The sequence below is a fragment of the Chlamydotis macqueenii genome, chromosome 25 (genome assembly GCF_036417535.1).
Source record: "Chlamydotis macqueenii isolate bChlMac1 chromosome 25, bChlMac1.mat, whole genome shotgun sequence".
In the NCBI taxonomy this organism is placed as follows: domain Eukaryota; kingdom Metazoa; phylum Chordata; class Aves; order Otidiformes; family Otididae; genus Chlamydotis; species Chlamydotis macqueenii.
Genome location: NC_141580.1, coordinates 1,435,604 through 1,556,726, shown reverse-complemented (window position 1 = coordinate 1,556,726; position 121,123 = coordinate 1,435,604). Strand labels below are relative to the sequence as shown.

The following is a 121,123-nucleotide window of genomic DNA, read 5'->3' as shown; positions in this document are numbered from 1 at the left end:
TTGTAGCATGGAGGAGCAAGCTGATTTGGGAACCCCTTGTGAAGCAATATTTGAGCTATCCTTAATTTACTTCGCTGAGAACTGACAATGCACGTGCAGTTCTGCCTTAGCTATACCGCGTCCAGAATCCGTGCTAGGTTGTTTAAAGCTTCAGCCTACAGTGTGGGCGTGCCATTAACCTGCTGATTATTGTATTTCCTTCCTTATGGGGCTTGAGCAAACCTCTGCTCCCAAAATGTTTATCTCCCCAAAGCAGAGAGATCTTCTCCCCCATAGACAGTGTTGTTCATCAGGAACTGACAGAACCACTTTGTTGTTTCTGTTTAAAAATATATTCTTTGGCAATTCCTTCCATTTTTACAGCTTTGCTAGCACGTGACATCCATCAATAGATGACCACTGAACTTTCTTTGCCTTTAAAAGAGAAATGTCGGGAGTTTGTAGGTGTCCTGACATGAAACTGTTGTCCTGGAACTTGATGTATATACACTTGCTATGATGGTATCTGATTGCTGCCAGCTCTTGTTTTGCTCGATTAAAAATTCTTTGCTAAGGATGCCAGTGTGGTGTCTGATCTACTTAGTGGAACATAGCTAGTGAGGAGAAACATTCTCTGTCCTGAACTGCAGCTGGACGGCTGAGTGCTGGCACCACATCTTGAAAATTTTATCTTCACAAGGCGAGATATGTTTAAAACAAATCTGTACCTTTGTGACTCTTCATAAGACTGTAAAGAGCACAAAAAATAAATACATTAACGTGGTGTAGCAGAGTCTCGCTTCTCAGGCTCGTGAAGAGTGAAGGGTGGAAGAGGCCAAAATGAGGAACACCAACTGTGATCTTGTCTGGGGGTTTGCCAGGGCTGGTTGTTTATATTGCTCCATAGAGAGTAATTCATTTTGCACTTAACCCTGCTAAGAGAGCACTCAGCTACTCACAGATATGCCCTTCCTTGGCCTAGTTTTCATCTGATTAGAGGCGAAAAGACCTCATGTGTCTGACAAATCGCTTCATTGGGTAAGGCGATATTTTTTCAAGCTCAATTTTGGAAAATGTACATTTATTTACTACATGTTACCAAAACTGTAGATAAGGAGGTACTGTGTGCCACTTCAGTGTTCAGCACTCCTACTTGGAACTTCACCTGTGGAATTACATTAGAAAAATGCTGTTGTTTTGTTGTGATTTTTAAGAAAAGCACTTTCCAGGTCTGCCGCAGAGGTCGCTACAGATGCTCTCCAATTGTTTTCTCTTTGATTGTTCACTGTTCAATTGTTTCAGTTCAAAGTGGGCAGTCGCTGAAGGAAGGTGGGGAATGAGCAGCTGGCTGAGCACGGGGTGAAAACCTCTGCCCCAGCAGAATAGCAATGTGAAGCAAAATTGAAAGGTAACCCATGTCTCATCCTTGCTTTTTTTAGCTCATTTTTTAACAGTAGCCAATTTTGAAACGTAGACTGAGCTGATGCTCTCAATTTCACTGACCTCAGCAATGTTGCACCGAGAATGAGTTTAGTCCAAACCATCAATCTGATTTTGAATCAGCTCTGATACAAGCTATTTAGCCTCGTGAGACAGATGTGTCTGCGTTAAGGAAGATAATTCCAATGCAAGACATCAATAAAATATTAATATTTTCCTATATTTTAATAGAAGTTTGGGTAGAAATTAAGCTATCCCCTCCAAGACTGTTCCTATGTAATGATGCAGTACAATGTAAGTATCTGGAAACTACTACATACGCGACAGGCAGTTACTCAGGTCACTGCGAGAAGGATTATGTGAGCCCAGAAAGTGGTCGTGAGCTGCCTCCTCGCTCTTTTTCTAGTGGTGGGATTCTCAGCATGATGATACACTGCCATATGAGTACCCATGCAGTGGAAGGTAGAGGGATTTCTGAGCTGAAATGAGATCTGCCCGCAGATGGAAGGAGAAATTTCAGGTTTGTTCAGGAGCCTAAATACTGGAAGAATATTTGAGTATACAGGAGAAGGAAGAACCACTCGTTCAGCATGATAACTAAAGGCTGAGGGGCAGCAATCAGGGCAATTAGCACCTCTTCCTTTTAGCACCTGTCCGTTTAGCTATTAAAATGGCCAGATTTGTAAATGTAGTCGGGAAACAGCAAATCAAAGCAGGACAGCTGAATTTCTGAAAGTTCTTCAATGTGCTCTGTGCGGCCCTGACCAGTGAGTTAGGAGAGGACGGGATATCCTTGGGAGCAACTGCCCTGGGAATGCATGTTTATTTAACAGCTTAAATGAAAGCTGGCCATTTCTGGCTTCTATGTAATTGCTAAATACATAAAAATCTGCCCCAAGCTGTTGCAAAAGTTTAGTCCTTTGAAAGCTTCTAACACATAATCCCACAAATTGTCAATTCTTCTGAAAAATCAAATTAATCCAGCTAAGTGCCCAAGTGAGAGTCAGACTCCTTTAAAAATCTCATCAAAACAGATGATAGCAACTGCACCTTTTTATTTAAGTTGAGGAAAACCAGCCAAGCTCACATTACAGAAGAAAAAAAGCCGCTGACCACTTAGTCTGGCTGCACAGCACATTTTCAATAAGTTTATGCTCTAACAAGCTGTATCAGTTTCATCTCAGTAGATCTGATGGTTATTGAACAGTGTTCAATGTTCTGGAGGGTGCCAGGCAGGTAATTGTTTTTACAACACTGTAAAATGAATCAGACTGGAATTAGTGTCACTCAGCAGAATCACTTTCCTTCCCTTTAAATTACTTAATCTGAGGGTTAATCAAAAAGAAAATGAAGTTTTGACACTGCCCTTCAGCTAAGGGCAAGTACAGGTTCAGTTGTCTTCGCTTCCTTGGGCTAGGCAGGAATGTTTTACAATTTCTGTGCCTCTACACGTGCCCTTCCCTGCCGCTCATCCCAGGGGGAGCAGGGCAGCGCTGGCTTTTCAGCGCTTCCCCCTTGAAAGTCAAATTGGCAGAAGGAAGCTGATGCCAGTTTTTCATTTTAACTCCTATGAAATGGGAGCTAGCAAAGAGGAGTTACGGGAAAGCTAGGAAAAAGGGTATTCCTGTGGGGAAGGTCCTCGCAAGAATAGGCAGCTCCATCTGTTATAAAGCACAGAGCCATCCTCATCCTCACCCCTCCTTTGGCGCTGCCTGAGCTCAGGAGCCGAGGAGGTGCGAACGGCTAATACAGCTCAGAGAAGCCATTGTGTGCAAATATCAAATACCGTCGCCTTGATTTCTCTGGCATGAATTGGCTCCTTGCTGAGATAAAGCCAAACGCCTTTGTTCTGCCCACTTTGAATTGTGTACGCCGGATGCAATTGCAGTAAATGTCTCTGCCTGGGAGGCGTTCGGGTCTCACTGTATGTGACTATTGCTTTGTTCTGATCATTCACTGTAGCAGGTTTATTATTTTTTCTCTCCATCGTATTTCGTATGCACGCAGGTTTCGCTGGCGTTTATTAGTAGTGTGTTTTTAGAGCAGCGTCTGGCTGATGAGTTATATCAATAACAGCTGGGCAAAGTAAGGTGATCATGAGCCATAATTATTATATACAGCGATACTGTCAACTAAAGGCTCTGAGAAATCATCTAGGCTAGAGGATATCTGTAGTTTCAATAGTGCATAATCCCTTCGCAACAATACAATTATGCAAAACGAGATTAAAGGGTTTATCTGCACGTGAAAATTGCATCAGTTTCCATTCATATTGCTTTTCAGCTGCTGTAGATAATATTCATCCTCTGATAGCTTCATTTCAAGAGCTGCTGGCACAAAAAGCCTCGTCTTTCATTTTTCCTGAAGAAACAGTGCGTCAAGGGCGTTTTGGTCCTTTTGGGTGGAGTTCAGAAAGCCCCTTCTTAGAGAACAGGTCTGCCAGGGCTGAGCTGCTGACAGCCAGTCCTCCTCCATCCTACAGATGGCCGTCAGTTAATTCAGTTTTAATACAGTCCTATCGTCACCAGCAGCGGTGGCAGTCCAGCGCGAGCGACGTGGGTAACCTGCTGCAGGCTGAGGGCAGGGCTGTGGGGGTACACCCGCCTAACGAGTGGAAATAAGAGTGTAGCAGCAGCAGACATACCCACTCCAGCTTTAGTACAAGTGACAATAGGAGTGAAAACAGATTTTCAGAGGCTTAACACAGGCCGGGAGCCAAAACATTTGCTGAGCATCTTTCAGGGGCCTGTAATTCCAGCTACCAGCCCGTGTAGGAAGGTGCGAGTCTCCGCTTGTGTGCGTGGAGGAGCTGTGCTGCTCCCAAGGCACATCGTCTCCGTTGGGCACATGTGATTAGGATCTAATTAGTTCCAGTGCGTGTGGGTTGGCTTCTTTCATTACAACATATATCTGAAGATTTATATTCCAGCCGAGACTGGGGAGGGTGCAGCTTGTGGAGTGCTCTGGCTCCTTTCTGCGGAAACTGCTCTAGATTTCCCTCCCCACAGCAGAGCCGGAGAGGAATTCTGTCTGAAATCCCTGGGTCATTATACCCAAGACGTGTAGGGACCAGGGGAAGCCCATATAGATTTTTTTTTTAGAATAACCAAGATAAAACCCCTCTACCTTTAGAAAGGACAACAGCCGTTGTGGTCTGAAGAAAATCTCTTCTGTACCAGCAGTCAAAAAGGGGGAGCTCAAGCGAAGAGATGATTACAGTAAGGCAGCCATGAGGAAACAATATTTACTTCTTAATCTCTTTTCTTAAGCAACAACTGATGGTGTTTCTGACATGTGCTCGGTAACGAATGGAAAATATGAAGCCACCGGTGGCAATGTCACACACCCTGCTTTTAACAGTCGGGGCTGGGTGCAGAAATGCGTGATTACATTGAGTCACACGGCTGGGAACACAGCTCACAAGGACCAGCAAGCAGCGTTTATTGGTCCTGGCGTTCATAAAAATGATCCGGCGCTGCCTGATGTCTTGCGGTACGTGACTAGTCAGCGGGAGAAGTTGTACATAATGAAAGTGGAAAGGCGACGTTAATTATGAGCCATCTGTCAGACGGGTTCTTTGGAAGTGCTCTGGCGTGGTGCGCACACTGCGCAAGGAGGAAGAACCCAGATCTGCCTCTCCTTCCGGTGAATGCAAAATGATGTGGGCACTGGCATTAAAAAGTCTGAATTTTCTTGGAAATTGGAAGAGAATGACTGGCCAGATAGGGTCTCCTGCTGTGTGGGTGTGCAAGTGCCTGCACGTGCTCTGCCTCTTTTGCTATAAGGAAACTGATGTGGACAACACTGGAAGGACATTTGTCAGAGGGAATGACTGAAAATGTTTTTTGAACGACTTTCTTCTATGGCAGCGAGTAACTCTGGCACCGTGAATCTTTTTTTCCCTATATTATGCTTTGGAAATCAGAGTTATTCCCTGACTGCAACGGCCAGCAGCGAGGATTGGACTAAAATGAGAAGAAGAACGTAGTCTGAGACCACCAAAACGTTCAAGAGAGGTTCCCCAGGGACCTGCGGGCTCTCGCTGCGGGGAGGTGGGGAGCAGCTTGGGTGTATGGCTGTGTGCGTGCAGCTGAGCGTGTCAAACCTGCAGCTCCTTTGGAAATTTGGGCGCTGGGTGTTCTGATATCTAGACTTTTAAGAATACCATGCAAGATTTAAAAAAAAAAAAAGTCAGAATTCTGAAAATGGGGAATTTCTGAGTGGAAATCATGATTTGTAGACAACTGCAAGCAGTGCATAAACACCTGGCACAAAGACATGGAAAACTTTCTGGGTGAGAGAATTGTGCCAGTCAGTGGGAACAAGGGACAATAACTAAAGTGCAGACAGAAATAAATAGCAGAAAAAAAAAAAAATCTGGTTTGCATGTAGCTTTCCTAACAGAATGCACGTGTGTTTTTGTTTGGGTTTTTTTTTTATTTATGATTGTGCTATAAATTGATTAATTTTTTACATTCTGTTTGTTTGATAATGAAGAAAGAAAAATTATTCTCCTTGCTGCAGGACAGGAAGCCGTAGAGTCGCCTGGAAATTAAGCAGTGAAAAGGTACAAATCGGGTGGGGAAACGTTGCTGGAAGGTGCGTTATTCCAATCGCACTGAAGTTTCCTGCGGACGCGAATGATTGAACAGGGAAAGTTGGGAGCTTTCCCAGCCAGACCCGAGGTTTTCCCTGTTCACACCCGAGATCTTAAGGACCCCGGAGGAAAAATTTGCCGAGAGGAAGAAAACGAAAGCGAAATAAACCGCAATTTACCCGCGGAGGCGATCCCGGACGAGTGGTTCACAAAGCTCTCCTTAAATTAACGGCTTCGTTGGCACCTCCTGAGACACCTTGGAGGCACCTGCAGTTTGGGCTCATTTTTAATAATCCGGAGAATTCCCGTAAAACAAAGCAGCTGCCCTCGCGGGTGGGAAGTCGATCCCTTTGCCAGCGCGGGGGAAGGAGAGGGGTCGGTTCCCAGCGGGTACCGGTAGCTCAGTCCCTGCTGCGGGCACCCCCCCCCACATCCCCAGCACCCCTTTCCTCCCGGGGAGGATTTGTGGGGCGGGTGCCCCCCTAAAGCCCAGCGAGGGTTCCCGGGAGCCCGGAGAAGCCTCAAAGTCCGGGGCACCAAAACGGGAGAGGAAAAATCGTCCGTTTTCCCAAGACAGCTGAAAATAAAAAAAAAACAACAGGTAACGATGGAATATCACAGAGAGGAAGGGAAAAGTTCCTCTCCCTTCGGGAATTAAGGTAGTTCGGGCACCACAGGGACTAAGTGAAGAAAAAAAAAATTGTTTAAGAAAAAAAAATTATCAGATTTTATAATTATTATCCTGCTTTCCAGTGTTTCCTCAGTATTTTGTCGTTAGAATTTTTGGGCTGTTTTTTTTTTTTCTTGGCTTTGGGGGTTGTTTGCGTTTTGGCACCCATTAATAAACTAAGAAAAGGAGCAGAAAGAAACTTTTCCTATCCGCTGCGTGAACTGCAAGACAGAAAATGTTTCTTTTGCCACTTTAGTACCACAGTGCTTTCAGAGCCCGCGATGCTGCGCTGCCCTGGCCGCATCTTTCCGCACGCTCCTCTGTTTGCGCTCATGTGCGGGTACAGTAAAAAGATTGTCGGGATGATATTTTGTTAATACTAGTAATTATAATACATAATATGCATTAATATTATAATATTTATCAATATAGCTATTCGTATATCAATATAAACAATATCAATTTAATGATTTGTGGGTTTATTCGTATACTTATTAATACAATATATTTATAAATGTACTTCGGTTACTTGAAGCTCTCAAAGGGATCTCGGGTCTTGATTATAGTGGGAGGGTCTGGATTATTGCGTCTGCGTGGCTCAGAGTGGAAAGCAGTGATTTTCCCCCCGTGCGAAGCTCCGTGCCTTGCTCCGTGTCCTGAACACCGGGAAAAGCAGCAGGGAGAGGAATTCGGATGGGGAAGGGGCTCGAGCCGGTACCGGGTCAAAAAAAAAAAAAAAGGTATTCGGTAAAAAAAAAAATAAATTCTGCGGAGCTCTGGCCGTGGGCATGTTCTGGCCGGCTGGCGACACAGCTCGCCTTAGGTGTTATCCTGCACTGCAGCGGCGAAGGGAAAATCCAAGGAATTTCCTAGCTTTTTAGGGAAAACGAGTGGAAAAGGCTCGGGGCACTGATGCTCCTGCTGACACGAGGTGTGAGCCGTGCAAGGTCCTGGCTGCTCGGCCACATCTGTGTTTGCTGGGGGGACGTTCAGAGCGCGAATATTGAAACTTTTATCCGCACCCAGGAGCTGGGAATTCCTGTGCCGCCCCTACTCAGGATTTATGGATCAGGGACAGATACCTCCTTCTTTCACTGCAGCTGCGGGAAACTCTTCCGCCGGGATTGCTCCAGCCCTGAAGCAGTTATTTCTGCACCGGCAATAATTGCTTTTTTTTTTTTCTGCCGTCCCCACCCGAGTGCCCATCCTCGCGGGGTATGGAGCCATCCGTGGGTGCGAACAGCCTGAGAAATTCCCACTCACCTCCAAAGCTGGGGAGGGGAGCCCCAAAACCCCCTCCTAGGCTGGAAACGAGGGGCGGGGGAAGCGATTGCAAACGTCGGGTGAGGTGGTTTCCCTGTGTTTTACCCTTTGGAAAAAGATGGAACCGTGTTTCTGCAAAGCAGGATACAAAGTGTCCGACCCTGTCCCGCTCGTAAACCAACAGCCCCGCCGCTGTACCCACGCGTGGGATTTAATGCAGCCTGGCACTTCTTGTCAACAAACAGCTCACTCACCCGTCGTCCGGTGCTTGGCGTTATTTTTCCCCCACGCCGGTGTTTAATTGATTCACTCCACGCATTTATTCCCCCCAGCAAAATCAATTCGGCTCATCCGTGGCTCATCCCAGCAGCCGGGACCGTGGCGCGGGGAAGCTGCGAATCCAGCACTGAAAATGCCAGGGAACACCTGGATTTGGATACCGGCTGGTTCAGTCCCTGGAGCCCCCCGAGCCCTGGCTACAGCCCGGGGAGGGAGGCGGCTACCTTTGCCCCCCCACCCCGCCGCCTCCTTCCCTCCCTGCCTTCCTCCCCATCCTCCTCACCGCACCGGGAGCCGCCCCTGCAATAAGGAAGGAGGGGGGGGAAGTGCGACCTTTGAAACACTCCTCCCTGCTCCCCCATCCCCGGGCGCCTGGAGCTCGGGGCCACCCCCGGGTGGGGGATAGAGGCAGGGGCACCCACCGGGCCCCCTGCCCTCCCCATCCCACCCGTGGGCCCTGCGGAGAGGAGCAAGGCACAAGGTGCAAACAGCGGAGAGAAGCGGAGCCCGGCAGGGATGCTCCCGGGGGGCTTCACTGCCCACCCCCTCTGATTTACACCTCCCGGGGGGGTGAGCAGGGAGGGCAACATCAGGGAAGGGGAGCTCTGCACACCCGGTTTGGCCTCAGAGCGTTTCCAGCGACGCTCATCTCATGGTGCTCTCTCAGTTCTCCCCTGCCGCTCTTCTGACCTCACACTGGGATTCAAGGGCTGAGGGGGGACAGGGAAGAGACCCTGCTCTCAACCCTTCAATTAGTAGAAATGTCTAAAAATGCATTAAAGCCCACCAGGACGGGGCTGTCTCTCCCTGTCCTCCGTGGTGCAGCCGCCCAGGGTGCACTGGAGCTGTAGGCCGGGCCAGGCGTGATGCTCGGTGCCTGCATCCCTCTGTCCTCCCTGGGAATCCCGCTCTGTCACAGCGCAGTGGGCAGGGGAGGCAGGAGAGACCTCCCAGACCTGGCCTGGCCGTGGCAGCGGTGAGGGTGATGCGTGGACCATTTCCCGGCAGCTGCAGTGACGTCTTGGCCATCTGTTAATCACAAAATCCCCCAATGCGCTTGCCATGGTCTCTGCCCTGCCTGGGCAATGCAACGCCTGGCAGTAACCACGCCATCGATCCGCCACCAGGCCCAGGAAGGCAGAAGAAGCCTGAATGAAGCTCTTGACCGCTTTTTGGATACACACACCTCCCTCCCTGCGGTATGGGTGAGAAACACACAAAATTCAGCTAGCAAAGCAGAGATGCTGCACCTTGGACACCTCCATGGGGCATTTCCACAGCGCGGCTGCCCTGAGGCGGTTCAGATCCCCGACATTTTGCCTGTTCTGAAGACTTCAGCCCCAAAGGCCTGGGGAGGTTCTGCCATGAACAGCAGGAGGCAGAATCCTCATTGCACCAGTCACCGCAGCCCTGGGGACCGCAGTCACGGAGCACTGTGGTGCCCAGGCTGGGGCTGGCGCAGCCGTCGCTCCTCTTGCCGTGATTTACGATCCGTCCTACTGAGCTCAGCGAGACTTCCCTGAGCGCAGGGCGTGTGAGCTAGGGCCTGGGCCTTGGCGGAGATCACCATATCACTGACTCGGTCCAAAAGACAAAGGTCTCGGGTTTGAATTTCTGCCCTAGGGAGAAATCTCAGATCTACCAGAGAGACCAGAAAAGGGAGCGATAACCCACCAAGTGCGGTAGAGCCGCGCTGGAACAGCAGCATGGTCCAGCTTGAGGCTTGTCCATGAGTTTACCCCGCGAGAGAAGGGGATTCGTGGGGTTCCCACCTGCAGGCTGCCCCATGCCCGGTGTACCCAGCAGTGATGTGCCCGGTGCGGGAGAGCTGCTCCCGTCCTGCCTGGGTACTGCCAGATTCACCTCTCGCAGGGCACATTTTTGAGAATAGGCCTCAAAATCTTCCTGATTCCACCAAAAACATGGCTCACCCCCAGCCTCTCTGTGCCTCCTCGCAGGCTGCCTGCGGGACCACTCCCGGCAGTGGAGGAAAGTGCAAAGAATCCCCATGGCTCCTAACAGATTAGGTATCGGAAGCAGGGCTTAAAAGCCACGCACAGAGCAACTCCCCTCTTCTCCCGCAACAGCTGAAGGAAATTGTTTTCGCTGAGTAGGAACCGGGAGAACACGGAGTTAGGCCCCAGTGCACACAGTGATGGACGCACGCTGCCGAGCTCGACGCCGATGGGGAAACGTGCTCAGGTGAAAGGGCCGCCCCGGCTGGACGGGATGGATGGGGCGCGCAGCCACAGTGCGCGGTGCATGCGTATGAACGCATTAGGGGGTGTGGAGGGGGTGTGCAGAGATGCACATCTTGCCATTTTTAGAGAAAGGGCGTTGGAAGAGCTGGGCTGCACACAGAGCCCAGGCAAGCAGGGACACCCAGCTGCATCTCTGCTTCCAGGATGTGCAAACGTCTCTGCAGCAGACAGAGGTAAAACACAAAGATATTGTACCCTACATTTGCATTTTGTCTCTCTCTGTCCCAGGGCAGGAGCATTTTCTTCACAAGCTGCACCCAGGCGGCATCCCCTCCACTTCCCCCAGGTTTCTGCTCTGTGGGCAGAGCCATCCCGGACTCCCACCCCGCTTCTTCCCCTCCTGGAGGCAGGAGCAGGGCCAGGGTTGATCCCCTTTGAGGTTTCAGCCTCCCTGGCCCAGGAGCTAGGGCTAGGGGAGGCTGGGGCCAGAGGGAGGGATGCAGGACATGGGAAGGGGGCTCGTGGAGGGGCATTTTCCGAGGGAGTGGAGGGATTTGAGGCTGGGAGTGGAGGGTGCCAGCAGCTGTGGCCTTCAGGGAGCCGATGCAGTGTCTCATCTTCCATTTTGGTGAAAGGGAGGGAGAGACCCAAACTGGAGGTGTCAGGTTGGGCAGCCCGGGAGCATCACACCGGCCAGCCAAGGTGGAGCTCAGCCCTCCTGCTTGGCTCAAAAAGAAACTAAAAGGTGAGGAAGGAGCCTCCCGTCAAGCCCAGGGAGGGGAGAGGAAGCCTGGGAGGTGAAAGGACGGCAAGAACCAGGTTGAATAAAATACCTTCAGTTTGAGATTACTCCACATTTCACCCCAAAAAGGTGAATAGGGGTTCAGAAGTGCACTGCAGTGATTGCAGTGTTGGGGCTTCAGCGCGGAATGGGGATAGAAAGAGCGAAGAGAAGTCGTGCCAGCCTCTCCGTTCCCATGCCAGCTGATTTGTTCAAAGGATCCACGAGAAATGCGCTATAAAGCACAGATTCTGGCTCTCCAGGCATCAGGGAGAGAAATATTCGCACCTACATCCCCCGGGCTTCCCGGGGTGCCTGTGGGGTGGGAAAGGAGGGGCCCGCAGTGAAGGGAGAAAAAAGAAATAAAAGATAAAAATGTTTGCGTTTATTTGATTTTATTTTTCTTCCCAGAAATATTGCCAAAATCAGAAGCCGACGAGCTGGGCTCCCTTCCAGACCCAGAATTCAATTTTCCAACAATTGATTATTTCCAAACGTCAAACCTTTAAGTAATTCCGATTTTTTTCCCCTTTGAAAACTACTCTGGGGTTTAGGTTGGTTTTGATTTTTTTTCCTTGTATTTTGTAACGATGGCCTCAAGTTAAATTGCTTTAAAAAAATCACAGACTGCTAAAAGGTTACTCCCCGGCTTTTCCAGATTCCAGACGGCATCAATATCGAATGGATCCGATCGAGAATATAATAAAAGAATAGCTGCAAACTAATAAGCGCATTTGATAATTTTAAGCCCGATCATAGAGAGGAACTAGTAAAAGAAAAACTTTTTTTTTCCTTTATGATAACCGCGTTCCTCTTGCTTTACTACGACCTTAAATATTACGCTGAAATTTTCTCCGTGAAATTGTCACAGAACGGAAATCTTAATATCAGTTTGGAAGTCGCATTTTAAGCTATTTCCACGGCAAATCCTGCTCGAAAAATTTCCGAGCATGTTATAAGACAGATGAGCCAAGGGGAAGGGGGGTCTCGAAAGCACGAGGAACGCGGCGATGTCGGAAATCGGCAATGCCTCTGAATAAATCAGCCGAGGTGCGGAGGGGAAGTTTTGGGGTGAAAAAGGTGAATTCCTCCCCGATGCTGCTCCCGCCGGGCCCGCATCCCCGGGAGGAGGAGGGGCGGCTGCCAGCCCCCGGCAACGGCCTGGGAGAGGGGATAAAATCCTGGGAAAGGGGATAAAATCCTGGGAGAGAGGATAAAATCTTATTTCCATGAATCAGAAGTTCGGTACCCTCGCTTTTCGGGGTGTCTGCGCGCTGGGCTGGCCGGGTGCTTCTGCCCGTTGATCCCGCTCCTTCTTTTTTTTTCCCACTTGGATAAAAAAACCCACCAAAATTAAAGGAAATAAAGTGACACAAACCACCAGGAAAAATCTGCAGCGAGTCGCTCTGTCCGCCGATCCCGCTCCAGCCTCAACCCGGGACATCTCGGCAGCTTCTCCCGTTGGGACCGAGCCCACTTCCCCCCGCCCCGTGACTGTGGGGGCTGCCTGGGGCGGAGGGGCCGGGGCAGCCCCGACGGCCGCCGCCGAGATGAAGCCCCGAAGTCAACCGGCTCTTAAATTTCAACTTGGCCTTGACCTCCGGGTTGAGCCCGACCTTTCTCTGAGGGAAGCGGGGCAAGCCGCGGCCCCGTGGGCAAACACTCGCCCGGCCGCCGTGGCCCCAGACCCCCGGCTCCCGGGCTGGTTCAAAGCGAAATGGGGAGAGGGCAGGAGCGGAGGAGAACAAACAGGGCATCAAAGAAGGAGTGCTAGTCGTTAAACTGCGGAAAGGGAGGAAAGAAGCCTTGAAATTGAGAAAGTGAAGGCTAAAAACACAGATTTTTTTTTTTCCTGGGAAGAAAAAAAAAAAATCAGTTAGATTCCGGGATTTTTAGCAGACGGGAAGGGCTGAGGAGAGAAAATGCAGCTTCCCGACGTGGTTTCTTCATTTCCCCGGGAGAGAGAACAGGGTGCGGGAGCCGATCCCGCCGGGACAGCCCGGGCAAAGCCCCAGCAGCCGCGGGGAGGGGAAGGGGCCGTGAGTTTGGGATTTTTTTGGGGGAGGCTGCCCCCCAACAGGGAAATGGGGCTTCTCCCGGCCTGGGTGAGCTTTGTACTCATCACTTCCAACCCCCGTTTTCTACCAGAATTTCTGTCCCCGTGTGTCAAACCCTGTCGCAGCTCCTCTGAGCGAGTAAGGTTGTTCCTTTGGTGGCCCGAGGACCTGGCAGAAGGAGAATTTTTTTGTGTCGATTCGGAAAGCAGAAATCTCTCCGTTTCTTTGCACGGAGGAAACAACGCGTGAGGTCAAGCTGCCTTGGGGGGAATGCTGGCAAAGCTTTCCCACAGCCAAGGCCTTTGGGGGAAAATCGGGGAGAAAAAGGAGCGAGAAACTGTATGTTTGTGCCATGTGTACAGCCGATTAAAAACGCGCGTACCCGAATCACTTCTTAGCTCGCACGTAGGCGCAGGCCTTGGTGTGTTCACCCCAAACTTTCCCAGACAGTGTAACCCCTCCTGGCCTGTTCGGACGTCCTTCCCCGCTCCTGCCCGCTTCTCCACCTGCCCGCTGCTCCCGCACCCCTCTGTGTCATTTTCCCACCTCCCTTTTCCAAATTCTTTCCCTTTGGGATGCTTCTTAGCCGGGATCCTCGCTGACCTGCAGACCCGGCCCAGGCCCACGCCGTGCGTTGCAGTAGCTGTGTGCAAGCAGATTGGGGGTTTTTTCCCCTCTTTGAAGTTATTTTTTCAGGGTGCCTTTTTCCGTTTTCCCCGTGCTTTTACGGCCGTGCCCTGTCTCTCTCCCCAAGGATACAGGTTTCAGCCTTTTGCGACTGAAAGTGGGGGTGTGCGACGGTGTGCGTGGGATAAACCCCTCCGCCTGTGCTGGGTTTTTCCTAGGGCAGAAGCCCCCGGACCTACGTGAGAAGAGGCCACATTGGAGGGGAAAAAAAAAAAAAAAAAAAAAAGGAAAAAATGTGGTTTGAATCTAAGCCCGGATTTTTCCACCAAGGAAGGCTCCTCCGCGCCGTTGGTGATCCTCCCTCTCTTTCCCCTCCCTCCTCTTGTCCCCCCCGTTCTCCCACCCCACTTCTGCCCCCCCTCCTTTTTTTTTTTTTTTCAGCAAGAGGCGCCTCCCGTGTACCCGCCTGTGACATGCGGGGGGGGTTCCCCTCCTTCTCCCATTGCAATAAAAGTATTTTCGCAATTTCTGCAGCCAGGGTTTATTGGGGCTGAAGACTTTTTTTTTTTTTCTTATGCGGGGTTGGGTTGTTTTTTGTTGGTTGTTTTTTTTTTTTTCCCCTCCTCTGTCCTTTTCCCCCCGACCGGCAGCCAATGAGGCCGCCCTCGGTCGTTGCGTCAGGGCAGCCCGGCGGGGAAAGGCAGCTCTCGGCCTCTCTCAGCCTTTTAAAAAGATCCAGGGACCCCCCTCGGGCAGTGCCCGGGTGCTGCCGAGCAGCCTCCCCCCATGCCCCGGCCCCCGCTCCGTCCCCCATGCAGCCCCCGGAGCCCCGCAGCCCCCCGACCTTCGAGGGGCTCCTGGCAACCGGTGGCTTCGCAGGCGGACAAGGCAGGGGGGTGCTGCCCCATCCTCCCCCCCCGACCCTCGGCGTTCCTTCGTCTCCTCCTGGGATAAACCCCGCTTACCCGACGGAGGGGTCTGCCCAGCAGCCCAAACCCTGCCCCGCCGCCCCTCCACCGCCCCAGGCCGCTCCCCCGGGTCCCGCCGCCTCCGCCCCGCTGCCCTACGGATATTTCGGCGGCGGGTTCTACTCCTGCCGCGTCTCCCGCAGCTCCCTGAAAACCAACCCGGCCCAGGGCCCCTTCCCCACCGAGAAATACCTGGACCCCCCCGGGGGCAGCGAGGATTTCCAGAGCCGCCCCGCCGAATTCGCCTTCTATCCCGGCTACGGGACCCCTTACCAGCCCGTAGCCGGTTACCTGGACGTGTCGGTGGTACCGGGGTTGGGAGGTCCGGGGGAGGCCCGCCACGAGACTCTGCTGCCCGTGGACGGTTACCATCAGCCGTGGGCTCTGGGCGGCGGCTGGAGCAGCCAGATGTGCTGCCCCAAAGAGCAGGGGCAGGCCGGGTACCTCCTGAAATCCGCCTTCGCAGGTAAAGTCCCGCGGCTGGGGCTGGGAGAGGGGCGGGGGGCGGTGAGGGGGTGCATCGTGCGGAGGGAATTGGGGCCACGGCTGAAAATAATCAACGGGGGAGCCGCTTTCGCGGTAAATTACCCAGTGGGTGGGTTTCATATAACAGTTTGGGTTGGTTTCACAAAATAATAATTTAGGTTACCTCAGCCCTTTGCCACGCGTGGGCCGCCGAGCGGGGAGGCAGCCGGTGACACTATCCGGGTTCAGCCGGTGATACTATCCGGGTTCAGCCATGATCCTGGCAGCAGCGCTCGGGATCGGGCTCTTTGAAAAAGGGTGGGGGTTGAGCATGTGTCGTGTCCCCCTCCCCGTGCATGGGCCCTTCCCACGCACCCCCCCCCCCCCCATGCCACACCGGTGGGGTTGAACTCGCTGAAACTGCGGAGCCACAACGCGGGTGTTAACGTGGGTCTCACCCACCTCAGTATTTTCCCCAATAGCTATTTCCTACACCGAAAAAAAAAAATTAGGGAAGAAAAAGAATATTTAAATATTAATAGGGAGAATCTGTAACTTAAATATATTGGAATACCATCGCTGTCCGGGAGGATGGAGGGAAGAAGTGGAGTGGCAGGAAAGAGGGTGCTGCTCGCAGGGAAGGGTGGCGTGAGGCGGGTGGGTGCAGGGTGCATGGGGACCCCCTTAGCCACCCGCCCCGCTCAGCGCCGGCTCCCCCCTCCACGCCCAGACCCTGCCGGGCCGTTTCCCCCCGACGGCTGCTCCCTGCGCCGGGGTCGCAAGAAGAGGGTCCCATACAGCAAGGGGCAGCTGAGGGAGCTGGAGAAGGAGTACGCCAGCAGCAAGTTCATCACCCGCGACAAGAGGAGGAAAATCTCCGCCGCCACCAACCTGACGGAGCGGCAGATCACCATCTGGTTCCAGAACCGGCGGGTAAAAGAGAAAAAAGTCGTCGCCAAAATCAAAACCAGTGCCAGCACCCCCTGAGGACCGGGGCCACCGCAAAACTCGAACGGATCCCCGTCTGACCCCCCCCGCCCCTCCGCTCGGGAATGTGGGGTCCAGTACCGTCAGCGGCGGGAGCCGGGGTGGGGCTGAGTCATCCCCGCGGCTCCCCGGGGGTGAGACCCCCCCTGGAAAGGAGAGCGAGGGGAGGAAAATGCCCCGTCCCTGCCCTTTTTGCACCCCGCGGACCCTGGACAGTTTGCCTTGCACCGCCGCTGCCAGCCCGGGCTCCCAGCGCTCCAGTGTGAACGGCCTGCTCAGAGAGCTTTAAAAAAAAAAAAAAATAGAAGAAGAAGAAGACAAAAGAAAAAAAAACCTGGTCTAATTGCATTAATTAAGCCAAATACCCAACTCCCTGCTAGCCTGCGTGCGGCGGGAGCGGGGCTGGGGAGGGAATTTGGTCTTTGGAAACGAAAAGCCGTACTTCTAGCAGGAAAAAAAAAAAAAAATCTCCTTGTTTCAGGCAGAAGTATCAAAATAAGGGAGAATAAATATAGCCCGGGTGCGTTGTATAGAAACCCGCGGGAATTGTTGGCATAAACGCGCGGGCTTGCGTGGATGTACAGTACATGCGTGGGACATGTATGTACCCGCAGGCGCGTGTTTGTGAAGGCGCGTACCGCGGGGTTTGCGCGGTTATATATAAAATATGTCCGTACGCACACGCACGTATTTAGCAATATGCATTATTTTACCTTTTATCCTATCCGATGTTTGTGTTTATGTATACCCAGCTGCCCAAACGTACGCGATACCGTCCTGGATGTGTGGATATGTACTCAGATAAAGTTGTATATACACGGTTTTGTGTGTCCGTGTATACACACTTACATGTATGCTCACGCCTATATTTTGACACAGTTAAATGCCATTTGTATAACTCCATACGCGCTCTCGTTTGTGCTAATACACATGTTTTCGTACGCACATTTCCCTTCTGCTAACACAGAATTACAGCGATACATTTCGTGGCATGTGCTGAGATAATCTCCGTAAAATACTAAATTATCTTGGTTAATATTCAGAAACCGCCTCATCCTTTACAACAAATAAATAGAGTGAAAGTCAGTATACTCGAACATGCGGTTTTCTCTGCTTTTTTTTCGGGTTCTTTACAGCTTCAGGGAAGTGCCAACTCCACGTATGCAATTTCTTTGTTTCATATCTCGGTGTTTCAAGGCAGCGGCGCGTTTAAACCTGCCTGTAAGCCCCGAAGAGCCACTCAAAGGGTGAATAAACACCAAAACACCATTTCCACAGACAAAAAAAAATTGTCTTTTTCTGCCTTCTCAATTTTTTTTTTTAATTCGAAGCATTAAACCACAGCGTGCCCTAGATAATGATAATTTTAAATAATTAATTTGTTCTTGTTTAATTGTATTTATTCAATATTTCAGGCTTTCAGCAGATCCCCGACGGGGAGTAGAGCAGAGCTCGGCGCGATCTCCTCATTTTTTTCCCTGTTTTTCCCCATTTTCCCCAGATATTTCCGCCCTGCGCTTCACCGAAGGTGCACCCCGGGGTGCAGCCTTTCCCCGCCTGAGTGGGCGTCACTCTGCTCGTGACGTCATGCATGATGCCAGAAACTCCGGGAGGGGAACACCCAATGGCGCTGGGGCTGAGCGTTCCGAACGGTGACGTCAGCGAGGGGGCGGGGAAGACGAAATAAACCCCGCCCGGCGCATAGAGGGCCGTCGGGGCTGCGGGGAGGCTCCTCGACGGCCACTCCGGTTAAAAAAAAAAAATAATAAATAAAAAGAAAAAAAAGGGAAAAGGGGAAAAAGGGGTGATACGGGCAGCATGAGTGCCAGGGCCCGGTTTTCCCGAAGGGACGGATGGATGAGAAGCTCAAAATCCTCTTTTCTCTCCCCCAGTGTTACCAGTATTTAATTTTCTTGCTCTGATCTCGGTATCTGGAGAGGCCGCAGGGCAGAAGCATCTTTACCCCACCAGCAGTAGCCCCTCGGATGTCCCCCAAAGAAAAGCAGATAATCCAATAAATTAAAAACAAGCTGGCTCATATCTGAGCGCGACTTTGGTTTCTTTACGGATTTGGAAAGGGACGCTGCTCTTGGAGTCCCCCTCTATGGCACCGTGAAGGTTAATCCTTATAGTGAGCTGTTTCTTTTTCCCTCCCCCCCCCCCCCCCGACCCCCATCCAGGCATCTTTCCTCGATGTCCCCAAACTCGCACTGGACCAGCTGGAAAAACCCAGAGACCTCCAGCCCAGTTAGAATCTTCAACCCAGTGGAAAACTGGGCTCAAACTGGGAGACCTGACCCCCCACCCCCACAACGCCTTCATTCCCTGTCCTCAGCTCCAGCCCTGAACCCGAGGCGGAAAATGCAGCTGGGAAGGGGAGGAGGGGAGCCTCGGGGAGAGGCTGTAAAACCTTCACACGGCGGCCCCAGCAAAGGGCCCGAAAGGCCCCGACATCCTCGTAAAACGCCGGGGAGGAGCCGCTGCCGGGGGGCGCCGGGCCAGGTGAGGGGCCGGGCCCCCTCCTCTTGCCGTTGAACTTGAAACTCAGAAAACGTGGGGTAGAGCTGTCCCCAAGCGTGGGGCAGAGCAGCCCCAAAGCCGGGGCGCAGCAGGCCTGGGAGGTCCTGGAGGAGTGGGGCGGGGGTCGCCGGATGGTTTTAGTAGCAAAATTGAGTTTAAATCAGAGTCACTGGAGAGGCACCCTCACCCGCCGGCCGCCTGTCTAGAGCTGGGGCACATGCCACATCAGCATCCCTCCTCCTCTCTTTTCTTCTCTTTTCTTCCTCTTTTCTTCCTCTTTTCTTCTCTTTTCTTCTCTTTTCTTCCTCTTTTCTTCCTCTTTTCTTCTCTTTTCTTCTCTTTTCTTCCCCTTCCCTTCCCCTTCCCCTTCCCCTTCCCCTTCCCTTCCCTTCCCTTCCCTTCCCTTCCCTTCCCTTCCCTTCCCTTCCCTTCCCTTCCCTTCCCTTCCCTTCCCTTCCCTTCCCTTCCCTTCCCTTCCCTTCCCCTCCCCTCCCTTCCCTTCCCTTCCCTTCCCTTCCCTTCCCTTCCCTTCCCTTCCCTTCCCTTCCCTTCCCTTCCCTTCCCTTCCCTTCCCTTCCCTTCCCTTCCCTTCCCTTCCCTTCCCTTCCCCCCTCTCTTTTTCACCTAAATCCCGTTAAAACGCCCCGAAGATGTACCCAGAAGCACAAGGCAGGCAGTGGGAACACCTTTCCCAGCTCTTCCTTCACGCCTCCCCCCTTCCCAAGCCTTTGACTCCTTTCTTTTGTTCAAGTTCATGCTCACTGCACAAAGTGTCTGGGCTGCTTTTTTTTTTCCCCCCATCAAAGGATTTTGTCATTGAACTTGAGCCCACGTTGTAAACATTCTTGGGTCTTACAAGCATCTTGACGGGATGTCATTAACAGGGACCTCAGACTGCTCTCTCTTTCTCTGCTTCTCCTTCAGCTGAATCAAAGGTACATTTTTTACATCCTCACTCCATTTGTGTCCTAATCTGAGCCCCAAAATAAAATACAATATAAAAAAGAGCTCTACCTTCCTCCTTCTCTTTCTTTGTTTTATTTTTTTTTTTATTATTCTTCTTTCAAACCCTAAGGTGACGTATCCTCTTAGTGTGTGCTGCTATACATCACCACGTAATTCTAGACCTGTAAGCAAAATAGGAAAACTCCTCATTTTATTTACATCTTATAAATTCAAAATTAAATTTGTTACTCTAAAGCACTGCCAGGGAAATGCCTTTTCGGTATATTGTAGTGTTACACTACTGTAGTGTAATGTACAAAGGCAAAATATAATTAATTTTCTAAGGGAATCAATGTTGTCTTTCCCTGCCAGGTGACTTAACTGCTTTTTATAAAATTAAAAAAAATAAGTAAATAGGTTTCTTGTTTGCAAGCAGACTGGCCATTGCTGGGTCTCACCCCGCTCTGGAAGTGCTGAGGGGGTGAAATATTCCCTAAACAGCACCTAAAGTGCTTTTTTCTTTGAGCTTTTTGCTCTGATCTGCAGAAGCAAGCATCCAAATGAGAAATATTTCAATTTCCGAGCCGAAATTTAAGACAGTCATGTTTTTCTAATGGTTTTTCTCCAAACCATTTCGTGCCTACCGCAGAGAACCGTGCGCTGCATGTTAATGCCCGCTGTGAAATATCCGCACTACGGAGCCGCGTGCGATTTGCTGTCGCAAGCAAAAGACGGAGGAAAAGGGGGCTCTTTTCAATGATTTCCAAGCATCGTTTTGTCTTTATTCTGATGGCCAAATACTTAAAAAAAAAAAAAAAAAAAGAGAGAGAGAGAGAGAGAAATAAGGGGGAAAAAAAAAAAAAAAAGACGGTAAATGAGCAAGCAGAAACCCGAGGCTGCCCCCGCGTCTCGCCGCACCCCGGAGCCCCCGTCGCCCTCCTCGGCTCGGATTTGCGTGGGTGAAGGAGGCGATTCCTCCCGCTCTCGGCCGGGCAGGAGTCGAAACCAGAGCCCGGCGGAGATATGAGGGGGAAAATCCCATTTGTCGGGTCCCGCAAACGCTTGTTCCGTCTGAGGCTGGACGCCGCAGGACCCGACCCGCCGGGAGGGGGAAAAATCACTTTTAAATCACAATTTCACCTGGAAAGAAAAAAGCCCTGGCTGCAACCCAGCTCCCTTTGCAGCCGTCTCCTGCCCCCTGCAATACTTTGCAGCCTGATGTATTTTGTACAGCATCTTTAGGGTTATTTTTTTTTTCTCTAAACACCGACGGCTGAAAGATATTTATTTTTTTTTTAGGATACAGCCACTTGCATTTATTTTTTTTTATAAGCAATTAAGAAAACCTCTCTGTACGGCCATAGGAAGGGTACTGCCTAGTGACGAAAAATACGTGGAAATCAATGCGTGGGTTAGTATGATATCACGAGGGGTGGGGGGGGGGAGTGGACAGAGAAGGGAAGGAAAATCCCGCTGGTGATTATCTTCTGTGGCATAAAGCAACCGAATTAAAGGATCTGTTGCTTGTTAATGCCGTTAATTCCTGACTGATGCACAGGTATGAGGGTAGTGAGAGGGCTTGGGGCGCTGAGGAACAGGACACTTGGTGTGTGCCATGGGCAGAAGAAAGCCAGGTCCCACCCGGGTCACCTTCCAGGGACCGTTTATCAGAGTATCAAAAAGATTTTATTTACTAAAATTGACTTCCAACCCTGAATTGCCCCTGCAACCCAAAAATCAGATACAGGCAAGAGTATTAAAAGCGAAAGGGAATGAGGTGAGGAAACGGCAGGGACAGACCCAAGCCTGAGCAAAAGGAGCCGATCCGAATCGCTCCTCGAGACAGCAACACCAAGCCACTGAAAATGGAAACTGAGCGCGTGGGCTTTCGTACCTGCTTCCCACTGACATGCACTGAAATGCTGGAGAGGGATGGAAATGGAATACTTCGGTGGCTGCTTTAAGCAGGTGAATGAGGCACAGGAGCTTAATCTGGCGTAAAACCAGGCAGCTTTCAGGCAGCTTGTGGGACACAGGGCTTCCAGGGTTGTCCTCCAGCACCGCACGCAGCTGCAACCGCAGTGGTGGCTGTGGATGTAAACAGGTGAGGTTGCTGGGACGGTCATTGCCCACCTGAAGGGTTGTTAGCGGAAGAGGGAAAGCAGGAAAATCTTTCTGGCTTGGAAAATCCCATCAGGAAAGGCTAGTTGGAAGAAATCTCTCCCTGAAAAATAAAATTGTCTTTAATCTATTAAAATAGCTATATAGCTTCAACTTGCCCCCATTCCCAAATTAACGAAGTGATATAAATTAAACTTTCTTTTGCTTCAGCAGTCACTAGCTCAGGTACATTCACACCTGCACACAAAGCCAGAAACACACTCTTTATACAGTTTATCAGAAACATAAGTGTTGCACTGGTTTTCCTTCTGGAAAAAAAAAACAACCAAACAAACAAAAAAAAACCCCACATATTCTTTTATCACATATTTTGGGTTTTAGCAGCTTGCCACATTAAATAGGAGAGGCAGGAAGTGTAATGTAACTAAATTATGTTAAATCCCATTTTTCCTGCACTCTAATGCTTGAAAGCACGGGAGCTCAGTCAGCGCTGGGAGCTGTGGGAACAACAGCTTCCAGCTTTCGTCCAGGGCAGAAGATGTTCATAAGCACCAAAAACCCAGCAGCTGTGTCAAGGGGCAGCTCATTCGGCCTTGCAGGGCCGCCTGAGCGCGGCACCTCTGCCCATCGCTCTCCTCAGCTCCTGGGCTTCCGCCGGTGTAAATCCATGGCAATTCATCTAAAGTGCACCAGGAAAATCGTGCAGTCCCTTGCACAATTAAAGTTCAAAGCAATCTCCTCAAGTTTAGTGCAGAGGACACCGAGACCATCGTTTCATGCGCATTTGTGAGGAATGAAGCTGAGCCTTTCTGCGGCATGAGCCGTTATTTTGTGCTACCTTATTAGGGCTTCTTGTGTTTGTCCCTCCACAATATCCCTTGGTCAATGTTGCTGAAAACACCAACCCGATGCTGTGGATCCACTCAGGATGGAGCTGCTGCTTCCCCCCATGGCAACTGAGATTCCTTCTCCTACAGTGGATTTCTCTGTCTCTTCCCCCACTCTGTCCGGTGCAAGCGGTGACCTAGCAAGACAACGTCTTTCAGATGGACAAGAGATCCGCGAGCTCCAATAGCTGAAGCAGCACACCCAGAAACGGTCCCTGTGGGGCTGTGAAAATGGGGGCTGAGACAGACAGTTGGGAAAGAATTTGGAATTTGTGGCTTCACCACTTGTTGTCTTTGTCCACCAAGAAATTTTTGCCTTGATGGAAGAAGAGGAATTTGGCCATGGGTTTTGGACATTCAGAAATACAGAACAAAGGAAAGTAAGAAGAGACTAACACCATGGAGGCCAGTGAGTCTGATGCATTTGAGACGTGCGGGGACCTACTACACACCAGGCAGGGATACGCAGAGCGTGCAGGCAGCGAGCCAAGCACCCTCAGACATGCTGCGTGGTCCATCGCCTCCTCCTGTGTCGGAGATTTCCAAGCTGTGTCCGTCTTTCCTTCGCCTGCTCCCTCCAACACCAACTTCCTCCCATTTTTTGGATGCTCATTTTTTAATCCTGGAGAGCAGGTGCTAGCACAAGACGCTTCCTCACCTCTGAATTCTAAATGCATTGTGGCAAATGCGTTGCCGTCTGCTGTGCACTGGTCCTCCAGCAGCACAAGCAGTTGAGCTGGGCTGCCCATGGGGACCGTTCACTGGGCCAGTGCTTCTACCAGTGTCACACGGACGTGAAGTTGTGAAGAGAAATGCTTTTACCACCGCATCATTACTCACCTGTGATATTCTTCAAGAGCCTGCGTGAACTTTCAGATGCTGAGAAAACACAAGTTCCTGATTCAGGGCACAGCATGCAAACAGCCTGCATGGTTTTGTCTGATTAATAAAAAAAAAAAAAAGTTTAAAAGTTTAATACACCTCACTACCTTCATCTGTATGTAAAATATCAGCCATAGAGAGTTTAATCATTAGAAACAATATGGAAACTGATGTGCTTGATTGAATTTAACAATGTGTGTAAAGCCATAAAGGCCAGTGCTGAGCTAGAAGAGACAGGCAGGTGCTTCTTGTTAAAATTCCTCTGCTGAATTACACGGCAGGTTGGGGTGAGCTTCCTGTCGTTTGAAGGCTCACCCTTTTTGCAACAACCATCTATGTCCCCCAAGATTATAAAATAGTGCTTAACATCTCTGTATTTCTTGAACTTGCTTTCAAATAATGACATTTCCCTTCTTTATATATATATCAGCCTATCACAGATCTCAGATTATTTTTCTGAAAAGATCTGGTCCTTGTATAGATGGCCCTAAATAATTACTTTGTTCTTACTTCTCCCTCCAAGAAGTCAAGCATCGGCATTGAGCATGGTGATAGCTTCAGCGTATTTTTGCAGAACCAACAAAACGAATTTTCCCATCTCCAGCCCTTCCCAGCAGCGTGTTTGCCCAGCCCTGCGTCGAGATGAAAAGAGAAAGTGCTTTTGTGTAAATGGGGAAACAAGCACTGCGGTGTTGCAGCTCCCCAGACATGAGATTTTCACAAGCAGGGGAAGGTCAGCGGTGTTTTTATGGGAACCCCTGGTTAATGTGTGTTGCCATCTCCGATAAAGACCCTTGTTTTTCTATTCCTATTTCCATGAACTCCCTCCTCCCTTAGTCCCCAGTCCCCATAATTTAGGAGGATTTTAAAACAAACGTGAAAGTTTGTACACAGCAGCAAATGCGCCCCAGGTACGGAGTTTCCCGAGCAGACCAAAGAACCGGCATCTAAATAAATGTTTACCTAAAAATCACACACCTTACACTTTATGGCACCTCATGGCTCTGTCTGCAGTCTGGGCAGGTGACGGGGGCGGGGGTGTTTAGGCGCGGCCCGCCCAGCCCAATTGCGCTGCCGAGGGGAAGCGGAAGCCTGGCCGGGGCACCTGGGCACAGCCGGGCACTGGCCTTGCTGGCCGGATGGACTGGCCATGGTGGGAGCCAGGCTGCCCTCGGCTCCGCTGGCAGGCAAGGAGGGGGCTGATGCGGCCCCCAGGGCTGGGAATCTCAGTTGGGGCTTTCGGAGGAACCTCAGGGAAACCTATGTATGTTTTGAACTGGCAACCAGAGAGATTCTGGTCTCTGCCTTATCACTTTGTTCTCATTAGCAAACGGGCTTTTCCTCCGCAATGACTCAGCTCGGTGCAAGTGAAAAAAAGGGACAAAGCTCATTCCTACGCCATGCACAGTCCCGGTTCTGAGAGGCACAACAAGCCGTTCTCTGTGTCCATTAGTCCCCGAGCCTGGCTAGCTCATGGTAAAGCGTGAGAGCACTTTCCCCTCTGCTTACGCTTTTTCTGCTTCACTCCTTCAGTCTGAACCTGGCTGCACTGTGGACAGCTGGCACCTGGGAACTGCGGTTCTCCCAACCCATCCGCACATCCGCAGGGTGCTTTCTGTGCTCCCAGCACTGTAAATCAGAGGAGACAGTATTTTTCAACACAAACCATTGAATCACCCTTTTTTATTTATTTTTTTTTTTTCACTTCTGATTTCCCACTTGCTTTTCCTTCGTTGTTAAATCTGATGCTGAGCCTGTGCCCAAGCTGCCGATGTCGGGACAGCAGCCGCCCAGTTTCCCATCCCTCTCCCGAGTTCCCCACCATCATCGCTCCGTGGAGGATGTGAAATCTGGAGCGAGATTCCAGGGCTCGTAGCCTCTGTTCCTGCTGATGCAGCTCTGTTCATTGCCAGTCCGTGTCCTTTCTTGGAGTACTTTTGGCAGTCTTTTCCTACATCTGTGCTCAGCTGTCACTCAGGCACATTCCAGTAAACCTGGGGTTACACGAACGCACGGAACAACGCGATACATACCGGGTAGAGCTGGAAATGCACTGAAGGCTTTCTGTATTTGCCACATCCCACCGCTGCCGCCACCTTCCTCTACGCTACACATCTTAAAATTCCACAAAGAGGTTAAATAGTTGAATTAAGAAATCTCCTTAATGAAGTAATTGGAGATTTTTAACTTGACTGTAGCTATTCTTTAGCAAAATACTTCCCAGAACCAAGCCAGTTCTTCCCCTTCCCCATGCAAGTTTCAGAAGAGGAACATTTAGGACCAAGATTGCTCAAAGACAAAAATAAATGTCAGCTTGTCTGTGCTGTCAGCACGAATACAAAGCCCAAGACAGAGTGCTTTAAAAATAATTCCCAAGATTTAGTTTGCATTTGGTTTATAGCTTCTGCTGTAAAGGAATTCATGTATTTCAGAAGATCCAAGAGTGGCTGAGGTACTACCCTAGGACTCGAGAGGTTTGGGTTGTACTTCTGGCTTTACCATCATCTCTAATTTTATTTCCACCTCTTACAGCCATTGTAAACTATGAGATCTCTGTGGAACTTTGCTCTGTAAGGGCCAACGTCATTTAGAGTCTAAGTTGCAGAGAAATCCTCCCAAATCTGCCTAGCATCCAGCTCAGCTGCCAGCAGCAGGCCAGAATTGCTGTGAAATCTGGTAAAACTCTGGGGTCCCACAGAGGACTTTGGCAAAAGGCTGGAGAGACGCTGTGTGAACAGGAGGCGTTTTGGTCACGCTGGCTGGAAACCAGAGAATGGCCGCATGATGGACAGGGCCACCGAGGAGCAGCTCTCAGAGGGCTGCTCTCTCCCGAAATGTAAACCTCCTTTAACTGTTATCTTTACCCTGTCTCCAAAATCCAGCTTCCTCAAACTCCCCTCTCTCAGACTTCCAGAAGAAAAGGCCAGTTTGACAGCGGCTGTTGGTTCTCCAGGCTGACATGGGGCAAGGTCATGGATGCCTAAGCAGCAAACACAGCGCTCAGCAAAACCCCCCAGGAGAACAGGATTGGTTCAGTAAGTGGAATTTCTAGACATAGCCCCTATGAGGAAAACGCTTTGTTCCCACCTCTGCTGCGGCAATTCGGGCAGGAGTGTCTCCGGCTTTGCTCCCTGCAGCCTCACCCCGAGCAGAGCTGCGTGGCTGAGTGGTGTGGAGGTGGCGGGTAGTGGTCTGCCAGCCCCAGCCTCCAGTTCCTTGGGGGCTTCACATCTCTACCTACATGTGGCCACCTCCAAGAACAGCCCTGCATGGAAAGAAGGAGAAATTAATTAGGAATCAGGGATCTTTGCTCAGTCAGGTCTGTTTGGTTCTTTTCTCCTGTCTCCTTGTTTGGTTTTAATAAATGTAATAAATTAATCAGTGGGAATTACTCCTTTTCTTACTCTTTTTTTTTTTTCCTTACTTTTCCCTTTGCTGTAAATGTCAAATGCAAGTGGGACAAGAAGTGAGATACTGAAATTCTTTGAGGGAATTTTTGGACACCAGCTTCTCTACTTTCTCCTCTCACGCTCCTGCAAGTCTCTGCCGTGCCGGGACATTTCTCACCCTTGTTGCTGACTTTGCCGTCGAACTCTCCGCTGGGAGCAGGAGGCCCTGGGCTCCTCTGCGCTGTGGACCCCCAGGATGACGTGTGGGGCAGAGCCCTCCCAAGCCCACCCCAAGGCCTGTGCCCCCTCCCAGGCTCAGGCCGGGGGTGCTTGTGCGTGTCTGCCCCTTTTCGCCTCTCAGGAAGCGCAATTCAAGCCAATAACGCATTCGATATAAATCAGGGTCCCTCCCGTATCAGACAGCCCCTGTGTGCAGGGCTGACAGAACTGGGGGGTTCACAGCACTGGGGCAGCCCCGTTACTGGGGGGGGCGGGAGGTCGTCTGGGGGGGGTGGATCTGCCTCCCAGGGATAAAGCTGCCGAGAATTAAGGGGCTGCAGCAGCAAGCCCTGCCCGGCCTCCCCCCCTCCCCTCGCCGCGGTTCAGTTTGCTCCAGGGAAATTTCTCGCCCCCCCATCCTCGAACAAGAGCCGCCGCGACGTTTTACGTTAAATCCCGGTACTTCGGGTCGTAAATCCAATTCTCCCCGCCGCGGCTCCTCTCTCCGCGGCCGCGCAGGAAAAACGCGGACGGGAAAATGCGGACAGGAGAAACCGAGCTGACTTTTTTTTTTTTTTTCCTATTAAAGGAGCCAGGGAAAGAGAAAGGAGTTGGGGATGATGGGTTAATAAATGAAATAATGCCACCCCCCTGTCCCGGAGCGCCGTGGGCGCAGCCCGGGTGGCAGCCGGGTGCCCCGACACCCCCCGAGGGGAGCTGGCGGTCCTCTCCCACCACCAGAAAACCGGGGGAATTCTTGCTGTGGACGTTTAGAAGCACTAAAATTACCCGATTTCGTTTGGTTTTCGAATAAAATAAACTAATAAAGACAGTGGGGGAAAAAAATAAAACAAAAAAAAAAACCAACTAATTTATTACAACCGCGAAAGTCGCAGATTAAGGCAATTTTAATTTATTTTGGACAACGGTAGCTCTGCAATATACAATCCCTGTCCCAAAAAGCCGTAATTCAAAGCCCCATTTACCATTTTTGGTGGCAAACCCTTAATCAGGGCTGTGCAGGCTGGAGCCGGGCAGGGCTCCCTGTGTCCCCTGGCCCTGCCCGGCTGCACGCTTGCAAAAGCTCCGTGAAAGCCTCTCCGTTTTTGTTGTTTTCGTGTTCTTTGGGTATTTTTTTTTTTTACGTGCACACATAGCAATAAGAAGACATTTTAAAAATAGTATCGGAGACATATAATTCTCGTGAAGGTTAACGATTTCACAAAATGCAAGTTTCAGCCTTGAAACTATTTCTATATTAAAAAAATCACGCTCATATTAACCACTTATCTCCTGTAAAAATGTTGCACTAATTCACTTACAGCCACTATTACTTTTCCACAACCAGAAATAAACCTCTCCCTAGACCTAGACACTAAGTTTTTGGGCTACAAATTATTATTTGTCTCTGTTTGCAGTTACACTTCCCACGGGGTCAATTAAATTATCGGTATCGGCTTCTCCCTGAGTGCGAGGCTTTTCTTTGCTCGCTGCCGGACTGAAGAAGGGGAAAACAAATCGGATACACACAGAAAGTTATCACTGAAGACAGGGAGGGTCCTGCAGCCCCGAATTTCTCAAGGAAAAGCAAAGAGAAAATCACTTTCGCCGACGGTGAGTGAAAGATAATGACGACCTGAATTCTCCTTCCACCGTGATAGCTCGTGTTGCACTTCGCATCATTCTCAATTTCTGTTTTGCAGAAAGTTGTGCTAATAGCTGGGGAAAAAAAAAAATAACACACACACACACACACACACAAAGCCATTTCTTCCCTGCATAAACCCACTTGGGGTTTATTTTGTCGTTTTCCTCGTGCATCTGCTTGGCTTGCAAACAAAGACATTTGCAGTCTTTCACATCTTGGCTGTGAGAAGGGATATTTTAAACCCAGCACAGGGAAGCGGAGTCGCTTGTGCCACACACACAGGGTCTTGCCAGGCACCAGTTCCCTCGTTCTGTGTATTTGCAGGCGCACCTGAGCGGCTTGTAGGAAGCATAAACACATCGCAGCACTCTGCTACCTTTATTTTTCTCACTTAGCTTCGTTTTCGCCCTTCTACAGGAAGAAGTTGTTATTTCTGCCCCTCCATGTACAGTATCACTTAAGTGGAGAGAGTATTATTATTGCTGTTGTTGTTATTATTGTTGTTGTTGCTATTATTATTATTACAATTTATGTTTATGTTTTATGTTTTATGTTTAAGTTTTATGGTTTATGTTTTATTTTACTTTCACGAGTCAAGCTGGAGGTGTTACTTCCCTCCTGCAATTTCAGGTGATGGTGTTTCTGTCTTGTTGCAGTGACTTCATGCAGCTGTATGCACAACTGCAAATAAACAAATGCAGGAAAGAAAAGCAAAGTACCAGGGTTTTTTTTTTAACTGAGTTTGCTTAACGTTTGTGTTGCTTCAGGAGAGCGTGGCCATACCCAGAGCAGGGAGCACTCTTCCCAGTTCTGGGCTGGTGAGGACTCGCAACCAGTACAGCTCCTGCTGCTCACACTCATCGTAAGCGTTTGCTGCCTGTCGTGGAGAGGAGGGTCAGACCCTCGCTGTGAGGGTCCTTTCAGAGGGTGGATCTGGAGAAGAAGAAACCTCAAACCTCATGGCAAAGGGAGAATCCACGCCATGCTTGTTGGGACAGGCTTCGTTGTGTGCCAGCGCAGCTGCGTCCAAACCTTCACTCAGAAAATCTGTGGATGTCCATGCCCGGGCGGAATGATGCTTCCATATGTATCTAAGTGTGCCTATGTGTATCTATACGTTGACCCCCGGGGGTCCGAGCCCTCGGCCCCCACCCTGTCAGGGTGCGGAGCTCTCCGCGGTGCTGCCGGCCCCGGGTTCAAGCACGGGTACGGGGGGCTGCGGCTGTTGAGCCCAGGGGGTGTTCGGAGGGCTCCCCGGGCTGTCGGGGCTCCCCAGGCTGTTGGTCCCTGCGGTCACCGGCCAGGGTCGTGCTGCAGGCCTGCCTAGCACTGCGGTGGGGGCTCAGATCCGCGCCTGGGCAGGGGGCTGCTGCAGGACAGGTAATAAATCCCGACAGCTTCTGATCATTGCTCAACAGTTCCGTGTCCCATTTGCAGCCCCTGCATTGTCTGAGTGTTGTCTAGGTAATCAAGTGAAAAGTAACATTTGTGATATATGTTCTGTCACTATGGGTATGGCGTCGGACATGATTTGTTTATCATTTTCTCTGTGATCTTTCTCATCAAAGGAACAAGACCCATCTGTCGGGCAGAGCAAAGCTGCTCGACTTTAATCGATAAATGTTACCATTTAAGGGGTGCAACCTTTGACAGAACATAGTACAAGCCTTTGAACAAGACAGTTGTGCAACTGGCACTAAAGAGCCTAATTGAATCTTTCACTAACCACGCACGCTTGCTGTGGGCAAAGGTTTTCTCTGTGCAAATATGATCTTGTCCATTTGCTAGGAAATTTATTACCTTTCCAATCATGTGAGTTCCATGCTATCTGCAGACTTAAAAGCTTAAACATCACAGAATCATCTTCTGCATGTCCACGTGTTTCATTAAGGCGCCTCATAAATTCATTCTGGCTTTCATTAGTTTGCCTTTGCTTCCGTGTTACACTTGTTTCTGTCTTTCAAAGCATCTCGGTTTGATTGTCCCTTTAAGCTCTGCCCTTCCATGTTGGAGACGTGATATTTGTTCTGGTGTGTGTTAAACTGGAGTAATTTCTTCTGGCTGAGAACCTGCCATTCGAAAGGAGAACCAAAAATCTTTTGAAAACGTTGTCTGTGTTCCTTCTTCCTTCTCCCAAAATGCCTCTGAACACCAGTGATCCAAACAGGACTGAATTACCAGCAACTCTCCAGTCACCGTTTCATGATCTCCTAGACCCTGCTTCTCTCATTTTCCCTGGTTTTGCGGAGGAGGCAAAGTTGCGCACGGAGGGCAGGACTCACAGAGCCAGGTGCTGCCGCCCGCTCCCTCCAGATAGGTTTCACCTTGCGCGTTTGGGGAGCAGGGTTGGTGTCCAAAGGCCAGAAGCAGAAGGGGAAGCAGAGGCAGACCGGGGCCGCTGTCTAACCTGCTAATCAGCTGCTCCCGGCTCAAGGGATCGGAGGCCAATAAAGGCATTCTGCAAGGGAAGCAGGAGGTGGGACCTGTAGGAATGACTCTCATGCCCTCTGTGCAAGATTGGAGTGCCAGCCCCAGCTTGCCACGTGATCTTGGACAGCTTTGCCTTGTAGTTGCTGTGACATGTACCCACCCAGTGTCAGAGATCCCCCACCACCTTCAGACTGCAAATCCATCCTTTCTGTTCCCTGCAAATATGAAATCTTTGAAAATGTGCCATATAAATCTTCTTTGCTGCGATCTAAACCCATTGCTTATTGTCCTGTCCACCATGAAAGTGAGGATGTGATACACTCCAGTCTGACCCCCACTTTCACATACTATTTAGGCAATGCTCTGAAATTGATCTTTAGACTTTACTTCTTTAGACTAGCAAGTCCTTACACAGCTGCAAAGACTCATTGCGTTTATACAGAAGAGGAGAAATTGCGGCACAACTTGCAGGGATTCGCTGCTCAGTGTTAGCAGAGGGTTTGAATAAGGAAAAAAAAAAAGTAAAGCCATTGGAATTTATTTTTTTCCTACTTTGCAATCAGTTTGTGAGTTCTCAGTAGGATTTGGCCTCACATAGCTACTGCAGTGAGATAATTTTTAATAATAATGGCGGTAAAATTAGGTGCACAGGGACTATATTGCTATAATGTAACGGGATTCTACTGTTACAATTCTCTTCTATTTTTGAAAGAATTGTTATAAATGGCTATGAAAGGGAAGTTTAGATTAGAGAGCTGCTCTGGACACTGGATTTATTGCATTGCATAAAACACCCCTCAACCTGCTTGATCTGCCTTTTTCCTCTTTATAGCTCTTGGGTGATGGCTAAGATGGGACTTTGCCCAGACTCTGCTCCTCACAGAAGGAAAGTCACTCCTGATGGTTATCGCTGTTTTGTAGACTTTAAGGAGTTAACTCCAGACCTTGCTCTGGCTTAATTTCTGGTGAGTGGATTTTATGGGTTCCTTTTAACTCCCAGCGCAGATTTGACACTCTGGCCTTTCATAATAATCCTCTCATTCATGTTGTTCCTTCTGGAAACTTCTCCTGCTCAGCTTCTACCAAAAAGCTCCACATTCCGGTTCTCCCAAGCCTGAGAATTTTTCTCTCGTTCCTGCTTTCTTTCTGTAGTTAACAGTTAGCAAGGGACAGGATGGTCCAAGGACTACATTAACAAGGTTCTGTTCATTTCTTTTCCAGATTTTCTCTCTCTGACCCACACACCCTCGCCAGGACGAAGTGGCCCGGTGGGACACCCACTTCCCTTCCAATACTTGTAGATTAGATTTTCCAAACCTTCTCCCTGGAAGTAGTTGGGAACACTAAGGTGTCAAGCAGCCCACCTCAAGTGGGTGTTTTTTTCCCTCAGAAGCGTTTTGACCCCCTTTCCTCTCCCCACCCGCCAGCTCCTGGACACCTTCAAGTGTGAAGCTAAGGTCATGCTCAAAAGCAGCTTCACTGAAACGTATGGGACACCGCTCACGCACCGTAAAACATATCTGAAATACTGGCTTGGATCTTCACTGCCCTCTTAGGAAAGAGGACATCTGAAGAAGATTATGTTTAATTAATGGCTTCTGCAGTGCAGCATCTTGCAAAACATTACAGTTTCACGATCCTTATTTTGCAAACAGGGAAACTGTGACAAAGAAGAGGCTGAGCTATTGGATCTGTTACCCAAAGATACAGAATAAAACTCAGAATAAACTTTTGCCAGGGTCTTGCTCACCCACCTGTCTCCACGGGGCAGGTCAAGAACACATTTGCTAGCGTAAGAACATATTGCATATATAAAAGAGCATGTGTAGGGGGGAAAACAAATATTTGGAGAAGGTTGAGAGAGATGCTATGTATAGATCTACTTGTTTCACCCAACACACACCTGCGTCTTCTGTCTGCATCTTTAAAAAGGAAGATAATTAAAGAAGAGGAATTAAACACAAGCCTAATTAGAATAAATAGTGAGGTATGCTATGCCTGGATCACCCAGCATTAAGTTCTAACTGATTCAAAAGAAACTCCGGTTTATTTTTAACTCTGTTTTTTCCTTTCCATGAGCAGAGCCAGTTTGTTTTAATTAATGTCTCTGTGTAAAGAAACAGGCTACCCCAAACCCACGCTCCCCGTACGTTCCTCCATCTGCGTTTTCCATTTTACAGCCTTCCTCCATCACAGTAATTTGAGCTTTTCCTTGGAAGGAGCAGCGAAAGAGGAAAATCCTCCCCAGCATCTCTTTCTAACCGGTGTTTCTCAGCCCAGCTCCAGACAGGGATTGCCCTCTCCTGGAGGACAGGAGAAAGTCGCATCCCAGGATCTTGCAATCCTTCCTTTCTGGCTGTAACCCACGTGCCTGCCAGAGCCCAGGGACCGTCTGGTTCTCCTGGGGCAGACCGTCCTGTAATAAAATATTTTCTCCACCAAAACTTGAGGTAACCACACCATCCGCTGCTGAGTAAGCTGCCGGGAAGGGAGGGATAGCTGAGCTGGAGGGTGACAGAGGTCTGTCCCAGCCAGGGGCGTGAAGGGAAGGGCCCAGGGGAATATTGATTCACTTTCAGAGCATGGACAGGCTGTTTCTCACAAAATGCACGCTGACACAGTGGAACTCACTGCTACCAGGGATTGTAGAAGCCAAAATTGTAAACGAGAGTGAAAAAGGGATCCAGTATATTGCTGTGGGACACATCCAGCTGTCCATCACTGTGGTCCAAGCAGAGCCATCGGGTCAGGAAGTTTCTTACCCTGCTGCTTGCCAGAGGCTGGGACATCATCCTCAGCAGAGGTGCACCCTGTGTCCGTTTTCCCCTCTTTACCTGCTCCTGGGCCCCGGTGGGAGCTGGGGCTGGTGCTGGAAGTGGCACTGGATGGTGCTTGGGGCTGATGCTGGCACAAACCTTGCTCCAGCCAGCAGCACCGCTGCTCCAGGGTCTTGCAGTTCTTGTAACACTGGTTTCTCACTAATGCCCCACCACATTCCCACCGATGACAGGTAACGCCATGGCTTTTTCTCGCCCCTGTCACCCCCTTGTAGGTGCCAGACAGGCATATAGACAAGACCATGGCCAGCCACAAAATGCATGGGGCTTCCCGGCACCTCACTTTCCACCCTTCCCTGGTGTCCTGCTGTAAAAAAAACCACCCCAGCAGCGTGCCACCGTGCATCCAGCCCCGGTTTCGTGGACTCTCTTCTTTCCCTGGCTGTGTCCCCAGCACTTTCTCTATCCCCATTTCCAGCAGCTGCTGACGCTCGTCCTGCACGGAGCAAGGCAGGAGGTTTCCACGGTGCTTGGAGACCTCGATGGGGTGGTGATGCAGAAATGCAAAGCATAAATCCTTTATGTATTTAAGTGTCATAAAAAAAAGGAAGCCCATATCTCCTTCAGCTGCTGTCTGGAGCCCCGGAGACTTGGCCTGATATGAAACAGAATTTTTTTTTTGTAACGTTGCTATTTGGATAAGGGCACCAGCAGGAGAGAAGGTCCATTTCTCTGCCTAATGGGGCTTCAAACATTCTTGCGAAGTTGAATTAACACCACTAAAGGGAAAGATTAGAAGACACTTTAAAGTGGCTCTGGGGGAAGTTTTCAACCCAATCTATTTGCACCCACGACACTGTATAGAGACAGAGCTAATGGGAGTGCAGTGAAGTCATAAAGAGAGGCAGCCTTAGTTTTAAATTAACAGGAGCATTATTTACAACTAGGACATGAGATACAGTAAAGCCTCTACATAATCTCTGCTACTTTCTGCTTTCCCTCCTGCTCCATACTTAGACAATATTACAGCAGTTAATTAAAAAGACAACATAAAACTTCAGAAAGGTTTGATTCTCCTTTTTTCCTTTATCGAGTGATTCATTTCTATTAAGGTTGGTTGGTTTCTGTCAAGATAAATACACAATATCAGTGTTTTATTCTCTGAAGAGCCACTGAATGGGATGCAAATAAGATTGAAATGATAATAAACAAGCCGAACAGCAGCTTTTATGACCTCCTTTCCGCAGAGCTCCCTTTTGGTTCAGTTTAGCTGAGGCTGAAGCCTGAGCTCACCCACCACACAACTCCAGCCCATCCATCACGCCACAGAGACTTCTCCCTTTCCCTACACACAGGAGCTCTGCTTAAGTGGGCTGCAACCCCCAAACCCCCCTCACTGCCTTCACCAGCCTTCGGACCTGCAGCAGAGCTCTGCACCAGGCTGCAGAGGGAGGAAGGCAAGGGGGAACTGAGACTGGGGCTCAGGGTGGGTCTGCATGCAGGCAGCACCCTACAAGCACCCCAAAAACCAAAGGAACCTGCTGCAGCCTCTCAGTGTGTACCCAAAGGGTGGTCATGGCCTCTGAGGCCCTCTCCCGTGGACTCTTGGCCATGGCCCCATGCCTCCGGCAGGCTCTGGATCAGGGCTGGGGAACTCCCTGGAGCAGCTCTGCTCTGGCCTCCCTGGGTCTGAGCTCACAGCTGGGCTGGGCTGGGAAACGTCGGACGTCTGAACATCCGTCCCTTGCGTTGCCCCTTCCTCCAGAGGCACTTCAAAAATCAATACTGGCATTTTTAAATCAGGCATTTTGGAGACAGATGGATGCCTTCTGCTTTCCCTCAAAGGCCTCACAGTGAAGAATAAATACCTAGGCAGAGGGGAAAGTGTTTTTGACAGCCGCTTAAATAAATTAGAGCCCAAATTGCCCCAAATGAGATCACAAACACACAAAGCTGTTTCCTTCACTGCGTTTCAAGTTGGTGTCATCTCACTGCTACATGTGTAAGACTTTTTAAATATAAATCAGCATAAATGCAGCTTGAAATGCCAGTAATAGCACAGGTAAACTAATTCTCCCTTTCTCTCCCAGCGCCAGTGTTTTTCCCACTCCGTTAATTCTCACTCGTTAATTAATTGAGCCCGGGGCTCCCTCTAGTGTCACTCGGGGCGGGTCCCGGGGCAGGGGGCTGCTCTCCCCGGACCTTCTCCCCCTTCTCACCATGGTCCCGAAAAGGGAAAGAAAAAGGCCTGAAGGATGGGTCTACACCTCGCGGCAAGACCTGGCCCGTGGAGTTTTACTGCAGATCGCAGTTTGCACGGGTGGTATAATGAGATCCTCAACGCTCTCTTCAAAAAAATGCTGAAGGAGAGTCAGGGCTTTCTGTCCTCGAGGCCGTATAGACCATATCGACATCGGCAGAGTGTCCGGAGCTGAATCTGTTCAAACATTGGGGCATCAGGGAGGTGGGCTGAGGTTGTGTTGAAGGTCCTGGATCTTCACACACTTTCCTGCGTCCTTCATTCCTCTTGGCCCTGGACTGACCTGCACACGTTTGAACACGGACTTCAGTGCCATGTTGAGTGGCCGACGGGATCTGCTGTCAGCGCGTGGTGCTGGCTGGTTCTGGTGGGATGCACAGGCCTTCAGCAGGGGATGTCGGCAGGATCACACGACCCACGTAACCTCAGCCCCTGCACCGAGCAGGGGCACAGCCTATGCACAGGCACCCAGAAGCAGACGTGCGCAAACCTCCACCTCCATGGTCCATGGGCACGAGTCAGACGGCTCTGGACTACTAAATATGTGAGTTTCCTTCTTTGGATGGACAAGCCAGCAGAGAAATAAGGTTTGTGCAGTCTGTTCTACCCTTGCTGTCCTGAAACAAGGCTTGAAGTGCTCTTTCCTCCTCTAACTGGTATTCCCAGAGGGAAACTGAGGCACACAGCTGTGAGTGACTCCCCAGAGCTCTGTGGGATCTCATAGCGGGAGGACTTTCATAGTTGTATTGGACACAGATTCGAGACTCAGACTCTTCTTGTGCCTCTGTGTTACTTCCCTGCCCTTGGGGGGAGTCTCTTTCCTTCCTCCCTTCCTGCAAAGATGCTTCTGGGCAGCCACCCCTTCCCCGACAGTGGGATGATCTTTTTATCACTTTCCACAGCACCTATATCCATAAAACCCCCAGCGCTGGGGCCTCTGGGCCTGCCCAGAATGCAAATAGTAATAAATAACGGGGCCTTCTGGCTCCAGCCATTCTGCCCCTCCTTTCTCTCCTCCCTCAGCCGCGGCATATCCTTTGGGGGGTCTGCAGGTATGCAGCCATCCGGAAGGAGCCCATAATTCTTGGGGAAGTTGTCCTTTCTCGCCCTGACCGAGGCATTCCTCTTTGTTTGGAAGACTTTTCCCTGTGATCTCCAGCAGACACACCTCAAGTTTCAATCCCAACCTCGCACTCCTGCTCCTTATTCAAGACCGTGACCTGCGACCTTCAAGGTCAGACATCTTTAATCCCAAGAACAACATCTCTCTAGTCAACAGGGGGATCTCTCTCTCCCTCTCTCTCCAAATTCCTCGGATGCAGCTACACAAATCCCTCCTCCTCCAAGAAAGGGGAAAAAAAAATCCCACATTAGTAAAAATAATATATGAGGGGTAGTGGCTCTGGGGGTGGTGTAGGGAGAAGAGACCTTAAAAGGCCCCCATCTCCCATGGACGCGAGCTGAATGGTTTCAGGATGGTGCCACAACTTGCCTTTGCTCTCTCGGAGGGGACAAACGCCAAGCTCTCATTTTACTTTTGTGCCTCACCTCTTGATTTTGGGGCCTTTTAATTTAATTTTATTTCTTTATCTAAAGAATAACTGGCAGACTAGTGGGCAGATCCCCACCACCTCCCAAGCACTAGGAACAATCACAGAGCTGGAGAAGTCTTTTTTTTTTTTTTTTTCCCTCTCTTTGGGCTCCAAACCTTCAGAGGGACGGCAGAAGGGGAGGCTGTGTCATCAAGGGCGTGAAAGGCTGACACAACACAGAGGAGAACCATAAACCCAAGAGGCAAAGGTCCCCGGACAAGGGCCGAGGGTGCAAGGCGGGTAGGAGGACTCGCATCCATCCACTTTCAAGGCAAATCCAAGCCATGGATTTGCTCTTGTGCTTTTTCCCTGACTGGATTTCAAGTGCCACTTTCCCTTTCCTTCGCCGCCTTCTCTCCCCACCAAGTTCCTGCTTTGAACTCTAAAAAGTAGGAGTAATTTCAAGGAAAACCAGCAAGAACTGCAAAGCAACACATCTGAGGAGCTTCTCCAGCTGCTTCAGGCTGGGATTGGGATTTTTCTGCGTGGATGACCAGGCCTACAAGGGAGCAGGGCGGCCCTTGGGACATCCCGGGGCCAGGGAACCCTCAGGACAAACCAACCCTGCAAAGACTGGAGCTGCTGCTGGCGGAGGGCTCCCCCACCATCATGGGGATCCCGGGGACTTCTAAAAATCCGAAAATCCCCCTGACTGGAATCAGAGTTCAACTCCAGATGGTCTGAAAATCCTGCGGTTTAAGGCCAAGTCATGAATCAGCTCTCATTGCAAGGTTTGAGTGTTTAAATTTGTGCTAAATCCAGAGGGGTCTCTTGCTGGGAAAGGCAGCCGGGAGAGAAAGGGACGGAGAGTTGAGTTAAGGAATGAAACAAAACCGAGTCCTGGGAATCGGGTCGTAAAAAAGTTGTTACCTGGTAGTTTTCAGCCTCAGGAGATGTAAAGTGACTTTTACAAGGAAGGGGTTTTTAGAAACAGAGGTACAAGGTGCCCTGTGCACCCCAGATTGGGACCAGGATGCTTAGCCTGGGGCCAGTTGCCTCCAGCACCAGCAATGAAGCATGTTAAGACCTGCTGGTAGCAAACTTGGGGGGGCAGCGGTTTGGGGTTGTTTCTCATGTGATTTGCATCATGTGGTAAAATTCACTGCGTGTTCCCCACCCTCGGCACCCGCTGTCCCCAGGCCCCACACCTATCGTAGTCCATGAAAATTCAAAAGCGTAATAAATTGAATAAAGTCCGTGAGGGTGGGAAGGGGATGGACTCTGTGGCTGAGATCAAGTCAAGGAGTGATTGTCAGGATTTGGCCCAGAGTAAAAGGGTCTGGGTCCTTCAGCAGCTTCCCCAGGCCGCGATAATGCCCTGTCCAGCTCTCCCTGCAGAGGTACCTTTGTAATCCTTCAAGTACTTCCACAAAAAAACCTCTCGAGAGGGCCAAGAGTCCTTTCCCAGGGCTGATCACATCCCCCGACCTCTTCCTACTGATGACTTTTTCTTCTTGCCTTTCCGACAAACCGATTTTTGCTAAAAAGTAAAACGAAAAAGAAAAGGGGGGAAAAAAAAGCAGATCTTCACTTCTTTTAGCCAAGACATCCTGAAACAGCAGCCCTGGACTTTTCCTTTAAAAATCCTGCCCCTGTTTGTCCTCCCTGTTCCCCCTACCCAATTCCCTAGCACAGAGAACGAGGCCGGGGCTGCAGCAGGCACGGCTGGTCCCCCTCGGGACTCCCCCCCCGTTTTTGTCCCCCGGCTGGCTGGAAGCGTCCACGGGTGACCCTTTGGACCGCAGGATGGGTGTGCAAAGCGGGTCTGGACTTTGGTCCTGTGCAAAGGCCCATTGGAAGTGGAGAAGCGGTAGGAACCGGAGATGGGAGGCAGAAAGGTGCTGAAATGGGAGAAAACCCCCCAGTTTCACACCCCCCAGCTGCTGGCCCCCAGGTCCGCCCGGGGCCGGGGCTGGAGGCGGCTGGAAGGGACAAACACCCGGGCTCGGAGCTCGGTGGTTTCACGGCAGAGGTTTGGGGTCTTTATTTTCTATATGAAATTATAGTTTATACTTACGGTTTCCAAAATCTGTAAAATCTCCTCCTTGTTCGTTTTGGTTTTTTTTTTTTTCCATTATTGCCCATTATTAGCCATTTAAACCGGCGTATTTTTATATTTTTTTAGAATGAGTCGTGGATATAGAACCTGATGCAACTACAAAATATCTCCTAGCCGCTTAAGCTTTAACAGGTTTCCAACCACACCCCGTCCCCGCAGGCTCCTTTCCAGAAGGGAAAGCGCACTTCACGTGAAGAAATTGGATAACCAGAAACCGTATTTCCCCTTTGCTCCACGCTCTCGGTCCGAGCCGCTTTGGAAACGCTGCCTCCAACCCTCGGAAACCGGCCGGTGCTGTTGGGGTTTGGTTTCTTCTCTTCTTCGCAGTAACAGCCCTGCAGAGGATTGTGCCAAAACCCATCATTTTTCTGAGAGTCAGAATTAATTCACGCTGATTTGTTAAACTGTCCTGTGCGGCCAGGCATTTAATCCTGTGTATAAATCCTGGCTGAAGAGAGAGCTGGGCTGGGCTCCCTCCTCCTGAGAAATCTGGTTTTCCCTTGTGTTCCCACGTCCCCAAGGAACCCCCAGATTGGGGAACTCCCCCCAACCCTCGCTTTGCCAGCCCAGGAGGAGGGTCCCCATCCAGCCACCGGCCGAGAACTCGGATTCCTGCTGGAAAAGGTAGGAAAAAGAAGTTAGCGGAGTCAGAACACGGGGGGCACAGCCGGAGGGGGGGGCCTGCTCTGTCTGCCGGGGGTCCCGGTTATACAGCAGGAAACTCCAGCCCAGAGATTCCCTGAAAATGCCACAGCCTTTCTGCATTTTAATATCCGATATATAGTATTTAATATTCGCACGTGGACGTGTGCAGCCTCCAGGCAAGGTGCACTGCGAGGCGCTGGGCATCAGATCCCCGCAGGACTTTTTCTCCTTTCTATTTTTATATTTTTTGGGGATGGACTTTCCTGCCTTGGCACAGCCGCAGGCTCTCGCATCACCTTCCTAAAGGGCTTTCCCAAAAATAACCCCCCCGCTCCCAAACAGGGGAGGCTGGAAATAGAGATGAGAGCAAACTGCTTGGGAGTGGGGAGGGGCCAGGGGAAAGCCAGCGGTAGCTGCAGGTCTTTATATTAAAAAATTATCCATCCCCCCCGCCTCTGCAAATGAGTGAAGTTTCCCCTTAAAGCTGACACGAGGGGTGGTCTCCGCAGCTCCGACCGCCCGGATTGGTGAGCTCGCCTGTAGACGCGTTTTCTGACAGATAAATCCGAGACCTCCCCCCCCCCACACAACCCCTCACCCAAAAAGATCTTTTTTTGCAAAGCCCCAGCCCGCTCCTTCTCCCAGCAGCGCTGCCCCGCTCCCCCAGCCGCCTCTCCTCCCTCCCTGCTCAAGGTTCCCCCTTGCAAAATGGAGGGAGAGAAGAGTCTGTTCCCCCCGCCCCGAGGGGTAAGCGGCCAGGGGTGCGGGTCCTGCAGCCTTCCCTCCACCCCTTCTGGGGTTCCCCCCCACCCCGGACAGGCCAGGAAAGCCCTGCCCCCCCGCCCCCTCCGTCCGTGGGCACAGATGAGGAGCCCTGCCCGGGAGGCGAGGCTGGGGGACCCCTCTGCTACCAGCTTGGGGGGGCCACACCGGAGAGCCGCTCCCCGCTTTACCCACCCACTTCTCTTTTTTGGAAGATCAAATCTTTTTTTTTTTTTTTTTTTTTTTTTTTTTTTTTTTTTTTTTTTTGCGGCAGGAAGCTCCATCTTTAGACAGGTCTAAAGATGCTAACACAGCACGCGAAGCCGAAGGTGGGTAAAACAAATCAATAAAACCGAAACTCCCCTCCCTGCTTTAGGGCAGGAGGCGGCAAACAAGCAGGAATTAGCGAGGAGTGGGGAAAGTCTGCAGTTTGCCGTCAAAACAGTTATTTTGTCTAGACAGGGGGAGGGAAGGTGGGTTGTGGGTTTTTTTTTTTCCCTTTACTAACACAATGGCCCTTTGGTTAAAAATTAATTTACAGCACCCTCACTCCCAAGCCAGACTAACGTTCAACCAAAAGGAGTCCCTAGGATTAAAAAAAAAACCCAAACAACAACCTAAAACAAACTTAAAAAATAAAATGGAATCGGTCGGGGCTGGGGAAGGTTTGCTCGGCTGTAACAAGTGGTGGAAGGATGCCTCTGCGATGCCGTTATTTATTTATTTCCCTGGTACGTTCAAGGGGGAGGGGACGCGTTTGCTTAAAACAAAAAAAAAAAAAAAAAAACAAAAAGGAGGAAAAAAAAAAAGAGAGAAAGGACAGCGAGGAAAGGCACGGACAGGTGAGTGAGGAAAGGCACGGCAGATTCTGCCTCGCCAGGAGACTTGAGAGGGAGGCGTTTTCAGTAACGTGTTGGTCTCTATAATTATAATTTCCCACATGTAGCTTCCCGGGAATACTTTCTCCTCCTCATCAGCTGCAGACGTCTGGGCAGAAAACTGCCAGCCGGCTCTCCGGGCGGGCGAGCAGACTCGCTTATCTTCCCTTTTCTTTATTTTTTTCATATTTTCATGCTTCGACTTCGAAAAAAAACCCTTTTAAAACGGAGACGGGAAGCGAAGCCGCGTTGCTGGTACCGCCTCCCCAGCCGCCTGTTTCTCTGCTGGGAGTTTTGACTTTTTTTTTTTTTTTTTTTTTTTAAATCCTTGATCCGACTCTTCACCATTAGCATCACTTGTGTATTTACCTATTCGAGCAGCCCACCGACCTGCTGGATTGGAGGCAGCCGGTCGCAGCTCCCGCTCACCGCGGAGAAACCCGGCTTGGCTCGAAGGCTGGGGAAGCCTTGTGCACGAAATCCCCCCCATTTCAACCTCTCCCTAGTTTAAAAAAAAAAAATCCAACTCAAGCTTTCTGCTTACGTGGATCTGCCGTTTGCACGATTTTCCTTTCACCCTCTTTTTTTAAATTTTTCTCCCCTCTCTGCTGACTCTCCGAGCCCACCGGTGGGATGGGGAGGAAGGCTGCTTTGCTAGACTTGAAACTCAAAGGTCATTTCGACAGGATTGCCAAGTCCACTTCAGCCTTTTCACGTCTCCGTGGGTTTCTCTCCGTCCGCCGCGATGCAGAGCTAGGAAAGCCCTTGTGCCGTAATGAGGTACCGTTCCATTTAATTTCCTGTCCCTCCCCGGCTTTGTGGATTTCTAATAACAATGTTGAAAAACAGAGAAGAAACCTGTTAAAGTTTCCGAGAGAGAGGGATGTATAAAAAATGGAAGGTAGCCCGGCTTAATTTAATTTACCAACAAAATGGACGGAATGGGAATACATGTGAATATTTTACGTGACCGCCCAGTGTTGGATGTATTTCTGTTTCTCATTTCCAGATAATTTTTATCAATATTACTTCTCCCCCCCCAACGGAGAACTCTTGCAAAAAAAAAATTAAATGTAATTCAAAATACTCCGAAGTACAGCAGCTGAAATAATCCTCAAAAGAAACAAAAACTCTCCTGAAAATAATTAAAACGAAGATTTTAGAAATATTTTGCTGGCGTGCGAATAGACGAGGCAAAATAGATTCTCGCAGGAGTTGTTGTGGGACCTGTAAGGGTCTTGGCAAAGGGAAAGATTTAATTCAGAAAAATTAAACACGCTGGACCGATCGATTTCTTGTCTGACCATCGGCTTGTCCAAAATATTTTGCTAATTTACTTTACTTGATGGCAGACAAAGTAGTGTTTCTGACTCCTTTTGTACCTGTAAAAAAAAATTTTTAAGGCTTAGCCCACCTCCGCTCAAAGCGTAATTAGCTCAATTGCTAATTAAAGGAAGGCTCCTGTAACTAACTCAGAAATTTTGCCGCACGTCTGGAGACTAATTAATTTTTTTTCCCAAGGGAAGCAGCTCTGTCCTGTCCTTGGGAGAGCCCGCAAAAGCACCTTCGGCGCCTCCGGACACCCCAAATTAAATCCGGCTGCCGGGGGAGGATGCTCGCTGCCGAAATGTCTTTTCGTTTTGCTTCTCCTCCCTTCTGGGTTTCCGCTTCTCCCCGCAAAGAAAAACCGAGTTATTACGAGCTGAGTCTGCAGGAGTTCCCGCCGCCTTTTCCTTCCCATTAGTTGGAGTTTTCGAATTAACTGCAGCAGCGAAGGGAACTTTTTTTTTTTTTTTTTTTTTTTTTAATCTGGATTCTGCTTTTAACCTCAGCGATTTTTTTTTATTTTGCTTCCTCTTAATTCTTCGGGAGGTGGGTGCGGAGGGCAAGAGGTGCTGCCAGGACACGCGTGGGCCCGGGTCTAATGACTCCGTCTAATTGCGGGTTCAGCCCATTAAATCAGGGGCTCCGGCTCTCCGCGAAGGCAGGAGGAGCGTGGGCGGCCTCGCACCGTGATTTTGGGAGGGTGGGGGGGAACCTGAAGATGGAAAAGCGAATCTCCCAGCCCAGCCCCGACGTGGAGGGCAGGAGGCCGGGCCGAGAGGCTCCGGCTTCTCTTTTCCCCCTCACTCGTGTTTTCCTTGCCCGAGGCGGAATTCCCCCCCCCCCCCCCCCCCCGCAACAAGTAGCCGGGCCGGTGTCGCCCCCGGAGTTTCTCTTCGTCCCGCCGCGCCCGCAGATCCGGGCGAGGGGAACTGGAGCAGGGGTCCGGCCGCGGTTCAGGCAGCCCCCGGGGAGATCTCACCCCTCACGTCGGGGCAGGAGACCCTCGCCTGAGGCTGCTCCTGCCCTCGGCGCCCCAGGGACTCGGGACCATAGCACCCTGTATGCCTCACACTCCTTCTCTTGCGTCTTTGCAGGGGTCAAAAGGGCCCTACGGGGCTTCAGAGATATGTGTTCTTGGGGGTTTTTGAAAGTATCTTAATGCGACTTTCCTTAAGGCAGAAAATTTAGCTTTTATTCCAGAGTTCTTTTCTCTCTTTGCTTTTCCCTCATTTCACTGGAGAGAAAAGAAAATAAGAAAAAAAAAAAAGATAAAAAAAAAGCGAGGGGGGAAAGAAGGAGAAAAAGGAGGGGGGGAAGAAGGAGAAAAAGGAGGGGAATAAAGAAAGATAAAAAAGGAGGGGGAAGGGGGGGAAGAAAGTTAAAAAGAAGGGAAAAGGAAGGAGGAAAAGAAGGAGAAGGAAACAAACAAAAAAAAACCAACAACAACAAAAAAACCAACAGCATTGGAAATGTTTGTCTTCTCCTGGGCAAGGCCACAAAAGCCGCCGGCGGAGCTGGCCCCGGCTCCCGGGCACTGCGGGTCCCGGCTGGCGAGCGCCGCCCCGAGGCCACCGGCCCCGCTCCTCCGGGGCCGGCCCCTCAGCAGCCGCGGCCAGCGCGGGGCGGCCCTTCTTGCTTATTCCTCCTTTTAAAAATTATTGTTACTACCGGAGCTGTAATGATTCAAGCTTTCACGTTAAAATTTTTTTTTTTTTTTTTTTTTTTTTTTTTGCGATGAGTGCTTAAGAAATATCTCGGGTTTGTGCGCGTTGCTGTTGTGTCCCGTGGCCTGATGGACAGCTGGAAGGGAAAGGGCCCACCCCGAGCTATTTCCCACTCGCGTCCAGCCCCAGCCATGTGGAGGGGGAGGGAAGGAGGAGGGTTTAAAGCCAACTTTTTAATCTTTTTTTTTTTTTTTTTCCTTTAAGTGCGACAAGCGCAGTTTGTCGCGCATTCTGCTCGGGAATATCCGCCCGGCTCCTGAGGAGCGGACGCCTAACGGTCCCAGAGGCTAACGCTGATGAATGGGAATTGTGAAAACCAGCCGCTATAACCGTATTTTAATAAAAATACCGCTTTGTGAGGATCTCAGTAAGTCACAAAGAAACCCATAAAGAAATCTTGAGATTCAGTGCCATTTCCCTTGGATGATCTGTAATAGATTCTTCTATTATGTAAGCGCGTGTGTGTAATGGATATGCACATATATATACATTTACTGATATATGCCCACGCAAACACTTGAAATCCCTCCCATCCCAGCCTATTAATTATTTTAGCACTTATTCCCCTGACAAGTAGAAGTTATCTTGTAGCCGAGACATCCATTTACTGTCTAAGAGCTCTAACTTGTCTTTGACGTCTGAATTTAAAATCTCTTTTAAAACTTTAGCAATAGCCAGAATGGAAAAAAAAAAAATCCCATTACCTTAAAATGTTATTCCAGCCCAATAATTAAACCTAATACATCACCTACTTAGATTTGGGGTTCTTTTCTTTTTTACCCCCCCCCCAACTGTTATTTATTTTAAACCTAATCGTGACATTAAATGGCACATGGAGTTTGGTTTTTCACGCTTATCTTGAGTGCTTTTCTTTACTTATGTTTTCAATCCGCAATTTAAAGGCGAGGGAGGATGCTTAATTTCCAAGCCTCAGCAGTGAAAGCTCTGTTTATATATATTCCTCCTGCTTGTTTTGTCTGAAAGAAAGAGCTTTTAGTGGGACGAGTTCAAGTGTAACCACGACTTTTGTTTTACAAATTGTATTGGCAGAAAAAGTAAAGCAGTGGGTCTAGAGGTTTTTTTTTTTTAATCCTCTTTGTACGAAATATAAAATATTTTTTTAAGTTATTATAGGTGTGGTATGTGTAAGTATAGCATATATGTATGCATATCTCCAAACAAATATCGCACTAGAGGTATGTAATGCTATAGGTGCCTATGTGTAAATGCAATTGAAGCTTTACAGTAAACTTTAGGTTCTTTCCCTCCGCAGGTTTGATTTAAACTTGAACCTGCCTGTATTTTTGTGTCCAAAAGGCGAGAAAGAGAGAAAGGGTGAATTGTGAAATAATATTAAAATCTACATTAAGTTCAAATTACAGCCTACACCAAGGATGCGGAATCAGACAATGTTTTCCTCCCTCCGTGCATCCAGAGAGCTCTAACCTCTCACAAAATAAAACCACAACAGCCCCCCTCAAAAAAAAAAAAAAATTCCCCCCTTTCTTTTCCCTTCCGAAGGGCTGTTTGCGTTTTGCGGGGCTGGTTGCTCTTTGTGGGTTTGTTTGTCTGTTTTCGGATTCCGCCCGGTCTCCCCGCCCGACCTGGTGCAAACTGTTTGAAGTTCAACAACATGGCTAAGTTTTATTGTATTTCCGGTACAATAGATTTATATACCGTCCCATCCAGGCTTTTAAAGGCGTTTCAAATGAAATGAAGCTAAGTTATAGTCAAGTTTCTGGCTCCTCCGGGCATCTCTTCAACTCGGAGGATTTGTTTCTTCAATGAACTTTTAAACTCCCCTAAACTTGCCCTTTCGGGACGGGGCTATCTCTGCCTTTTGTCTTTCCAGTCTTTATTATTTCTTTTACTCACTCCCTTTAGTTATTTAATCCAGTTGAGGACAAACACCCAGCTTGCAAGGTAAGACATTTACATATTATATTTATATATACACACACGTGTAAAAATATATACATATAAAAGTGTTTTGTGACCTGACATGATGGGCTGGGGACGTATGGTCTTTTTTTTTTTTTTTGTTTTTTTTCCGAAATTGGAATTTTGGCTGGGTTTTTTTTGTTGTTGTTGTTGTTGTTTTTTTTTTTTTTCTCTGCCAAACTTCCCCCGCGGAAGCTGCTCGGAGCTCAGCAAAGCCCCCGGGGCCTGGCCGCCTCCCGGCCCCTCTCGTCGGCTTTAATTCTGCCTTTTATCACCACCCGGTCATTATTTTATAACACGCTTTTCCAGTGCGGGGAGCGCGTTGGAGGAAGGAAAGGACACAAGGACACAATAAGTTTCTCTGTGTTGCTGTTTACACCTATAAAAAAAAGGTCACAATTAGGCTTTTTTTTTTTTCCTCTTGCTTTAATTGATTTATGTGTTCTTGGCGCTTTTTATTTTTTTTTTTCTTTAAGGGAATCATGTTATACTTGCTTTCAGGGGAGGAGAATATGAGTTAATTTTTTTTTTCCCCTGGAACTCACTGATTTTACTCTATTATTTACGGAAAGTTATCCAAACGCTGGCAGGTTTAGATTAAAAAAAAAAAAAACCTGGTAATAGTGTTTTAATACGAAGTCTTGATAAATCAGCTTCATATCGGAAATGATCCTTTAAATTAGCTTTCCAGAGGAGGTGAGGGAAGAACTTTAGGAATTTTTGCTCTTTTTTATAGCTGCGATAATCGCTTGTTTCTCAAAGTCAATAGCATTTTACTGTTTCCTCTGGTCTATTTGTAAACTATTTGTAAAGTCCTGCGGGAGGGATCCGCTCCAGACACTGTACATAGGAAATAATTTGAATAGTTATTTCGGGCAATCGGAGGGGTTTTCTCTCGCCTCTGAAAAGATCCTTTTGTTGCTTTTGTTTCCTAGCAACTGTTTTCTATTATAAAAGTTCAGATCGCAGATGATGGCAGACAAAATGGCCGCCCGGGCGCCTTTCTGGGGAGCGGTAGCCTTTGACCCGCGGCTGCGCTGGAACTGCTCAGTGAATTAGGTAGTTTCATGTTGTTGGGCTTTTCATTTTAAACACAAGAACATCAAACTACCTGATTTACTCCAGTTATCCTCCTCCGTTCTGTTTGCTGAGGGCAGTTGCCCCCCACCCCTCCCGGGGAAGGATGGGGTGAGACCCCTGTATCCCGCCCCCCCCCCCCAACTCCCATCCATCCCCTGAACCCCACCGGTACCGGAGCCGTCGGCTCCGTGTCCCCTGTAGCCCGACCCAGTCCCCGGGCACCGCCGGGGCAGGGGTGACGGTTTCTTTGTTTAAATCCCCGTTTCAGGGACGTTTTTTGCCAGACAAGACAGTCACGCCCTGAATCATCAAGAGCTTATTAAAGCTCTAATTAGGCTGCGGCGGCTCTCAGAGCCCCAAATCCCCCTCCCCAGGGACGTTAGAAACCCCCCCCTGTATGCCCCATAAAGTTTGTGCCTCGCATAAAAATACATATATATAAATAATATATATACCTATAAATATACTCACAGCTATAAAGAAATAGAAGTGTGTCTTATTTTAGTGGCTGTGATCTACACCTCGGTGTAAAGGGCAAAATGTGGGTTTAGGGAACACAAAAGAACGGTGTCAAGCCCATGACTTTAATCATCCTCATTGATAAAATCAGTTTATTAAAGGCCCTGGCGCACATGGCAGCCCTCCACGTTTGCCGTTCCGCTGTTTATAGGGACCAGGGCTCTGTGGCGTTTCCTATGGGGTTAAAAATGCCGGATTTAGCCAAAAGGGCTGGATGTGGAATATTTAGGCACCCAGGAGGCGTAGGAAACATGCCCACGTCTTTCGAGTCTGGTAAACGACAAGCAGCGGTCTGTACGCGCCTACCCGCGCAAAGATGCGCGGCTGCTGCTCTTTGCGTTGATTGACAGATAGAACATCTTCAGAGGGGACCTGGGCGAGGGCCACGGCTGCCAAGCTGACGAAATAAAAAGATTTAGGTAGTGTCAGAAATGCCCACAATCGTTTCACCACATCCTTCCTCCACGTCTCAAAGTGTTGCACGTGGGAATATAGGGATTAAAAAAAAAAAGAAAGAAAGAAAGAAAAAACCACAAGAGAAAGACCAAAATTATAAAAATCCATGTGAGAAAGAGGGAGTGTGTGGAGCTCTGCCTGTCAGAGTGTGTACTGGCATGGAACCCACCCGTTCCACTTTCTGCAAACTGGAAGCTCGTAGAGTTGTGTGTGAGAGAGAGCAATCAGCCCATGGACGTGATTTTCCCTGCACTGGTGTATCAAATACGCATAAAAACAAGTTTCACATGACCCAGGCCACGGATTAAATAAGCCTGGCACTGGATCTCCCTTCGAAGTTTGAAGAATTAAACTTTGATACCATATCCAGCGTCTAAACCACCATCTGCTGCCACTTTCGCGGCTGAGGGGATTACTTGGATTTCAGGGTGGGTTTTTTTTTTCCTCCACTCCGAGTGTTAAAAGAAAACGAAAACAAACAAACAAAAAACTTGTATGGGTTTTTAAGTGGTGCGTGCTTTATCCCCGAAAGTAGTGATTCTTGTAGGCGTAGTGCCTAGCTCGCCTAGAAAACAAACAGCCGCTCGAGGGGAGGAGAGGGAAAGTCAAACAGCGGAAAATAACTCGCAGTTTTCTACCTAACGCACAAGCCCGGAGACTCCTTCCCTAGAAACAACGTGCGGCTTGTGCCCTCGCTCAAAGCCCTTAAACGGAAAAGGACAATCTGGGAAAGTTAATCATAAACTATTCGGTAATAATGTCCCCATAGGCAACCACTAACCTGCCTCGTAAATGTCTGGGCTTCTGATTTTGATCTCCCTCCTACCCACGTAAAGAGAGGAAACAAGGGCCAGGGAGGGGAACGGGGCACAGGGAGCTGGGAAAGATCAGAATCAGGCCCGGGGGGGTCTCTATTGCTGCCTGAAAATGGGAATCGGGGCTCATTTTCCGATGTTTGGGGAGGACAGGAGCGGGGAGAGGAGGGTGCGGTGGGCAGGGGTCCCGCCCGGCCCCGGGCACGGCTGCGTCCGCACCGCTTCGCTTCGCTTCTTTTCCAAGTTACAAAGATAAGAGAGACCTTACCTGGAGAAGGAGCTGTGTAGGGATGATTTAAAAATATATATGTATTAAAAAATTATCCTCCGCATAGTAATTGCCTGCTTTGCGACATCCTGCGCGTTTCTGCACTTCCAGGCACCGAGCAACTGCAGTTTATGCAACAAATCCCCCCGAGTTGCTGTCCTGCCCGGGTCCAGCCTGTCTGGTGCTACCCCGACCCGGGATGAGTTTTAATTACGGGCAAAAGTGTTGTGAAAAGAGCTTGCCTGAAAGAAACTCCCCCTTTTATTTTACTGGGGCTCATGCTACCGTTTTTCTGGAAACAATTCTATCGCAATTTAATTCTTGTACCTGTACTTGTATTTTCCCACCCTCTTTCCCTGCCTTGAGTGGGAGCGACAGATTTCTCACCAACACGGGCTGTTACTTCCCTTCCTCCCAGACTAATGCGAGTTGGACGACTTTTTTTTTTTTTCTTTTTAATTTTTTTTTTTTTTTCCGGGGGGCGACAGTGCGGTTGTATCGTGGTGACCCCGAAAGAGCCGGGGGAATCCCAGCAGTTGCTGCAGCAGCCCCCGAGTGTAAAATCAGCGGCAGCCGCAGCAAGGCAGGCACCCAGCTATTTCATGGGAGCTGAATATTATTCCAAGGAGGGAGGCGAGGCAGGGGGAAACCAGTCTAGTAGCCAGAATGTGGGTTCCCGAACAACAACCAAACTTTATTTTAACTTTCTCTCCTTCCAGCTTCCTTTTTCAAAGGCACATACGCTTCTACTTTCCAGGGGATCGAAATGCTTTATTAACTGCTGAGATTACAAACCTCATTTGGAATTGGGGTTTTTAACCGGAGTATACTTTCGGTCCTTGGAAAATTGCCCACATGTGTAACTTGTTTTTACTTCTCTTCAGACAAGGAATTCCGCCCCCCTCCCCTCCCTCCTCACCACTTACGGATTTTTTAACAGACGGCAGCATTCAAACTGAGAGCTAGCACAGGAAATGGCAAAGGTAGATCCTCCGGCTTTTAGGCTACAGAAACTTGTTTCACGGTTTTTTTTTTGTTTGGTTGTTTGGTTGGTTGGGTTTTTTTAAAGCGTTACTCTTCAGGAGGGATTTTTTTGTTGCGCTTTCGTGTGTTTGGAGGGGTCCGTGACAGAAGTTTCTTTCATAAACTCTTAGACCTGCCTAAAATTATCTTTCATAGATTATGTTTGCTTTATGCTGAGGTTTTATTTCTGTTTCCTGGCTCTTAAAAAAAAAAAAAAGTTACTCGCTAGTTGTCGTTATTATCATTGTTACTGTTATTATTAGTATAATTTCAGAATGTTTTATATCGCCTAAAACAAACGCTCAGCCCTTTGAAGGCTGAGTTATCTCAGAATCTGGTCTCCAGACTCTCCGTAGCCATGAAGTTCACTCTCAGCTCTTATCCCCTCTAAGCCCATCCTTATCGCCTTCCAAACCTAAACTGAAGGAGTCAATAAGCCTGAAGTAAGGCAGGTTACACCCTGATCCCACATCGGGCTCTTGGTGTAAAAATCCTGGTGGAACCCCTCAGTCCTGCCCTGTCCGCGCCTCCGCACCCCCGGGCTCCTCCGCCTTCTCCACACCCGCGGAGGCAGAAAAGAGGCAAAATCAGCTGGAAGAAGGTGCCAGTTCTAATAAATGATAACAACTCTCTGCAAAAAGTGGTTAAATATGTTTCCGGTAAGAAATGGCTCTTCCGCTCTTTTTTTTTTTTTCTTTCTTATGCCAAAACTTATAAATCAGTAAAAGGTGGCAATTGCACACGCTTAAAATCTGCATATTTTGAAAATATTTTTCTATCTGATTGTTTTCAGCTTAGAAATGCCAACCCAAAGAGCTGTTTGTTGAGGATGGATTTTGGCAGTTGTGCGTTTCAAAGCACTATTTGGAAATTATTCCTTCTCTCCACAAACAATAAAGATTATTTATAAACAGTGTCTGGGTTCAGAAGCCTCTGGCTTTCCATTGCAAGCTGACAATACTCCGATTTTTTTCCTCGCAGCCAAATACACTTGGCGCTGATTCTGAAAGCAGGAAAGTTTCCACTTCAGAACCTTTTTTTTTTTTTTTTTTTTTTTTTGTAATAACTATTTCCAGTTCCACTTCCCTTCAGCAGCTCACAACAATCACATCTCTAAAATTAATCCAGTTGTGAACCCAGCAGAGCTCGCACATCCTGTCTCCCCTCTCCCCAAGATTCATCCTTTTAGACTTTTAGACTCTGCTCCGAGGTCACTCTCTTCTCGCCTTTTCCTTCTCCAAGATTTTTTTTTGCAGACAGAAGAGCTTTTCATGTAATTTCTGATGGGTTCTATGTAGGGCTTGAAAATACAGACGCCCATATAATGTCACCCAAAGCAGGCAGCACCGCAGGATGCGCTCTCTCCAAGCCGGCAAGACTTTGGATGAAGCTGTAGTTCGCCTTAAGCCCCTCTCAGAAAAGGCTACGAAGAGATGAGCTATGGGGATATGTATAAAAAATAAACTACTGAGCAAACGGAAAGCTCCAGAGGGGCAAAAGCAAATGGATTTTGCAGATCTTCTTGTGAGGTTTCCACTCACTAGGGATCTGAAAATCCTTGGTTTCTGCCTCACAGTCACACTCCTAAGAGTCGTCTTGGTTTAAATTTATATACTACAGAAAATTATATACTCACATGCTGACATAGTTCATCATTATTTATAGGAGGCGCGCCAGGATTTTTTTTTCCAGGAATATATTTATTACAGGTAAGACATGGCCAATCTATCTAGCAAACAGAGAACAGGTGTTTTGCTTCAATTAACGTTCAATAATTTCATCTATACTTATTCAACACCCTGATACCAACACGGCTGTTTATCCATCAGATGTATAAACACATTTCCATGCGCCAAGCGAGTTTAAATCTCCACCACAGGCTTAAATCAGCCCTTTCCTTTCCCAGGCTCTCAGAGCGTTTGTGGAGTCCCTCCGAATCTCTTGTGAAACAGCCTGATTTTAAAAAATCATTTCTGAAGGGCAATAAAGCTGAGAAATATAACAATGTGAGCAACCAGCTCGTATTTCATGCCTGGTCACACAGGGTCTTTTCGTTTCGAAACCTCCTCAACTCTTAAGGAAGGTAGAAGGAGGAGAGGAGGGGGAAAAAAAGGGAGAGAGATGTGAAAAGTTGGGAAAAGCAGGGATTTCCCCCCTCCTTTCACACAACCCCCTCTCGTGTGAGATGCACTGGAGAGCCGCTGTCCTGCCCCGCGCTGCTCTCCGGGATTTCTCTGCCTTCACCGGTTGGAAGGCGAAAGGGGTGAAGCGGAGTTGTTTGGGGTGGAGGGGGCTGACCGGTGCGTGGGGTGTACTCACCTGGGGACATTTCCCCATAGCTGCCTTGGCAAGGTCTTGGGGTCCCCAACCACTCCTCAAACCTCACCTCAGCTGGAGCCTGCAGGCTGGAGCTGCTTTTCCAACACAAGCAGCATGTTGAGCTGCTTGGGGAGCTCTTGCTTCCCTGATGGATGCAAAAATGAAACAGAAATCTGACTTCCGGCATGAAGACCTGGGTCTCCTTGCCCATCATCCCGACCTTATTTATAGATATATATATGTATGTATGTATATATTTATGAAAATGGACAGCTTGCTAACAAAGCCTTTTTTTTGAGGACCTCTGGTCCTGGACATGGGGAGCCGTGTCCTCCCGTTACTGTGTGAGGATGCTTTTCCGTGGGCTTCAGGGCAGATGCCCACGGAAAAACACCGCTTATAGGAATAAGGGGACATCTAAGGCTTTGGGTGTAGGTTTTCAAGCGCCTTCACAATCTTCCAGCACCAGTAGAGCACCTCTGATGGCAATTTCCCGCACTCGTTTTGTCTGGGCACGGACATACGGGCACACACGCTCTCATACAGCTAGAGAGAAATGCGAAATATTATTTTTCCTTCATTTCAGGCGGCTATTAGCACCCTTCAATGTTATTATTAGCCTATTAATATAGACTTCCATCCACATTTCAGGAAGGATCCGCGATGATTTATCATTCCTAGAAATCTCTTTGCCCTTCGCTCTAAATATCCCTCAGTGCTGGGGTGAGAGGGAGAAGGGCGGGGGGGTGATAGATTAAAGGAGGCAAATTGATCCGGACTGTTACAGCTGAAGTCCGGAGAAATAATTTTACCGTAGTCACAGAGCGCACCTTTTCCTGAGCCAACATTTACGAGGCCGTCGGACTGTTCTGCCATAACCGAATTTATTATCAGAATTTGGTAAAACCGACCCTGTTACCAACACCCCCACCCACATCATCTGGGCTGGGAGCCGCACTGGGCCCTAACCCCGCGTCAATCACTCGTTTCGGTTGGAGGAAAAAAAAAAAAAAAACAACAAAAAATTAATAATAAAAAAAAACCCACCGAAATCGGCGAGGTTTGGAAAACACACGGAAAATGCACGCGGGGGAGGGAGGATTTGACACGCACCGTGGGCACACACATGTGAGGTGTGAGGGGGGCACGGTGACTGAAAACGCGAGGGATTCCTTTTTTTTTTGCCCTCTTTCTCTTCCACAGGCAATAAATTCAAGGCTATAAAAATCAAAGAAAGCTAATGTAAGTTTTATTAAACTATTTAACCATCACAAGTTTAAGGCATTCTGTAACAAAGCTGGATCAGTGGCGCGCTGTATTTTACTAGCCTTGTAAAGTTAAATGAAAGCTTCTGATTTCAGCAATGTGGGAAACTATTTTAGCCCAAGCAAAGCAACCCTGAGATTATGCCGTGAAACATGCGGCGACAGGGGCATTTTTGAGATTTTTTTTTTTTTTTTGGTAAGTATGTAAGCACGAGGTCTCAGGCGCTTTGGAGGTGCGCAGGGGTTGCAGCTCGGCAGCTTGCTGGTCAGAGTTGCAATGCCATCTCCATGGCAGTGACATTTTAAATTTCATATTTACCCGCATTATTTGGCCATGTTAACAATCCATTTTCCCATCCCAGCTGGTTAATTATGGATAACACCCTCCCCACCACTCTTCCTACCTAGATCCCTCTTTTTCTTTACAAAACCCCCTACATGTGTGCATGTATGTGTCTGTGCCCGTAACCCACGCACACATATGGATGTATATGAAATCACGAGGGCGGGGGGTGGTGATTTGCACTTATTCTGTTTTTTTTACTATCGTACTCTGGAGCACGAGTGGCAAAGAATAGCTTTTATCTCTGTTCCCCCATGATGGTTATTAAAGGCAAAGCGAGCACATCAGCATCTTTCTTAAAAAAAAAAAAAAAGAAAAAAAAAGAAAATCCACCCCCCCCCCCCCTTCCGGACCCCCCTCCCAATAATATTTCAGGAGCAAATCTAGGAAGGGCTATCAGCCCCAGCTCTGGCCGTTTGGTGGCTTTTCGAAACTCCTGACGTTTTGCAACATCGCATAAACATAAAACAATCCATCCTTGATATGGAATGCAAGGGCGGATGACAGCGCAGCGCAGCCCCCTCGGCTGCGATTGATTTACGCCGAGCCTGACGCTTTATCAGGCTCACGAAAAAAGTTTGACCAATCATTTTGCTGGGAGCTCACAACACAGCAGCCCAACTGTACTTTGTTGGCTGGGAAGTTGGAGAAGGGGGTAGAGTACAAATCTAGATCTGTCCTATATATTTTTTTCCCTTCATTGAACCGTGCTTTGTATGATGTCTGAGAATGTCCATTTCTGGGACTCTTAGCAATTATTATGTCGACTCTATTATAAGTCACGAAAGCGAAGACTCGCCTTCAGCTAAATTTTCATCTGGGCAATATACGAGTTCCAGGCAAGCTGGGCACAATGAGCATCTAGAATTCCCCTCCTGTAGTTTCCAGCCAAAACCTCCAGTTTTCAGCGCCTCCTGGACTCCTTTGAATCCACATTCTTCTGGTACCCTTCCTGCCGTCTACCATCCATACATCCAACATCAAAGCGTCCCAGCTGAGAGCAGGTATCTCCGGAGCTGGCTGGATCCGGTACCCAGAGCAGAGAACATCCCTGGGCAGGGCTCTGTGAAGGCAGAGCCGCTGCTGGGCCGTCCCGGGGATGTCCCCAAAACACAGGAGTACAATTTAGAAACTTCTGCGGCAAGGGAAGGGATCGTTTCCAATCAAAGGCCCAGCTTCGAGGACAATAAAGTTTGTGAAGGAAGCGAAGACAAAGACAGGACAGATCAAAGTAAGTTATAAAAGTGAGGAAGTAAACAGTATAAAAGCTGGAGGAGGTGCAATAAAAGGGGACAATGCTGCGTAAAGTTTAAAATCAGGGCTTAAAGAAAAGTCTCAGCTTGCTGATGCCAACCTAAGGGGAGAGGTGGGGAGGGGAGGGGGGTGGCATTGTCTCTGCCGGTAAATAAAAATAAAAATAAAAATGAGCGTCGTCTCTGAGCTTAAAAAACAGAGTCCGGAGAGGACAAAAGCCGGAGCGAGGCATCCTCCGCGCTGCGGAGCTGGCTGCGGCAGCAGAGAGCGGGGCAGTAAGCGGGAGGAAATCTGCGCGGGTGCGGGCGATGGGGACGGGAAGGGCCGGGGGGAGCCGGGAGATGGCGGGGAGAAAGGTGTGTGGGGGGGGTGAGGGTGGGAGAAAAAGGAGAAGGAGAAGGGAGGAAAGAGGAAAAAATAGGGAGGAAAAGTTCAGGCGGGGGGGAGCGGAGGGCAGCGGGGTCTTCGCCGTGCGCGCGGTACCCCGGCAGCCGCGGGGCTCGCGCCCCTCCGCGCCTCCGCCCGCGGCTTGGCGGTGGCGGCTCCTGTTTTGTTTTTTTTTTGTCCTCGTGTTTGTTTGTTTACTCGGGTTTTTTTTAATCGTTTGTTTATTAAATGCAACTGTTCAGGGTATGAATATTTCAAAGCCACGCTCCTGTCTAGTTTAAAAAAAAAAAAAACAAAACGGAGGGAGGGTGTGCTTCCAACTTAATTAGCTTTTATTTGTAATGTAGCCAGATTGGGGAAACAGTTAAACTTCAGCATGTGCTTTTTTTTTTTTTTTTTTTTCCGCGGGATGGCTTGGCTTTTTCCCTCTGAACTATAGAAAAAAAAAAATCCGCCTTGAAAATATTTAATATTACTATCAATAATGCTATTGGTAACAGTATTATAAATAATAATAATAATGATAGTCATAATAATAATGCAAGGACATTGGGTAAGAAAGGATCAGCATCTTCCCCTCGTGGGTCGGTTGGTACCTGGTTTCCATATGAAAGGTAAAACCGGGGCCAAAGCCGGGCAGAAGGCAAAGGGAGCAACTTGGCTTCAGCCCCGCGGTAAATATTTTGCAGTGAAAGGCGAAGTTTTCCAAACTGGCAGAGGAGCAGCCCCTGCCGAGGGTATCGCTCCTCGGAGCCTGTGCAGGACGGATTGGCACAATCATTCTTTTTCCCTTTGAATTAACTTTTTTTTTTTTTTTCGCCCTCCCCTCTCAACGTAGATCAGAGACAGAAATTGCCATTGCAACCGTACGATTAAAAATACAGTATATTCTCGCCCCTCACGATTTCCTCCCCTCCTTGTGCAGGATGTTATGGTGACTTTCCCACCGCCCCCCCCCCATCATTTAACTTGCACGCAGACACACAGGCACACACACACTCACACACACACAAAAAAAGAAAGTCCTATTCTATTGTACTGGGCAGAGATCCAGAACAAACTGCAACCGTGAGGTGAATGATTTGAGAGAATTAAATATCCAGGTTATGTGCTCAATGTCCCTGAAATTGCGTATATAAAAACCTTGTCCAAGAAAATATTCTTGAGTTATAAGTAAGCGCAGGGACCCGCGCTACGAGGATGCTGTGTGGTTTCTATGGCATGTGGTTACGACACAAATTTTGTTTTAAATAATAGTTTAATTTGGGCTGATGCGGAGAGCCTGCCAGGGCTGGAAGACGGAGCTGTTTTGCAGAAAGTGCTCCCACCCATTTCCCTGACTCTTTCAATTTCTGAAAGTATTTCGCAATAATGAATCTCCGCCCTGTGTATGGCACAGGGTTCTGTTAATCTGTTTGCTGGATTTTAAAGAAAAGATCTGCCAGAACTTCTTCTCATTCTCTTTCCTGTTTAGGGAATTGTATACAGTGAGTAGATACAGCAATGTTCGCGTTTAAATTATCTTACATTTTAACGATCCAAGATATGACCAAAAAATAAAACCAAACCGAATAAAAATCTGTTATGAAGCAAAACCCTCCATTCCCATTAAAGGACGGGTAGCAGGATTAACAGTATCAATTATTAACAGCTTTCTTCCTCTTTAATATTTAATTCTGCATATTAGATCAAGTCAATTACATTAAGGAAATAGCCGTGCAAATTTGTAAGAGGCAGTACTTGCAGGGGAAGATTAACCGGATTTTTTTTTTTTAATATTAAATATATTTCATTTTACGTAAAGGAAACGTTCTGATGGCGCGCGCGTGTGTATGTATATATTTATAACGGTCCATTTAATTGGTGTGAAGGTTTATGGCTTCAGCCATAATTTCAGAGGAGGCAAAGGAAATAAAATAGAAATACGTGGTCTGCCCATAACCCTTCATTTTACTCTTTCCCGCCTCCCAGTTACCCCACGGTCAGCTAATATTTGCATGTGATTAGTAGCGCTCTGTTATTTACCCCAAAACCCACTTCACCTTTGCGTGCGACCTTCCCCACTATCGCATCCGTGGGGCTGTTCTCTGCTCCCCAAATGTTGGTGTCCCCTTCCCCCCCCCCCCGCCCCGAACAGGCTGATTCCTGCAATGTCCTTTTCGCAAAAGATTCCCACTAACTTCTCCCACACGCGAGGGTGACGGGCAGCCTGTTATTTATTTTTTTTTTGGCTGCATTTCCAGCCCTGCAAATGTCCGTGTCTGTGGGTAACACTGTCCAGACCCCCGGCAGCAGAGCCCCGCCAGCCCTCGGAGGATGTTTATTGTATCGAGACCGTTTCTTGCCACAGAGAAGAAAAAAAAAAAAAAAAAAAAAGGCAGGATTTATGAAAGGTTTCTCCAGACCTCCTCTCTCTGCTTTTCCTGCGCGGTGTGTCTATAGGAGTAAATCTGTAGGCACGTGGGAAAAAATATCTGAGAAAATTTTTTTTTTTTTTTTTTTTGCCTTGGTTTCTTTGTATATGGGGTGGGTATGGTGAGGATGGGTGTTATGCAAATGTATACGTGCATGGGGGTGTTTACCTGGCACGGGTGGACCGTGGAAAAGCGGGGGCGGCTCTGCCAGTGGCACGTGTGTGCCCAAACATACGTGTGCGCACGGACACGCGTGTGCGCGGAGACACGGATGCGCACTTACACGCGTGCGCAGAGGCGTGAGTGTGCGCAGAGATGTGTGCGTAGCTGCACGGGTGTGCACGGGCCCGCGTGTGCAGCCGCATGAGTGTGCGCGGGCACAGATCCGCGCGTGTCCGCGGGTCTGGCTCCCCTCCACTCTCGAGGGACGAGGGTGCGTGTGCGGTGGCATTTCGTGATGAGGCCCTGCAGATCCCCTAAGATTTTTCCCACGGCCGCTGCTGCTGCCTCCCACGGCAGGGAGTTGTTGTTTTTTGTTTTTTGTTTTTTTTTTTTTTTTCTTTCCACGAGGGCCTGCGGACGCGCGTGTGTAACCTGAACATTCACTAGCGTGATGAAAACCTTCAGAGAACGAAGCGGGCTGCACCGTATTGATCTCGCTGCTTCTCTTTCAGCCAACCCCGCTGCCAGCTGGCTGCACGCCCGCTCCTCCCGGAAAAAGCGATGCCCGTACACCAAGTACCAGACCCTGGAGCTGGAGAAGGAGTTTTTGTTCAATATGTACCTGACCAGGGACCGTAGACACGAAGTGGCCAGGCTCCTCAACCTGAGTGAGAGACAAGTCAAAATCTGGTTTCAGAACCGAAGGATGAAAATGAAGAAAATGAACAAGGAACAGGGCAAAGAATGAACAAACCAGAAAAGCAGCATCCCCCTCCCCAACCCCAATTTCCCCCCCCAGCTCCCAGCCTCTGTGGCCGCGCAGCTCAGCTGTGGTGCTGCCAAATCCCCTGAACACGCGGGGAAAGTCCTCCCCTCTTCCCAGCTCCACCTTTGCATGCGAGATGTTGCTTATGATATTTTCTTTTTTTATTATTATTTTTCTTTCTTTCTTTTTTTTTTTTTTAATCTTAGTATTGCCACATAGGAGGCAACTTAGCCCAAACTGCAGCTCCTTTTTGGGGACACATGCTGGGTTTTATTTCTGTTTTCTTGTTTTCCTTCTCTCTCTCTCTCTCTCTCTTTTTCCATTCTCTTTTCCTTTCCCTGCAGTGTAACACAGACACAGGCTCCTGTCTGAGCAGCAGTTTTATCTGTTTGCATTTTCTCCGTGGAAAGCGAGACAGCAAACACAACCGGCCACAAACAACCCTGGCCCAAGCCCCCACCAAACCTCGCTGTCTTTCTTTATCCACGCAAGCACAATGATTCCCTGTAACACACACTCACACTCACTCACGCACACTCACACTCACACGCTGAGGTGGCCGAGGAACCAGACAATTTAATTAAACCGCTGCAAGACAGACACATCCGTAAGACTTGCGTTTAATTGCACCCAACAAATCATTCTCAATTCGCCAACTTTATACCGGGGTAGCCGGTTAATGACAACCCAACTCCCAGCCGCGCTGAGTTTCTTTGGTTGTTTTTTTTTCTTCTTTGTTTTTTTTTTTTTTCCCCTCTTTTTCCCAGTTTACTTTATTATGCAGGATTCTTATTTGAATCGTGCTATAGCAGATATGTGACTTTGACCTGAAAAGTTTGGTAGGATCTTTACAGGCAAACCTCCTCATCTGGCAGTTTTATACTGGGTCACTTGGAAGAGGAGAAAAGACGGGGAGGGAGGCTGAGAGTGTGTGGGGGGCACTCTCGGAGCCGCATTGTAAATTATTTAGGAGAAAAAGGGGCGGAAGAACCCCTGCCAACTTATTCCTAACTTTTAGAGGAGAGGAAGAATGGGGTTTTCTAGTTAAAAAACTACCTTAGTAGAGCTATAAGGGAGGGGAAGGTTGTGTTCTTAGTGCTAGCATATTTATAATTTATTGTGAATTGACTTTTCCTCCAGCAGTAGGCTGTTGCAGAGATAAAGCGCCAGCCCGAGCCGGTGTGTGTTTCTTCCCCCTCTTGTTTGCTGAGATGCTTTTAATACTTGAATGTCGGTGGAGTTTTGTTGGGGTGGGGTTTTGGCTTTTTTTTTTTTTAATTATTATTATTATTTTATTCATTTTGTTCTGCCTGAGGCGAGCTGCCGGCCAGTTTTCCGCTGTGCCGGGGCCGGGACCCGCTGCCTCCCCTGGGAAGAAGCCCGGTCCCGTGGGTGGCAGTGGGGGCTGCGGTGGCTCCGCGCTGCCTTCCCCCCCCCCCCCCCCCCCATCCTCATCTTCATCCTCATCCCGAAGAAAGCGTTTAGAGTAACAAACACAGACCTCGCTGCTCTCATGCCATGCCGGCCGGAGCTGATTTCTCCCCTGCCAGACCCACCGGAGGTTTCTCCATCCCACCCGGGTGGAAAATCTCCATCCTTTATCTCTGTAAGATTTAACTTTGTTTTGGGAAGGGAGGGGGGGGGGAAGGTAGGGAAAGGGGGGTCGGGGAGGGGGGGTTAGTACCAGTCGATTCTATGGTGGGTATTGTAAAATGTGTTTGTGGTTGTGTTTCTGTGAATGTTGAAGCTCATTTTCTGTTTCTACCGTGGCTTTTTAAGTATGCGAAGAGTTCTGCAGTGAATAGTGGATGGAAATTACCGAAATAAACCTCTCTCGTTTTCTTCGTGTGCAAATCTGTATATTTAGCTGCCAGGAGGCTTTCTAGGAGCAAGGCGAGTGCAAGGTGGCTTATTTTAATAGGGTGGGGGAAAAAAAAAAGTAGAGAAAATGAATTTATTTCTGCTGTGTATCTGAATGAACCAGTGCAGATCTGATCAGAAGCCACCGACTTGTGTATCCTTAGCGTCAGGCTTTGTGAGATCGCTGTTATCTGCTGAGCAGAGATTGCTCTGGGGAGAAGCGATAGGCAGGTTTGCGTGGTTTTTTTTTTGGAAAGTGTTCCTGCTTTTCTCCCCCCTCCCACCCCCCCGATCCAGAGATAAGTAGCTGCACCTCGGTGCACTGAAATTTTCACGACTCAAAATCCTCTTGAAAGAAGGGAAAAAAATCTTCCACTCGACAAGAAAACAGACCTTAAGTGTTTAAGACCATTCCCCAGAAAGTTTTTTGGTGGTGTTTGTTGGGTTTTTGCTTTTTTTTTTTTTCTTTCTCTTTTAAAGCCTAGACTTTCTCACTTAAAACTCTCCATCATGAGGTAGCTCCGTGGGGGCTTCAAAATTTAACTGTTCTGTTGCCGGAGGGAGTTAACTGGAACCAAACTTCCCCCTATGTCAAAGCCCCTGATCTCCTTCCTCGAAACTCAATTAAGAAAACCTGTTTCGGAGACATTCCGAGCCGGGGGGGCGGGGGGGGAGTAAAAAAAAAAAGTTGGAGGCAGCAGGATCATTTCTCTAAAGCCAGGTACTAAAAAAAAAAAAAAAAAAAAAAAAAAGATAGTGGGTCGAAAAAGATGATTTAGCTGTGTTTAAGCTGGGTAGTCAAATTTTTCAGCTTTGTTTGACTCTTCTCAAGGATGAATGAATTTCAAATCTGCTTCATTCTGAATTGGTTTATTCCTCACATCTCGATCTGAGTATGGACTTACCTAAATCCTCATTACTGTATTTTTCCGAAGCGTATCCGTGACTTAATTGATGTTTGCAACCCATCGGCCACTCGGATTTAGAAACATTTTTCACTTTCCTTAGAATTGTGGTAAAGAGCAGATATTTTTAAGACGACAATATAAGGTTCTTTTTAAATAGAATTAAAAATGTTAGTTCATTTTATTAGGAAATATGCTTACTTTTAAAAAATGTTGGAAAAGCTGTCTTCTGTAGCATCAGCCCGGATGTATTTTCCAGAGATGTTTAATGCTCCAGAATAAAAATCGATTTTAGAACAACAGCATCTATATGTCATTGTGTTATACTGCTTCATCTAAAATTTCAGAAATACTTTCGCTGTGTTTTCCTGCGTTCTTTAGTGGCTCGTTAAGTGTATTATAAGAATCAATTTTTGCTTAGGTTAAAGAAAAAGAAAAAAAAAAGTCCAGAGACAAATGGAAATAATTCCTCTCTGGTGTAGCAAGTGCTTACTTGGTCCCATGCAAACTTGCTGAGTTCCTAATATATTTATTTATTTTATTTTTTAAACTGGAGATCGTTAATCTCTAGTTATATTTGCTGGCTCCTGCCTGTTTGTTTGCTTGTTTATTTGTTTGTTTTTGAGGGTTATATCTTTACATTCCCACGTTAGGGGACTAGGAGTGCAGAGCAGACTGGCTTTATTTGACTTTCTTCGGTTTATTCCCCTACCGCCCAAGCAAAACTTTGCTAAAGAAAAAATTAGAAACCCAAAACAAACAGTGAGAAACCCCACCCCGCTTTCTCTGCTTGGCATCACCTCGGATTTGACACGCGGTTCCTTTTTCCAAGGGCTCCATGAGCCGGTCCTATAATTCCCTCTCTAAATTCGTTTGACATTTTATTGCTCGTGAAGAAATACAAGCGCTTGGAAAGTGTTTCCATCTCTATATTTAAAAAACAAACAAACCCTAAGACCTACTCAGCCCTGCAGGAAGCAGGTAGTGAGAAATATAACCAAGAATCTCTTTCCACTAATTTTTAACATAATGGGCACTCAAAAGGGCAATATTTCACTTCTTAAAAAAAAAATCCTTTATTTGGGGCAGCTCTGAAAAGAAAACAAAAGAAGAATAAAGATATTTGGAGCTTACTGAGAGAAGAGAGAGAAAGGGAAGTAACTTGTCATAAAAAAAAAAAAGGAAAATTCAGTGCAGTGTGCTGCAATAAAAGAATATGACCGCTATAAAACTTTATAGGGTATAAATTTCTGAAGGTTAAGGAACTAAACGGCTGTAAAGCAAACAGTGCAAGAAAACTTTCAGGAACTCCTAAATTACTACAACGACTTGGGAATGCGGGGAAACCCAACGTGTAAATGCTCCTGTTTCTGCTTTAGTCGCATACGAAGTTTCTCTTTATTTTTTTTTTCTTCCCCTAAGGGTAGGGGTACTTATAAAATAAGGGAGAGGGGAGAAAAAAGGTGGGGAGGGACTTTTGCTAATTTATTCTTCTATTGCAGATGCCGTGAAAATCCAGCGCTCTGGATGATTCCCTTTGTTCTTCTTTTTTTTTTCTTCTTCTTCTTCTTTTTTTTTTTTTTTTCCTTTTTTTTTTCCTTTAAAGCAATTCCAGGCTGCCAGAATGCTGAGCCATGCATACACCAATAACCCCCCCACACACACACTCGAGGTTCTGGCGAGACGTCTGGGCTTGGGAAGCTCTTTATCGGTTTACAGCCCTGGCCTTCCCCCTCCAGAGCAGAATGACCAATTGTTTAGTCTCGGAATTTGAAACAATAGTGGTTTTCAAAAGCAAACCCTTTTCCCCCTCTTTTATTGCCGGGTAGAGCGACTGGATGCTGGAGCTTTCCCCGTGTAAAACTTCAGCGCTGCGGGGCGAGGAGGAGGAACCTGATTTTCCTTTTTCTCCCTTTTTTTTTTCCCCTCTCTCACCTCCTCTCGCTTTTTGTTGGTTTTATTTTCCCAGGTCTGAGCGGAGGAGGGGGGGATCCCCCTTTTTTTTCTCCCCCTTCCTCCCTAAAATGAAATCTCCCCGTTCCCCGCGCAGGCTGCAGCTCCACGCGGCGCCGCGAGGTGGCGCCCTTGCTCCACGCTAGGCACGTGCCCCCCGCGCTCGGCCGCGCAAGCCCCGCGCAGCCCCCGGGCTGGCGAGTGTGAAATATCGGGTTAATTATAGCTATTTTGGCCATTTTATAGGTTACATCTATTTTTCCCTGCGAGAGTAAATTATGTGGGGCTGGGGGGGGGAAATAATATCTGGAGTGCTGGGATGCGGTGAAGGTGGGACACGCATCTATTTTAAATGTTCGTTTAAAGGAGAGAAAGAGAAAAAAAAAACCACATAACACCAGATTTTGTCTTCTGCTAGTTCGGTTGAAGGTGAGAGGACAGCTTAATTCTCTCCGGAGCCAAGGCTGATGTTGACAGGGCTGGAAAAGTGAGCAGCTCTGAGATTTTGGGGAGAAAGGAGCCCACAGAACCGGGATGTTTCCCCTGGCTCTTTACCTTCACCGTTAGGATGCTCTGTGTTTCCTCGGCTCTTGATTTTATATGTTTTAGACTCATAGGTACAGGCGAAAACAAAAAAAAAAAGCAGTATTCATTTTTTAGAAAATGAACCGGTAATTTTGGGTAAAGTTGCTTTGTCTTTTGGTAACGCTGCTGCTCTTTGCCCAAGATCTTCACTTAATATCTTTGGAAATATTTAAAAAAATGCTACAAAACAGCAAATTGATCAAAAATACCACTGACGTACCACATTTTGTGGTACCTAGAAATACTCCATTGATGCAGCAGTAAAATGTAAACTTTAAACTCTGTTACTTCACTTGTATTTTGGCCTTTGTTCCTTCAAAATTACAAGACAAAAATTATTCAGGTGTTCCAGTCCTTCAGCTACAAATAACGTATAAATGAATGGCGGTAATAATTTCAGTAGAGGTTTTCTTTGAAATTTTAAGGGGAAAAAAAAAAAAAAGTATTTTCTGAATGAATGTTTCTCTGAAGCTACACCAGAAAATATGCCCGTTCCCTGGCAGGCAGCATTCTGGGGAAGAATGTAACAAATTAAACCGGCACACACAACAGAACAGGACGCGATACGTTGTTTTAAAAAGCAAGGTTTAAGCATCTCAAGACTCTGTTTAAATGCCATAAGATGCAATAGAAATGTAAACAGAAATAGATGGGGGAAAAAGGAAAAAACCTGCCCTTGTGCCTTCAGTAGAATGCAGAGTAATGAAAAGTTAAGGTTTACCTAGGAAAAGGTTTGGGGTTCTTTTTTTTTTTTTTTCCTTGTGAATTCCTAATAAATCTTTCCTCCACTGGGTATTTATAAATTATCTTCTCTCTCACAGACACACGCATGCACACACACACATCCCCACTTGTTTTTTCTTATAATAGAAACATTTTCCTTTCATCAGGAATCTGAGTACAGTACGGGAATGATTTAAGATCAGCCATTGATTTCTGGTGCATTGGTGAGTTACCATCACATCAGAACCATAAAATTCTACTGCACTTGATAAAAATGTTAACTTCCCAGAACAGCTTCACTCCCGCCTTCTTGGGGTCCACGGATGAAAGGGAATTCCTGCTATTTTTTACTTTACAAACTTCAGTAGAAGGCTGTGCACATAGAAGAAGATAGCTTCCTTTCTTTAAATACTTTACTTGATTTTTTTTCTTTCTTTCTTTAAAATTCTAGCACCGAGCATCCCCACGCCAGGCTGCAAAGCTCTATTTACTTCTGCGCACCATTTCTGGGGTTTTATGTTCAAAGATGAAACCAAAATCTGCTCAATCGACAATAAAAGTGTGGAGAAAAATAAAATGTTAACTTGTTTTTTAGGGGGGAAAAAGCCTTAATTATGCCACTGCAAGTACTCCAACAACAATAATTACTTGAAAAGGCTCTTAGACTCGACTGAAATTATCCCTACACAAAATAAAGGGAAACGTATTTACTTAAATTATTTCTCTAAGGATGAGTTTAAAGTTTTATTCCGTTACTATCTTTGTTTTCTTTCTTTCTTTCTCTCTCTCTTTCTCTCTGTCTGTCTTAATTCTCTGCCTATTTCCACTGCTAATTTTAATTCAGTTTTTTTTTTTTCCCAAAGCCCTGGCAAGCCAGACTAACCGTAGCATTTCAACTTTTCCCTCTTTTCCATGTTGTGGAGGTTGAAAATTGTCCCTCATCTCGAAAGCAGGAGTGAAAGCGTCTTTAATTCACCTTTCTCATCGCAAAAACGGCTCAGACGGGTGCAATGGGAAGCAGCAGAAATCTACCCAGGGCAAAGGGGAGGGGGAAAAAAAAAAAAAAAAGAAGGTTTAAAATAGATTATTTGACTTCTGTTGGAGGTTGGAAAATAGAGGTGGCGTCACGAGGGGCTTGGGGGGTGCCAGACAGCCTCTGAGTTGGGGGGTTGGTGTCGTTATCAGCTGAAATACGTCTCGGTGATATTTGCTGACTGCGATAAATGAATTTCCAAATCTACCCCCTGTGTGTTTAGATGGTGGAAAATTGCAGCGTTGGCATCTTAGGGGTAAGTTTGCTCCGTTGTTACCAAAGGCCAATAAAACAGAAAACCTCTCTCCCCTCTCCCTTTCCCCATCCCCCTCCTCACTTCGCCCCGGTTTTCACTAGAAGTATTATGGAAAGGAAAAAAAAAAAAAAAAAAAAGTTCCTGAGGAGGGGGCGAGGCGGGGAGCAGCCATCGGTTCTTGACCATGCGGGTCCGCGCTGGCTCTGCTAAAACCGCACAGCACACGGAGTCCGCATCGCCCCCGACCGGGGCGGGGGGCTGCGGGAGAGACGCGAAAAGTCAATGTTACATGTGGAAAGCCATGATCATTTTAATTCAGTATTGACACCTCGGCATCTCGCTGTAATGCGGACGGGTCCAATCGAAACCGCTGGTTTATAGCAGTGGAGGAACGAACTCGTAAAATCCTAACGGCTTTTATGTAGTGCGGTATAAACAACAACAACATCCCCGGCTTTATGGCGTTTTATAGTTTGTTAAACAGTTTACAGCCTTTTTTGGGGCTATTACAAATGCAATTCCCTTCATGTGATAGTTAAACCTTTATCAATAATAAGGAAATTGATCATTAAAATGTTAAATATGACTACCTCGTTTGTTTTAAAATATGTTTAGGGTAAGAAGCTGTATGATTTGATAACTTGTATTAAAATACCAATTACATTTATAGGACCTTTTAAAACTGGTAGCAATTAAATCGTGTTCTTTTACAGTTTTCCAAAGCGACCCTGACATTTAAAAAGGCTAAAACTGCCTCGTTAAAATTTTGAAATTAACGACTCCCCAAAAATCAATCTTTTGGGTGGTCTAGGTATGTGATTTGTTGTGAGGCGAGCGATATCTCATTAATGTAGGTAGTTAAACATATTTAATCCGTATATTCACCCCACCTCCTTCTCCCTTCCCCTCTCCCTTCCCCTCTCTCTCTCTCTCGCTCCCCCTCGCCTGCTTTTCCTTCTTTATTCTCTCACACTCTTCCTTTCACAATCATGCGGTGCAGAGTCCGTGTGGAGTAAGGAGAAGCCAATAGGATGAGGTTTTGGTAATAGATGCAAATGATCATGAAAAGACACTGCAAAATATGAAACAACTCATTTGCGCTGAAGTAAATCACTGAAAACTGTTTATGAACTGGCATCTCTTCTTGGAAATGTAAAGCGAGAACTCTTTAAGTGGCGATTTTTTTTTTTTTTTAGGGGTGGGGGGGAGGAAAGAATTCAATATCATGCAGGCTTAGAGTTTTGATTATATCCTCCTTTTATATTCCTGGAAATCACAAACTGTCGTTGCTTAGCATCTTAGCGCTTTCTTTTTTTGCTAATAGATTCCCGTGGTCTGGTTTGGTTGGCTTCTTTTTTTTTTTTTTTTTTTTTTTTTTTTTTTTTGAGGGCTTTCTTCCTCCTCCAAACAAATATTCTTATTTAAATTAAAATGAGCTCTTATTTTGTCAACTCACTCTTCTCCAAATACAAAACCGGGGACTCCTTGCGCCCCAATTACTATGACTGCGGGTTCGCTCAGGATCTCGGGGGCAGACCCACGGTGGTGTACGGCCCCAGCACGGGGGGCACCTTCCAGCATCCCACCCAAATCCAGGAGTTTTACCACGGAGCCTCTTCGCTCTCCAGCTCCCCTTACCAGCAGAACCCCTGCGCCGTGGCGTGCCACGGGGACCCCGGCAACTTCTATGGCTACGACCCCTTGCAGAGGCAGAGCCTCTTCGGCGCCCAGGAGTCGGAGCTGGTGCAGTACGCGGACTGCAAGCTCGCTGCCAGCGGCCTCGGAGAGGAGGCGGAGAGCTCGGAGCAGAGTCCGTCTCCCACCCAGCTTTTCCCCTGGATGCGACCGCAAGGTGAGGCGACAGCGAGGGGACAGCGCGCCCCGGCCCAGCGCGCAGCCCCCGCTTGCTTTCCGCCCCTCTCCCTCGCTCCCTTTCTTCCGCTCCCCTTTTTCTTCCCCGGTGACTGTGTTTTACTGCTTGATGGGGCTAAACTTTTGCACTTGTAAATTGCTTTATAGTTTAATTACCCTGAAGGAGACCCTTTTCTTTCGGGGGCTCAGCGAGCCGGGCTTTCTGTGGAAGGAAGCGTCCTTAAAGTTTATGGCACTTTTGTAGCCTGAAAAAGCCCCTTCATTTTTCTTTCGCGTTTGCTTTGGGGTTTCGGTGGTGCTGCTTGCTCTCCCCGGGCTGCTGCTCGCTCGCTCTTTTTTTTTTTTTTTTCCCGGGATCCCAAAGAGCCTTTCTGTTGTTGTTGTTGTGGTTCGCGTTATAATAAGTGTGCAAGTGCAGGCTGGGCTACTCAGGCTGGGCTGGTGGGTGACCCCCACACTGCCCCCCCCCACCCCCATCACCCCTTTCCTTTATAACCATCTTCCCTTTTAGAATATTCTGCAGGAGCCTTTCCCTCTCCCGGTTTGCTTCCTGCCCTGGCTCCTGCGAGTCCCTTTCTTCCTCCCCCCCCGCCCCGTGCTGGGTGGTTGTGAGTGCGAGTGTGTCAGAGTGCGTGTGAGCGGCCGCGAGTGTGCGTGTGCCCCCGGTTTACGCATCTTTCATCCTCCTTTTCTTCTTCCCCTTCTTCCACCCAACCTTTGCAATTCCCCAGCAGCCGCTGGACGGAGGAGGGGGAGGCAAACATACAGCCGCTATCAGACGCTGGAACTGGAGAAGGAATTTCTATTTAATCCCTACCTGACCCGCAAACGGAGGATCGAGGTCTCGCATGCCCTGGGATTGACAGAAAGGCAGGTCAAAATCTGGTTCCAGAACAGGAGGATGAAATGGAAAAAGGAAAACAACAAAGACAAGTTTCCCAGCAGCAAATGCGAGCAGGAAGAACTGGAAAAACAGAAAATGGAAAGAGCCCAGGAGGTGGACGAGGAAGGGGAAGCACAGAAGGCGGACAAGAAATAAAAGGATTTTTAAGGACTGAAAGGCAAGAGCTGCTGGGGTGGCAGAGCCCCTGAGCCCCGCGTTAATGGCAGTTAGTGTAAGGGAGGGGTGGGAAAAAAAACCAACAATGCATAGAAAAGAGAAAGGGGGGGGGGAACCCTTTTATTGCTGTAAAACAATATAGCTGTAAGCACCACTTTCCTGATTATCCTTTGATACAATGAACAGTATGCAAAAGTGATCGGGAGGTCGCTCCTGCCTTTTGCCAGTTATTAACTAGTGGTAGTGTAACGCAATAGCTTATGTAAAACATAACTGTGAAATCTTCTCTCTCTCTGTCTTTCTCTCTGTCTCTCTCTTCTTTCCTGGGGGGTGGGTTGGTTAACATAGCTTACAACGCTATAGGAGTTACGTGAAATTACATTTGTGCACTTTTATTTTCTTAATTTTACACCTTTTTTTGTTTTGTTTTGTTGTGGTTATCTGTATGTACTGGAGGTAGCTATTGAAACAAACATCCCAACAACATGAAACTGCCTATTTATGCTATAGTTATCTCTCTCTTTCTCTCTCCTTCTCTCTTTACTTTCCTCACTTCTGTTCTTTTCTTTGGTTCGGGATTTTTTTTTTAACAATTTTTAAATGTCTCTTCCAAAAAAAAAAGGGGAAAAAAAGAAAAAAAAAGAAGAAGAAAAAAAAAGCGTTTTTCTCTCCTTTAGTTAGCATGCGCACAGTGAAGCGAGTTGTAAAGTGATCTTTAGGTTAACTGTGAAAAAGAATGTATACTGTATACGTGAATTACTTTATTGGGGGAACTAATGATATATTTTGTTGTTCTTTCATCACTTTGTTCTATTGTCTAAACCTGGAAGCGGCGGAAGAAAGTTACAATAAAGTTTACAAGCGAGAATTCCGTGACATCATTCTTTTACCCTGCTCCATTTCCTCCAGGACCACTTTGATAGAAAGGAAATAAAAGTCAATTGTGTCGGAGCTGCAGCCCTGGTCATCAAAGCCTCCTCTGCCTGGAGAGATGCTGACGGGCTGCTGGGCCGGGGGCTGCAGCCTGGGAGCCTGGGGAAGGGGAAAGGGACGGGGCAACTGCCATGGCTTCTGCTCTTCTTCTTGTTTCTAGCAGTTCCCGGGTGGTGACAGGTTGGGAGGCAGAGTGGAAATCCTTCCTGAAGGTAATGTGCTTTTGGTTTTGTTGTTTGTTTATTTTTTTCCCCTTTCTCTTTCCTCCTTTCTCCCTCTTTCCTCGCCCACCCTGTGAGATGAAGCCCAGCTCTGGGTCCCTCATCCTTTCCTACCGCTCACCCCGCCATGAAAAAAAAAAAAAAATTAAAAAAAAAACCCTGTCAGCCGCGCAGCTGAGCTGCTCTCTGCTCCCTCGCCTCCCTCACCGCCCTGCCATGGCAATAGAGGGATGCACACCCATCCCCTCTCACCATAACCTTGGGGAAGGAGAAACAGCACAAACTGGTGCACATCCACCATTGTCTGGGCTGCCTGGAAGACTTTCTTTCTTTCTGAACCTCCCTGCCTTAAAAAAAAAAAAAAAAAAAAATCTATATTGAGGCAGATCACATTTTGGAAGGTCTCTGCTTCCCCGGCAGAAGGCAGATCAGGCAGCCGCTGAGGTTTTACTTCTGACGGTGACTGAGCCCTGCAGAACGGCTGGCGCTGAACAAGGCATCTGCGCACTCTTTATTTTTCGCCAGAAGAAAAGCAAATCCCAGCTCAATGCGAAGCTCAAAGCCTGTGGCAGTGGAATAAATTAGATATAGAGCTGAATGGCATTTGAGAAGGAGAAAAAAAAAAAAAAGGACCCTGAAACTATTAGGTATCAACGAGACATTTGTCTTGGGGGGGGGGGGTTGGGGAGGTCAAGGGGGGAGAGGATTCTGTACAGTCTTGTGAAAAAGTACCTCGGAGCCGAGGAAATGGTGCGAAGGAGGGAATTTTAGACGGGCTCAACAGAGGGATAAATAGAGCTCCCTTCCCTTTCCTCCAGCAGAGAGAGACCGAGAGGGAGGCGCGGGTTCAGCAGCAACGTGCTTTTACCCCCCCCCCTTCCCTTTCTCCCTCGGTCTGAGCTGAAAACTGATTACAGGTTGCTTATCGACTCCAGCACAATTTCACCCCTTCCAGCATAGATCTTGGAGGGTTTTATATCGCATCAATTATTTATCATATTTTATAAATCCAGGGTTTTTTTCTTTTCCTTTTTTTTTTTTTTTTTTTTTTTTTGCCCCCGAGGAGGGAGCGGGCGGCGATTGGCGCCGCCGGAGCCACGTGCCCGCGCGTCACATGGGCCGGGAGGAAAAAGGGCTCCTTTTTGGTGTAAATCTGGACTCTAATTCCGTAATATATCACGGTACCTCGTAAAACCGACACTAAAACGTCCCGACCTACAAATCACCCGGCCAAATTATGAGTTCATTGTATTATGCGAATGCTTTATTTTCTAAATATCAAGCCGCAAGTTCGGTTTTCCCGTCCGGAGTCTTTCCCGAGCAAACTTCTTGCGCTTTCGCCTCCAACACCCAGCGAGCGGGGTATGGGGCCGGATCCACGCCTCCCTTCGCCTCCTCCGTGCCCGGGCTCTATTCCAGCGGCAGCGCCGGGCACCCCCAGCCCCCCCCCATCTACTCCTCCGCTTACGGCCTGGAGCCCGGCTCCTTCAACATGCACTGTTCCCCTTTCGAGCAAAACCTCTCCATGATGTGCCCGGGAGATGCTTCCAAGCAAAATTGCAGCAAAACGGACCAGAGGGACCCCGATTTGCAGAACGACAGTAATTTCCGCATCTACCCCTGGATGAGGAGCACAGGTAAGCCCCCAGCCGGGGGGTGGGGGGAGGGTACATTATTTGATGATGGCGTGCGGGGGGGAGTGGGCGGAGGGGAAGGGGGGGGAATTGTCCCTAACTCCTTTCATGACGTTTACACTCAAAACTCAAAAGAGAGAGGGAGAGAGCGGACCCCCCCCAAGCCTGTCCCCCCCTCCCTCCCCCAGGCTGCAGCCGTCCTTTCAGCTTTCAATATTTATTTGCGTTGCGGGGGCTGTGCGTGTGCCGGGCAAAAGGCAGCTGGGCTCGGAGGGGGCAGACAGAGCCGCGGAAATAACGGCTAGCCCCTTCTCCTCCCGTGCTGGTGGGACGGTGCCGCCCCACGCAGGTACCGATTCTGCAAGAAGCTGTTGGTGGGAGGCGCTGGCAAGCTCCGTTTGTTTTCTGCCTCGCTGCAAAACCTTCTTTCGACAGCCCCCTCCCCCCATCCCCCCAAATGTCCCAGACGCTGCCGTGAAGCGCAGCTCGGAGAGAGCAACCGGTCATTCCTGGGTTAAATTAAAAGCCTGGAATCCGGATGGATGAGGGGATACGGAGGGGCAGCACGTTTTTCCGTGTGATCTCCCCAAAAAACATCACCGCGGAGGGGTGCGGGGTGCCCTCCCCCCGAGTGTTGCAGGAGTGGGAGGGGAGTGTGGGGTACTCGGCGTGGGGCCGAGGGTCCCCGGGGCGCTGCCGCGGAAGGCCGCGCAGTTCTCCGCGGGACTTCGTTTAAGTCCCCACGCTAGGACACGCTGGTTCCCTGCACGTGTTTCTCAAACCCGGACCCACTGAGCGGCCGCGCTACCTTCAGCCACTCTCCGTCTCAGGGTATTAATGTCAATTAACACTTAATTAATATCAGTTTCCCTCGCATGGGAGTGTTCCTCCCACCTACCCCCTGCGAGGAGCCCACCGGGGTCGGGCTAGGGTCTCCGGGCCGCACTCCCACCCCGCTCAGAGCGGTGTCGGTGTACACTCGTGGTCATGTTTACACTCGTGGAATCCTGAGAAGAGGGAGGGGGGCAGAAAGGAGCTGCTGCCCCGGCTGGGAGCCGAGGGGAAGGCGTGGGCTCATTTTCCAGCCCCCTCTGCCAGGTTGCGAGCATCCCTGGGAGGCAGCCCCAAATATTGGGACAGGGTCTCGTCAGGAAACCCCAGGGGCGAGCGCGGGCTGGGTTCCCTCGAAGCAGAGGGAGAAGCAAAACGGCGGAGCAGCCGGTGCGGAGCGGCTCGAGAAGGCAGGAGTCACCCCCACGCTCATTCGGTGGTCAGCTCTTTCCATTACCTGCCCCATAACTCATTCGCTTTTACAGTTGATTTACCCAAGACCGAATATTTCTGGTCGTAAACACTTCAGCTCTGCTTTTATCCGGCTCTGGATTTAAGAAGCCCCCGCAGTCGGCCCCCCCGTTACCCTGTGACTCTGCGAGGATCAGCACTCGAGAGGGTTTGGAAAGCGGGGCAGAGTCGCGGGGTCCTGCTCTCAGAACCCCCTGGATGCTCTGGGATCCTCTGAGCCTAAAACCAGAGAAACTCGACCTCGTGAAAGCGGGGTCCCCCCCCGAACCCTGTCCTCCCGCATGCCCACTGTGCGGTCGCGTTTGTGGGATTTCAGCAGCGAGCAGAGATAGAGTTGTCATCCCTATTCAGCGGCAGTTTATGGCTCTCCCCTCGGCGGATTTTACAACCCGCATTCCAGGACCTGCACATTTTTACTTTACAGCTAGCCTGGCTATTTTGCCTTTTTTTTTTTTTTTTCCCCTCCGTCCTTTAATGACTGGACCTTTTATTCTTTTAAAAAAGAAAGAGGGTTGGGGAGGGGGAAAGGGAAGAAGAGGAGTCCGGTGGAATGTGTGGAGGAGAGGCCGAGGGCTGCTCCATCCCCGCTGCGCTGGGAAAGAACACACGATGCTATAGATACATACAGGAACATACAGAAAACAGAACTAGGACCACAAACAACGTATTGTAGAATTATTTCCAAACAGACTCCAGCAAACGTGGGATGGAGGGGGAGGATTAGGAGCTGGGCCCTTTCCTAGCCCCATTCGTGGGTAGCTGGAGGATGGTGGGGAGACTGGGGAGAGGGCCGAGACCCTTCTCATCCGCGCACACGCTGGCAAGAACAGCCCCAGAAATCACTGCTCTGCCCAAAGCAGCCCCTGGGATAATGAATAATGAAACCATCACACCCCCCATGCACCTTCCAAGCAGCACCCTGATGACAGCTTTAAGAGAGGACAAATAGTTGGATTTGTGTGGGTGGCAGCTGCCTCTCTCGCTCTGGCTCGACTGTGTTTTCTCTGTTTATTCCCCAACGGTCTGAAATTTCAGGGATCGAAATGAAAACTAAAGCCGGAGCTCAGCTCCTGAGAGGCGCTGGGAGGGCAGGAAACTTTCTGAAGTTTGTTGTTCACTCGCAGACACGCACGCCAAAAAAAAAAAAAAAAAAGCGCACTGCATGTTTTTCCTACATGAAGGGAAACTGGGGGGCTGAGAACAGTGAGGGTGCGGTGGGGAAAGCCTGGAGTAGAAGGAGTTGGTCTTGAAAATAAAAAGAAGGGCTGTCCCAGGGTGTACAGATCCTGAGAGGATTTTGTCCCCCGTGGGACCGCAGTGGTTGGGTGCTCGCTTGGCGGCACCCAAAGACAAAAGCGAGGGAGCAAACCGAGCCAGCAGCCCCAAAACATCTCCCCCATCCCCCAAGCTGATCCAAATCTGCCCTGATTTTCCAGGCACGGACAGAAAACGCGGCCGCCAGACCTACACCCGGTACCAGACGCTGGAGCTGGAGAAGGAATTCCACTACAACCGGTACCTGACCCGCCGGAGACGCATCGAGATCGCCCACGCCCTGTGTCTCACCGAGAGACAAATAAAAATCTGGTTCCAGAACCGCAGGATGAAGTGGAAAAAAGAAAATAAAACTGCCTGCTCCGGCTCCAACAATCAGGAAAAACCAGACGCGGAGGACGACGAGGAGGAATGAGAAGGGCGAGAGGTGGATGCAGGGGACGTGGAAACCCACGCGAGAAGGAAAGGGGGGGAAAAAACACGCAGAAAAAAAAAGACTATATATTAAAATAGATAAATGATAAGTGCATAAATAATTAAAAACCTTAGGAATGATACATTGTGTTTCCTGACACTGAAAAGAATACTACCTATATTGAAGTCTTTTTTTTTTTTTTGTACAATAGAATGACTATCTACCTATTAAACGTGGCTTTAGAGTCGGAATAGACACATTTTTCTATGTGAGTCTTCCTATAGTACACGTAATTTGTAAATCTCCGTTTGTACTTCGCTGTGTACTTTTTGGTATGAAGTAACGTGGTCGTGTTTAGCACCTTTGATTTAGAAAATGTGACCTGAGAGCCTGAATGCAAATTATACTTAGCCTATATAGTCCTGTACATAATATGAATTATTATCACGCCTTCTCCCTGTAACCTCTGTGGTTCTTTTCTCCTTGCTATGCTCTTTTGTTCGTGTACATTTTTACCTGGATTTCTTCCTTGTTCAAGTCTCTACGAAAAAAAAAAAAAAAGAAGAGGAATTAATATTGTGCTACGTAAATTGTTGTATATCAAAGTAGCAAATTATTTAATGGCGACGCGTTGCTTTTATTTTTTCCCCTCCCCCTTGTCTGTGATTATCATTCTTCGAAATAAAAAGGAAATCTCCAATAATCTACCATCGCGTTGGGTTCCTTCACATTTTCTTATTAAAAACAACACACGGGCTTTTGGAATTGCTTTTTCCTATGTCAAATAAATATACTAAAAGATCCTTTTAGATTAACACAGGCCCTGACCTATCATCCTGAAGTTCTTTCTCCTTTTTTTTTTTTAAGATGATTATTCATTTCAAATTTTTAATTCCTTTTCAACAGATTTGGCGAATAAACTAGGATATAACTGACATTCGGGGCTCTGGGAATGCGGGCTGGTCTCCGTTCTCTCCCTCTGTGATTGCGCTGGGGCTGTTACCGAAGTAGGTAAAAACATAAAGGAGGAATGTGAAGAAGCCAGAAACAGCCCAAATCGTCTTTCCGCCCTTGTTTTAGTTCTCTGGTTCTCGTAACTAATTTGCAGAAAACCGATCTACTTTACCGTGCTTTTAGTATTTTCTTTTTTTTTTTTTTTTAGATTCTCCATCCACCGTTCAATTACTTTATTGCGGACTGGAACTCTTTCATTAGCACCAAATAACGTTTAGCATCAAAGCACGCATAAAATAAATTAAAGCAATTAAATGCAGGGGGAAAAAAAAAATCAACAACGCAAAACAAAAGGCGAGTAAATTTAAGCACTTGCGCGGGGGAGCATCCTCCGTCGCCCTCTCCCCCTCCCGCCCCTGCCCGTTTATTTACATTGCCCGGCTGCGCAGTGAAGCCGCGGATTCCTCCCGCGGAGGCTCCACGTAATTTACTCCACAAATGCGTTGCGCAAGATGCATAGGGAAAAGGAGGAAAAAAAAAAAAAAAAAAAAAAAAAAAGAATGCAGCCAGCTCTGAAAGGACTTGGCGATGGCAGCCTTCCACCTTCTCCCCTTCCTTCCCTCTGCTCTTTCACCACCCACGCCCGTAGGTGACTTCATGTCCCGAATGGCGGCGCGCAGGGCATCTTTCAGCAGGTTTTAGCGAAATTAAGATGCCACGTCAAGCATCTGCGCGCCCGCGTCTGTGTTACAGGTATTACACACGGATGTGCAGAATATGCTGCGTACACTAACGGTGGGAAGCCCATTAGCAGAGCCAGGAGCTGTTACGGCTTTTGTATGCTGAAATTCCCACTTGAAGGGAAGGGGGGAAAAGAGGGAAATCTTCCTCTTTCCTTGGTCAAATCCCTTGGTGCAACCTCTTTGCAGGCGCGCTTATAGAGGGGATGGGAAAAAAAAAAAAAAAAAAAAGAAGCAGTTCCAGAAATTCTCCCCCTCCCCGCCAGCCTCTGCCGGCTCCTGGACCGCAGGGACACCGAGCTCTGCGGTGAGCGGGGGGGGTGGGGGGGTGGGGGTGCAAGAGCAGGAATTGCGGAGAATTCAATGGAAAAAAAAAAAAAAAAACCAGAAAAAAAAAAAAAGGCAAAGCACGAAGCTTGCCTATGCTGAAGCCAGGGCAGCGGGGTGCCCCACCTTGCTGGAGTAACCCACCCCCCCCCAGCGCTATAGGAGGGATCGTGGGGGGATTCGAGTGCGGTCCCGGGAGGGGGATTTGTCCGTGGGGGCCCCGACAGGCGCCAACTCCCCGGCTGGGCTCTGCCCAGGGCATGGGCGCCCCGGCCACGCGTTTATTGCCTTTATTTGCCTTTTTTTTTTTTTTTTCCCCCTCCCCTGTAATCCGCTAATTGCCCCTTTCAGCAGAAGGGATCCCAATTGCGTAAAAAAAAAGAGACATCAAAAATCCCACCCGAACCCCACTGTTTTACGGTGCCTTTCCCCATTTAAAAGCCAACCCCAAGCTCTTTATTCTGGGGGGGCTGTTATTGTTCACAGCCTAAGATGCCAGGCGTTATCGGATTATTTCTCTCCAGCACCCCCCCCCATCAAAACCAAAGAGGGGGCGGAAAAAAAAAAAATCTCTGAACCCCTTTCTATATTCTTTTATTTTTGTTTAAAAAAAAAAAAGATGGCGGCTAAGAAAAAGACTGCTGTTAAACCGGTCATGAAGAAATGCAATAAATTCCTTGTTGTTTTATGAAAATTTACAACTTTGTGATAGAACTTTATGAGTGGCTGGGTTCTGGGATTGGCCAGAGCCGGTCATGTGGACTGCTAACCGTGAACATGAACTTTTTATTATTTCCCATGTGGTTATATTGCACCATTCTTCTGTCCGCTGCACCTTGGGTCGGATCAGTGTCCTCTATAGGGCTCTCGCCTCTTTACATTTTTTTACTTTTGTGTATAAGCTCGATAGGGCTAAAAAGGGGAGAGGGGCGGGGGGGGGGCCGCCTGTGCACACAGCCACACGCTCACATAGGCACCCACCTCTGCGCACACGTAGGAAGAGAGTTACATGATTTTTTTTTAAATTATTATTAATTTTTTTTTAATTCATCTGTTAATTTGCCTGCTGATTTGGAATCTCAGTAGTAATGGAGGGGCAGAGGAGATGCTGGACGGAGCGGAGGCTATCATTTTTCAAAGAGAGAAGTTACTCCATTTTCTATGCAAATGACAGAAATGCAAGAAGCTCTCCCAAGTCAGAGAGGCAACCGACGGCTATCAGGTTGGGACAATATTTATCAGCTAACAGATAAGCAAACGCTGTCTCTCTCCCTATGTATTTTACTTATACCACAGAAATGGACGTCAAAAGGTAAGCGAATAATACCTCTTTCTCTTCATTTATTTAATTTTTTTTTATTTGAGAAAATGCATTTGTCAAGCTGCCTTTTCTATTCTATTCCCCCCTCTCTCCTCTACCCGGGGAGGGGGGGAAAAGAAGGAAAAGGGTGGGGTGATGAAGAAGGAAGGCACTCAAAGAAATCAGGGGTGGTGGAAAGCTGTTTAAGTGGTAATTTTATCGAAGAAAAAAAAAGCGTTGTGTAAAGGTGAGGAACAGAGAGAAAGGGAGAGTGAAATAAGGTAAAGGCAGCAATTGAGAGAAGGAAAGAAATAGAGAAATAAAATTGAAAAAAAAATGTCAGAAAGGAAGAGAGAAAGAAAGAGAGTGAGAAAGAAACAGAGGAACAAAATAAGAAAGAGCCAGGGGGAAAAAAAAAAAAAACGGAATAAGAAGGAGAAAATAAAGCCTGTGAGGTCACCTGGAGATAGTAGACTTGGAATGAAGGATTTTGCAGTAGCTGGCTGACGGAGGCTTTTAGACACTGCCTTTAAAGAAAAACACCAAACCCTTTGTGGGCAGTTGTCGTGTTTTATTTTTTCCCCCCTCGCAGAATCTCTTGCCAGTTTGCCTGTCTTCAGGCGAGCCCAGTAATTTGGCGAAGTTTGTGTGGAAGCCGGTTGGGTTTTGCGTTGCTCTCCAGGGTCATTATGATGTGGGTGGTTTCTTCGGAGAGGGCAGTTCGCGGCAGTCCTCGGAAATAAGGCTCTGGAAATTAGGTTAAAAAAAAAAAAAAAAAGGAGGGAAAAGAAAAAAAAAAAAGGAAAGAGAGAACAACAACAACAACAAAAATATAATAAGAATGAAGCCAACCCAGACCGCAGCGCTCTCGTATTTTTTTTTTTTCCCCCTCGTGAAACTCCCAAATGAAGCTGACGTTGCGATGCAATAAAGCTCCTTGTATTTAATTGCGTTCTGCGGTGTTACCGGGGCTTTACGGCTTTCCTGCCGGGATCCCGGCTTGGGTCCCAGCCCCACGAGTGGGTCGGTGCCTTTCCACACCAGGTTATGTGCAAATCCCCCCTCCCTTCCTTATCTGACAGCCCAGCTTTCGCTTCGCCTTCGGGAAAAGATTTGTTCGGAGATGGTGGCTTTTAAAATTTGGTTGTTTTTTTTTTTTAAGATTTCAAGGGGGAAGGTTGAAATATAGCACTAATTGCTACTGTTACGCGATGATTTTTAAATAAGATAATGTAAGAGCCGGTGCATGCGAAGCGAGATTGAGTAAGAAGAGATTCATTACTTAAGCATAAACCGTTTTATGACGTGACGATTTATCTCACCCGAACTGCCTGTGCCTGAATACTGTGTGGACAAGAGTAAATGATCGCAAGCCGCGGAAATAATAAACAGAAAGTCATTTTTAAAAGCTATTTCTTCCCGAACCTGTTACATTTTTCATAAATCACGGGGAAAGAAAAATTAATGCCGGTTCAAAGGCCTGTTCTCCCTTTTACCTAAGCCTCTTCGCGCGCGTTTAGGTGTTTTTTTTTTTTTTTCATTATTAGAAAAAAAAAATAATTAAAAAATTGACTTAGAAACCTTGCTTCAAAACGCTTTTATGCAGATTGTCTGACATCCTGCGTGGGCAACCACTTGTGGAACCACGCACCTGGGTGCGGACAGGTCTTGTGAACCATTTCAACCCGGTGTGGCGGGGGGTGGACCGCGAAACCCCCGCGCGGGGTGCGTGTGTGCGGGGGGGGGGGGTGTCCTCGCTGCTCCCGGCTGAATCCTCTCCTGCCACCCCCTCCTGCTTTGTTTATTTAAGAAAATACAAGAAAAGGGTGTCAGGGCAGGGCGGGCCCCCCCCCGCCGTTCCCCCGGTGCCGGTGCCGCCGGGCTCGCCCATTCCCCGCCGTTTGCTGCCATCTACCGTCAGCGGGTGCGGGCGGCGGCTCCCGGGGGGTTCTGCGGCCGGTACCCTGACGAGAGGGGTGGTGGGGGGTGTCTGGGGGGGGACCCCTGCCCCCCCATTTCCCTCTCCTTCTCCCCGGCAGGGGAACGGGGCCAGAGACCTCAGCCCCCCGGGGTCGCTTGAAGCCCAGTGCCCTGCTGTGATTTGCAAACTGTAAATGTGATTTTCGCTCCACACCTCGCCTTAAAATAATGGGGGGAAAAAAAAAAAAAGAAGGGGAAAAAAAAACCCATAAAACCATATATATGGGATGCACTCGCCCGTGTATGTGCGCTCACGTGTGAGCTATGGACACCCCACACGCGTGTGCCGCCCCGCGCCGTGTATGTACACATCCTTGCACGCACACGCGTAAAATCTCGCCTCTTTCCGTACGCACACACCCGCGGAAGGAGGCTGGGCCTGCCGCTGAGCGCCAGCAGAAGCGGAGATGGTGTAAAACCCGCGGGGCGAGGAGGATCTGGGCCGCGCAGAAAAGGCGGAGGAGCCCGGGATTTATTTTATCGCTGCGAGCCGCCGTTTCGGTGGGGTCTGGAAAAGCCACGCCAAGTGATGTGCAGAGCGCGGGGGGGTTGCGGGGAAGGAGCGGAGGACGGATCACTTTTAAGTTACTGTAGGCTTTGGAGGGACAATGCGAGTCTGTTATTTTCAAAGGTTTCTCTCTCTCCCTCCCTCCCTCTCTCTTTCTCCCTCTCGTTTTCTCCTTCTCCCACCCAGTTTCCTGGCAACTGTTCACGTCTGGGCCAGGGACATTTTCTCGAAGAAAGTGAGATGCCCAGGGACCATGTTAAAAAAAAATTAAAAAAAAGAAAAGAAAAAGTTTCTCTCTTTTGACGAGCCATGATTAACTTATTCCATGCTGTAATTCCCAGCACCCCCCAGCACTCGCCTTCTCCATTCCAGGCTCCGTCTCGCCTTTTCCTCTCCTTCTCCCAGCTTTCCCAATATTATCCGACCAGCAGCCCCCACTCCTTTCCCCTTCCCAGCGCTCGCTTTCGCGGAAATACCTCAATTTGGACGCATTTTGAGCCCCCCAATGCCCCTTTCCCCCCCGCCCCGGCCTCCCCTCCTCCTCTTTTTTTTTTTTTTTTTCTTCTTTTTGTTAATAATTAGCTGCACTCTTTAATGGAACAATGGTAGATTATTATTGCTTCTTTTCAAAGATCCCATTAACAAGGTTATTATGCACTGCACGGGAAGCCAGGTAAATTAAACTTAAATTGCTGGAAATTAAGTTTCAGGCGGTTGTGCGCGGGGAGAGTGTGGGTTTGTTTTTTTTTTTACACCTTCAGGGATCATTGTTTTAAATATTCCAGCCCTGGAGCTCTACATGCCTCTGTCGGTTGGTTTTTTTTTTTTTTTTGTGGTGGTGGTGTGTGTGGTTTTTTTTTTTTCCGATGTGATTCTGAGTGTTCATGATCATTACAGAGGAGGTTGCTCTGCTGCCAATGGTTTTCTATGTCTGACTCCAGGAACAAGGGCTTTTTTCAAGTGTTTTCGTGGTGTTGGCTTGACTTTATGGCTGCAATAAGTCGCTCGGTGGGGAAACCCCCGCTGTGTTCTCACTTCAGAAGGATCGGGAATTCCAGCTCCACATGAAAAAAAGAGAGTTTCATTTTTTATTGGAACCAACTGCGCTGAACTTTCTACCAAGTTCTTGGCGGGTTTAGCTTTCACACAAGCCGTGCTCTGTTCTGCTCGCGTTGGGAAATATTTGGGTGTTGTTTTAATCCCCTCATCTATCTGCCCGGCTCTGCCTGGTGGGGTTGGCGTGTGCTGGCCAGAAAAGCAAAACGACACAAAGTGGGACCTTCCTGGGCTGCAAGGACTGCAAAGACTTCTCTTTTTATTTGTACCCCGCCAGCTGAGTGATGTCTGTCAGGAGGGGAAAGCCACCGAAATGTGTTTTATGCGTTTTGCCACCTTCTGCTCTTTCTTAGCAAAACCTGAGCCTGGTTTTGAGGAGATGAGGCCAAAAACTGCCCGAAGCCGGCCCGCCGGTGCCCTCAAGGTCGGGTCTGACTGGGCTGGGGGCGTCCGAAGGAAAGAGATCCGCAAAATCTCGGATTTACCTTCGGGCCTTCTCGAGGAAGGCAGGAGAGCGTCTGTTAAACAGCTACACCAATCACCCAACAGTTTAAATTTTTATTTTATTTTTTTTTTAAGCTGTTGAACTGGGAATAGAAACCACCTCCATGCTTAACCATCAGTTCTCTGAGATTTAGTGCGGTTTAAGACCCCTGCTCATATTTACATTTATTATAGGTGGCAAATCAATTAAACTGCCGGCCTGACCTTGTGGAAGATTAAAACTATGACAGGCTTTGGGTGGTTTTTTTTTTTTTTCCTTTTTTTTTTTTTCCCCCACGATGGTAACCAAGTTCTCTCTTTTCTTTCCCTCCCCCAAATAACCATCTATAGGGTCATCCCTCTTCTGAGAGGCGAGAGGTATTATTTTTTACTATAGAGAGTCTAAGATGTCAGCAACAAGCCATTAGCAAGAGATCAGCTTCAATTAGTGCATTTTTATTTTCTTTTAAATATCGATTCTCAAACGACGTAAAAAGCCAGGTTTAGCCACGAAGGCACTAGGATGAGCCGTGTTTAAATATGATAAAACTTGGAGGCATGGGGTGGGGGTGATTTTTTTTTCCCAAACTATTTCGAGGGATTTATTTGCAGAGCAATCACGAGAAGTTAGAGAAAACATAAGAGCAAGTATTTTCAGCAGATGTACTCACGCATTGAATTATCAGGACATCCCATTTCTTAGCCCAAAATCTGCATGCGGAGCTGATCGTGCCAGACAATCGCTGGTTTTGCAGAGCTACAAATATTGCGTAACTCTCTAATCAAACGTGTGAGCTGTTCCGCTTCTGCAAAGCAGTTAACTTCAGCCTCTCATCCGGTCCTGGGTGTGTTTTTTTTTTTTTTTCTTCTCTAGTCATCGTTCCCTTTCAATCTCACTTTTTTTTTTTTCCCCCTTGCATACCAATAAAGCAGATCTACGTAAGTTTGGGTCCATTCCGTACACAAAGGGAAACTCTGCAAGAACAAATATAAGAGATATCAGTCAGAGAGGGGGTGGAGGATGGAAACTACTTCCTTTGCATGTTATTTCCTTGAATTATAAGGATTACGTTTCAGTCGAAATGTTCACTGCAGCCGTGGCGTGAAACAATCTTGGCTTTGCTGCTGCAAACATGATGTTTGAAATAAATTAGCAAGAAATAAGATACCGGTTTCGCAGACACTTAAAGCTCCGTCAGAGAGCGCGCATTGGCAGCTCTTCAGGCACCGTGTCATGTATGTAATTCCAGATTTGTAGCGCAGACATTCACAGATTCAAGTACAGGGGATGTGTGTTGTAAGGCGTGTCGTTGCACCGCATCTAAGACCCGACAGACAGCTGGCTGCGAATTCGGACAGGAAGCAAATCCTTGATAAAATGCGAATGGTGGGGGCACAGTCCTGGGTTTAATTTAGGTTTGGGTTTTCTGTGTGTGTGTTTTGGTTGGTTGGTTGTGGTTGTTTTTTTTTTAATTTCATTTTCCTTGTGAGATGGCTCTGATTTTCCCGTTTGGAAAAAAAAAAAAAAAAAAAGATAAGGCGGCGGTCGGAGGTCCAACCCTACCTTGACCAAAGTGGGGTCTGAGGGGGGGTGCGCCAGGTAGAGCAGAGGACATCTCTGGCGAGGAAATCCGGGCAAAAGCGGGAGAGGCAAAGCCCAGAGCAAAGCGGGGCTTTTAGGGTGAGCGGGAGTTGCTAGAGACTTTGGGAATAATGCCTTGCAGACTTTTAACTTTGCAAAAATGGTGGGGTTTTTTTTTTTTTTTTTTTTCAGCGAGGACCGGCTTGAAGCGGGGGGATGCAAAACCACGGGGTCTCCGCACACCTCGGAGGCAGCAGCCCCACCGCACCGCCGGCTTTCCGCTCGTTAAAAATAAATTGAAAAAAAAAAAATCTCCGTCGGTAACGATCAATAAACTCAGCTTTTGACCGTAACCCAAGGCTTCCTTCTAGCCATAAAAGGTCGGGCATAGATTTGATATTAACAAAAAAACGCAAGAGGGCACAATGCGGTACCGGGCTCTGGAAGAGATCGGGATTTTGCAAGGGATAAGGAAAATACTTCGATTTTCCATTTATCTCCCGAATACAGAGCTTTTGCAGAAAGAGCAAATGGAAAAGACGCAATATAGGAAAAGCAAAGGTTTGGTTCAAGCAGGCGCAGCTTTCCTGAACCGGGAATGCTAATCTATGGTAATTAGACAGTCGTGAACCGAAATAAGTTGTCAAAACCGATTTCTTCTCCTATAGCAAATCCAATTTAACCAACCCAGAGGGATCTCCTCCCTGCAAAGTTCACACACAAGCTCAAAAAACCTTATTTTTTCCTTTTTTTTTTTTTTTTTTTTTGAGGGGTGTTTTCTTTAACTGTAGCCAAGCATGCAGGCATTTCAGGACGGTTTGCAAACACTAGGGGTTAAACTTTTCCGAAAGCGGACAATTAACTTTTTTCCCTCCTCCCCACCCCCTCTCCAGCGGGTGTTGGTGTCCGCTCCGTGCGTGTGAACACACACGAGCGTGCACAGGGCCGCCCGTGCAGCACAGCCCCGCGCCGAGCTCGGGGGGAGCGGGGTTGCGGGGGTGGGGGGAACGGGGTGGGGGCACACACGTTTATTTATTTATAAAGCTCTGAGCGCGCTCCGGGAAACGTCTCTTCGGGCAGAGATTATCTATTTGGTTAAGGGGGTGCGTTGCTGTTGTTTAAAAGGGAGGGAGCAGGGGGGTGGCTGGTTTGTTCTGGGGGTCCCTGGTGCAATCTCGGCTCCTCATGGGTGCTATTTTGCAACCTCGGGCGCCTGCGATTGGTCAGCCCGCGATCAGATGGCTGTATTTCCTTCTGTCCCTGCCTGGCACCGCGCCATCTCCCCTCAGCTAAAACCCCATCTCCGATATAGCACTAATCGCGAAACCGCTTGGACTATAAAACACCACAAATCATAAAGCCGGGGGAAAGGACGGCCGAGGGGTTGTGGTGTTGGGGTTTGGTTGGTGTTGGGTGGCTTTTTTTTTTTTTTTTTTTTTTTTTTCTCTCTCCTCCTTCCTTCTTCCAATGAGTTCTTATTTTGTCAACTCGACCTTCCCGGTGAGTCTGGCGGCGGGGCAGGAGCCCTTCCTGGGCCAGATCCCGCTCTATCCCTCGGGCTATGCGGATCCTCTGAGGCACTACCCCAGCACCTACGGAGCCACGGGAGTCCAGGAGAAGGGCTACTCATCCTCTCCCTACTACCAGCAAAACACCGGAGCCTACGGCCGCAGCTCCGCCTGTGACTATGGGGCCGGCGGGTTTTTCAGGGAGAAAGACCCCGCGGGCGGCCCCCCCGGCCTGGACGAGCTCCCCTTCGCCCCCGAGCCGCGCAAGTCGGACTGCGCGCAGAGCAAAAGCGCGTTCGGAGAGAGTGAGGAGCAAAAGTGTTCCGCCCCGGTTTACCCCTGGATGCAGCGGATGAACTCTTGCAATAGTGAGTTTACTCTTTTACAGAAATAAATACATCAATCTCCTCCCCCCCCTTTCTTATTTGTTAACGCCGGAGAGGGAGCGAGCGAGCGAGGCAGCGGCAGGGTTCACTCCAGAGCCCAAACTTCCCACCGGGAAGTTCGGCGGCACGAGGGGCTCCAGCCTGGCTCCTGACACCCACCCAAACTTCATGCCGCTGAACTCTTCCCTCCCAGCACACCCCTCAGCTAAAAACTTTGCCCCATGTTTAAGCCCCAATACAGTATTCCTCCCCCTCTCCTTTATTATTATTATTATTCTTTTTTTTTTTTTCCACATTCCACTTCGCGTGTCACTCAGCTACACCGATTTGTCTCTCTCTCGCCCCCAACACGCGCAGGGAGCTATCTTTTGGAAATCAGGTCTGGATGACTTTACACTCGCACGGACCCCACACCCCCACGCAGCTCCCTCTCTCGCTGGCTGCCCGATCCGGAGTTAAATAATTCCAAAGTGTTTGAATATTTGAAAGGGAGAGGGCTACATTTTTAATGAAACTCGCACCTAATGAAAAGTCTGCCTGGGGAGATTTTTTTTTTTGTCCCCCCTGGTGATATACGACTTCTTCTTTAAGTGCTGTTTCCTCAATCAGAATTTAAAAAAAAAAAAAAAAAGAAAGAAAGAAAGGGAGGGGGAAGAAAAATAATAGAGGCTCACCACCCTCCTTCCCATGTTTAGATGCATTTGTTGCCTTTTAAGTTCCAAATTGATGTCCATTAGCGCGGGGACATAAAGTGTTGTGTCCTCTTTAATGCAGAGTTTGGGCCGATCGATTCACTTCATTATTGCTTAAATGCTCCGATCTATTACAGTTACCGGTAGGGTGGAAAACAGCGAGGGCGGGCGGGGGGTGAGGGGGTGGGAGAACACCTTGCGATTTTTCATCCCGGAATAAGATAGATCTCGCCCTGCCTGCAGCCTGGCGAGTTCAGCATTAACCCTTCTGCCCCGCTGCCTGCAGCGCGGTTGCGGATATTCCGCGGGTGCGGCCCGGCCAAGGAGCCTCCCCGCGCGCACGGAGGGGCTCAAGGCAGTGGGGTTTGTTTTTTGGGGGGAAGGGGTTGGCCCTTTTGGTGGGGGAGGGGGAGAGGGCACGCACCCCCTCCGTGCACAGCCGCCGTGCGTAGCATCCCCGCGGATTGTCTGGCATTTCCGCGGATCCACTAAACCTCAGGGCTTTCCTCTCTTTTTCCTTCCTCTTTTTTTTTTTTTTTTTTACCCTATTTCCCCTCCTTTTTTTCCTCCTATATTATTTCTTTTTTTTTCTTTTTTCTTTTTTTTTTTTTTTTGGGTGTCACAGGTTCCTCCTTCGGGCCCAGCGGCCGCCGAGGCCGCCAGACCTACACCCGTTACCAGACGCTGGAGCTGGAGAAGGAATTTCACTTCAACCGGTACCTGACCCGGCGCCGGCGGATCGAGATCGCCCACTCCCTCTGCCTGACGGAGAGGCAGATCAAAATCTGGTTCCAGAACCGCAGGATGAAGTGGAAAAAAGAAAATAAGTTGCTCAACTCCTCGCAACTGAGCGCGGAGGAGGAGGAGGAGAAAACGGCGGAGTGAAAGTATTATTTAAAACACACGCACACACACACACACAAAAAAGGGAGTGAGTGTGTGAGAGCCGAGAGGATGAGGGGGGTGTGGGCTGGCTGCGAGGACAGGGAAACCCGCACATTGGTGGGACAAGCCCTCTGCAGCAGCGGCCACAGCCAGAAAGTTTGGGCCACCAATGCCATGGACTCGTGTTCCCAGTGATCTGTCGTGTCCAGAAAAAAAAAAAATCTGGCTTCTAGTTGCAGTTTTTAATTTTTTTTCCCTTCCTAGACCTCCGTCCCCTCCCACTCCACTCCCCGAAATTAAATAATAATAATAAAAAACTGAAGAGAGAGAGAGAGAAGGAGGAAAAGTAAGGGAAAGAGAAAAGACAAAAAAAAAAAAAAAAAGACTTCTCCCTGTGTTTCTACCCTTGATGTCACTGTTAGTAATCTGCTAACTCTTGTATTTAATGGAAGTGCTGCAATATATGTCATTCGGGGTGTTTATTGTCTTAATTTTGTAAAAATGTTTCATGCACGATTGACATAGGGTTTTTTTTCTTTTTTTTTTCTTTTTTTTTTTCACCTTTGGTAAATTAATCAAGCCCTGGGGTCTTTGTAATTAGTTTTGCTTTTTTTTTTTGCTTTTTTTTTTTTTAAAGGAAAATCTACTGAAAGAACGAGTACTACCTAAAAGGATGCAAAAGCAACATCAGAAGTTATATTTTATTAATTTTTGTACGTGTTGTGTTTGGAGTTTGTCTTAGGTATGAACATGGAATTCTCTAATAAAAACAAAGTCTTCGATCTCACGCACCCCACCCTGTCATTATTTTTGTTATTATCTTTCCCTTTTCCAGGGGAATTTGACATTCGCAAGGAGCAGAGCTGCAAAGGGAGCCTTGCTCCTCTCTGCGTGACGCTCTCTCCTCTGCAAGGACAAGCGACTCCAAGCGCACGGAAGTTACAGTGGGGAGATAAATCTGGTTTTCCCTCTTTTTCTCTAATCTAAAATGGAAGACCTTTCACCAATAGTATTTCCTCGCCGACATTCTGCTTTAGTATCGCTCTTTTTTATTGTTACAGTACAAAGAGTTATGACGAAACGCTCTCCATATACATAATAAATCAAGGAAACAGGCAAAAATATGCTCTCATTTATCTACCAAAGATACCTAACATTTGCCTAGCATCTTTCAAACATCTGGTCCCTTGCTTCATATACCCAAATCAAAGTGAAGTGTATTGCAAAAAAGTCCAGATTTCCAGGGAATTTGCCCTGCGAAAGGAGGAGGAATATATCCTCCATTTAAGGGGGGGAAAAAAAAAAAAGGTGGAAAAAAGCTAAATTAAGTCTAACGAGCTCTTTCAACAGGGTAGATTTTTGTTTTCGCTCGCAAGTGTTTTCAGCGGCTCCTCTCGAGGGGCTGCCTTCGCTGGGGATGGGGTGGGGAAGGTTTCTGCTCCGTACCAAATCTGGCGCACGCCAACAGCAAACTTTTCCTGGCTTTGGGAATTAAACGAAAACGAAGCGTTTCTTCTGCCGGGGCTTCAGGAGTGGAAGCCAGCGAGCAGCCCAGCTCCTGTCGGATACCGTTCTCTGCAGCTTCACAGGGGGAAAACGAGCTGGGGCAGAATCTCCAGCCTCCCACCCCTTTTCCCCACCACCCACGAGAAATACCTGTGTGTGGGTACGTGTGTGCCCCCCCCCCCCCGCCACAAGCTGGTTTAATGTCAGCCACTTTTAAGATCAATTCATACAGAAGCTTCACAGCTGTAGGACATTTACTATTATTGCCACGCTTTTCATTGCCCGTAATTATTATAATTATATGTCACTTTCAATATGGCGCGTAATTTCCAATGAGTTGCAGACAAGCATATGAAATTCCTAAACTGCCTTGGAAAAAAAAAAAAAAAGAGAGAGAGAGAGAGATAAAAAAGAGAAGAAAAAAAGGAGAAAGTAAAGCTGAACAAAGCACAGCTCTTTCACGACGTTTTTACCCATTTCAGAGTGCTTTTGCTCCCCAATATTCCTTGCAGGTTAGCAAGCGGAAAGGAAAAACCGCGTAGCACAAAGCTGTGTTCCAAGCGACGCGAAAGGCTCCGGAACATCCTAAAAGCACCGATCTCAGCCCGTTCCAGCGGCCGGACTTTCCAACCTTTGCTTTTATTTCCCCCCTCCTTTTTTTTTTTTTTTTTTTGTTTTTTTTTTTGTTTTCCCCTTCAGAACGAAGGTGCGACCGCATCGCTGGTTCCGCATTCAGCGTGCAAGAAACCTCTGACAATGACCACGCAAAATAAACCCGAGCACCCACGCTCGCCCCCCCAGCCCCCACTTCAGACTTTAAGAGAGAAGATCGCCCGGCTACCGGACACTTCATCCCTCGCTGCCTCTCGAACTTCCCCGGCGGTTTTACAAAGGAAGAAATTAAGAGTTTCATAAAGAAAAAGGAGCCCACGCGGGGAGCGCGGACGCGCGGGAGGATCCTCCCCCCTCGCCATCTCTGCACTGATTTTTTTTTTTTTTTTTAAGAAGGAAACAGGAAAATGAAAGGAGGGGGTGTGCGGAGCAGAGGCCGAGGTTTGGGGGTGCCTCTCCCCCACCCCCCACACCCGGGGTGGGGGGGGCGCGGTGCGTGCTCCCCGCGCGGCCGGCAGGTGGCGCGCTCCGCCCAGGCGCGGGGGCGAGCGCGGGGGCCCGGCGCGCGCGGGGGTGCGGGGGCGCCGCGCGCCGCGCCGGGGCCTTAACGCGGCTCCGCGATCGTCATTATTTGTAACCATAGAGCATGAATTACCTCCTGAGGTCATCAGCGAGAATTTACGACTGGTCAACAAAAGCACGTGATTCCCAAACGCGCCCCCCACCCTCCCCCCATATTTGGCCGCGCACATAGCAAAAACGAAGTACAGTGCGTTGCTATAATTCATTAATACATCATAAATCGTCAAGCACAGGGTTATAACGACCACGAGCCACAAATCAAGCCCTCCAAAATAACCCAAATGAGCTCTTACTTTGTAAACTCGTTCTCAGGGCGCTACCCAAATGGCCCCGACTATCAGTTACTAAATTATGGGACCGGCAGTTCCATGAACGGTTCTTACAGAGATTCAAGCACCATGCATTCCAGCTCTTATGGCTACAACTACAATGGGATGGACCTTAGCATCAACCGCTCGGCCTCCTCCAGCCACTTTGGGGCTGTGGGGGAGAGCCCCCGCGGTTTCCCTTCTCCAGCTCAGGAGAGCAGGTTTAGACAGACGTCTAGCTGCTCCTTATCTTCTCCCGACTCCCTTCCCTGCTCCAACAGCGAGAGCCATGGAGGCAAACCCGCCCCGTCCCCCTCCGACCAAGCTACTTCTGCCAGCACCACCACCAGTTTCACAGAACTAGACGAGACCAGCGCGTCCCCGGCAGCCGACGAGGGCACTCCAATAAGCAGCAGCATCCCCCGAGCGCAGGCAGAGCCCACCGCGACCTCCACGGCAGCAGCAGAGGGGCAGGCACCTCAGATATTCCCTTGGATGAGGAAACTTCACATTAGCCATGGTACAGCTACTTCTTTTTTTTTTTTTTCCTTCCCCTTCCCCTGTCCTTGTTTATTTCCCCACACCCCTCTCTTTCTCTCTCTTGTTTTGCTTTTTCCCCCCCTTTTTTCCCTCCCCACCCCCACACTATTTTTTTCTCTCCCCCCCCCCCCTTCCTTTTATTCGGTGCAGGAGCTTTGATCAGAAACGCAGCTATTTATTGCTTTTGTATTTCTTGCTCTGGTCGCTGCTTTAAAGCTGCCTCTGGCGCCTGGAAGGGAGGGAGGAGGGGGGGCGATTTTATTTTAGTTTCGCTCTTCTTGCCGCAAAATATGCGCTCATTTCAAGCTCTATGTGGATGGTGGGAGAAGATAATTTAAAAATAGAGAGAAGGGGGTGTTCCTGGGGTGGCGTGGGGGGGAGAGGAAAGGAAAGAATTGACCATTAAAACGGCATTATATGCACAGATGGGTCTCTCAGCCCTTTCCTACTCTTATTTTGCTGGCTGTATTCTTGACAATCTGCTCTTGACAAAACCAAAATTGCGAGGAGATACACGGGGAATAGCGAGAGCCCCCCCCCCGTTTTATCCTGGAGAAAAGAAAGCAGCGTTAAACCAGATGCCCCTGCAAACAGACCCAGGAACACCAAGGCGGAGGCAGAAAAGGGAGATTTCAAGAGCTGGCTTCTCCAGTTAAATTATGAATATTGAGTTGGGAATGTCGGTTCTGGAGGGGCCAAGGGTGGGGGGGTTTACACGTGTCTGGGGGTGTGAGAGAAAGAGGGGGGGGTGTTATTTGGGGAATAAGCATCTTTCCTGGCTGCCAGAGGAAGGCGAATATTTTACCTCGGTATTAAAAAAATAATATATATATAGCCTTAAGGATTAAAAAAAAAAGGAGAAATCCTAGCAGAAAGCAAAAACCACAACCCCGCTGTTGTCCGTGTTATTCAGACATGACTGGACCAGACGGTAAGAGGGCGAGGACAGCGTACACTCGCTACCAGACCCTGGAGTTGGAAAAGGAATTCCACTTCAACCGGTATCTCACCCGCAGGAGGAGAATAGAGATCGCTCACGCGCTCTGCCTCTCCGAGCGCCAGATCAAAATCTGGTTCCAGAACAGGAGGATGAAATGGAAGAAGGATAACAAACTGAAAAGCATGAGCTTGGCCTCGGCGGGCAGCGCCTTTCAGCCATAAATCCTAGAGGAGGAATATCGAGGGAAGAAGAGGAGGCGAGGAAGAAACGCGTAAATAAATAAATAAAGCGCCGCAGATCTTAGTTTCGGAGTACTGTACAGTGAGGCACCTTCTGTTCGGCATGTTGTTGGCATCCTACACAACGCGTATGGTACCGTTATCCCAGGACTGAGTTCATGTCGTGTTCTGTTTTGGGTTTTTGTTTGTTTTTTTTTAATTCTTTTTAATTAAATTTTATTTCCAGATGCTCCTCATGCTCTTGTTGTTCTTATAAATGTATGTGTCCGTGCTCTCTTGATGCTTTCTGGAAAGCTAGCATGTCTTACGTGAGCCCTTTAAATGTTATAACTTATTTATAAATTGAGAACAGATACGATTGTTTGTTTATTTGTCGTGGGGGTTGTTTTTTTTTTTTTTTTCTTTTTCCCCCTCTTTCCTGAGTTTACTGCTTTTGGGTGAGTTCTTCTCTGCCTAAGCTAAAATCGGGGGTTCCTGCACTACAGTCGCAGAAAAAAAAAAAAAATCTAAAAAAACCCAAACAAAAATGTAAAAAAAAAAAAGAAAAAAAAGAAAAAAAAATAAAAGAAAAAGCTCTTGTATCTTTCTGTCTGAAAATTGTCCAGTCTGTGTTTTAGGTCAAACTTCAGGCCAGGGTTTCTAGTCCCAGGCTAATTCCGAGACGTACTCTTAGACGTGGGTAAACTTCACTGTTTAAAAAAAAAAAAAAAAAAAAAAAGAAGTATAAAATCGGACCAACAATAGAGTGCTCTAATGTTTGTAAATACTAGAAATATTTCTGATGTGACTAATAGACGGTTTGTAGTGGGCAGAGTGAATGCAATGTTATGTGTAAAAATGGCATCTGTCATGTCTAGCTGCCTGGTAGTACTTTGCCAATAAGCTTTTTGTATTTGTTTGTAGCTTTACTTGAAGTCAAATAAACGTTTCTCCTACCCACAAAGGCTCCCAGTTGCACTTTTTTTGCCCACCCTCTGGACTGGCAGCACTGGCCGAAGAGACGAAGCCCGGGCTGCAGCCCCGAAACTCCAACTCTTCACCCCAAAACCCCCTCCGGCCGCACACCGCGGCCCTCCGCGCTGCCCCAAACGCCGTCTCCCCCAAAACACCGTAGCCCACCAAAACTCCCACCCCGCCGCATCTGACAAACCGGTTTCAAGCGCGCTCCCAGTCGCAGCAACGCGGTCTAAACGCTCCCCCGGCAGACTCCGCGCGTTTCGGGCGCGGGCAGGCAAACACGCGCATCTGAAAAGCGAGAGGTCTTTCTATCCACACACACGTCCGCCTGAAACTGTGTTCTAGAGAATTACAGATCTGTGTGTATGTACAGATATATTTATTTTCTATATATATATAATATAATTATCCCTGCGCTAAGCTCTGCTCCGCCACCACTCCTCCTGGTTTCTGGTGTTCGCTGCTTTTCCTGGACACTCGCCGGGTCCAGACCAACTCGCAGCCCTCCAGCTCCTGACCCTACAACGAGTTCGCGGAGAATTTAACGCCGCCGAGGTTTCGCCGCCCGGGCAGGAGACGGCTCCGGGTTAAAGCCGCTCGCCGGGCGAACGGCCGCGGACATCTCTACAACACAGCTCAGGCTTTCTGCTCGCAGCAAGTAAAGTTGGAGCTTAAAACTTACCCAACTTAATCTCCCACTGTTTAGGTACTTCTTAAGTGATTTTGAGAGGGATGTGAAGTGGACTGTCAGATCCCAAACCATTTGCTCGCCTTCCCTTGGTATTTTTTTTTCCTCCTTTTTTTTTTTTTTTTTTTTTTTTTTTTTACCAATAGCAAACTATACCAAAAGTGGGTATGACATTTAGATGTCAGATGGATAGGGTTTTATCTAGAAGTTAGATCGTAAAAATCGCCCAGACCTCAGACAGATACCCCTCACTGGCTCTCAAAAGTCACGTGAGGTCCATAAAGTTAGTTTTATGGTTTTGGGGAGTTGACAATGTACAATATATTTCACATTCTCTAGAATGTTAAGTGACACTTTAACTGCTCGGTTTGGCTTGTAAGGGGCAGCGATGGGTGAGCACTTTTCCAGATGAGATAAACGTGGCCATTGCAGGGAACATGTTTTGCGGGTCCAGTTTTCAGCCCAGAGAGCCAATAGACTGGAGTCCTGAAAGTAAGTTCTTCTGAAATATTATCTGCTTAAACTATTTTTAAAGGGTTGATATGGCTGAAGGCTGAGCGGGGAGGAAAGAGGGTCTGTCTCTCTTTCAGAGCTTTATTTCTCACTTTTAAAAAGGTCCTAACTCTCACCCTCCCGAGAGCTGGAAAGACATTGCATTTCCATCACGGCTCCGAGGCCCGCCAGTAAACTTTGGGGAAGAGGGAGAAATAGGAGAAGGAAAAAAAAACCAACAACAAAAAAAAAACAACAAACCAACAACTGTAAAGATTCATGATTATCCTGTCTTTGCCGGGGGACGCGTGTACTTCAGACAAAGTTTGGGTTTGTCCTTCGCCATGTAAAAAAAAAAAAAAAAAGCTCTTGCTCGTTTGTTGGGGGTGACTGGCTGCGGTTTATGCTGCTGACAAATCCCCCCAAACCGGGCCCACGCCTCTGCATTTCAATTACCTGTGCTCTGTCCCTGCTCCTCAGGTTGTTAGCACCTTTTGACTTTAATTATTTTCACCTGCTTGCCAAATAAATGTGTGCACTTCCCCCCCCACCCCCCCTTCGGCCTGTGTAGAGGGGGGGGTAGGGGGGTTTGCTTCAGGTTTGTTTGGTCTTTGTTTGGGGTTTTTGGTTTTTTTTTAATCTTTTATTTGTTTTCGGATTTTTGTGTTGTGGTTTTTTTTTTTCAATAATATGAACGAGCGTCCTCATATTTCCGTAGTTCGTTTCTACCATATGGAGACAGTGAACGGCCACTGTTATGTCCAGCCTGTCTTGAAGTGCTAGAGAAAAATAATCAGAGAGGCTGCAGTTTGCATCCGGCCCCTCCAAACCCTGCTGAACCCCAGATTTCCACCTAACTCCCACATTTCCTTCTCCCCCTCGCAGGGTGACATCGTTCTGGGAAAGGCAGGCAGCAGCCTTTTTCTCTGGGAAAATAAACAAGTTGGTGGGGAAGGGCAGAGGCTGCCCTGGCTGGGGGGGCGAGGGGCTGGGGCAGGCAGGTGGCCCCGGCCGCAGGCTCCGGCTCCGCGGACGCGCAGATAATAGGGCAAAATAGAGCAGATAGAGCAAAGTAGGAGGGGGGAACTCTGGAGGGGTTGGTTTTTTTTTTGAAAGCCAAGTTGCCACATCCGCAGCAGAGGTGGGGGGACATTTCGTCCACACCTGAACCAGCTCATATCTATTCCCCTCCCCCCTCCGCCATCCTTTTTTTTTTTTTTTTTTTTAAGTTCAAAGCAGAGGTGCTGGGGGGGAGGAATGGAGATTTTCTAGAATTTGGAGCATTCACAAGCTCCTTTTTTTTTTTTGTTATTTTTTTTCCCTCCCTCCTTTTTACAGTAAGACAACATTTGGTGGACACATGTCCGTCTCTTTTACACAAAGCAGAATGTCCCCCTTTAGCACACTTTGGAGATTGCTTTTCCTTCCTTGGGCTGTTTTTCCTGTCCTGCTCCATGTGTCTCCTGATATCTTTGCTATCATCACCTGAACCTCTGGCTTGTCCCCGAGCAGTCAGAGGGTGGCCAGCGCAACGCTGAAAAACCTCTGCTCTGCAAACCTGCCATCACAAACGTAAAAGCTGGAAATCCGAGGGTGCGGGGAGCCTTTCCTACTCAGCAAACTGGTTTTGTGCCGGGCAGCCTCTCCCTAACCTCTGCGCCTGCCTTTCAGTTGGTAATAAAGATATTTTAAGGGATCCTAAAGGGCTCCTGGGGCATTAAAGGTGAATTTAGCCGCGCAAACACAAGAGGCTCCAGACAGACGGTTTGTCTACACGGGGTTAGAAACGCCCGGAGGGGAGGGGATGTGGGGAGAGGTGTGTGGTGGTGTCAGATGGGGTTAGACCAAGTGATGGCCTGCTGATTCTTCTGATCTACACTGGCGACTAGAAATAATTTCTCCTGATTCAAATGTTGGCGAGCGATTTAGGGAAGAAAAGTGAGATCCCTTCGGCTGAATGTATGTTTGAAAATGTAACCGTACGTTCAATGCACGCATGTGCCCACAAACACCGTATTTCCCAAGTATATTCATCCATCCCTGTATCCACAGATCCACCCATCCATCCACCTCTTCCCCATCCATTCTCTGCATCACTGTCCAGTCCCTGCTCAAAAATACAATTATTTTTTTTAATATACTCCCAGACAAACTTTCCTTCCAAATTCACACCCATCACAGGAGGCAAAAGTTTGTTGTTTTTCTTTTTTTTTTTTTTCTTAAATACCACCATCTCTAATCACTTACTGTGCACAACACATTATTTCCAGGAAGAGGGGGGAAAAGCAGAGCAAGGGGAATTTGCAATGCAATTTAGCTCAGGACAGTGCAGCGAGGAGGAGATGCCTGTGTGGGTGACAACAGGGGACAGCCCCGCGCCATCCCCGCGGTTTGGGCACCCTGGGCACAGGGTGGGTACTGGGCTTGGGCCACAGCAAAGGAGCAGGGACTGGATTTTATTGCTGGTGTAGTAATACCACCCCACTCTCCTTCCCACCGCTCGCAAGAAACCCTGTCCACAAGATCTGCTTTCTACCTGCAGCATGGTTTTGGGGCTTGCTCTTTTGTTTTATTTTATTTTTAACAAGTTGGGGTTTGGGGCTTTAGAGGCTTTTGTTTCCTCCCCCCTTCATGGTGTTAACCTCCAGCTTCCTGTGAGGCATAAGGACGTATCACTGGTTACCATTTTACAGCCTGGGAAGGGATCACAGGCTTAGCACAGGCTTCCCCGCCCCCCCCCCCCCCCCATCCTTTAAAGAAAAAAAAAAAAATCTCCCTGTTGCTGGTGAAAAGGAAGTATAAGGAGAGTAAACAGGAAAATGGAGCTCTGACCGTGCAGGTAGGCGGGGATTTTCCTTTGCGTTTTTCATCGTTTCTCTCACTTTACTGGCATACATCAGACATGGGACAATCAGTTCTTCTGTAGCTGTGGAAGACAGAATAAACACGAAATGCTTTAATACAGAGTTTAAGAAGACGGAGAATCTCTAGGACGTGATTACTGCTTAGGAAGGAATACATCTTTTTTTTTTTTTAACCCTGTGGTTGTGCCATGACTGGGTACCGATGGGGAAAACTGGGATTTCAGGCCTCTCCAGACCTGAGGCCGGTGGTGGCTTGGGTGGATGGGGGCTGTTTGCCCCCAAACCGCGAAGCCTCTCAAGAGCCTGGAGCAGCCTCCCCCGAGCCCACCTGCCTAGCAGCATCCCTCTAAAACCAGTGCAGCCATTCTCACTTCTGCCTTTTTTTTTTTGCCCCCCACCCCGTCATCCCTCTCTGGGTTCTCCCCATCCCTGAAGGTTTCCTACCTCATTTAGCAAACACTATCCGAACCCCGCTGGTACTCTGGGGGGAAAGCCCAGGCCCCAGAGCAGCTCTTCCTCACCCAGGACCCACCCAGACTCCACAGACTGGAAGACCCGAGTGGAGCATCTGCACTCATCACAGCGCCCACCCCCCGCCTCCACCCCGTTTTGGGGATCCCCAGGGCCCTGTGTCCGGGTGGGCCTGGGACCCCCGTGCCCAAGCTGCTGCTGAAGGGCCAAAAAGACTAAATTTCACCTATCAAATACCAAATTGATTCCCATGATTTTTCAGCAATAAATGGGGGGTGTGTGTCACAGGGAGGTTTGGGGAGAGCTTCGATGCGGAAGGCAGCTCGGCGCTGCAGTGCTGCTGTCAGGCCATTTTGAATGTCATGGCTTTATTTATTTTTATTTATTTCTTTAAGATTTTTCTTTTTTTTTTAAGCATTTGTGCATTTGACCTTCTTTGCTCACCGGTTAGGGCACAAAATAAAAATTTGCCTCCACCCTGGTTGTAAAAACTCAACCAAGAGAGCAAGTAGACCAAACTAAAACCAGAACCAAAACAAAGAAACGCCACCAAAAACAAACTTCGCCAAGGTAACCTAGTTACAGATGTGTATGATGTCTTATTTTATTCAACAAAAAGTGATTAAAATCTGTTAAAGGATTTAATTAAGAGAATTAAATGAAAAGGAAGGGGCACAAATGAGTTGGAAAAAAAGCGAAGCTATTCTAAACGATTAAATCGCCATTTTAACAGTATAATGGGGTTTGCATACTGAAAAGAGAAATCAGAGCTCATATCTCATCAATAATTCATAGGCGAGAGGGATCATTCCGAGGTCAGCAGACTTGTGCAGCCCCCGCTCCTCTCTGCGAGCCCCGCATCCCGCCCCGCCACGGACCGCGGGGCTGCCGGGTCACCTTCTTAAGGAAAACATAAGCTCCAGGGTGGGGTGTTTATTTATTTTTAATTTTTTTTTTTTAATTTTTTAATTTTTTTTTTAATTTGCCAAGTCTCACTGCCCGGGCGCGCTGGTGACTGGCAGTTAGAGGGGGAGGGCTGGCGCAGGGCTGGATGTGGTTCATATTGCTCCGATACAGACACACACCAACAATGTGCTAATTATGCTTTTGAGGAGCCAAAGAGATCTCTTTTTTTTTTTTTTTTTTTCTGTCCTCCTTGGCCACAAAAATGAAGGTTGGGAGGCTGTGGCTCCGTGTCCGGCTCGGCGGGGCTGGGCTGGCACAGGGACCAGAACTGGGGCTGGAATTCCCGTGTTTCACTCAATGGAAGTACCGCTCCGATCATTCACCTATTTATTTGCCATAGTCCTGTGAACCGCTCCCGCCTGCACACGCACCCTGACCTCCCCAAGACGGGCAAGCTTTCGAGGGAAACCAGCCCCTTCCCTCCCCCACAGCTGAATTTCAGGCTGAGAAATTGCTCTTTCTTTCCCCCAGACCCAACCTCTTCTCTTTTTATTTTATTTTTTTTTTTTTTAATTACACGTCCGACCTGAAGAGAAGGAGCTGACGGGATTATTTAAAATCCTCTTGATAAAGGTCTCTCCTCAATTAGGGAATCCGAAAAGGATTCTTATGGGGCTTGGCTCCTACTCTGAGGGTCTCCTTTCAGTCCTGGAATAGATTTAATAATGAAAATTTCTTTCAGAGCGTGGCTATTTCGGTGTCTGAGCTGATTTTCCCCATTCTTCCCTCTCCTAACGTTAAACAAATGAGATTTGGAAGGAGGTTGATAACTTAACTCGAGAGGTGTCCACCCGGTGTAGTTTTTTTTCCGTGTTCTGTTACCTTAAATAGCTTTTAAAAGAAACTATTTTGACAGCGAGCGTTGAAAGAATAAGACTAGTACGAGAGTTGGTTTTTTTTTTTTCCTCCCTTTGATTTATCTCTTTTTAACATGTGTATGTATGTGGATGTATATATACATATATATACACACCCTTCAAATCAAAACAGATTACAGAGCTGGGGTGTTGTGTTTTTTTTTTTCTTTTTTTTTTTTTGGTGGCACATCAGGGCTCTGTTTCTGTAGGGAGACTTTAGAAAACTGGAGGAGGGTGGATTGGGGATGGAGCCGGGGAGGAAGAGGCGACCCCGGGGCAGGGAGCTGGGCGCAGGCGGCCGGGCTGTAACGCCCCCAGCAGCCAGCAGAGCCCGCCTGAGACCAAGTTCACTGCCAGCGGGGACCGGCCGGGCCGGGCCGGGCCGGGCTGGAGCGGCACCGCTCCCCACGCGTGCCCCGTGTGCTCCCCACTGGGGCTCCGGTTTCCCCCCGGAGTGGCCGCGGAGCTGCCCCTCGCCGAGCTCCGGGGCTCAAAAAATAGGGACACCACCCTCTTTACCCACCCCCTCGCCCCGAACAACAACAGCAGGAAAAAAAAAAAAAAAATCAGAGCAGGCTAATCACGGCAACTCACCTAGGTGAAATCCCAAATTAAAGAGAAATAACGCAATGCAGCTGTGGTTTAAGGGATTTTGTTTGTTTGTTTTTCTCCTGTTCTATTAAATATAAAAGTGAGGGGGAGCAAAAAGGGGGGAAAAAAAAACCAACAACCGTCTAAAATAGCGATGGGTGAGCTGGAGATGAGCATCTCATGTTTGTAAAGCTCTGATTTTTTTTTTTTTTTGTTCTTCCCTGGGAAAAAAAAATCGCGAGGAAATATCCAGCTTCTTTTTTTTTTTTCCCTTTTCTTTTTTAAAGTAAAATAAATAAAACAGGGAAATCAGCACGGCATCAGTTTCCAGGGCCGTAGACGGTAACTCTGGTCTTGGGGGGCTTGTTAGTACAGCGTTATAGCTCGAGGGGTCAAAAAGTTGAGGGTCAAAAGTTTACGCTGTGCGTGACTCAGTCTTGTGTATAACCCCGATAGACTGATGTCAGGGTGGGAAAAAAAAAAAAAAAAAAAAAAAGGAGAGAGAAAGAAAGCGGGGAGGGGGGCGAGGTGGGAGGAAGAGTCTGTGCTGACGGGCAGAGATGGGAGAGGGTGGGAGCGACCTTCAGCCGCAAGCCGGCAAGGAGGGGAGGTTGGGAGGGGGAGGAAAAAAAAAAAAAAAAAAAAAGAAGAGGGCTGCAGGATTTGGGGTGGGATGTCGGTAGAAAATAAGGTAGATTGATATGGGTCTCTCGTGAGGAAACGCCGAGCGACGACTTAGTATTTTTCTAAGATAACCTCTGAAACGCTATTCGGAGCCGAATTATCAGAATATGGGGGGAAATGCATTTATTAAATACGATTACGTGGAGGTCCCGCTAGGATATTAACGCGAGCAGCTAAAAAAATAATTCTCATTCCAGCGTCAATTTTGTTTGGATAGGGTTTAAATTATACCGAGGTAAAATAAAACAAAATACAAAACACCCAACTTCAGACCCCCAAACCCGGGTCTGACGCGGTTGGTGACAACGTGCTCGAACCCGGGAACCACGTCCAAAACCCCGGAGAGGAGCCTGGCTCCCCCCCCCCCCCCAGGCCAAACACTTTTGGTACGTCTGAGCATCCGAAAAAAACCCCCAAAAACCAGGATTACACGATATAACGCCCATGATTTACTATTCACACTTCCACCTCAATCGGAGGAAGTCCAGAACAGTGATATATAGGCAAAACCAATGGAGCGACGGCGTTAAAAATTTCCATGTTCGCTTTTAAAGGCGCTTTTAAGTGCCCGTTTCGTCGCTCGGTCCGGTTAAAGGAGCTGATTTTGTTTTGCAGCACGCTTTCCGGCGGAATTTGAATGAAACGTTTTCTATTTCTTGCTTGAAATGTGACTCCACTCTGGTCATTGCAACAGTTTAATGAACTGATATAATAAATATTTCCCTTGGCATTTCAAAGTTATTTCTACGCTGCCAGACTTTGAACCCTCCAAACTCTAAATATTATTTGCACTGGGACTGGGGAAGATCTTTTCAATGGCTTCTTAAGCAAACAGTCGTAGCAAGGCAAACTCTTCTGGAAAAAAAAAAAAGAAGCCCTGCAAATTTGCTTTTTTTTTTTTTTTCCCCCTCGGCTTTTAAATATTTTCAGTGACTAAATACTTACAACAAGGGTCATTTTTCTTGGAAGAGAAAGAGAGAATATTAGAGCCCTGGGAAAGGCATTCTGGAAAATCCATTTGCTTTCCCGATGCGAATATATTCATGGAGTAGGTGAAATTCAAGAGAACGTAAAGCGTTTTGTTTCGCGTGATAAGGCTCGGGTTTAATTAATTGCCGCGAATTTGCTTGGTATTTATAAAATATCACTATGTAAGGGCTACCGTTTAGTTGTAACTTGGGTGATCCATCTCTTCGCCCTTGTAATTACTGCACTTATCTCTCCAGAACAGTCATTTCTACTCCAGGTTTATAGAACAGGTAATGGATAATAAAGGCCATTTGTTTTCGGGATATTAAAACAAGCAGGTATAATTTCACGGCAATTTAAAAAAAAAAAAAAAAAAAAAAAGCAGGCCACCTCCCAACTTTCTTTATAACATCCACTCCCCCATCCCAACGTTTAACTTTCCATTTAGGAGGCGAGGCTGCGCGTGCGTTTGGAGCGGGTTCGTGCGGAGAGATGCGAGGGAGGGAGGGAGAAAATGAAAGGTATCATTTCCAAGGATATTTCTAATTTATCTCCCTTGCCCGAGGCTTGGCCCGGGGGTGAGGGTGCCTAAGTACCAGCCAGGCGCTGCAAACACAATTCAGGGTGTGTTTTCCTTCTATTTATTTTTTTTTTTCCTTGTTGGACAATCAATGGAACGCGGTTTTTTTAATCTCGATTTACTTTCCAAATGACCTCTTTATGGTGGGGAGAAACGCGGAATCCTCGCAGCCCCCTCACCCCGGCCCTGCCAGCGCCTCCCTCCTCCCTGCCTCGTGGGTTTTAGGTGAAAATATGATTTCTCCCCCCCCCTTTTTTTTTTTCTTTTTTTTTTTTTACTTCATTGCGAGTGAAAAGGATACACGAGGCTGGCTGGGAAACCACTCAAGGCTTAAATCTTCCTTTCCCTTTTGCAATACAGGTGTGGGCTGGTTTCTCCGCCCCCCCCCCCCCAATTTATACAGCTCAGATGCAGGCAAGGAGCTGGTTGCTCTTTACTAAAAGTTCTGCCCTAGAGAAGCACCTTAAACTTCCAGCGCACCCGGTTACTGGGAGAGAGAGAAAATCCCAGTTTAATACACAAAGTCGATCGGTTTGCGCTTCCGGGGGGGGGGGAATAATAAAAAAAAATCCCTATCCTCATTGCTGCCAGACCCTGACTCGAGAGCGAGATCTCCGGGGGAGAGGGGAGGAAAAAAAAAAAAAAAAAAAGCCGTAAAAATTAAAGCGCGGAGCGGCGCGGAGGGAGCGCGGCGCGGGGTGAAGCGCGGGTCAGCGCGGCTCTGGGCGGACACGCCTCGCTGTTTAACAAAGACTGACAAACTATGAGATTAATACCAAAACTTGCGGGTTTCCCAACCCCAAAATGCTCAGAGGGCCTCCCGGCGCTGCCAGGAGCGGCTCCGCTCGCCTTTAAGGACAAAACTGGGGGCGGGGGGGGCACCGGGAGACCCCACCAGGGAAAAAAAAAAAAAAAAAAAAAAAAAAAGAGGAGAAGGAGAGAGAGAGAAATTAGTGTTCTTATCAAGAATTTGAAAAAGCAACACGGGGAGAGAGAGCAGAGCAGCCCGGATTGGGGGGGCGGGGGGGTAGGGGGTTTCTATGGGATTCCGCCTGCCAAACCTCACCAAGTTTTGAGGGGCGTCCCAAGCCCCTCGGGGATCACCTCGAGGAAAAGACCCACGTTTTGCCGAGGTAGGTACCGCTGCCGGAGTTACACCTGGGAGGGGGCACCCTCCGCTTGGTGTCCCCCGTTTTTGGGGTGAGCAGAGAGGGGTTGAGCGGCGGGAGCCATTTCACAGCGCTCCCCGCCCCCGCGCTGGCAGGTGCCTTTGGGAGGATTTGGGGGGGAGCTGGGGGGTCTCTCGGCCCCCACTTGGGGGAGCAGGCTGGGGAGCCCAGAGGAGCACCCCCTCACACACCCCCAAACTGAGGTGGCTTTAAAATGGAAAAGATCCTGGGTGAAATTTGCTGCAAGAAACTTCCGTGACGTGGGGCGGATTCCCAGGGAAAAGGAGAAAGGAGCGCGGGGCGGGGGGGCAGAGAGGGGCTGCCTTAAATTTGGGATCTGAGGCGGCGAGGGGGAGATTTCTTGGAGGTGTGGTGGGGGGAAAAATCCCGGTAAACGCTAGGGGTGCTGGTCTGCTGGCACCAGCCCCCTTTGTCATCGGGAAGGGAAATTAAAACGGATTTTTTTTTTTTTTAAAGGATGTGGGAGGGGGTTAAAAATACGGAATAGGCCTAGTTATTCCTGTTCGGGCTCCTCTCCCCGGTTAGGAGATGGCTACATTACCGACTGCGAGGAAACAGAATAAAATAACTCTGAGAAGAGATTGGAAAGGAGGAATAAAATTTAAGAGAGGAAAAAAAAAAAAAGAGCTCTAACGGGATTGGTTCCGTATAATTATTTTGTGGCATCCATCTATACGTTGTACAAGCAGTTTTGGTTTGGCTTCTTACTTTCATGGCAGGTTGGAGAGGGGAAAGTAAATTTTAGGGCTGCTGTCTGCTCCCCAGCAAAGCGGAGGCGCGGAGCTCCGCGCTGCGCGGAAGGCGGCTCTGGGCGATCTCTGCTTCTTTCGCGGGAAATCCGGGTTTTGGTTAGGCGTCTAAAATCGTTTGGGGATTGTCCTAGCTGCACTGGAGCTATTTTCTTAAAATACGGCTTCGTTTGTCTGTTTATCTGGAAATGTTGCATTTTGTCAGGAAAAACGACTGTTCACCTTCAAGTACCTGAAAAATCTTGGGCACCGTGTGTTCGGGAAAATTACGGGACATTAATGCTTGGATGTAACTATTTTAATTTAGGTAAAACGCAGGAGTTTGTGAAATCTATTTAAGATTTTTTTTTTTTCCCCCAGGAATTTTAATACAGGGGAAACGCAGCTTTTCTCTGCTGGCCTCTCTACTGTGACATTTAAACGCAATTAATTCAGGAGATACTTGATCAAAAAATGTCCTGCCTTTTGAAATACAAAAAAAAAAAAAAAAAAGAAAGAAAGAGGGGAGGAGGGATGCTATACTTTTAATCTCTTGGGCAACTGTAATTTTAAACGAAATCTCAACATGATGCTACCCTCATTAGTTCCGAATGAAGGTTCATTACCTAGACAGTATGAATATTTTATTGCTTTATATCCCTTTTTCGGAAATGAAACGCCTTTGATCTTTTTCTCGGGTTGTAAAAAGAATTGCCTGTCATTAAAAAAAAAACCTGTCGTCCCATCTGCCTTTACATTCTGTATTTCTTTTCATCTGTTTTTTTTCCTTTTTTTTTTTTTTATATATCATGTATCCGCACGCGCGCATAAGCCCAAACCTTGGTTGACCTACAAGAACGAAAAACGGGTGAAATCTTTGTGCTGCATATCAGAGAGCAATGAGGAGGGTTTCAGGGCGGAGAGGGGCGGAAATAAAGCATTTTGCTTTTAAAGGACGATTTTTTTTTTTTTTATTCGAGGCTCGTTATGCGTCTGTACTTATATATTCAGTCCAGGAGGGGATTTTTTTTTATTTTTTTGGTTTGGCTTTTTTTTTTTTTTTAGCATGCTAATGCATAATGTATAGAGGAGAAGGTAAAGAAGTTCTAGTTTTTGTAATCTATTCGGATAACGAGTTGGTGCTTTAATTAATCGTCTTGCCTGTGAAGAGTGAATCTTTTGACCATCTTTAGATTAATTCTTGATCTCTCGAGTCACAAAACTTTACCCCCCTGCCCCAGAAGACAATTATGGCGATAGGCGACGATCTCTGACCAAGGAGGACGCATCTGTCTTCTATATGTACCCTGTAGATCCGAATTTGTGTAAAGGAAGTTGGGTCACAAATTCGTATCTAGGGGAATATGTAGTTGACACAAACACTACAGGTCACAATCCCAGAAGGCATTAAAACCAAACAACCCCCCCCAAAAAAAGCTGCCCACACCCCCAGAACCCTAAATAGCAGGGTGAAAACAAGGTCTTAACCAGAAAACCGTTTTATAGCTGAAAAGAAATACTTTGGATTTGACCTTAGCTCAACTCCAGCGCTCCTGAGATGAACTTTATCATCACTTCGAGATAAAATCTGAGCTGCGGGACCGGGGGGGGGGGGGTGTCAGAGGCGTTATTACTGCGATTTGAGAGCCAGGATCCCACTCTAGTGCTTTCGTTTGTGCAATCTCAGCCCTGACACGGGGCGCGGGGGGCGGGGGGTGGGGGGGGGAATTGCTTTCTCTCCTGCCGTTCGTGAGGAGCTTATTGCGCGTTTCGGGTTTAAGCTCGAATTTGAGGAATTAGGGGCAGCTTTGGAAAGGCTGCCGGTTCGCTCTGCCTCTTACAGCGTCTGTATCGCAAGAAGAGCGAGGCGAGGATGCATTAGGACTTGGGCTAATTCCCTTTTGTAATTGTTCATCAAGTCCTTGATTTCCTGCTCGGAGGACGGGCTCCTTTTTTTTTCCACCGGTGCGTGGGAAAACGGTCAATCCCGGCGCGCAGCTCGGTGTGATTTAGGAGACAGGGTACCCCGAATTAGCTGATGAATTTCTTATCGATCCCGAACAAGCCCCTATTCATCTCTGCCAGGCTCGGGGCACCTTAACACGGAATGAGATGCGACCCACCCCCCCCAAGGGGGGGGCCGCCATGCACTGAAACCTCTGAAAACATCATTTTTTAACCTTAATTTTTTTTTCTTTTTCGGGGGGAATTTTTAATTTTTCCCACCCCCTCGCCCCGGTTCCCCCCTCCCGAGCCAGGACACACCCCCGAGGGGGTGTGGGCGGTCGGGGAGAGAGGGGGGGTGTCCGCTTCTCGCCCCCGCAGCTCAGCGCGGGGCCCGGCGAGGCCGGGGGCGGCCGGAGGGGAGCGGGGGGCCCCGGCCGCCGCCCCGGGGACGCTCGGGGCCCCGGGGGAGCCCGGGCTGGGCAGGTTTCCTTATCCGGGGCTCGCAGGGCAACCTCGCCATTGGCCCGCGCTGTCACATGGACTCCAACTTTGTTCACTTGACAGTAAGTAGGAGGGTTCCACGAAACAGGAAAACCAGCAAAGGGGGGGACGGGAATAAATTTTAGGAGAGAGAGATATCTATATTATTTTTTTTTCCTCCGTGTGTGCAATTCTAAGAAATTAATGGCCATGAGCTCGTTTTTGATCAACTCCAACTATGTGGACCCCAAGTTCCCACCCTGTGAAGAGTATTCCCACAGCGATTACCTTCCCAATCACTCGCCGGAATATTACAGCAGCCAGAGGCGAGAGAGCCCTTTCCAGCATGGAGCGATGTACCCGCCGCGGTCAGCCTGCCAGCAGCAGCTCTACTCCTCCTGTCCGGGCTCCGGCCACCCTGCAGCCGTGCTGTCCCCCCGGGGTCCCGTCCGTCCTCCGGCCGGAGCCCAGGGCCACCTCGCTGAGCCCAAGCAGCCCTGCGAGCCGGTGACCCCCAGCCCACCGCCCTCCTGCAGCCACGACCCTCTCAACCACAGCCCTTCCAGCTCCGCTTGCAAAGAGCCGGTAGTTTACCCCTGGATGAAAAAAGTCCATGTAAGCACGGGTAAGTGAAGGAAAGTGGCTTTGCTTTATACTCAGTAGCACCTCAAAGTCTTGTAGAAATCTTATTGCACCAGTTGTAAAATAACCATTCGCGGAGATTTACGATCGCCTGTTTGCAGAGCGGTATAATTACATCCTCCATAAATTTTTATTGCTCTGCTTGGCCATGTGCCTTTGAAGTCTCTGTTACCATCCTCCTCCAATTTCTTGCAGGCTACTTTTTTTTATGGCTGTTGAATCTTCATAAGTTAAGTTTTATGTTTTCGTAATTTGTATTTAAGTGGCGGGTTGAGTAAACTTTTACTATTTTCCCTTCCCCCCGTCCCTTTTTTTTTTTTTTTTTTTTTTTTGTGCGACATTTAATAAAAAGGAGTGTCTGTGTTTGCCTGTTTGCATGTGTGTGGGGGGAACTGGAAGGGTTCGGGGATAAGAGAGCGATGCTCGAGCAGAGGTGCGTGTATAAATGTGTACATACTCACGCAGAGGGCACGGAAAATGTGTCTGGGGGACCTTGTAAAAACGTTGAGACAGGAATACACGTCAAGCGCTGAGGATGGAGGTGGAGATTTGGAGATAGGTTCTGGGTATATTTTTAGAAGGTTTGCGGTGTATTTTTTTGAGTATATGCCCCCCACCAAAAGAATGTTTGATGCTTTTGGGGGGGGAAAGGACCCGTTAAAGGAACAGCTCAGTAATTCTTCTTCTGCTCTTTTTTTTTTTTTTCCTCCTCCTTTTTTTTTTTTTCTTTTTCCTGCTTTGTGTTTGTTCAGTAAACCCCAATTACTCAGGAGGGGAACCGAAACGCTCCCGCACAGCCTACACCAGGCAGCAAGTCCTGGAGCTGGAGAAGGAATTTCACTATAACCGGTATCTCACCCGGAGGCGCAGGGTCGAGATCGCCCACTCCCTCTGCCTCTCCGAGCGCCAGATCAAAATCTGGTTCCAGAACAGGAGGATGAAATGGAAAAAAGATCACAAGTTACCAAATACCAAGATCAGGTCCAATTCTTCCAGCTCCTCTACCAACCTGCAGGTCCCCCAAGGAGGACCTCAAAACCGAGCCCGTGGACCAGCCACCAGCCTATAACTGTTCCTCGGACGGATGGGGTGTGCGTGGGTGTGGGTGTGAGTTTGTGTGAGTGTAGGGAACACATGACAGTATTTTTTTTTTTTTTTTAATGCTCCAAGAAGCGAGGGAAGGAGGGATGCTCTTTATTTATACGGGGAACAGAGGGAGACTCAGCTGCAACAAAGCAGAGCTGTGCTGTGGGGCCGCTCTTCCATTAGAAGAAGGCTGTAGACAGTAGGTTTCAGATTTGGCTAAGATGGATCCTTGTTTCATCTTTAATCACGCCAAGCTCTGCCCCATTTGTCATGTTTACTCTCCCGTACAAAGGATGGACCTTATGTCTGCTATTACCTCGACAACCAGCGCTCACTTTAATAAATGAGGCTCAGTTTCTTCAAGACGAACTGGATTTTCTCCCCCCTCCTCCTTTTTTTTTTTTTTTTTTCCCCTCCTCTTTTTCTTTTCTCGCCCACCAGCCACAAACGGAAAGTTTCTGTCGCGCCATCCCAAAGATTCGACGGTTCGAGCCCAACCCTGCCACGGTTTGCCCAACCAAAACCAAACAACAAACCAAACCAACAAACACAACCAAAATCCCCGCTGGACACGGACCGTGGGGAGTGGTGGGGAGACTCTCGGGCACGGCGTTGGTCGTGCGTGGGAGTGGGGAACCTCGGGGGGGGGGATTAAAAAAAAAAAGGAAAACGAGGTCAAGTGGTTGGTGGACAAAGAAAGGAAGAGGATGGAGAGTGGTGTAGGACCCCCCGCCCCCAGGCTTTTTTTTATTATCTTTTTTTTTTTTTAGTCCAGCAGGTTAATTGTGAGTCTGGGAAAGGGGGGAGGGAGGGGAGAAGGGAAAGGGGGGGGGGTTAGGTTAGAAACTGGGTGAGAAGCTGTGGCACCTGGGGGAAAGCCCAGTTGTGTACTGAAAATGTGAATTGGGGAGGGAGCAGTGCTGCTGGGGTTTGGGCTCGGCTCCCCCCGCCGCCAGCCCGGCCCAGCCGCCTCCGTGCCCTCCCTTTGTCCTGCGTGGATCCAGCATTACCTGTACATAGCAGAGAAAAGGAGAAAAAAAAATCCAAAAAGCGCGCAATTGGAAATAAAATTTTTCATTGTGAATCCGACCCTGTGTGGTTTTTTTTTTTTTTGGAGGGGGAGGGGGTTGTCTTTTAGTTCTGGTGAGAGAACAAATACCTATTTTAAAGAAATTAATTAAACAGCACGTTTCTTTTTTTTTTTTTTTTTTTTTTACAGAGACTTCTGTTGTCAATGGCACAACCTCAACTCCCTAATGAAAACAAAAGATGTTTGACTATAGGGTATATCAGCCTTAAGTACTGCTAAGCCTTACATATTATGATTTATTTGTTCTAAGCATATATTAATATGCTCTTCCCAAACCGGGCTCAGACAAAACAGAGGTAGTCATTAGCGCTTCGCTTTGCTGTGAGGAATGGATGCGGCGTTGTATTTCTCTAGAGAGACTTCTCGATTTAAAAAAAAAAACAAAAACCTCCTTCTCCAAGGTAGTTAATGCATTAATGAGTCTAATTTTTGCACAGATGTTTCTCGGTGTTTGCAGGTTTTCTGTGTATTTTTATATTACAAAGGAGCTGGCTCCTGCGATAGCTCATAGCCTGACAAGCAAATAGATAATCAAGAAGACAAATGGCTTCTTTTGTGAGCCGCAGCTCTTGTATTAATTTTCATTTTCTTTCTCATAGAAAGTATCGAAAATACTGTTCAGGACGAAATAACATTCCAGTTCTAAGTCACAAATGTATATTAAAAAAAGACTATTGTGCACAGAGGGGGAGGGGGCTCAGGGGGAGAAAGCCTCTGCACCAGCTGAAGAAAATAGTAATTTTCTTATACTTGTCTCTGAAAAAAAAAAAAAGGAAAAAAAAAAAGAAAAGAAAAAAAATACTTTTGCTTATTTGTTCAATGTCCACGGAATTCTCAGAGACCCCCCAGCAGGACTGAAATATTCCCCCGCACGATTCAGAAACAATGGCAGGGCTTGAAATATTTAAAGCTAGAGTGTGTTGATGTGTTGCGCCTTTCGTCGCAGTAAGTCACCGCACGACCACCTTGCAAATAAAGTGTCCCCAAAAGTCCCCTGCCCCCAGCTCAAACAAAGGGCCGTTAGATTTTTCTTTCTATTGACATTTTAATACTTTAAAATAATATTAATGTAGTCACATGGTACCGATCTGTTACACGCTCTGATGTAGACGAAATGGATTTATGGATGTGTTTTTGGTAAACTAGCGAGGGTTTAGAAGTAGCAACTGCAAACCAAACCTTCAAAGTTTCTTTCTTTTTTTTTTTTTTTTTTTTCCCTGGGAGGGTGGCAGGGGCTGTATTTTATTGTAATGCCTGAGGTTGGCGTGTTTTGTTGTTGTTGCATTTTATTTTACTGTTTCTCTCTTTGATCTGCTAGGGTTGTAAAGAGGGTGTTATTTTCAAGATAGTACTTCTAAGAATGGCAAAAAAAATCGTCTTTTTTTTTGTCTTTTTTTTTTTTTAAACATATGCTTCTAGGAATGTGGGGTCTATAGAAGCAAATCAAAGCTGGAAAGTATCAATAGAATAGAAGGGGCAGAAAAGAAGGTTTCTATAGGACCTAAAAGTTCACAGCCATTATAAGCAGACAGAAGCCAAGAAAAATGCGAGAATTATACAGAAAATCATTAATCACTTCTTTTCTTTAAATACTTATCCTTTTCCCATTGTTATTCAACAGCAAATCTCCGCAGACCGTCTGTTGGGAAAAAAGCACCCGGAGTCCTACAAGAATCTTCAGGGGAAATAATAATATTAATAATAAAATCTGGATCGTAAAGGTGAAAGCTTTCTTTTTGGGGGAGAAAAACCAAACCAAAAAAAAAGCCCCCAAGCTACCCCCTCCCCCAGACCTCTCACTTTGGACGAAACCACCCAAACCATGAGGGCCATTGGAAAAAGGATGTGGGAGCGAACCAGGTAACAGAGCTGCTCTCTTGGCATGCATTTCTGATCGGTTTATTGCCTCCTTTCAGGAGAAAGCTGGGGTAAAGCGAGAGGGGAAAAAAAAAAAGAGCTTAAAAAAGGCAGAAAGAAAAACAGCATGTGAATTCTTGTGCGGGGTTTTCCTTCTGTTTTCTCGTTTTATTTTGACCGATGTGAGCGAGCGGAGCGGGCAGAGAAAGTTTGCAGGCGGGTTGCGTGTGGCGAGAGGGTTGTTTGGTGGGGTTTTTCCTCCTCGAATTTAGGGCTGTTCACGTTTGGGGCTGGGCCCTGCGGAGCTTTGCCGCGGGACCACGGGTGGGGAGGTGTGGGGGCCCTCGAGTAGGGGCTTGGGGGTTTACCTCCTTTGCTTCCTTTACTATTTATTTTTTTTGTTCCGAGTAAGATCTCCCTGCCCGTCTCACGGGTTGGTTTGGGGAGGGATTGACAGTGTCCCAAAGGGGGCAGACCTCCAGGGGTGCGGGTGTCCCGAGGTTCGGGTACCCCGAGAGATGCGAGTGTCCTGGGGGTGTCTTTGTCCCGGGGTGTCTGTGTTCTGGGAGTGTCTTTGTCCCGGGTTTCGAGTGTCCCAGGATGAGGATGTCCCAGTTTTCGGGTATCCCTGGGAGCCGGTGTTCCTGGGTGAGGGTGTCCCAGGGAGAGGGTGTCCCGGGGGGTGCGAGTGTCCGGGGGTATCTTTGTGTCTTTGTCCCAGGATCTCCATGCCCTGGGGTTGCTGATTCTCCCAGGGGGGAGGCGGCTGCCCCGTCCCGGCAGCGGTGCGGGAATCCCGCGGTGAAAAAAAAAAAAAAAAAGTTAAAATTGGGGAGACAAAATCCAGGGCTGGCAAGCCCCGCTCGGGGGACAGAGTTCACGCAGAGGACACGTTTTCTAGGCGATGGGCTGTGCATGGCAGCCGGGGACTGACCTCCAAACCCCTTGACCTCTCCCAGGCCGGGCATTGTGCTGGGCCCACAGCCCCGCAGCGCCGGGCGTGTGCGGGGTCCCGGGCCGCGGAGCGGGGAACCAGCACCGGGGGGAAAAGAGGGGGGGGGGGGGTTGGAGTGGAGAAGGGGCTCGGGAGTGGGTTTATTTCTGCTTTCTCGCGGTTTAATCGCTCTGTTTCTGAGCCTGGGCCCGGCAGACGCTTTCCCCTCGGGTTTCACTCCAAAGCCCTCGGTGTTTGTTTGTTTGTGCTCTTCTTTGTAAGGAAAAAAAAAAAAAGAAAAAAGAAAAGAGGGAGAGAGGCGCAGGGGAATTCGCGATGCTCTGGCTTTGCAGAGCGGACTGATTGCTCTTTGCTTTACAAAAATAATTTGGGGAAAACCAACTCCGACCCGCGGGAGCAAAGCCGCCGACCCGCCGCCTCCCTCGGACCCGCGCCTCATCGTGCCTCTTATTTTCAGAAATCCCTTTGTTTCCGAGTTCTTCTCCATCCTCCCCCTCCCCCTCGCACCTCCTCCCACTTCGCCCCTGCCCACGGAGCTCTCAAAAGCCTCTCTGTGCCCAGCTGCCGGCGCGGAGCGGCGCGGAGAGGCGCGGAGGACACCTCTGGGCCGAGGGATGCTCGGGCGGCCTCTCCTTGGGACCCCCAAACCGGGACCCCCATCCCAACGCTCCCTCAGATACCGGTCCCACCCGAGCTGCTGAATTCCTTTGTTTCCTCTTAGTCCCAAATCTGGACCGAAAAAAAAAAAAAAAAAAAGATTTTGTGTGAGAAAACCCGCGTAACCCAACGGCACCGAGACGTAGTTACCAGAGAGAGGGGGCACAGAGGAAGTAAAAATCAATCTATTTGTGTGTATCTGCCGATATATGGATGGATATGAGGCGGTGGGGGGGTCTGGCTGGTACAGGGGGCCTGGGGGGGTCCTGTTGCCCCAGTATAGCGCTGGGGCGCTTTAAAGGCGGCTGAGCTCGGCGAGCGGGCTGGGAGTTTCTCAGCCCCGGTGACAGATTTATGATCCGCAATAAGAACGGCGCGTTTAAATCCGTAAATCAATCTCGCTTTCTCACTGTATAAACGTTCATTTTATCTTTAGAAAGAAAACGGCTTTGATCACGGCACCTCGGAGGGCGAAGCTGCTGTTTATGGCCGCGTTTCCGACCCTTTGAACTGGGGGCTTTAAAAAAAATAAGGCCGAAATGGGTGCTGCTTTTGCATGAAACGAACCCAAAAATGCCAGCGGAGCTGCAGAGGGGGGTCTCTGCCCCGTTTGCTGCCTGGGATGGCTCTGTTTCTTTTTTTCCTTTTTCTTTTTTTTTTTTTTTTTTTTTTTTAATTATTGTTTACCGGCTCAATTCACAGGGACACTTCGTTTTACGACTAAAGGAAAAAAAAAAAAAAAAGCGGTTATGTGAAGCGAAAGTTGCGGCTTCCGAATTGACCTGAAGTTCCCATAAACGGCCCCCCCGAAGTTTCCTCCCTCGTGGGACACCCCCAAGCTCCAGGAGCCCCTTTTAATCGCTTCCCCCCCCCCCCCCCCATTCCTCCCACACCTTGACCAAACGTCTCTCTTCCGACAGCCGCTTTCACTCGATAAAATCGATTCCGAAATAATCGAGAGCGTTTGAAAAAAACCGAAGCGATTCCCCGCTTGCTCCTCCCTGGCCGGGGGGAGCCCAGACCCCTCCTAGGCTCGGCTTAAAGTGGGGGAAAAGCCGCTTTTGATATTTTTTAAATTATTTTCTGCGTTTAACACACGCTCCCTCCAGGTGCTGGGGTGCTGGGGGGCTCTGCCCTGGGGCCCCCCCCTCCCCAGCTCTGGGAGACCCGGGGGCCGAGGACACGGTCCGGAGGCTTTCCCACTCTACTTTTCTCGGGTGACAGTTTTACGGGTTTTTCCCGCGTGGCCGTGGGGAGCCGGCGGGGCCGCGCCTTGGCACGATGCAGACTGCTCCGCGCCTTTTCCAGCCGCTCCCTTTGTTGTTGAGTCTTTTTTTTTTTTTTCCCTCCCAGTATCCTGGTACTTGGCAGCTCTCTTCAGAGTCAAAATTTTATTTTATTTTATTTTTTTTAATGCAATAAAGGCTGGCCAAACAATAACAGCAGCGGGGAGAAAAGGCCTGGGAGTGCGGCGTAGGGAGGGCTGAGCTCTTTAAAACCGGGACTATAAATATTCTCAGCTAGTTTAGACTCTAAAGCAGTTGTGCTATTCAGTACAGGATTGTAATGAAAATTTCAGTGTGGAGAGAGAGAGAGAATAAATAAGTAAATAAATAAATAAATAAGCTCGATGTGGCTTAGCTGAACCAAGGTCCAGCAAAGCCGGCCTCCAGGCAAGCTTTAGAGAAGGGTTTAGATGCTCTCAGCTCCAGGCGGGAGCGGGGCTGGGGAAATAATCCGAAACTCGTGCCCGTCGGTGCAGGAGAAGCTCAGAGGTGGGTGCCCACCCGCGCCCTCGGAGGGGGCAGCGCCGTCCGCCGAGAAAAGCTGCGCTCAGTTCGAAACTTATTTAAAAAAAAAAAAACTGTTCCGGTGGAAGGTCACAGTGGTCCTTTGAGTATGAAACGGAGAGACCCCCTTCCCCCTTCCCCATCACGTGATTCATTAAATAATTAATGCAGAGGTTGCAGAATAGATATGTATTCGTCAGGAAAATCGCAGACATGGTCTCCTTGTGTCTGACGTGAAATTCAACTGTCCTTTAAAAAACAAGCCTATAGCTGAGGGGGAAAAAAAAAAAGGAGAGAGAAAGAGCGAGAGGGAGAGAGAGAAAGAGGGGGAGAGGAGGAGAGAGGGAGAGGGAGAGGAGTCCGCAATAAAACAATTCTCAGGAACCACGAAGCCACGCCGAGGGCTGGATTATTGTAAGTAGCAGGGGCTTCCCAATTCCTAGCGTGTCTATATGTCCATGTAAATTTATTGTTTGTTATTAATGTTATTGTCGTAAAATGTGACAAATAGCCGTCTTCATTTCCTCCCATTTCTCTTCACATGGTGGTATGTGTGTTTATACCCATCGAGGCATTTCATTGATATTTTTAGGAATATTCCTCTCTCTCCCTCTCCCTCTCCCTCCTCGCAACCTTTTCTTTTTTTTTTCCTCTTCCCCCTTTCTTGATTTATTACAATAAACATGTCAGCAGCAGTGCGGCTGCCATTGTGTGTGTGTTTGTGAGAGAGTTGTGTTGTTTATAGTGGTGTCCAAGATAAATCATTTCTCGAGTGAAAATGATGTGCAAGCGATGATATTTTAGAGCGAGGATCTCTCTCTACCCCACTCCCTGGAGTTGATTATTTCAGACGATTTACAGTCATAGATCAGCGGCTAATATGAAAGCTCTGTAGCTGGGGGTCTTAAATTACAGCATCTGTGATTACCAATTAAGGAGAGATTTGTATAAATTTGGTAAACCAGGAACGCCTCATTGGCATATAAGCCTAGTAAAAGAGCACGACCTTAATATCAAAATTACAGCTCGGAGTCTTGCGTTGCAGCATCCCTTTACCAACGAGAACTCATTTTCTCCCCAGTTCCCTCTCCCCATCCCCGAGCAAGACTCCCGGCTGGAGAACAGGCGCAGGTTGGGAGGGAATTTCTGGAAGTGTCCTATTTTAAACAGACGTAGAAATCGGAATTAAAATTTAAAATAAAATAAAATTTTAAAAAAGAAACTGCAGCAAGGTAGCTGCTCCTGAGAGAGGCACGACTCTGGTCCCAGGCAGGGAGGGGACTTCGCCCAGCAAACCCAGAACAATGGGGGGCTGCGGGAACTGGAGGGCTGACGAGGGACCCCGGCAGAGACGGGTGGTCCCTCCAACTCCCGGCAACAAGAGAATAAACTTGTTGTGGGGAATCCGCCGTGCTTTTCGAGCAGGGGATAACTTTGCGTGGCTTTCCAGCGCCCTGAACTCGCCGGGGCTGCGGTGGTGATGGATGGAGGGCTGGAGGGGCATGTTCTCTTCATGGAAGTTGGGGAAGGTGCTCTAAGGAATGTCTGTCTAAGGAATGTCTGTCTGGTTAGGAACCCGGGCCTGTTCTTTACCTCGGGAAAAACAGAGCTCCGAGGAGAAACAGCACTGAAAACAGGCTTAAAGCGCAGCAGAACCTGGCCGGCAGCTGTTACCTTTTTAAGAGAATCTCACGTGAAATACAGCTGAGCTGGACCAGGGCAATCTCCTTCACCCCACTGAGGCAGGGCAGCGAAGCTGGAGCGCTGGAGGGGGGAGATGGGGGTCCCAGCCAGGGAGCTGCGCTCCCTGCTTGGCTGTCAGCGCGGGGAGCGCATCCTCCGCGGAGAATGGGAGGACAGGAGTCAGGCACTGCCCTCCCCTCTCCAAACTGGACCAAATTGGTCCTAACCGGGAGTGTTGAAAGGGAAGGAGGAAGTGGGAGACGGCGTTTTTAAATATTTTACAAGCTCCAACATGCGAGGAATCAATAAAACTGACAACTGGGGCGAAGATTAAATGTTCGCACAGGATTCTCGGATGAGAATTCCCCGCTTTTCCCCCTTCCCTCCCCTCTGCTCGCCAGCCAAGCCTCTCACCGCCCGATATTTAACTCTGTCTGCTAGTGTAAACCTTTATGTAGCAAAATTAGAGCAACTCAGCGACTTTCATTAAATATTAAGGGAGATCTAGGGACGGTGACTGAGCCAGAAATACGGCATCATTCTCTGTCAAGCTCGGTATTAATTTAAGTTGTCGTCTTCAAACGGATGCAGACCCCCTCCCCTTCTTTTCCCCCCCTTTACTTTATTCGGCTATGTTTTGTTTTATTTTGTTGTAAAGGATGCTGAACGTGAGAAATCGGCCCTTGGCGGGGGGCAGCTGCGGGGTCGGTGCGGGGCGGCCACCCCGCAGCCCCCGCCCTGGGCGGCAGCCCCCTTTAAATCGATACTGGGGCTTTATTAGTCCCCGGCCCAGACGCCTTTGTGCCAGCGTCGTGCTTTAATGGTCAGATGTCAGGAGATGGGACGGCCGAGGGCTGCCGGGTCGCTCCAGCCGAGCCTTCGTGCTGGGGACATTGCCCCGACCCTGGGCTCCAGACCCCAAATGTGACCCCGGATAAAAGCCCCAGACCCCGATTAAGAGACTCAGAGCCAGAACTGGAGCTCAGATCTTGGATAAGAGCCCCACAACCCCATGAGGAGCCCCAAACCATGATTAGGATCCCCAGACCCAGGAGGGTACCCCACAACAGGAGTAGGACCCCAAAAGTCGTAGGAAGAGCCTCAAACCTTGGAGGGCACCCCAGACTCAGGAGGGGACCCCGGACCCGGGAGGGAAGACCCCAGAGCCGGGCTGGGGGCCGGACCAGGCGGCGGGATGCAGGGCGCTCCCCGTCCTGCTCCCACCCTGGACCGGGGGCTGTGGGAGGGGGCCGGGGCAGAGATGCAAAACTCCCTCCCGCGCAGGATCTGGGCTAGGAGGGCACCGTTCCCTCCCCGGGACACCGCCTCGATCCTTGTTTCTGCCTCAGATCGTCAGGGCTCTGCTTCCCCCACGCGTGTCAGCTCCAGCCTCCCCGAAAACCCGAGTTTCTCCCCTCTGCGGTTAGCGGTGACCCGAGGGAAAGGACTTGTTTTCGGCCGGAGCTAGGAAAGGAAAGCTGGAGGAGAAGCCACTGCCCCGCGCAGCTCCCGCGCATCCTCCGCGCAGCCCCGCCGCCGCCTCTCCCGGCTCAGCCGCCCATCAGCTTCGCCGCTCTCCCAGACCCGCTAAAAACAACGAGCAAATAGTTCCTTACCACACTTAAGCTGTACGTGTTTATTAACTCGTTGGAACCGAGTTTCCCCCAGCAACCAGCTATCGCGCCTCAGCGTTATAAACGGCAGGAATAACGTTCAAGAGGCGGGAGGAGATAATAAGCTATTTAAAGCAGCTCGAGCGAGCGCTGTTTCCCGAATTTCCGCGCAAGAAGCCTTTCCCGTGGGCTGTCACCTCGCCCGCAGTCCCTGGTCCAGCAGCGCTGCGGATCCGCGTTCAGCGCATCCCATCCCACCCCAAAGCCGTCGCCTCCCTCCCTCCCTTCCCCTCGGCCGGGCAGCCCCGAGCCTTTTCCCGACGAGGAAGCTGTTAACGCTGTAAATATGAGCCAGCGGCACCTTAATTCGTAATTTATTGCAGGCGGGAGGAGAGAGTTATTGAAGATCAAAGCATCGCGGAGGGCGAGAGCTGCAAGGCATGGGGAGCGGAGGATAACGCGGAAACCTGGGGCTTGGGCGCGGAGTGGACGCGGAGGCAGGGCGGCCAGGACACAGCAGTAGCTTTCACAACCTTTTTTTTTTTTTTTTTTTTTTTTTTTTTTCCCTCCCCCTAGAATATAGTTTCGGGCGGTGCTTGCACTGCCTGGCCCCTAGCATCACCCCTGGGCAGAGCAAAGGCGGCATCATCCCAAAGCCAGCATCGTCCCAAAGCCAGCATCATCCCAAAGCCAGCATCATCCCAAAGCCAGCAATCACCCCGCTGCAGGCCCGAGGAGCCGGGGAGGGCCCCTGGTCGGGGCCGGTTGCGCTGCTTCATTTTCATATTTAAAAAGGGAGGCGAACACGAGTCACAGGCAGACGAGACAAAAGGGAAGAGCTCGGTCGCTTTTCAGTTAAATAAGCAAAAGTTTGAAAACGGTGACGGTTTTCTTTGAAGTTTCTTTTTTTTTTTTTTTTTCTTTTGTCGGGAGGAGGAGGGACACGAAAGAAATAAAAGGCAATAACCACATTTCAACACTTCCCTGCGCGTAACCATCCCAGCTGAAAAGGAAGGCTATAAATCAGAGGCGATGGTGGGGATTTGACTCCTTATTTTTTTTTTTTAGTGTCGATATGAGGGGAGGGGTTAAGGACAAATCCTCACTCTCTGCTATTTCGTCTCCTTTTGATGTTCGGCTCAATGTGAAATATATCAGCGCTTTATTGGCAGCGGTATCTAGAGGTCAGGGGAGAAGCCTGAAAAACTTCGGGTCAAATTCTCTCCGAGCGTGTCCCGGTGAAATCACGGCAACCCGCAGCCTCGGGGCCGGGGGGAGCGGGGCCGGTACCCCCGAGGCATAGCCGCTGCTCCCTGCGAGCCCATCACCCGCCTCGGGTCCAGCGCTCCAGCCGCTCCCCTCTGCCCAGCTCAGGGGGTTGGTTTTTGTTGGTGTTTTTTTGTTTGTTTTTTTTTTTTTTTTTTCCAATGGGGAGAGTTTGCCCCCCACTTCTCTCCCGGTTTTTGGGAGCTGAACCCGGTCCATGGCACGCCTCGCCCTTTCGCCAGTATCCCGATCCGTATTTCCTCTCCCCGCGCTGAGGTCAGCTCCAGCAAAGCCAAGTCTAAAAATAACCTCCAGGATCTGTTTTGTTGCCACTAGTACCTCTCCCGCTCTGTCCTCCAAAATATTCCCTGGAAAAGGCCGGGATTTAGTGACAGGGTATTTACCCGGGGCTACTGGGGAGAGGGAGGGGGGTGACAGAAAGAAAGAAAGGAAAAGAAACCTGGTGAGCTTTGCA

The 121,123-nt window shown here is 48.5% G+C and overlaps 7 protein-coding genes and 2 long non-coding RNA genes across 18 annotated transcripts; 8 read left to right on the top strand and 1 right to left on the bottom strand.

Annotated features, from left to right (window-relative positions):
* The first annotated feature begins 14,706 nt into the window (after positions 1-14,706).
* Positions 14,707-16,314, top strand: HOXB13 (homeobox B13). The gene is made up of 2 exons (XM_086766774.1): positions 14,707-15,328; positions 16,058-16,314. The coding sequence occupies exons 1-2, from the start codon at positions 14,707-14,709 to the stop codon at positions 16,312-16,314; spliced, it is 879 nt and encodes a 292-aa protein (XP_086622900.1).
* Positions 16,315-41,796: 25,482 nt separating this feature from the next.
* On the top strand, positions 41,797-46,234 carry LOC147597691 (uncharacterized). 3 transcript variants are annotated; one of them, XR_015261099.1, is made up of 3 exons: positions 41,797-42,292; positions 43,015-43,108; positions 45,583-46,234. It is a non-coding gene; the product is annotated as an uncharacterized LOC147597691 (long non-coding RNA). The 3 variants fall into 3 exon arrangements; XR_015261100.1 differs by lacking the exon at positions 45,583-46,234 and adding an exon at positions 43,850-44,212; XR_015261101.1 differs by lacking the exon at positions 45,583-46,234 and adding an exon at positions 43,732-43,850.
* A 9,574-nt stretch (positions 46,235-55,808) lies between these two features.
* On the top strand, positions 55,809-61,297 carry HOXB9 (homeobox B9). The gene is made up of 2 exons (XM_086766738.1): positions 55,809-56,638; positions 60,137-61,297. The coding sequence occupies exons 1-2, from the start codon at positions 56,137-56,139 to the stop codon at positions 60,370-60,372; spliced, it is 738 nt and encodes a 245-aa protein (XP_086622864.1). The 5' UTR covers positions 55,809-56,136; the 3' UTR covers positions 60,373-61,297.
* A 7,523-nt stretch (positions 61,298-68,820) lies between these two features.
* Positions 68,821-71,505, top strand: HOXB8 (homeobox B8). Of its 2 annotated transcripts, none has more exons than XM_086766690.1 (2): positions 68,821-69,557; positions 70,312-71,505. In XM_086766690.1, the coding sequence occupies exons 1-2, from the start codon at positions 69,137-69,139 to the stop codon at positions 70,614-70,616; spliced, it is 726 nt and encodes a 241-aa protein (XP_086622816.1). In that variant the 5' UTR covers positions 68,821-69,136; the 3' UTR covers positions 70,617-71,505. The 2 variants fall into 2 exon arrangements, with proteins under 2 accessions (XP_086622816.1, XP_086622814.1); XM_086766688.1 differs by having other exon boundaries at positions 70,309-71,505.
* A 106-nt stretch (positions 71,506-71,611) lies between these two features.
* Positions 71,612-77,125, top strand: HOXB7 (homeobox B7). 2 transcript variants are annotated; one of them, XM_086766878.1, is made up of 3 exons: positions 71,612-71,782; positions 73,146-73,428; positions 76,164-77,125. In XM_086766878.1, the coding sequence occupies exons 1-3, from the start codon at positions 71,702-71,704 to the stop codon at positions 76,415-76,417; spliced, it is 618 nt and encodes a 205-aa protein (XP_086623004.1). In that variant the 5' UTR covers positions 71,612-71,701; the 3' UTR covers positions 76,418-77,125. The 2 variants fall into 2 exon arrangements, with proteins under 2 accessions (XP_086623004.1, XP_086623003.1); XM_086766877.1 differs by lacking the exon at positions 71,612-71,782 and having other exon boundaries at positions 72,507-73,428.
* Positions 77,126-79,296: 2,171 nt separating this feature from the next.
* HOXB4 (homeobox B4) lies at positions 79,297-110,245 on the top strand. Of its 4 annotated transcripts, none has more exons than XM_086766788.1 (3): positions 79,297-79,750; positions 108,208-108,634; positions 109,404-110,245. In XM_086766788.1, the coding sequence occupies exons 2-3, from the start codon at positions 108,214-108,216 to the stop codon at positions 109,718-109,720; spliced, it is 738 nt and encodes a 245-aa protein (XP_086622914.1). In that variant the 5' UTR covers positions 79,297-79,750; positions 108,208-108,213; the 3' UTR covers positions 109,721-110,245. The 4 variants fall into 4 exon arrangements, with proteins under 4 accessions (XP_086622914.1, XP_086622915.1, XP_086622913.1 ...); XM_086766789.1 differs by lacking the exon at positions 79,297-79,750 and adding an exon at positions 95,567-95,682; XM_086766787.1 differs by lacking the exon at positions 79,297-79,750 and adding an exon at positions 104,714-104,797.
* Positions 79,783-95,309, bottom strand: LOC147597690 (uncharacterized). 3 transcript variants are annotated; one of them, XR_015261106.1, is made up of 3 exons: positions 95,185-95,309; positions 84,437-84,740; positions 79,783-80,485 (listed from the first exon to the last, which is right to left on the bottom strand). It is a non-coding gene; the product is annotated as an uncharacterized LOC147597690 (long non-coding RNA). The 3 variants fall into 3 exon arrangements; XR_015261105.1 differs by lacking the exon at positions 95,185-95,309 and adding an exon at positions 94,696-94,876; XR_015261104.1 differs by lacking the exon at positions 95,185-95,309 and having other exon boundaries at positions 84,437-85,156.
* On the top strand, positions 86,422-89,605 carry HOXB6 (homeobox B6). The gene is made up of 2 exons (XM_086766657.1): positions 86,422-87,223; positions 88,559-89,605. Exons 1-2 carry the CDS (start codon positions 86,815-86,817, stop codon positions 88,816-88,818), a joined length of 669 nt encoding a protein of 222 aa, XP_086622783.1. The 5' UTR covers positions 86,422-86,814; the 3' UTR covers positions 88,819-89,605.
* HOXB5 (homeobox B5) lies at positions 91,273-94,488 on the top strand. Its single transcript, XM_086766687.1, has 2 exons — positions 91,273-92,346; positions 93,280-94,488. Exons 1-2 carry the CDS (start codon positions 91,800-91,802, stop codon positions 93,525-93,527), a joined length of 795 nt encoding a protein of 264 aa, XP_086622813.1. The 5' UTR covers positions 91,273-91,799; the 3' UTR covers positions 93,528-94,488.
* Positions 110,246-121,123: the final 10,878 nt, after the last annotated feature.

Bases quoted from the DNA above. Each gene is read 5' to 3' on its own strand.
- HOXB6 (XM_086766657.1), top strand. From the start codon at position 86,815: ATGAGTTCTTATTTTGTCAACTCGACCTTCCCGGTGAGTCTGGCGGCG. The intron at 87,224-88,558 runs GTGAGTTTACTC...TGGGTGTCACAG, and splicing joins GCGGATGAACTCTTGCAATA to GTTCCTCCTTCGGGCCCAGC.
- HOXB7 (XM_086766877.1), top strand. From the start codon at position 73,029: ATGAGTTCATTGTATTATGCGAATGCTTTATTTTCTAAATATCAAGCC. The intron at 73,429-76,163 runs GTAAGCCCCCAG...CTGATTTTCCAG, and splicing joins CCCCTGGATGAGGAGCACAG to GCACGGACAGAAAACGCGGC.
- HOXB13 (XM_086766774.1), top strand. From the start codon at position 14,707: ATGCAGCCCCCGGAGCCCCGCAGCCCCCCGACCTTCGAGGGGCTCCTG. The intron at 15,329-16,057 runs GTAAAGTCCCGC...CTCCACGCCCAG, and splicing joins CCTGAAATCCGCCTTCGCAG to ACCCTGCCGGGCCGTTTCCC.
- HOXB4 (XM_086766786.1), top strand. From the start codon at position 108,066: ATGGACTCCAACTTTGTTCACTTGACA. The intron at 108,093-108,207 runs GTAAGTAGGAGG...TGCAATTCTAAG, and splicing joins CCAACTTTGTTCACTTGACA to AAATTAATGGCCATGAGCTC. The intron at 108,635-109,403 runs GTAAGTGAAGGA...GTGTTTGTTCAG, and splicing joins AAAAGTCCATGTAAGCACGG to TAAACCCCAATTACTCAGGA.
- HOXB5 (XM_086766687.1), top strand. From the start codon at position 91,800: ATGAGCTCTTACTTTGTAAACTCGTTCTCAGGGCGCTACCCAAATGGC. The intron at 92,347-93,279 runs GTACAGCTACTT...CGTGTTATTCAG, and splicing joins GAAACTTCACATTAGCCATG to ACATGACTGGACCAGACGGT.
- HOXB8 (XM_086766688.1), top strand. From the start codon at position 69,137: ATGAGCTCTTATTTTGTCAACTCACTCTTCTCCAAATACAAAACCGGG. The intron at 69,558-70,308 runs GTGAGGCGACAG...GCAATTCCCCAG, and splicing joins CCCCTGGATGCGACCGCAAG to CAGCCGCTGGACGGAGGAGG.
- HOXB9 (XM_086766738.1), top strand. From the start codon at position 56,137: ATGTCCATTTCTGGGACTCTTAGCAATTATTATGTCGACTCTATTATA. The intron at 56,639-60,136 runs GTAAGTTATAAA...CTTCTCTTTCAG, and splicing joins CAAAGACAGGACAGATCAAA to CCAACCCCGCTGCCAGCTGG.